Source organism: Neovison vison, chromosome 2 (genome assembly GCF_020171115.1).
Source record: "Neovison vison isolate M4711 chromosome 2, ASM_NN_V1, whole genome shotgun sequence".
NCBI classification, from domain to species: domain Eukaryota; kingdom Metazoa; phylum Chordata; class Mammalia; order Carnivora; family Mustelidae; genus Neogale; species Neogale vison.
The window spans coordinates 85942475-86050443 of record NC_058092.1 but is presented as its reverse complement, the minus strand read 5'-3'; the positions used below and the strand labels follow the sequence as shown (position 1 = coordinate 86050443).

Genomic DNA, 107969 nt, shown 5'->3' with positions numbered 1-107969 from the left:
CATAAAATTCATCTACTTCATGACAACGTAATCAGCAAGTGATACTATCATATCTTCAGAGCAAATTCAACCCAACCATCTGAAGCCGCACAAATCACAGATATCATAATCATGATTATAGACACCGGAGTAATGTTTTTCATTACATTGTTCTCTACAGACTAATTCAGCACTTTCTGAATGTATTATAATACCATCCCCGGGATCCATATCTTGGACTCTGTTTTAATCCTCCCTGGATAAAGTCCAAAACAGAACAAAGTTTAAAAGACTTCGTCACTGTATTACAGGACAGTATAGTTAGCTGATAACACCAAACCGGTTTCATCTAAGTCACAACCTCAACTGCCTGCAGCAACCAGGAAGTAATCTAAATGCGGAAGGCGACTAGGTATAAGATAATAGAGAGTGATGAAAGGCATACTCTGTTCTAAAGGTGCTCTATTATTTTTTAATTAGATTTTGAGTCTGTTGAATGTTTTGAAAGCCAAACAAAAACATAACAAGGCTGAAAATTTGGACAAATTTACTAGGGTTAAATTTTGCAATCCTCATTGTTAGATTTTAAAACATTCCACAGATTCAAAATCAATATTTACCAAATGTCCGTTGTAAAGAAGGTACACATAGGTCCATATACACTATGGAGTATTATGCCTCCATCAGAAAGGATGAATACCCAACTTTTGTAGCAACATGGATGGGACTGGAAGAGATTATGCTGAGTGAAATAAGTCAAGCACAGAAAGTCAATTATCATATGGTTTCACTTATTTGTGGAGCATAACAAATAGCATGGAGAACAAGGGGTGTTAGAGAGAAGGGAGTTGGGGTAAATTGGAAGGGGAGGTGAACCATGAGAGACTATGGACTCTGAAAAACAATCTGAGGGGTTTGAAGTGGCGGGGGGGGTGGGAGGTTGGGGTACCAGGTGGTGGGTATTATAGAGGGGACAGCTTGCATGGAGCACTGGGTGTGGTAAAAAAATAATGAATACTGTTTTTCTGAAAATAAATAAATTGAAAAAAAAAAAGAAGGTACACATAATCTGAATGAGAAAGTGCTTATTAAATGTTATTGTTGACACAAGTACTTGTGCAAAAAGTTGTCTCATCATACTTTACATAAGGTTTTAGTAAAGTGATTAGAACCAGATCCAAATTACAGACCAAATCTACATCCCTAACTTAATCTATTATATAAGAAGAAAAACACACTTCAGGTGGAATGAATGTTCTATTTCAATACTTTAATACTGAAATCAGCTATTATACACATCCATCAGCTCTTTTATTTCCTTGTCCTTATCTCAGGAGATAGTCAAAGTAAGATTAATTTGATGAAGAATTAATTCTCAGCAAATCTACAACACTCTGTACTTCATCTCCATGCTTATGTCAGATTCTTTAATAAGTTACTTCTTATTCATTGTTTTCTAGTATTTATGGATTAGTGCAATACATCACTGAGGTATTATTTAAAAGGCAAATACCCTATAGATACGGATTTGTCATTCCAATTCCTTGGCATTCAATAATGTAAGTGTCTTTAGATGCATCTTCTTCATCTTCTGATTTCTTCACAGAGAATTTAGCCTGAAACCAGAGAAGTGTTTAGTATATAAGCAATATGAGGAGGGATGAAAGGAGAGCCCACAAATCCTACTTAAAAAGTCAGGTAATTAATATCTAACTCATTTTACTGAAGCAGCTAGAGGCACAAAGATCAAATGACTCATAAGAAATTCAGTAGTCTGGATATAAAATATTTTGCTCCAGAACCATGACTCTTGTTCAGAAATAATGCTTGTGCAGTTCTGTCAGAATGTATAGCCTGCCAGAATGTATAGCCACTCTGTAACCACTGAATCAAAATCCCAGGATGTCTGTAGGCTAGGCAATCATCATTTTTAAAATCTCAACTGTTAACTGTAACATACCTTCAACTACCTACTTCCTAAATTTTTTCTAAAATGGGGCACTGAAGCATTTATACTTCTCTTATTTTGTCAAGTATCAAGTTTTCAATTTCCCTCAAATTTTTCTTGCCAATTTTATTCCCTAAATATGTTATTCAAAAAAAATCTAGTTCAGAGAAGGAAGGTGGGGGGAGGTTCTTCATCTTTACTGTCTTAGCAGTGTTATTTTTGACTTGCTAACGAATTCGAGTTTGGCTTTGAAATATACAATCTCCATCACTGTATTCTGGAAACCTTTTTTTTCTTTTAAAGCTACTGTGTTCATTCTAACAAAACAATTAAAATCAAAACAACTGAGTGGGTTTAATTTGTAGCAAAGGGATTTCAAGGGTGCCTAAAACCTTAGGATTCTATAAAACACCATTTGAAAACTATCACTTTGGGGCCCTGTTAAATAATAATATTCACAAATTATTCCAGTTTCAGTTTTATGTGGCAGTGTACTGATAAACAGTAATACTGAAAATTATTGCTGAAAGAATACACACTGAATTCTGAGCTATATAGCCAAATTATTTATGTAACTATATATGCATAAATATTTCCTCACACTGTAAGCATTATATAAACATGAAACATAGGAACAGTCAAGGAAACCATTTCTAACCTATATACAAACATATTGAAAACTACAAAAATTTAGAGCTGAAAGGAGTCTTAAGGGATTATGCACCAGTCTCTGATTTTACAGATCAATTATCTGCACAGAGGTACAGAAAGACAAAGCAGCTCACCCAACATCCCTCAGTTAAAAGATAACAAAGCTAAAAAGAAACCAGAGCTATAAATGCCAGGTCACAGTACTTTTCACTGGGTACTCACTTCAAATAACATGTCAGCGTCTATTACATGCAAAGTATTATAAAACAGAAGATCAAATGAATACAACTTGGTTCCTACTCTCAAGGAGATCATAGTCCACAAAGAAAGATAGCATTAATGGAAATACAGCATTATGGAAATACAGCATTAATGGAAAAATAAAAAATACAGCTAACGATCTCTCGATATCAAATATAATTTGCTTTTAATTCCTATTAGCCTTTTCCTACAACTGAACCAAAATTTATCCAAGCTTTTTTCTTTCTTTTAAGACTTATTTATTTATTTATTTTTAATTTTTAATTTTTTTTTTTTACAAGAGAACAAATCTACACCTTTATTTACTTTTCATTAAATTTAAATCCTTGAGGTGTAAAGCATCACACGGATTCTGTGGCCAATGGCTTTAGCAAGAAGGTTGCTTTATTTGGCACGAACCATGCTGCTGTTTCCATGAGCACCAGTTACTTTTCCCCAGATTACTCTGGTTTTGTTTGGTTTGCCACCAGGAGTCACTGCGTTGTTCTTTGCTTTATACACGTAAGCACATCTCTTGCCTAGATAGAATTCCATTTCATCTCGAGCATATACACCTTCGATTTTAAGAAGAGCTGTGTGCTCCCTCTGGTTGCAGAGACCCTGCTTCTAGCCAGCAAAAATGGCCTTGGACCACAGCCTTCCAGACATTATTTGGCGTTTTAGAGGAGTCCTGTTCCCAGCAGGCCTCCACAGGCCCCAAGATGGCAGAAAAAGCTTATTTATTTATTTTAGAAACAGAGAGAAAGAAAGAGTATAAGCAGGAGGGGCAGAGGGAGAGGGAAAGAGAATCTCAAGCAAACTCTGTACTGAGTGCAGAGTTTGATGTGGGGCTCGATCTCACAACCGTGAGATCAAAACCTGAGCCAAAACCAAGCATCTGACACTTAACAGACTGTGCCACCCAGGTGCCCCTTATCTATGCCCCCATGTTATTAAAAATCGTACAAATAAACTGGAGAGAGTAGGGTAACAGTGACTTTGTGCTTAGTACATGTTTATAGTGGCTTTTTTTTTTTTTAAACAGTGTGACTTATAATTTTTAAAACTACTTAAGGTCAGCACCTTCATAAAATTCTGACTTATAAATTTTATATCACTTTATGAAATTACAAAGACTATAGCAAAATGGAACTATGCAAAGTTATTGGAAAAGGCAAGAAATGAAGCTGTGTGCATTAAGTGTAAAAAAAAAAAGTACAAAGAGAAAACACTTTTCAGGGGAAAATACCTAAAGGTCAACAGTGGTTTTACTAGCAAAAGGGAATTATGGCACTTTCCCCCCCTTATTTTCCAAATTTTCTATAAAGAAATTATATTAGTTCCAGATGAGATAAACATGTTAGTCACTTTTTTAAAAAGGTACAATAAAAGTCACTTTTTAAAAAAAAGTACAATACTAAATCTTATTTCATTAAAAACTGTAAATCTAGTTTACAAAAGTTAAGAGGACTGATATGAAAATTTCAGCAAATATTCCATTCTACCACAGAATCACAAGAAAATGAAACATATAAATTATTATATAAATATTTAAGTTTATGGCCAATTATAAATCCCCTATGATTTGATTTCATAGTTCTCACCAAAACATCTTTACTCTGTAAGGCAGTACCACCTGTGAGCTCTGATGTATGCTTTCCTGGGTTTACTCAAAATACAGTTCTGCCACTAAGAAACTATAGTCTTGAGCAATTAATTGAATCCCTCTACCTTACTTTACTCACATGGAAAATGGGAATAATAATAAAGAGCCATCTAAAATGGTTATGCAGGGTGCCTGGGTGGCTCAGTGGGTTAAAATAGTTATGCAGAAGTGCACCTGGATGGCTCATGAGCAGCTGATTCTTGATTTTGGCTCAGGTTGTGATCATGGGATCCGGGGATTGAGCCCCACGTCAGGCTCCACACTTGGCAGGGAGACTGCGTGAGATTCTCCTTCTCCCTCTGTCCCTCCCCCTAGCTCTTGTGCTCTTTCTAATAAGTAAATGAATCCTTACAAATAAGTAAATATGGGGCGCCTGGGTGGCTTAATCAGTTAAGCCTCTGCCTTCAGCTCAGGTCATGATCTCAGGGTCCTGGGATCGAGCCCCGCATTGGGCTCCCTGCTCAGTGGGGAGCCTGCTTCTTCCTCTCCCTCTGCCCTTCGCCCTGCCTGTGCTCCCTCGCTCTCTCTTTCCCTCTCAAATTAAGAAATAAAATCTTAAAATAAATAATAAAGTGCTTATGCAGAATAAGATGATGCAAGTAAATTGCTGAGTTAGCTCAATGTCCGCCACACAGGAAATACTAGGTGAGTGACAGCAATTATGATTATTATTAAATTTTCTGTCTATTACAACCTGACTCAAAACTGGCTACAATAAAAATCAATTACTCTCACTAATGGAATACTCACCTTTGCTAGTTGTTCAGCAAAATGTATAGCCGTTTGTGTATGGAGTGTAACTGGTCCTGTTTTTATTCTGGAAACTCCACAGGCTAATGCCATGAAAATGATCAGCTATTAAAAAAAGAACAAAGAAGAAAAATTTTGCACGTTTACTAGTATTTGGAGTTAAAATTCTACTCCTTACCACATGAAAATACTATTAGAAATCAAAAGAGCTAAAAGAATTTCTACTTCTTTCTATTATTCTGAAGATGATAAAAAACCTGTGTCACCTGAAGTCTGTGATATCGTACAGAAATGCTTAGCAGCAGTTGTTAACATAGGTTTTCTAAAATTACTGTTTAAGAATAAAATATAGAGTTAAAAGCTAATCTATTTAATCAGACCAACTGTCTCTACAAGCTAGAATATGACAAACTTCTTCCACTCTCTAAAATTACATTTTAACAGGTAAATAAATATACTAATACAGAATTACTGGGAGTACAGAGTACACTAGGGTAAGAAGAGACTGGAAACAAGGGAAATTGTCTTAAGAAACTAGTTAAAGCAGTGGATGGGGGGTGGCACCCGGCTGGCTCAGTCAGAGGAGCATTCAACTCTTGATCTTGGGGTTGTGAGTTCAATCCCCACGCTGAGTGTAGATTACTTAAAAATAAAATCTTTAAAAAAAAAAAAAAAAGAAAGAAAGAAGAAACTGGTTAAGAAATCCTGAAGAGTATATTTTTAAATACAGATTGCTAATTTGAGATTAAGGAGAAAAAAGTGTGGTAGAAAAAAAGAAAATATATCAAGACAGTGGACCATAAAAAGATCTTACTTGGAAACATTCACCAGTATCTCTCCATGTAAGTAGATATGTTAAGTTTCAGAGGTCTATGACACATCCAAGTGTAAATACTGACAGGAGCAAGGGATATGAATTTGGAGTTAAGGAGAAAAGCCTGAGCCAATGATATAAATTTGGGAATTGTTTGTATACAGATGGTACGTAAGCTGTGACATTGGACAAAATAACTGAGGAAGTGAATACAGATACAGAAAAGATGCATGAGCCTGAGCCTAGGGATTCTCCAAAATTTAGAAGTTGAGAAGATGAACACAATAGTAATAACAAACTAGCAAAAGACTAGAACACACAGCCAGGGAGAAAAAGAAAGATAATAATGTTTCAGGGAGCAACTGAGCCTGGGTGGCTCAGTTGTTTCAGATCTGATTTTGGCTCAGATCATCTCAGGGTTGTGAGATCTAGCCCTGTGTCAGGCTCTGTCCTGGGCGTGGGCCTGCTTAAGATTCTTTCCCTCTCCCTCTGCAGCCACCACTGACTCTAAATAATTTAAAAATTAAAAAAAGAAAGCAAGTGAGGAAAATATTTCAAGAAGGATAGAGTGATCCGTTGGGCCAAATGCTGTAGCCAGGTCAAGATGAAAACTGAAATTTGAGGTATGTAATTGCAGAATATTTAAAAACTGGAACTAGGACATGCCAATTAGTCTTCAAAAGTCAATGATTAAAATTTATATTTAGACCTAATCTCAGCTGGTCCACCTGAGACCCCCTGAACTTCAACCTTAGTTCCCCACACGGTCCCACTTCCGCTCCAATAAGATGAAAGAAACTATCATGAACCAGGAGAAACTCCCCCAACTGCAAGCACAAGTGTGCATTGGTGGGAAAGGAACTGCTCGCCGAAAGAAGAGGGTGGTTCATAAAACTGCTATAGCAGTTGATAAAAAACTTCAGTTCTCCTTAAAGAAGTCAGAGGTAAATAATTTCTCTAGTATTGAAGTGAATATGTTCACAAACCAAGGAACAGTGATGCACTTTAACAACCCCAAAGTTCAGGCATCGCTGGCAGCGAACACTTTACCACCATTACAGGCCATGCTGAGACAAAGCAGCTGACAGAAATGCTACCCAGTATCTTAATTCAACTTGGTGCAGACAGGCTGACTAGTTTAAGAAGACTGGCTGAAGCTCTGCCCAAACAATCTGTGGATGGAAAAGCACCACCTTCTACCGGAGAGGATGATGATGACGAAGCTCGGGATCTACAAGGTTTCTCTCCTGCGGGCATGCTTACCTGGTCCTGCAGATACTCATCCACAGCGCCCCCGTGTCTGAGATTTGCTAAGAGCATTTCAGCAGCTTCAATTCCAACCTTGTCCGCATTTACACCTAGGACAGACACGACAGGAAAAAACTAAATTATGAAGAGGCAAAAAGTTGAATTAATATATCCCAGTTAGCACTGGTATAACATTTTTTTAGGCCTCTGCATTCACCCAATGCAATTTTTAGGATAAGACCTTTAAAATACTTAAGTCTTCTGGGAGCTTAGCACAGGCAAATCATTTGTATCTTTAAATGCACCTAGTGGAGGAAAAACCAGGCTGCTTTGGCCCTGTTTTAAAAGTACTAATTATGGGACGCCTGGGTGGCTCAGTTGGTTGGACGACTGCCTTCAGCTCAGGGCGTGATCCTGGAGTCCCGGGATCGAGTCTCACATCAGGCTCCCAGCTCCATGGGGAGTCTGCTTCGCTCTCTGACCTTCTCCTCGCTCATGCTCTCTCTCACTGTCTCTCTCTCTCAAATAAATAGATAAAATCTTTAAAAAAAAAAAAAGTACTAATTATGAGGGGCAACTGGGTGGCTCAGTTGGTTAAGTGTCTGACTCTTGGTTTTACCTAAAGTCATGATCTTGGGGTCACATGGGGCTCTGCATTCAACATGGAGTCTGCTGGAGATTGTCTCTCTTTCTCCTCTGCCCCTCTTGTTTGTACACTCTCAAAATAAATAAATCTTTAAAAATTAAAAAAAAAATAAAAGTACTAATTAGGAAACCAATTTATAACCAAGTTATGATCCCATAATGCTATGCTTCAACTTCAAAATTTAAAATTTGTAGTTTATATGTGTTATAATTCATCTGTAGGCAATTCTATTAGAATTAAAGGATTTTTTAAAAGTCAGAATTAATTTTCATCTAAGGAAGAACAGATAAAAATTCTCATATCAAAAAAATTCTCATATTAAATAAAATAAAATTTTATTCCTTTAAGACTTAAACAAGCATTATCTTATTTTGAAAATAAGACAGATTATTTATCACCATCCCCTACTTCCTGCTTCTCCACATGCCCCAAATCTTTATACAATGTTGAATACAAAATAAGGCTGTCAAAAGTAGTAGAATATCAAATGATTTTTTTTTTTAAGATTTGTATATTTATTTGAGAGAAATAGAGAATAAGCAGGGAGAGGTGCAGAGGGAGAGAGGGAGAGAATCCTCAAGCAGATTCCCTGATAGGCACAGAGCCCGACCAAGGACTGGATTCTAGGACCCTGAGATCATGACCCAAGCTGAAATCAAGAGTCAGCTGCTTAACCGACTGAGCCACCCAGGTGCCCCTCAAGTGATTCTTTTACAGTATTTACTTTAAACCAGAAGAAGCCCCTGGCTATAAATAAAAATGTCTTTTAAGGCATGAGAATGTGGTTAGTTTTTATTTCTATTTTATATTTGGAAATTCATTTGATCACATATATACCTCAGTAAGATTTCCCAGAAAAGTGGAATATTCACAATTTTAACTGTTTTTCCTTACAATGGTTACTATAATATAATAAATATCTTCACAATATCCATCAGTCAAGTACATAACTGAATGAAGTGACTTGGAACATGTGGTATGAATCTCAACTACTCAGCCTCTTCTCTTTCCTCTTCCAAGTGGAGATGGAAATGGCGATGATAAAAGCTGCAAAGTTGTTACAGGTATTAGAGGTAATATTTATAAAGCTGTATATTACCATGACTGGTTCATAATAAACTATTAATAATAAGTTAATACTGAGTACCTAATATGTGTGTCCTACCACTAAGTAATAGTAACTGGTTCCTTTGGTAAGGCAACTTAAAAAAATACTCATATATTGGAGAATCAGAGGATAAGCAGGTACTAAGCTGTAAGGTATAAACTATATCCCCAAAGAAAGTTCAGAAAAGGAAAAGATTATAGGTTCTAGAACAATTAGAGAATGTTTCATGGAGCATAAAGGCCTCACATGAGTTCTTGAAGAATGGCTAAAACGTGCACAGAGGATGAGGGAGAAGGAAAGAATTTCTGGCTTGGCAGTATTAGTGAGCAGCAGATGGGCTAAAATTTCTCTGCCAAGCGGTTAAGTATTTCCCAGAGCCATTCACACTCCCTCTCACCCAGCCACCTTGATAGTGAATAATGGTACAAATGGATCTACATCATTACCAGCTATTACTAGAGGTCTGTGGCAACTCAACAAAATGAAGTATATATGAGAAATCTGCTTATTAGTACTATTCTACACAAAAGAGCAAAACTCTAATTTCCTCTAAAATGTTAATGCTTTTCTATGGACAAATAATAATCTGGTATTTTGGGTATTTCTATGGACAAATAATCATCTGGTATTTTGGGTATTTCTTAAAAAGGTCTCAATTTTGATGGTTTGTAACAGCTAATTAAAATTCACATTCAATGATTTGGGTGTTTTCTAGCTTATAAAAAGGACAATATTACAAAATGGTTATAGATTAAAAAGAGAAGGTCAAAGGATTGATTTTAGGACATTAGAGGGATGCCATGAATTACCACATATACTGAAGGAGGGAAGGAAAGTGATGACTCTAACCTGGGCAATTTCCACACGCAGGAAACAGGGACTGATTAACCAGAGGCACAAGTCATCTTAGCTGACCATTGTGCCACCACAGCAAAGAACGTAACTAACTGAGCAGCACCTGGGCAGCTCAGGCGGCTAAGCGTCCGACTCTTGATTTCAGCACAAGTCATGATCTCAGGGTTGTGAGATGGAGCATATAGCTTAAGATTCTCTCTCTCCCGGGCGCCTGCGTGGCTCAGTGGGTTAAGCCGTTGCCTTCGGCTCAGGTCATGATCTCAGGATCCTGGGATTGAGTTCCACATCAGGCTCTCTGCTCAGCAGGGGACCTGCTTGCCTTCCTCTCTATCTGCCTGCCTCTGTCTACTTGTGTTCTCTGTCTGTCAAATAAATAAATAAAATCTTTAAAAAAAAAACAAAAAACAAAAGATTCTTTCTCTCCCTTTCCCTCTGCCCCTCTCCCCCACTCACTCTCTCTCCTTCTAAAAAAAAAAAATAAAAACTAAAGTTTAAAAAAATGTTTAAAGAACATAATTAACTGAAAGACAAGAGCAAGCAAAGAATACACAACAATATATCCTGTCCATACTGTCATCAAATAAAGTTGGAAGAGGTCCTGACATACAGCTAGTGGTCCAATCTCATTTTTCAGAAAAGGAGAGCCCAGAGTTGCCATGCAGAATCATGGCGGGACTGAATATTCTGTCCTCTCATTCTCAGTCTGGTGCTCTATTAAAACACACTGCCTCCATCCAAAGCCCCAGGATTCTCACACAAAACCAAACCTCACTTTTGTTACAACATCAAAGAATGTTACAGCTGGAAGGACTTGAGAGATTCTCCAGGCTAAGTCTCTCACTCAATATATAAAGAAATAAAGATCAAATTAGTTTTAGTAACTGAGACAGTGAAAAATGACTAGTTCACAGGTCACTGTTTCTACCACAACCAACAGTATGGACAAGCAGCTAATGTTGCTTCAGGTAATAACTCTTAGACATTAACATTCAGGATCTGGTAATGTTCTGGTTAGTTTCAGTCAGAAATGAAAGGGGACATTTTCTCCATCAGAAATGAAGGGGAACGGTGCAAGCTACGACATTCTCTCTGATATCCTTAAATATATACGCAACCTAAGCTGAGCGATAAGACCCCAAGCTGCCTTGACATTAACTAATGACATCTCATTTGACATCTATGCCTGCTTGGAAACAAGGGAGAGCACCAGCAGGAGTCAGTCACTCTAAGCAAGTATGTTGCCCTATCATCTATTCCTTCCTTCTGTTATAACTCTAGAAGTAAGTACTTCGAACTCTGAAACTGTACTGTCCAAAGACAACATCAAAGTAAAAGTGGTCTCATATGACGAAGTAAGAAAAAGTGTTGATGGAATAGTAGACATTTTTCAGAGCTGACCAGCAAAGTTCATTCTAGGTGTTGCTGGTAACAGAGTACTGGTCACTTTACAATCTCAATGTAACATATCTAAAACTATCATCTACGCTGGCAAACTAACTCCACCTCCTATATCACAATTTGTAAGTGTTCCCAACTAGCCAAGCTAGCCTTCCTCACTTCCCATATGCAACTGGTCACCAAATATCTGCTCCCCGTCCTGATACTCTTGTTATCGGAATTCCCCTCTCTAGTCCCAGTCACCGCTTTCCTTCGTATAGGCCCTCACCATTTCTGACCTGAACAGCTACAACAGTCTTGTTCTCCTGCCTCCAAAATGGTTTTCTTCTTATCCTCCACATATCTATCAGAATTATCTTTCTAAAGATCTGATATTACATTCCTCTGTAAAATCTTTATGTTTTCATGATGAAACTCAAAGTCCTTTCCACAGCCTATGAAGTGCTTCAACATCTGGCCACTGTTAACCTCTCTAACCTCATCTCCACTCCCCCACTCCAGATCCTGTACCTGTCATACTTGGTTGTACTGCCCAAACAGAGAATACAACTCTTTTATGTTAGCACTGTCCCATGTCCTTCCTCCTTAGCTCACTTTGTCATCTGGCTAATTTCTACTTATCTACAGAATGCTTTGGAGGCTCGCTGAATGGCAGAAGCCAGATTTGGAGTCAATCATCCCCCAAAGGAGAATTAGCTGTTCTTCTCCTGTGTTCCTATGGTACCCTGGGAATAGCAAAATTGTACCTGTCTTGTCTCCTCTGCCAGACTAAGCCAGGAAGCAGGACAGTGGCTCTTCCACTATGACCATAGAATACACTACCTGGCACATCTTGGTACCCAATGAAGTCATATTCTACCCAATGCCTGTCCAGCACTTATCACGTATTACATGGGCTTCTAGTCCCTGCTTTATATTTTCCATTATCTTTGCTTTCTCAAGACTGTTAGGTACAGGGACGAATCAATGTGGTTCACGATCCATGTTGATTCCTCCCCATATCTAAAAAGAAATTAGCATACTGTAAATGTATTTTTGATCACTACTTCTCAAACTTCATTGTACATCAGAAGTATCCAGTGAGCTTGTTTTTTTTTTCCAAATTTATTTACTTACTTATTTTTTACTGTGTTATGTTAGTCACCATACAACACATCATTGGTTTTTGATGTAGTGTTCCATGATTCATTGTTTGCACATAACACCAAGTGCTCCATGCAACACGTGCCCTCCTTAATATCCACTGCCAGGCTCACCCATCCCTCCACCCCCTCCCCTTTAAAACCCTGTTTGTTTCTCAGAGTCCACAGTCTTTCATGGTTTGTCTCCCCCTCCGATTTCCCCCAACACCCTTCTCCTCTCCATCTCCCAATGTCTTCCGTGTTATTCCTTATGCTCCACAAGTAAGTGAAACCATATAATAATTGACTCTCACTGCTTGACTTATTTCACTCAGCATAATCTCCTCCAGTCCTATCCATGTTGATGCAAAAGTTGGGTATTCATCTTTTCTGATGGCTCCAGTGAGCTTGTTAAAACAGATTCTTGGGCCCAACTTCCAGAGATTTTAATTTGATAGATATGAAATAAACCTCCAAACTTGTATTTCAAATAAATTCCAAGATAATGCTGATATGCTGCTGGTCCACCAATCACACTTTATATAGCAGTTTTAAATAGAATTCAGTTATGTCATATTCATTATATCATTATGATTTTACTTATTGCATTATGTTGATAAGATCTGATACCCAACTGGTATCTACATCTACCAAGTGAGTAGACTATGATTTACCTGAAATTTTTTTATTTTTGGCAGTAATAAATGTGTTTAAAAAGAACTACAAGGGTAAGTACCTTTTATTTATTTATTTTTAAAGATTTTATTTATTTATTGACAGAGAGAGATCACAGAGGCAGGCAAAGAGAGGGGGGAAGCAGGCTCCCTGCTGAGCAGAGAGCCCAATGTGGGGCTCGATCCCAGCACCCTGAGATCATGACCTGAGCCAAAGGCAGAGGCTCAACTCACTGAGCCACCCAGGTGCCCTGGGGAAGTACCTTTTAAAGATCTACAAAGTAGCAATAAAGTAAGCAGCTACCACACAAGTAAGAAGGAGTCCAACTAGAAGTGACCTCAGTGGCAAAAGTAACTTCAATATTACAATCCAATGTATACTGACCTCAGTGGCAAAAGTAACTTCAATATTACAATCCAATGTATACACGTATCTCCTCTCCCAAATATACTAAATCTTAACTATACTTCCCTTTCACAAAAGTATTCAGTTTTTTGAAATCACCAATGTAATAACTAATGCAGGGAAGATTCACCAATAGACACTAAAACCATTGCATGAAAGCTGTAGAGGAATAAGATAATCAAATGGTCTCAAAGTATTATCCCAGATGACTTTATTACTTTTAAAAAGGAAAGGATTTATAGCCAACAGACCTGGAAGACATTGCTTTAACCAAGTGATTACAGCCAGCTTTATCAATAAAAGACAAACTGACATTATCACCTACCCTGCTTTGATACAATGGAATGCACCTATTCCTACTAAAAATGTTTCACCTGAATATATCTAATCATGAGACAATCAGACAAATCCAAATTGTGGGAAATTCTATGAGAAAATGGCCTGAACTTTTCAAACTGTCAGTATCATGAAAGAAAAAGCAAGGTGAAACTATTTTGTAGTAGGAAAGAAACTAAGTATAGAGAGTCACAGACCTGTACCCCTGGGGCTAATAATACATTATATGCTAATAAAAGATTAAAAATTAAAAAAAAAAAGAAAAGAAATTAAGTAGACATGACCAATTAGCTGAGTGGTCAAAAAAACCAAAAACACTGCTGTAAAAAATTTTCTGGAAACAACTGGTTACATCTGAATATAACAGACAAATTCTCTGGGTGTAAAATGCTATTGTGATTACTTAGGTATTACTCTCTGGACATCCGTACTACAGTATTCAAGGGTACAACAGTATCTGCAACTTACATTGAAATAGTTCAGAAATTCACAAACTTGTAGCTAAAAGTTCACTACTGATAAACCTTGGAGAACAGCGGGTGGATGTTCATTAGCTGTTCAACCTTTCTATAACTGAAATTTTTCTAAGTATAAAGTCAGGAGAAAGACTGAAAATCTAACTGACTCTAAAACATAATCCATTAACCATATCCTTTTACACTTACCATCAATCATGCTATAACATTCAAATCCAGATAATTAAAAAATTTTACACTAGCACTGGAAATTGTGGACCCCCATTCATTTATCCGTACCTCGTTTACCAAGTGATGATCCAGCAAACAAACAGCCAGTGGATGTCTCAGCAATAATGCTATATAGGAAAAAAAAAAGTATTACTATCTATGATATGTTCTAAAATTATATGCAAATATAATACAGTGGAATAGTGATTATTAAGTATGTAGAATTAGATCTATCTAGTAAATTGCAAAAGTGAAATTCTCTATATAGGGAGCGGCACAACTAGCATAGTCCAACTTCATCAGAGCATCAGTATCCTTCAGCACTTCTGACAAGAAGTCACACTAGATTCTAATCGATTTACATACAAGGAATGACTCTCCTTGAAGTTCTGCCATCCACAATAAAAGATACCATTTCTACTATACTATATTTTATGAGGGGCCCCTGGGTGGCTCAGTGCATTGAGCATCTGACTCTTGATTTCAGTCACCAACTCAGGGTTATGAGAACAAGCCCTATATGGGGCTCTAAGCTCAGGGCAGAGTATGCTTGGGATCTGTCTCTCCCCCTTCCTCTGCCTCTCTCCAGACTCAGGCTCTCCCACTACCTTAAAATAGACTGCTATATACTTAGGATGTTTTATATGAACCTCATGGAAACCACAAAACTAAAATGTTGGTACACAGAAAATAAAGAAAACACCAAGAGAAAGAACACTACCAAAAGTCATCGATCACAAAGGAAGCAAGAGAAGAACACAAGAGAAACAGAGGACTACAAAAACAACCAGAAAACAATTAACAAAAGGGCAATAAGTATATATCTATCAATAATTAATTACAAAGCCAGTAGCAACTCAAGTGTCCATTAATAGAGGAATAGCTAAAGAAGGTGTGGTATGTATATACACAGTAGAGTATTACTCAGCCATAAAAAATGAGATCTTGCCATTTGTGTCTAAGTGAAATAAGTCAGACAAAGAGAGACAAATACCACACAATTTCACTTATATGTGGAATCTAAAAAACAAAAGCGCAAAGAGATCCATAAATACAGGATAAACTGAGGGTTGTCAAAGTGGAAGGGATGGGGGATGGGCAAAATGGGAGAAGGGGACTGGGAGATACAGGGTTTCCAGTTATGGAATAAGTAAGCCACTGGGATGAAAGGCACAGCATAGGGAATACAGTCCATCGTATTGTAATGGCATCATAAGGTGACAGATGGAAGCTGCATTCGTGGTGAGCAAAACATATTGTCAAATCACTATATCATATATATAATTCAATGCCAACTACACTTCAATTAAAAAAAGGAAAGATCTTTCTACAGAAATGTTTGGTTTTGCTTTAGTTTTTACTTTTGTTATTTTTTTTTTAAGATTTTATTTATTTGAGAGAGAGAGAGAGAGCGTAAACAGGAGAAGCAGCAGAGAGACAGGGAGAAGCAGGCATTCCACCAAGCAGGGAGCCTGATGCAGGGCTCCATCCCAGGACCCTGGGATCATGACCTCAGTTGAAGGCAGATGCTTAACCCATTGAGCCACCCAAGTGCCCTGTTTTATAGTTTTTAGATAGAACTATCAAATGTAGGACATGCATTTAAATCCTTTAATAGAAACTCTGAAAGATACTTTTCATCCACAAGAGACACTCTCATACTTCAAAAGATTAAAGCATTTTTATATTTAAATCAATAACTCCTAATTAAATTAATAAAATTATTTTCTAAATATATCTTTGCCAGATCTAACGTTTACATGTCAATGGACTTCACATTTGAGGTACAGAAAAACAACTGGAAATGCCTCTCTTAGGATCAGCTTCAAAGACTAACTTCTGATTAATTTAAGAGCTATCTTAAGAGTGAAAGAACTCTTACAACGTAATGAAAAGCAAACCATACCCAGAGAAAAATTCTGAATAAAATAATGGTCTTAATTCATAATACTGCTGTTTTAGGTAGGAATGTCCTTAAAAATATGCATTTTTAAAACTGTACTATTTCAACAGAAAAACTACAGATCTTTCACTTAAACAGGATAATTATTTCAGAGCTCTCAATCAACACCCAGGAAAAAGTGTATTGTCTCACATTATTCCATTTCCATTGCCAAAGGCTTGGTCTTTAGGTTCCTGAACAGGCTGGATGTTAACATAAAGATCCCTAATCTCCTTTCTGATGCATCTTACAGCAGCCGCTGCCATATCTTTTGCTACCTATTGTGGCAAGACAGAAAAATAGAATAAAAGAAATTAATGATTATTTTGACAATTATTTTCAAGCCTTCAAAGGAACATACAATAATTAATAACTTTTATGTGCATTATATAAAAACTAGACTTTCAAGAGTAAAGAGCATAGATATTTAGGAAAAATTTTTAATGAAAAAATCTATTAAAAAATTATGTGCATTAGGGGGAACTGGCTGGCTCAGTCAGTAGAGAATGCAACTCTTTTTTTTTTTTAAGATTTTATTTATTTACTGGAGAGAGAATGAGAAACAGAGCATAGAGGGAGAAGGAGAAGCAGATTCCCCACTGAGCAGGGAGCCCAATGAGGGACTCAATCCCAAGACCCTGGGATCATGACCTGAGCCAAGGGCAGACACTTAACCAACTAAGCCATCCAGGCACCCCATGGACTGGAGCATGCAACTCTCGATCTCAAGTGTTTAAGTTCTAGCTCACGTTCAGCATACAGAGTATTTAAAAATAAAATCTTCAGAAAAAAATGAGTGCTTTCAAGAATTTCAAAATTTATTATGACATAATACCAAGACCCACATACACTTCCAGACAACTTACTTTAAATGGCAAAACACCAGCAACAAAAGCTCTTCCATATATCTTAGTCACAGAGCCACGGTCAGTTAAATTTATTGGATTCAACTGTTTAACTGGTGACATTCGGACAATCACTTCACCACCCCCTTTTGGGTAGTAGCCCCTACAGAAAGTATAACAAACACTCACATAAACTGCTTGTACAACAAAAATAAAGCTAAACTTTTACAATAAAATAACATGTGAATGATCTCCAAATATATAGTTCATGTTTGAAATTTCCAAGTAATGTTTTGAGTCTGTGCTGTCCAATATGGTAGCCACAGACTGCATGTGACCATTTAAATTTAAATGTCATTTAAAATTCAGCTCCCAAGTCACACCGGCCACATTTTAAGTGCTCAACAGTCGTATGCGGCTAGTGACTACTATACTGGGCAGATAGGGAACATTTCCCTCAACGCAGAAAGTTCTTTTTGACCATGCTGTTTTAGAATATAAGCTCCTTGACAGAAGCACCTTGTCCGTTTTGTTCCTGCTATATTCCAGTGCCCTAAAATAACATCTGCCAAGGAGGAGGTCCTCAGTAATATATGATGAATACTGAAGTAGCTAAACACTAACAAAACTGTAACTCAAATACTGAGTGTCACTTTATTCTATAGAGGACGCCGGCAACATCAAGAAGAGAGTAACAGCGCTCCTATACACAAGGAGCTCCCCATCTGATAAATACATGGCCACAAAGACAACCTACTAGACCACATCAGGCTGTAAAAAGACCACAAGAGAGGTGCAAATATGAATTCCAACAGAGACACACCCATGGACAATTCACACAAGACATTACAGGTTACACTATGAAAAAATATAGGATTTCTAGTTTTTAAGAGAGCAGGAGAGGAAAAACATGAACAAAGAAATGAAAGCCCAAAGGCAGAGTAGGTTTAAAGAGCAAGTAAACGTGTGTTAGAATACATGGGGGGTGGGGGTGCAGGGAATGAAGCTAGAAAGGTAAACTGGAACAATGGACCAAGACTGTAGCACACTTAAATGCCTCATGAAGAAATCAGGCTTTGTTTTTATGTGGCAGAAGGGAAGCCTTAGAGAGAAATAATCTGAAAAATCAATGTGTTTCGGGGGCTTAAGTGGGTAGGAGAAGAATCCATGAAACAAGATGGGATAGGGAGAGAGACAAACCATAAGTGACTCTTAATCTCACGAAACAAACTGTGGGTTGCTGGGGGGAGGGGGGTTGGGAGAAGGGGGTAGGGTTATGGACATTGGGGAGGGTATGTGCTTTTGGGTAAATTGGAAGGGGAGATGAACCATGAGAGACTATGGACTCTGAAAAACAATCTGAGGGGTTTGAAGTGGCGGGGGGGTGGGAGGTTGGGGTACCAGGTGGTGGGTATTATAGAGGGCACAGCTTGCATGGAGCACTGGGTGTGGTGAAAAAATAATACTGTTTTTCTGAAAATAAATAAATTGGGAAAAAAAAAATCAATGTATTTCTTTGGAAAATAACTGATTTGCATTGTGGAGGAGAGTCCCTTTTATGACCCTGCCATGCTTAATCCACTTTCTGCACACAGAAAGTACTCAGTTTGTGTTGAGAATGGATAACACCAGACGTGAAGGTCCCTCAGTGTAGCGATTCCCTTGAAAATATTTCTTCCTAGAAACAAGCAAACACCATATGTGGCTGCTGTGGCATGCCCCCCTACTGCTTTCTGTTTTTAAGCCCAGGAAGCACAATTATTTCCTACAAACTCTATTTCCTAATTACTACAAGAAGTAGTGGGTTCCAGAATAATTATCTAATGTCTCGCTTTCCCACAATTTTAAGCGGGTCGAAGGGCTAAAAAATAAGTAACTTACCTCATTTTAATATCACAATTAAATTTGAAACCAAATTTTTCCACAATTGGCTTGAAAACCTGAAAAATCAGTTTATTGTTACTTAAACCACAAATATTCACTGATTCAACATGCATATTTATTAAACAAAAGTGCTCTGCACTGAACTGGCAAGAAGGCACTATGGATAAATATTGATACAAAAATACGTAGGAGAGTTCTATTTTTCAAATAAAATAACTGATATATAAACCAAAATTAAAAGATTAACATTTAATTGTCCACTATGAACACTGTTCTAAGATACAACACAAAATCTAAACACAACCCATTACCCTCTCCCACAAAAGAACTAGACACCATGAAGAAATGAACAGGTATGCACACAAACCACTCAGGATATATTTAATAGAGGACAGAGATTCAGAAGAATACATGAGAGATCATGTCAGTTCATCAACAACAAAGGCCCTTACCATAGCTGTGTAATCAATCTGTGGTGCCATTTCAGCATTCGTTCCACCTTTTAAACGAAGCTCTGATGGAGAAGCAGCAAAGAGAACACAGGGCATTGAGACCTGCATCAAGAGGCATACACTCCTAAGAAGGCAAAACAGGGTTAGCCACATTTTCTTTCTAAAGTCTCAAGAACATGGTGTTACTACACATCAAAATGAGCCAAGCACAGACAACTGGGAAGGCAGGTATGTAACCTCAAGTCTAAAGTTTAAAAACAACCCATTAAAAAAGAGGGGGTACACTTGGCTGGCTCAGACAGTAAAGCATGCAGCTTTTTTTTTTCTTTCTTTTCAGTGTAACAGAATTCATTGTTTATGCACCACACCCAGTGCCCCATGCAATATGTGCCCTCTATAATACCCACCATCTGGCTCCCCCGACCTCCCACCCCCCTGCCCCCTCAAAACTCTCAGATTGTTTTTCATAGTCCATGGTCTCTCATGGTTCATCTCCCCTTCCAATTTCCCTCAACTCCCTTCTCCTCTCCATCTTCCCATGTCCTCCATGTTATTTGTTATGCTCCACAAATAAGTGAAACCATATGATAATTGACTCCCTCTGCTTGACTTATTTCACTCAGCAAAATCTCTTCCAGTCCTGTCCATGTTGATACAAAAGTTGGGTATTCATCCTTTCTGATGGAGGCATAATACTCCATAGTGTATATGGACCACATCTTCCTTATCCATTCATCCGTTGAAGGGCATCTTGGTTCTTTCCACAGTTTGGCAACTGTGGCCATTGCTGCTATAAACATTGGGGAACAGATGGCTCTTCTTTTTACTACATCTGTCTCTTTGGGGTAAATACCCAGTAGTGCAATTGCAGGGTCATAGGAAATCTCTATTTTTAATTTCTTGAGGAATCTCCACACTGTTCTCCAAAGTGGCTACACCAACTTGCATTCCCATCAACAGTGTAAGAGGGTTCCCCTTTCTCCACATCCTCTCCAACACATGTAGTTTCCTGTCTTGCTAATTTTGGCCATTCTAACTAGTATAAGGTGGTATCTCAGTGTGGTTTTAATTTGAATTTCCCTGATGGCTAGTGATGATGAACATTTTTTCATGTGTCTGATAGCCATTTCTATGTCTTCATTGGAGAAGTGTCTGTTCATGTCTTCTGCCCATTTCTTGACATGATTGTCTGTTTTGTGCGTGTTGAATTTAAGTTCTTTGAAGATCCTGGATATCAACCTTTTGTCTGTACTGTCATTTGTGAATATCTTCTCCCATTCTGTGGGTTGCCTCTTTGTTTTGATGACTGTTTCCTTTGCTGTGCAGAAGCTTTTGATCTTGACGAAGTCCCAAAAATTCATTTTCGCTTTTGTTTCCTTTGCTTTTGGAGACATACCTTGAAAAAAGTTGCTGTGGTTGATATTGAAAAGGTTACTACCTATGTTCTCCTCTAGGGTTCTGATGGGTTCCTGTCTCATGTTGAGGTCTTTTATCCATTTCGAGTTTATCTTTGTGTATGGTGTAAGAGAATGGTCGAGTTTCATTCTCCTACATTCTACACATAGCTGTCCAATTTTCCCAGCACCATTTATTGAAGAGACTGTATTTTTTCCACTGGATATTTTTTCCTGCTTTGTCGAAGATTATTTGACCATAGAGTTGAGGGTCCATATCTGGGCTCTCTACTCTGTTCCACTGGTCTATGTGTCTGTTTTTATGCCAGTACCATGCTGTCTTGGTGATCACAGCTTTGTAGTAAAGCCTGAAATCAGGCTTTACTGGGGTAACGTTATGCCCCCAGTTTTGTTTTTCTTTTTCAACATTTCCTTAGCAAATTGGGATCTGATTCCATACAAATTTTAGGATTATTTGCTCCAACTCTTTGAAAAATACCGGTGGAATTTTAATCGGAATGGCATTAAAATTACAGATTGCTCTAGGCAGTATAGACATTTTAACAATGTTTATTCTTCCGATCCAAGAGCATGGAATGGTCTTCCATCTTTTTGTGTCTCCTTCAATTTCTTTCATGAGTGTTCTGTAGTTCCACGAGTACAGATCCTTTACCTCTTTGGTTAGGTTTATTCCCAGGTATCTTATTGTTCTTGGAAACATGCAACTCTTGATCTCAGGGTCATGAGTTCAACCCCCACACTAGGCATAGATCTTGCTTTAGTTTCTTTTAAAGACTTATTTGTCAGAGAGAGAGAGAGAGAGCACAAGCAGGGGGAGCGGCAGGCAGAGGGAGAAGCAGACTCCCTGCTGAGCAAGGAGCCCAATGTGGGGCTCAATCCCAGGACCCCAGGATTATGACCTGAGCCGAAGGCAGATGCTTAACTGACTAAGTCACCCAGGTGTCTCTAGACCTGTTTTTGTTAAAAAACAAAAACAAAAACAAAACACCTCAGTAACTAAGGAAATCCTGAATCTTAAAGACAGCATTTCTGGGGCACCTGTGTGGCTCAGTTGGTTGAGCAACTGTCTTCGGCTCAGGTCATGATACTGGAGTACCAGGATCAAGTACCACATAGGGCTCCCTGCTCAGTGGGGAAGCTCTGACCTTCCCCCTCTCATGCTTGCTCTCTCTCATTCTCTCTCAAATAAATAAATAAATGGAAAGATAGTATTTCATAGAAGAAACGGGCCTTAAATGATCAGCAAATCAAGGTTTGAATCCACCTCATTAGCCATGTTATCTTTAAGTTACATAGAAGTAAAAGAATTTTTTTTTAGGGGCGCCTGGGTGGCTCAGTGGGTTAAGCCTCTGCCTTCGGCTCAGGTCATGATCCCAGGGTCCTGGGATCGAGCCCCGCATCGGGCTCTCTGCTCAGCAGGGAGCCTGCTTCCTCCTTCTCTCTCTCTGCCTGCCTCTCAGCCTACTTGTAATCTCTGCCTGTCAAATAAAGAAATAAAATCTTTAAAAAATAAAAAAAAATTTAAAAAAATTTTTTAAAAATAAAACTGTTCTTATAGTTTTTATAAAAGGATTCTTGAAAGTGTGATCTATGAAAATCCATTTAATATAGCTAAAGCCTAAAAACACAGCGAAGAAAATAGAGTCAATTAAGTTGTAATAACTTTTCTACAATGACAGATAGTTAAACATACAAGTCAAGCCAAGGTCGAGAAATACTTAAATAATTACATCTGAATCTCTACCATGCACAAGGCATTGTTCCAGATGTCAAGATACATTATTTACCACCATGGAGTTTATGATATAATGGAATAATCTTTTACAAAGACTGACAGCTGAATAATTTACACTGAAGTAAGTTTAAAGGAAATAATCCTTGCTGTAACTCACCTCTGGTCATTATAGTAATATAATGTGAAAAATCACACGAATTAACTCAATAATATGCAGTATTTTATAAAATGAAACCCTTGGTCAGATTATCTACATGAGCTGTCACATTCATACAGACTGTGGTACAGATTAGACATAGCCTCTAATACCAAAAGACAGACCTTTACTTAACCTTCTCATATTAACAACGCACCATGTACTGAAATAAACAGTCTCTGTCACTGACGATGCATTTCATTTACTGACTGCGTAACATATTAGGTATTATAAGAGAAAACATATACAACATAATCCCTGTTCTTAAGGAGTTAAGTGAGGAGCAAGTGAAAAAACCTGGAAATGTTTAGTTTACAGCAAACCATAAGGTTAACACTACTTAATTTCTCAGTGTTTATTCCCTCTGAGGACACCGAAATTTAAAGTGTTTTCCCCTCTCCACAGATAAAATCAGATTCTAAGAATAGTAAAGAAAACCTCAGGGACACCTGGGTGGCTCAGTTGGTTAAGTGTCTGCCTTAGGCTCAGGTCATGATCCTGCGGTCCTGGGATCGAGCCCTGTATTGGGCTCTGGCCCTGTATTGGGCTCCATGCTCAGCGGAGAGTCTGCCTCTCCCTCTCCCTCTCCCTCTGCCTCTGCCCCTCCCTACCATGCGATCTTGCTCTCTCCATCTCTTTCTCAAATAAAAAAATAAATAAATCTTAAAAAAAAGAAAACCTTAACTTTAGGAGAGTAAGAAATTGCAAAAACAAGGGTAGACACCTGAGAAAACACATGGTACTATAATCACAGTGTAAGATAAAAATGTTAGAATGTGAGTAAGTAAGATATGTTTTCTTGCTAGGAAAAAGCTTAGTTTAAGTCTCATCAATGGAGCTGGATTTGCAACTTTAAACTCATTTCCCATATAGTCTAGTGGATTAGAAGCCAGAAGGCCTACATTCTAATCTAGTTCTGTCCCTGACTCCATGACATTGGGTAAATCACTCAACCCCAGAGGCTCTTTATTCTCTCATTCACAAAGTGGAGGAAGAACTGGAAATACATGGTTTCTACTTTCCCTCTTGCAGCTTCAAAATTCTGTAATTCTGTTTTAATCTTTAGACAGTTGGTTAACTATTGAACTTCCCCCCTTCCTATACAGGAGAATATCCAAAATAACATGCTGGCTATAAATAAAGATACCTCAAAATTCCTTAATCCCCTTAGAAAGTTCTCCGTCGGAAAACCTCACCTTAGGCCTGGCAGCAGGTCCCTTTTCACAGAGGTCTATTCACACCATAGCCAAATTTCACTTATCACTAAATATTTTCTTTCTTTCTTTCTTTCTTTTAAGATTTTATTTATTTGAGAGAGCGAGAAAGAGAGCACGGGGTGTGGGTGGAGGGTGAAGGTGGGGGCAGAAGGCAAGGGAGAAGCAGGCTCCCCACTGAGAAGGAAGCCTGATTCAGGGCTTCTTCCCAGGACTCTGAGATCATGACCTGAGCCAAAGTCAGATGCTTAATCACTTAACCAACTAAGCCGCCTAGGTGCCCACTAAACACTTTCATAAACTAAAATAATCAAAATCTATTAAAACAGTTTCTGATACAAAGTAGCATCAGGTTTACATTACTAGTTCTTATTTTATCAAATTTCCCAGTAAAAATAGGATTTTGGTAAAACGATATGATTTACAATAGCAATCAGCCAAATAACTCAGAAAACAAAAAATGTGCTCTCTGTATGTTATCAATAAAAGGAGGAATTCTTGGAAAAGGATAAAGGCTCAATTTAATTGTTAAATATCCATTTTCCAAAGGGGGAGGAACCCCAAGATCAGATCTAAACATTTCTAAACAGGGAGCACAAGTATCTATTAAAAGACAACAAAAATACCTAGCACAAATATCTACTAAAAGACAACAAAAATAGTAGAATATGGTCCATAATTAGCAGCAAGCCAAGAACTAGATAGGCTACATACAATGCAAAAACTACTCTTACTACAGAGCATAAAAACTTGGTCACTTTCCGACAGTCCATTTCTAAATAATAAAAAGAAACAAACAGGCTATACCATGCACAAAGGAAAATTTAGATTTAATAGCTACAATTAATAAACAATTAGATACCCAAAACTACATCATCTCTGTCCCTAAAAGGTTAGTGTTTTATCTCCATTTTAAAAGTGAAGAAGATAAAGCCCAAAGAAGTTAAGCAACTTGTCTAGTAATGGTAGGTGGTACCTGCACCTGAATCCAGGTCTCACTCTAAAACCCGTACTTCAGTGGAAGATAAGTGATACATACCCTGCTGTCTTGGTATCTGCTGTGTGGATTCCACCTTTAATCTTCTCTGGTGTAAACATTATTTCTGTCGAACCGATTTCTGCTCCCTCCAATTGCCCATCACACAAATCTCGAATCATTTCCAGTCCAGATAAATGTTGAGGCCTTCAGGTCATAATACTGCATCAAAACGTGTTCATTTAGACTGCCCATAGCCCCACATTTTATGACCCATTTATAAAACTGCAATGGCAAGAAAAGAGCAAGGTCTAACCACAACAAGTGCCATATCTTCAGTGTCAGAGCTTCTTTTGAGTTTTAAGGAACCTAGACTACCTGTTTGAAGGCATCGTTTGGCTCCTTCCAAACCACTTACTTTAGCTAAAAGCACAAACATAGTTTGTGCTTAGCTAAAGCACAAACAAACCACCAAAGTGGTTTGGAAATATTCTATTGCAAATGGAAATATTCTATTGCAAATACTTGGAAATATTCTATTGCAAATAAGAAGTATACAGAGAGGAAAGCTGAAAACCTACCCAGGGCCACCAATCTCACTTGCATGTCATTGAATAATCTATGGAACCTGTTATGGGCTGAATGGTGTTCCTCCAAAACTCTTATGTTGAAGCCCTGACTCCTAATACCTCAGATTCTGACTCTATTTGGCGTTAGGGCCTTTAAGGAGGTGATTAAGTTAAAAAAGAGACAGGGGACAGCTGGTTGGCTAGCTGGCTGGCTGGCTGGCTGAGTCAGTAGAGCATGGGACTCTTGATCTTGGGGTTCAAGACCCACATTGGGTGTAGAGATTACTTAAACATAAAATCTTAAAAGAAAAGAAAAGAGGCAGTTAGGGTAAGCCCTAATCTATTCTCTGTGGTATCTTTATAAAAGGAGATTTGGACATACAGAGACATCAGGAGTACACATGCCCATAAGGATGACCATGTGAAGAGGCAGCAAGAGTGAGGCCATCTCCAACCCAAGAAGAGCGGCTAGAAAGAATCTTCCCATATGGCTCTCAGAGGAAACCAGCCCTGCCAGCACCTTGATCTTGGACCTGCAGGCTTCAGAACAGTGAGAAAAATAAATTTCTGTTGTTTAGGCTACCCAATCTGGTATTATGGCAGCTCTAGCAAACTAATGAAGTACCTAACACATTCTTTTTTTTTTTTAAGATTGTATTTATTTATTTGACAGACAGAGATCACAAGTAGGCAGGCAGGCAGAGAGAGAGAGAGGAGGAAGCAGGCTTCCCCCGGAGCAGAGAGCCCCATTCGGGGCTCGATCCCAGGACCCTGGGATCATGACCTGAGCCAAAGGCAGAGGCTGTAACCCTCTGAGACACCCAGGCGCCCCTACCTAACACATTCTTAATAAATTGGATTTTCCTTCTGGTGAAATTGATTGCTGCAAACAACTGGTGTGACTAAGATAATTAATGTTCGCACACATTAATAACTGCCTTTTAATAATTTCAGAAGGAAATGTGGTTAAAATAAAAGACCAAGAGATTGCCCATCTCTTAAAATGTCCAAAGGAATCAGTTTGGCTTCAACCTGGGTCCCCTTCTAATAGGTGCCTATACCTGAAACTTAGCTAGTGAACCGCTTGGTTTCGAAGACGGAACGAAACAAGTTCAAGGGTCAAGGTGTTTCCTTGTCCACAACTGGTAATTCTGACTGTACTCGTAACTTCTTAGAGGTCTGAATGTAAGCTAGAATAATTTGTTAGGGTCCTTGCCTGAGCTAGGATTCTAAAATGTGCAGCAGCAGTGAATATACTGGTTAAAAAGTGGGTTTCCTCCCACCCTCCCGGCTACGCTGTCCTGAACCCTCTTGCCCTTTGCAGCAACCTCTCCAGGTACTTAATAAGCCCAATGATGGGAGAAAACATTTAAAAGACAACTCATCAGGAGACTAGAGAACTTTAGCTATATAGAATGAACGCGGGCCTATTTTTTCAACTTGCCCCTTCAGGCTGTCAAGACCGCACAGCCCCTACTACCGCTAACCGCCCCAGCTGGAGCGTGGTGCCCCGGGGCATTGAGGCTGGCTTCAAATTCCTCAACCTTGGGGCCGGTTCTAACAAGCATCACACCCGGGCTGCCAATTCCCCAGCCACCCAGGGCGACCCAAACCCCAGGCCCCGAAACAGCAGCCCGTCCGCCCTCCCGCACCCGGCGCTCGCTCACCCGCATCCCCCAGTCCCGCGGCCCCACCCCCCAGCGCCCCGATTCACCTCAGGCCAGGCGTGCTGCGGCCGGCTCGGATCTTCTGTACCCGCAAAGGGAGACCCAGGAGACAGCTCAGGGCTGTAGACACCCTCAGGATCTGGCCGCCCTGGCAAGGGTGTGGGTGGGCGAGGAGAGAAAGAACATCAGACGGGGAAGCTCACTTCCCTCCGCCACTGGCCCTGCCCCGCACTCACCCCTTCCATGATCCCGCCGTCCACCTCCACCCGCTGAGCCGCCATCGGGGACGCCCTGCGGTCCGGCCCGCAGCGACAAGGCCTCTGCCGGAATGGAAGGAAGAAAAGATGCTCGCCCCGGCCCCGCAGTTCCGAAACTTCCGTCCCCGCTTGGGGCCGAGGGGGCTTGCGGAAGCACGAAGCGGCGCCGGCTCCCGGGAAACCGGAAGCAGCTGAAAGAAACCCCGACACTCCGCGCGGGGACCCGGGATCTCCCGGCCCAGCGGCAGTACGCGTGCGCGCCACGGCGCTTATGGAGGCGGTGCCCGAAAGATGCAGTCAAATCCCACGCTCTTCCGGAGATGCGGCGGTGGCCTGGCAGGCACCCTGGGGCTGCGCAGTAGACTCGTCGCTTGAAAACACCAGCAAAACTCGCAAACTGAAGAAACTCAAACTGGATTCTCCGGTTGTCTCGCGGGCTTCTGCAAACATCTGTGTTTATCTCTTTTCTCAAGGATCCTGCTGCTTCCAGAGCTGACCAATTTTAGAGCTGAAGCTGGAAGAAAGGTCTGGGTCCTGCAATGCACAGACCACCTTCTCCCTGGTCGGGTTTGCCTCTTCTGCAGACGGCCCTTTAATACCTTTGAGCCCGTCATTGGTCCCAGGGTTGTGTGTAATAGTAGTAGTAGTAGTAGTAGCAGTACTGTAGTAGTAATAGTAGTAGTAGTAGTAGTAGTAGTAGTAATAGCGTTCTTTTTCTCTTCTGAAGCATGATTTATTTGGGGATGGGTGGGAAAAGGCAGAACTGGAATCAGTAATGTTCTAAAAAACTAGTTACGTCACCTTGTCCAACAGCAAGGGCAAGTTCATGACAGTTGAACTAACGTCATTCACCTCAGACGATGGCAGAAAAAAAGTCAGCTTCTTGATTCTGCTTGTGGCTTGTTCCTGCAGTAACTGAGTATCCCATGATATGCAAGCCTCTAGGTAAGCAAAGAAGAGTAAGGCAACTTCTGCCATGAGGTTACTGGAGGTATATTTAGGATGCTGAGAAGTAATCAATTACAGCGTTATACTCAATGGTAATATAAATAATATTTAGCATATACTAATCTTAGAGTTAAATAGGAGGGCACAGAAATTAGAATATGGTAAACCACAACAATAACAGACAACATTCATTGGGCATTTGCTTGAGTGCCATGGACTGCATGCATTCACAACGTGTTGAAGTACTTAGTGTTTTTACCTCTGCTTTACACCTGCATATATTAAAAATTTGCTGCAAGTCCACACAGTTGTTAACTAGAAGACTGGAACATGAACCTGGGTGATCTGATGTAACTACCATTGTTTCCTAATCCTAATAACCAATCCTAAGAGATTATTATGCCACTTTTGTGACAGATATGTTCTGGGAACACATACTCTGTATACTTAACCAAATCTGAGACACTGTAATATCAGGGACTAGCCATAAGACATTAATCAGGGAAGTAATCATATTTGCATTTTAGAATGTTGACTTTGACAATGTGTGGAGGGTAAATAGGGCTAAGAGGCTGAAGAGAAAAATGACAATGGTGTAATAATCTAGGCAAGAGATAATAAGAATTTTTTTTTTTTAAAGAAAGGTGGGATCACTTCTTGGCCTTTTGATTGAGATCAAGTGTAGAAAGGTGGGTCTTTGTTTTTGTTTTTAAAGATTTATTTGAAAAGGAGAGAGAGAGAGAGAGAGAGTGTGTGTGTGTGTGTGTGTGTATGTGTAAGCACGGAGCAGAAGGAGGGGCAGGTGGAGAAGAGAGAGAATCTCAAGCAGATTCCCTGATGAGTGCAGAGCTGATGGCAAGGGCTCAACCCCTGGACCCTGATATCATGACCTGAGCCAAATCTTGAGTCAAAATCTTAACCAACTAAGCCAGCCAGGTGTCCCAAGAGATAATAAGAATTTGAAGAAAGGCAGTAGCAGTGGGGATGGAATAGTAAAGCTCTACTCCTATTTGACATCTTAGATCCTATTGCAGAAACTTAACCTTCTCAGGATCCTTGGTCTTCATTTCTAACTTTGCTATGAAATCCTGCCTCTGATCCATTCGTCTCACTTAACTACTTCCAGATGTAGGAGGAAGTGAACAAGATGGTAAGATAATGGAGAAACTAGCCAGGCAAGAGTAAATAATAGTAAGTATTTATATAATGCTTTCATATACATTATCTGTGTTAATGTTCACTGGAAGCTGTGAGGTCGATGTTACTGTATCCATTTGGCCAGTAAGAATCTGAGGCCTAGGGCGCCTGCCTTCAGCTCAGGTCATGATCCCAGGGTCCTGGGATCTAGCCCCACATCGGGCTCTCTGCTCAGCAGGGAGCCTGCTTCCTCCTCTCTCTCTCTGCCTGCCTCTCTGCTTACTTGTGATCTCTGTCAAATAAATAAAATCTTAAAAAAAAAAAAAGAAGAATCTGAGGCCTAGGGAATCAAAAGACATGCCAAGGTGACATAACAAGTGGTATAGTTGGGTTAGATCCTGGGTCTTCGCAATTATCTACAAAGAAAAGACACTTAAGCTGACAACAAATTCCTCAAGAGAACAATGGAAGTAGAAAAGATAATGGATTGGGAGGCTTCCTGCTCAGTAGGTAGGGTATGGGATTCTTGCTCTCAGGGTCATGAGTTCAAGCCCATATTGGGCATAGAACTTATATTTTTTTAAAAAAGGAAAAAAAAGACAATAGATTCATATCTTCAGAATGCTGACAGAAAAGTAACCATCAGGGCGCCTGGGTGGCTCAGTGGGTTAAGCTGCTGCCTTCGGCTCAGGTCATGATCTCGGGGTCCTGGGATCGAGTCCCGCATCGGGCTCTCTGCTCAGCAGGGAGCCTGCTTCCTCCTCCTTCTCTCTCTACCTGCCTCTCTGCCTACTTGTAATCTCTCTCTGTCAAATAAATAAATAAAATCTTTAAAAAAAAAAAAAAGTAACCATCAACATAGAATTGAGTCATCAGCAAAATTATCTTTCAATAATGAGAATGAGATGAAGAAAATAGTTTCCAGATACATAGAAACTGAGTTTAAGATACTTAGTAGAGGGGCGCCTGGGTGGCTCAGTGGGTTAAGCCGCTGCCTTCGGCTCAGGTCATGATCTCGGGGTCCTGGGATCGAGTCCCACATTGGGCTCTCTGCTCAGCAGGGAGCCTGCTTCCCTCTCTCTCTCTCTGCCTGCCTCTCCGTTTACTTGTGATTTCTCTCTGTCAAATAAATAAATAAAATCTTTAAAAAAAAAAAAAGATACTTAGTAGAGAATGTACTTAAGAAGAAAAATTATATCAGTGACACCTGGGTGGCTTAGTTTGGTAAGCCTCTGCCTTCTGCTGAGGTCATGATTCCAGTGTCCTGGGATCGAGCCCTGCATCATCGGGCTCCCCACTCAGTGGGAAAACTTTCCCACTCTCCCTCTCTCTGCTGCTCTCCCTGCTTGTGCATGCTCTCTTGATCTGTCAAATTAAAAAAAAAAAAACTTTAAAAAAGAAAAATTAAGGCAACTGGGTGGCTCAGTCGTTAAGTGTCTTCCTTCGGCTGGAGTCACACTCCCAGGGTCTGGGATCCAGCCCCCCATCAGGCTCCCTGCTCAGCAGGAAGCCTGCTTCTCCCTCTCCCACTCCCCCTACTTGTGTTCCCTCTCTTGCTGTGTCTCACTCTGTCAAATGAATAAATAAAATCTTTTAAAAAAAGAAAAAAGGAAAAATTGACTCAGAGGGAAAGTCTGGTATGTAAGAAGAAAAGCAAAAAAGAAATTATAAACATATCAGTTTATCTAAAAAAGCATTACATAAAATAACACCAGACAGCAAAAGTCAAGAGGTAGATGACTAAAGTTAAAGAATCCTAAGATCTTCTTTGGGCATAGAATTAAAACATAAATTGATTAAAGACTTTAAGGTAAGTATGCAAACAGGGTGTCTAGGTGGCTCAATTGGTTGAACATTTGCCTTTGGCTCAGGTCATGATGATCTCAGTCCTGGGACTGGCTCCCTGCCTGGTGGGAAGTCTGCTTGTCTTTCTCCTTTTGTTCCTTCCTCTACCTCATGTACTCCCATGCTCTCTCTCATAATGAAAGATCCCCCCGGGGCTCCAAGCACCCCGGAATGGACCCCTTCTCAGGAGGAGACCCCCGGACCCAAAAACCAAGCCGAGTCCACTGATCAGATGCAAACAGCACGAGGTTTATTGAGTTGACACAGGTACCTGCGGGCGATCAAGTCTTAGGAAGACTCGCGCGCCAGCCCTTTGTTCAGGGCCTTTTTATGGGGTTTGGGGAAGCGAAAGCATACGTACAGAAGCAGAAGCATGGTTACAAAGTTTTCATTGGCTGGTTTGAATGTAAAGGCATACTTGGCGCGCGGGAATACCCCTGATTGGTTCGCTCAGCATCCTTCATTTACATAGTGGGAAGTTACTTTCATTGGTCGTTAACAAAAGGGAAACAGACAGTATTGGCTAGATTTCAATCCTTCATTAGCATGTAGACTGACCATCGGCATTGGCCAGACCACAATCCCTTATTAGCATGTAGACTGACCATCGGCATTGGCCAGACTACAATCCCTTATTAGCATGTAGACTGACCTTTCAACATTCCTTGTAGTATCTTATCACTTTTTACAACATGGGAGGATTGTTTAAGGGAGTGGGAGAAGGGGGTGTTGGCTAAGCAAAGAGAAGGGGGAAGGAAGGGGAAAGGGAGGGAGAAAACCCTTTTCATTAAAATATTTTTTTTTAAAAGGTAAGTATCAAGTTAAAATTCAAGGGTAATCAATAAGGTAACATTGTATATAACTTCTAAATGAGCTGAAAGGAAGAATGAACTAAGTGGAAAACACACTTCCGTCTTTAAAAAAAGAATAACTGAATCAACATAAAAAAGCAGGATATAAAGAAAGCACTAAAGCAAGAAAGTAGAAATGCGTTCACGTATACAACTAATTAAAGTAAAACGTAAAGTAATTTTCTGGTTGAAAGCCAGAGATTGATTCTTTTTAAAAATAATCCATTTGGGGCACCTGGTGGCTCAGTGGGTCTGCCTTTGGCATAGGTCATGATCTCCAGGTCCTGGGAGGGGGTCTGCCTCTCCCTCTACCCCTCCCCAACCCTCACTCATGTGCTCTCTCTCTCTCTCTCTCTCTCTCTCAAATAAATAAATAAAATCTTTTAAAAAGAAATTCCAGGGGCTCCTGGGTGGCTCAGTCAGTTAAGCGCTTGCCTTCTGCTCAGGTCATGATCCAAGGGTCCTGGGATAGAGCCCCACCTCGGGCTCCTTGCCCAGTGGGGATCCTGCTTCTTTCTCTGCCTGCTGCTCCCTCTGCTTGTATTCTTTCTCTCTGACAAATAAATAAATAAAACCTTTCTAAAAAATCCATTTATAAGAGATACACTTAAAATATTAAGGATCATGAGAAGTTGAAAATAAAAAAGATGGAAAGATGTACCAGATAAATGCCAACTTTTAAAAGAAAGATGATATAGCTATTTAATGATAAATTAGATTTAATACATAAAGTATCATCATTGACAACAAAAAAAAGGTAGCTACAAAATAAAAGGTTGAATTCACCAGGAAAATATAACTCTTCAAAACTTTGTAAGCCCTAGATCAAGCAGGTTAAAATTTAGGAAAGATAAGGATAATTTGAACAAAACAACAAATAAGTGTGATTTAACGGCAATGATATATACATATATATTTCCATATATATATATTCTTCAGTTATTATAGATTATGTATTTTCTTAAAGAACTCATAAAACATTTATAAAAATGACTAAGTCAAAAAGCAAATCTAAACAATGTCCAAAAGTCTTGTATCTACAGGTTACTTTTTTTTTTTAATTTTAAAGATTCTATTTATTTATTTGACAGACAGAAATCACAATTAGGCAGAGAGGCAGGCAAAGATAGAGGAAGGGAAGCAGGCTTCCTGCTGAGCAGGGCTCAATCCCAGGACCCCGGGATCATGACCTGAGCCTAAGGCAGAGGCTTTAACCCACTGAGCCACCCAGGCGCCCCTACAGGTGACATTTTCTAACCAAAATGTAATTTTGTTAGAAATTCATTCCAAAGAGGTCAAGCAAAACAACAAGCAAAGAACAAGTACGTTTATAAAATTTACAAACACCTGTAAATAAATCATATGTAAATGAAGAGATGATAATAAAAAAATGTTAAAATACTTAAAGGTGACCCAAAAATCTAAAGAATGCAAAGAAATTAGTACTTCAAAAGAATTTTTTCATTAGATATTACTATTAGTAAAGAATAAAGGCTGAAAATTGATTTAAGAAGTCAGAAAAAGAATTAAAAAATCAGTCAGTAGAAAGAAGCTAATAAAAACAAAGGCAGAAATTAATAAATTACAAAATAAATTAGTTCCTTAAGCTGATAAAATTGACAAAGTTCTTAAAAGACTGATCAAGAAAAGCAAGTACAAATGCACAATATCTGAAAAGAAAAGAGAGCACATAATTACAGATACAACAGATCTTTTTTTTTTTTTTAAAGATTGTATTTTTTATTTGACAGAGAGCGCACAAGCAGGTAGAGGGAGAGGGAGAAGCAGGCTTCCTACTGAGTGGGGAGTCCCAAGTGGGACTCAATCCCAGGACCCTGGGATCATGACCTGAGCTAAGGCGGATGCTTAACAATGAGCCACCCAGGCTTCCCAGACCTATTTTTTTTTTTAAAAGCAGGAGAATACTCTGAACAACTTTTCCCCATTATTTTGAAACTTAAATTATATAGACAAATTCTTTGAAAATATATAACTTACTAAAACTGGCTCAAGAAATAAACCCATTTTCTTCAACAAACAAATTGTGCAGGGAAAACAAGTAGTGGTAGTTTTTTGGATCTTGGTTGAAACAAACTGTAAAAATATAAAGAATCTCTAATATAAATGAGACCACTGAGAACTTGTATTATAAAAAAAAAAAAGAGAGAGAAGGAACAGGGCACCTGGATGGCTCAGTCTGTTAAGGTCTGCCTTCAGTTCAGGTCATGATCCCATGGTCCTAGGGTCCTGGGATCTAGGATCAAGCCTCACATTGAGCTCAACAGAGAGTCTGCTTTTCCCTCTCTCTGTGCTCCTCCCCACCGCTTGGTGCACTTTCTCAAAAATAAGTAAAATCTTGAAGAAAAAGAACAGAAGGAGAAGTAATATAGAGACCTACTTATACTATAACTGTTTATTTTATTTATTTTATTTAGTGATTCAGCACTTACATATAACACCCAGTGCTCATCATAAACAAGTGCCCTCCTTAATCCCCATCATCCATTTAGCCCATTCCCCACCTACTTTCCTCCATCAACCCTCAGTTTGTTTTCTATCATTAAGAGTCTCTTACAGTTTGCTTCACTCCCTTTTTCTCCCTCTCTTTTTTTTCTTCCAACATGTTCATGTGTTTTTGTTTTTTAAATTCCACATGTGAGTGAAATCATGCAGTATTTTTTTCTGAATTATTTTGCTTAGCATGATACACTCTAGCTCCATGTCATTGTAAATGGCAAGATTTCAGTCTCTTTGATAGCTGAGTAATATTCCATGTATATATTCACCAATATATATAAGATTTATCCATTCATCAACTGATGGGCATTTGGGCTCTTTCCATAGTTTGGCTCTTGTTGATAATGCTGCTGTAAACATTGGGGTGCATGTGCCCCAAGACTCGTTTGATGTTGACACCAAAACCAAACAAAGATGACATGGGAAAGAAAAATTATAGGGAAATTTTACTTATAAATTTAGGGGTACCTGGGTGGCTCAGTTGGTTAAATGTCTGCTTTTGGCTCAGGTTATGATCTCAGGGTCCTGAGATTGAGCCCCATGTCAGGCTCCCTGCTCAGTGGAGGGTCTGTTTCTCCCACACCCTTGCTCATGTTCTCTCTTGCTCTCTCTGTCTCTCAGATAAACAAATAAAATCTTTAAAAATTAATTAATTGATTGATTTAAATGTACCAGCATCAATGAAAATATTAACAAATAAATCCAACAATGTTTATAAAATACTATATATTATGACCAAGTTAGGATTGAAGATTAGTTTCACATTAGAAAACTGTTATGATGATCTATCAAAAACTTAAGATTTCATCAATAAATGAAGAAAAAACATTTGAAAAAAATCAAGATCTATTTAAAATAATTCATGGTTAAACAAGGTCAAAACTAGAAATAAATGTAAACTCCCTTAACCTGATTAAGGGCATCTGGAAGACCTTACAGTACATTTCATTCTTCTTAATAGTAAGTAATAGTAAAACATTAGACCTCTTCCTTTTAAAATTAGTAACAAGATAAGAATGCCCACATCATGGCTTCATTTCAACAGATGATGGAAGTCTAGCAAGATTTACAAGAAAAAGATAATGGACTATATTATTGAAAACATAGTTCCAATGAAAATTCCAATCAAATGCCCCTGGGGACTTTTTTAAAGAGATAGATTTGCAGATTCTCAAATTTATATGAAGGAACAAAAAGGGAAGAATAACTTTAAAAAGAATGAGGATGAAGGCACTTGTCATCTCAAAATCCTGAATTTCTAAGTAATTAAGATAATGTGAGATTGGTGTAGTGACAAATAGTGCCCAGAAGTGGATTTCTAAACTGATGAGATGGCAGATCTTTGGAAAAAGAGAAACTCCTCAGTTTATGAAGCTGGAACAATGGGTTAACCATAAGGGAAAAATGGAATTGGATTTCTATCTCACAGCATACATAAAAACTATTTCAAGATGTTTTACAGACTGGGGGCGCCTGGGTGGCTCAGTGGGTTAAGCCGCTGCCTTCGGCTCAGGTCATGATCTCGGGGTCCTGGGATCGAGTCCCACATCGGGCTCTCTGCTCAGCAGGGAGCCTGCTTCCTCCTCTCTCTCTCTCTCTCTCTGCCTGCCTCTCTGCCTACTTGTGATCTCTGTCTGTCAAATAAATAAATAAAATCTTTTAAAAAAAAAAAAGATGTTTTAAAGACTTAACTATCTTACACTATGTACAAAAATTAACTCAAAATGGATCAAAGCCTTAAATCTACTAAAACTGTAGAACTCTTTTTTTTAAGTTTTATTTTTAATTACTTAATCTCTACAACCAACATGGCACTCAAATTCATGACCCTGAGATCAAGAGTTGCATGACCTAACTGAGCAAACCCCTACAACTATAAAACTCTTAAAACATGGATATACATCTTCATTGACCTTGGATTAGTTAATGGTTTCTGAGAAACCAAAAGCCTCAACAATTAAAAAAATTATTAAATTGAACTTTAATTAATTAAAATTTAAAACTTTTGTGCCTCAGAGATACCGTCAAGAAAGTGAAAAGACAAACTGCAGAATGGGAGAAAATACTTGTAAATCATATATCTGTGAAGAGTGTAGTATCTAGAATATATAAAGAATGCTTACAACTCAAGAATAAAAAGCCCAATTTAAAAAAAAAATGCATAACGGATTTGAATACACATTTCTTCAAATGGCTAGTAAGCACATAAAAAGATGCTTAACATCATTTGTCATCGGGAAATGCAAATGAAAACCCCAATGAAATAACAGTTCACATCCCACTAGCATGACATTAAAATAAAAGACCAGTAATAACAAGTGTTGGTGAGGGCATCAAACCAGAACCTTCCTACACTGCTAATGGGGATGCAAAATGGTGCAGTCACTTTGGAAAACAGTCTGACAGTTCCTCATAAAGTTCAGCATAGGGTTATCATCCTACCTAGCAATTCCAGTTTAGATATATACCCAAGAAAAATGAAAAGCTATGTCCACACAAAAATTTGTACCAGAAAAAAAAGTAGAAAAAAAAAACTTGTACAAGAATGTTCATAGCATTATTATTCACAGTAGTTCCCAAACAGAAACAACCCAAATGTCAATCAACTGATGAGTGGATAAACAAAAATGTACTATATCCATACTATAAAATATTATTGAGCTATTAAAAGGAATAAAATACTGATAAATGTGTAATATACATGAATCTCAAGAACATTATGCTAAATTAAAGAAGCCAATCATAAAAGAACACATATTGTAGGATTACATTTATATGAAATGAAATGACTGAATAAGCAAATTTGTGGAGACAGGAAATAGATTAGTAGTTGTCAGGAGCTTGGGGTAGGGGTGGGTGGAATTCCAGAATAGGAAGTTACTGTTAATGGGTATGAAGTTTCACATGGTGGTGATGAAAATGTTCTGAAATTAGATAGTGGTAATGGTCACACAAGTTTATGAATATACTAAAAATCGTTGAATTATATACTTTAAAGGGGCGAGTTTCATGGCATCTGAATGATACTTCAATTTTAAAATTACAAAACCAACAATGACTTAAATGTGAAGGAAATATATAGCAGATTGCCTTCAGAACTTTGGATAAGGAAGCATTTCTTTTTTTTTTCTTTTAAAGATTTTATTTATTTATTCATTTGAAAGAGTGAGTGGGGTTGTAATAGAGGAAGGACAAGTAGACTTCATGCTGAGTGCAAAGCCTAACATGGGGCTCAATCCCAGGACCCTGAGATTATGAGCTCAAATCAAGAGTTGGAGGCTTAACTGACTGAGCCACCCAGCTACTCCAATTGGGAAGTATTTCTTAAGACAGAAAAAGCACTAACCATACAGGAAATAACAAACAAAAAAACAAACAGATACATTCAACCATGTTAAAAGGAGGAACTCTGTACACCAAAGACTCTTATAAAAGAGCAAAGACAAGGAAAAAGATACCAAAAACACAAATAAATGAAAAAGCATTACAATCTAAAATATATAAAGAACTCCCACACAAATCATCTAGAGAAAGACATACACACGATAGTGGGGAAAAAAAGCTAAAAACATGAGCTGGCACTTTAAGAATGATTGATAAATATATGAAAATGTGTTGACCTTATTAATAATCAGGAAATTCAAATTAAGAACATGATACCATTTTATACCTACTATATTGGGAAAAATATTATTTTGGTTTTAGTGTGACAATATCAAATCAGAAACAATGAGTAATCTCTTAATAGCTGCTGTGTAGTTTGCATGATCATGTTGGGAAACAATATAGCACTATCTTGGGTAAAGTTAAAGGTAAGTAGAAAAACAATCTGAGGGGTTTGAAGTGGCGGGGGGGGGGTGGGAGGTTGGGGTACCAGGTGGTGGGTATTATAGAGGGCACAGCTTGCATGGAGCACTGGGTGTGGTGAAAAAATAATGAATACTGTTTTTGTGAAAATAAATAAATTGGAAAATAAATAAATAAATAAATTTAAAAAAAAAAAAGTATAATCTTGGGGTGCCTTGGTGGCTCAGTTGGTCAGTTGGTCAAGCAGCCAATCTTCAGTTTGGCTCAGGTCATGATCTCAGGGTCGTGAGATCCAGCCCTGTGTTCAGGTAGGTGCTGAACATGGAGCTTGCTTAAGATTTCCTCTCCCCTCTCCCCACCCATGCTCTTTCTCAAAAAAAAAATAAAGGGGGGGGGTAAGTATAATCCAAGTCTCCACAATTCTATTTTTTTAAGTTTGTTTGTCTGTTTTAGTAATCTCTCCCTTCATCATGGGACTTGAACTCAAAACCCTGAGATCAAGAGCTCCACCACCTGAGCCTCCCATGTGCCCCTCCACAATTCTATTTTTAAGCATATATCCTTGTCTTACTAATCAAAGTGTAATTGGCTAACCAATAGCAACTGTATCACCTAGAGCTTGTTAGGAATGCAGAATTTTGGGCTTCATTCAGATCTATTGAATGGGAATCTGCATTTTGACAAGATCCCCAGATGATATGAATGTGCATTAAATCTGAGAAGAACTGCCGTAAAGAAACTCTTGCACATGTACCAGGAGAAAAGGATGTACGAAGCAGCAGTAGTGGTAATAGTTGTAATGGCAATAGAAAAGAACTGGAAACAACACAAATGTTCACTGCACAGAGAATGGATAAGTAAATTGTGGTACAGTCATAAAAGCTAGTTGCAGAAAGATACAATTTGATGACATTTTTATAAAACTCAAAAATGAGCAACAGTAAGCAAGATATTGTTGGAGATTCAGATATAACATATGGAAACAAAGTTATGCTGTACACACATGCAGGATAATTTACCTCCAGTGAGAGGAAGGGTTAAGAGGAGGAGGAGACAGTGTGACCTTCACCAGAATAGGAAAGCTTTTATTTCTTAAATTGGGTTATGGGCTCCAGGTTTTTGTTACTATGTGCGACTTACCGATATGTTATATTATTCTTTGTAAATATACGATGTAACACAAATTTTAACAGCTTCATTGAGCTATATACCACAAAATTCACTTGTTTCAAGTGTATAATTCAATGATTTTTGGTACATTTTATAGTTCTGCAACCATCACCACAGTCTGGTAATAGGAAATTTTCATTACCATAAAAAGCTTTTTCCCATTCCCAGTCATTTGCCATTTCCCACTCCTATTCTCAGGCCCACGCAACCACTAATCTGCTCTGTCTCTGTAGATTGTTTTCTTTGGACATTTCATATGAATAGAATCATGCAATGTATGACCTTTCAGATCTGGCTTCCTCTACTTCCCATAATATTCTTGAGGTTCATCCATGTCATAGATGTACAAGTGTTTCAGTCATTTTTAAGGATAAATAATATTTTGTTATGTGAATATACCACATTTTGTTCATCTGTTCACCTGTTGTAGAGTATTTGGAGTGTTTCTAGTTTGGGGCTATTAAAAACAATGCTATTGCCATTATTCTTGTACTGGTCTTTGTGTGGACATATGTTTTCATTTCTCTTGGGTAGATACCTGGCAGTGGAACTGATGCGTCATAATCAGTCATTTATTAATTAGGAAAAGGGAAAAATGGTTCTTAGCTTCTTTTGAACTCAAGCAAATGGGTTAACTAGTAAGTAGGTGCCATAACAGTTGATGGTGAAAGATAAGGACACACACAATACTGAATGTGGACTCAATCCATTGAGGTCAAAAGAGTGTACTGGGTGGCTCAGTGGATTAAGCCGCTGCCTTCGGCTCAGGTCATGATCTCAGGGTCCTGGGATCGAGTCCCGCATCGGGCTCTCTGCTCAGCAGGGAGCCTGCTTCCTCCTCTCTCTCTCTGCCTGCCTCTCTGCCTACTTGTAATCTCTCTCTGTCAAATAAATAAATAAGGGCGCCTGGGTGGCTCAGTGGGTTAAGCCGCTGCCTTCGGCTCAGGTCATGATCTCAGGGGTCCTGGGATCGAGTCCCGCATTGGGCTCTCTGCTTGGCAGGGAGCCTGCTTCCTCCTCTCTCTCTGCCTGCCTCTCTGCCTACTTGTGATCTCTCTCTGTCAAATAAATAAATAAAATCTTTAAAAATAAATAAATAAATAAATAAATAAAATCTTTAAAAAAAAAAAAGAATAACCAAGTATTTCCTTGGAAGAAGGTAGAATTAAAGGGAAAGTCAAGGGGTGCCCGAGTGGCTCAGTCGTTAGGTGTCTGCCTTCAGCTCAGGTCATGAAAACACAACACACCAAAATTATGGGCTGCAGCTTAAAGCTGTGCCATGAGAGAAATTTATGACCTCAAATGTTTGATTAGAAAAGGAGATGTTGGGGCACTGGGGTGGCTCAGTTGTTAAGCGTCTGTCTTCGACTCGGGTCATGATCCCAGGGTCCTGGGATCAAGCCCTACATCGGGCTCCCTGCTCAGAGGGAAGCCTCCTTCTTCCTCTCCCATTCCCCCTGCTTGTATTCCCTCTCTCACTGTGTCTCTCTCTGTCAAATAAATAAATAAAATCCTTAAAAAAATACATAAAGGGAAAGTTAAGAGGAAGAAGGTGGTATACGGGCCCTGGGAAGAAAATAATTCACTTCAAAGTCACAGCTATTACATCTTCTCTTTATTTATTTATTTAAAGATTTTTTATTTATTTAACAGAGCAAGATCACAAGTAGGCAGAGAGGCAGGCAGAGAGAGGGGGAAAGAGGCTCTCTGCTGAGTAGAGATTCCCAATGTGGGGCTTGATCCCAGGATCCTGAGATCATGACCTGAGCCAAAGGCAGAGGCTCAACTCATTGAGCCATCCAGGCACTCTACATCTTCTTCTTCTTCTTCTTTTTAAAGATTTTATTTATTTATTTACAGACAGAGATCACAAGTAGACAGAGAGGCAGGCAGAGAGAGAGGAGAGAGGGGGAAGCAGGCTCCCTGCTGAGCAGAGAGCCCGATATGGGGCTCAATCCCTGGACCCTGAGATCATGACCTGAGCCAAAGGCAGAGGCTTTAACCCACTGAGCCACCCAGGCGCCCCCCACCCCCACCCACATCTTCTTTTTAAAACACACACACACAATTGGGAATATCAAGTAAATACTGCTTATAAAATGTTTTGTTAATTGGAAAGTTAAAAAAATTAAAGTTCTTCTGACTTTTCAGATATTGTTCTAAAAGTAATGATTCCTATGTATTGCTTACAGTAGTTTGTATGTGAAATATACTGAAAAGCAAAAAAAAAAAAAGCAAAAAAAACCTGTGAGTTTGGGTAATATTAACAAATTTGTGAAATAACTGAGAATTTGTTCCAGTCATTAACCTTGAATATTGAGGATTTAAAACGTCTTTGTTCCCATATTTTGGTCTTTAATTCTTTAGACATCTGTACAGATTTTATTTCTCATGTAGAGGGCAAAAACCATGCAAATGTCATCCTGGAAGTTTCTAGTAATTGTTGTCCTAGTTGCTCTGAGAAAGATTGACTATTAAAACTCTGATCTCATATTTTCCCCCCAATCAACTTGACCTGAATTTGACATTCTCTAAGAGCCAAGTAAATCAAGGTTATATATGTCTGTGATATATATTGTATATGCTGGGCAGCTGCATCTGACAACATTCTCTAAGAAGAAAAGATAATGTTGGTATCTTTATTTCAGACGTTAGGGTAACCTTTATCTTCTGTGGGGAAAAAATATTGAAAAGGCAATTTCGGTCACTAAGAACCCTCAATGGGAGTAAGGAATACCAGTCACTGGGTAGGATTCCAGCATAGACTTGTGACTCGATTAGATACAGAGCCTTGCTGCAAAGTTTGGAAACGTCGCATTTTCTGTAATCAAGGCGCGTACGATACAAGCTGAGAGGGGGTATTTTCCTACTCATCAGGTCTTCACCATAACTCTCTCCAAGTAATAGTCTTCCTTTTTGTTCCCTTTACAGTCTCCATTTCTACTACACGTATGAAAAAGATGATGGTTGGTGGACACAGCCGTGGCCTTCCCAACTTTGTCCCCGAAACTCACGTCGAGCTGCCTCCATCCCGCTCTTCCCCGCCGGCGTTGCTCTCTTACCTCGGTGCGGGACTCTCCGCCCCTTCGTGTTTCCCTCAGGCCCCGCCCCGCCCGCTGGTTGGCTGTGGGGTGGGAGGCTCGTTCCTGCCCTCGCCATTGGCCGCTCAGGGGGAGGTGCGTTTCCCGGCTCCCCATTGGTCGGCCCTGCGAGACAACTCTTCACAACCACCGAGCACTTGTCATTTCCGGGTAAGATGGCTGCAGTGCGTGTGCTGAGGACCTGGAGCCAGAATGCTGGGCGGCTGGTAAGGGGTTTGGGGCTGATTTGAGGTCGGGAAGGAATGATTTGTCGCCAGTGTTCCCGGAGAGGTGTGTTACTTTGTCGTCCGAGAGCCAGGCGGTCGGGGCACGTGGGATGGAGAAGTGGAAGGATGTATGCTACACGAAGGGCAGAGAAGGCGGCGAGCGGACCGGTCCAGAGACCCACTCCCTCCTTACCTGGCAGCGTTTCTGTCGCAACTCCGTCTCCTTCCAGCTTTATCTACACCCAGTGCCATCTAGCCTTTCACCCGATAGCCTTTCATTGGGCACCATCTAGGTGCTGGGCATTGTGATAAGCGCTGGGGATATGGAGATATATATTCATTCAGCATTTATTGAGCACCCACTGTGTGCCAGACATTGAGCACACGACCCCTGCCTCGGAGAACTTGCAGTCTAGAGGAACTCGGATAACTTACAGTCTAGAGGAAGAGACCCGTAAAGTAAACCGTAACAGCACGGGTCCTTGCCTCTGAGGAGCAGGGAGACTCGGGCTTCATTCTGTGGACCTGTGTTCCTCTCCTGTGTCTGTGCCACATATCTTTACAACTTTTTTGTCACCATAGCTGCGACCTACCTCCATCTACCCTGAAGTTTTCCCCTTTGAACAACCCTTTAGCACCAATCACCTGACATCCCGGTAAGCATAGTGTTTCGTCCTATTGGCATAGCGTTTTTCCTTCTGGGATCCCTTTTCCCTAAGGTCTTACAGTGGTCGATCCCTGAGCTTAGAAAATCTGTCAAGAGCCTGCTGTGTCCTAGGTCCTGTGCTAGGCACTGCGAAGCAAATGTGAATGAGAGAACCCTGCCGTCTCAGATTAATTACAGCCTTGGGGTGGAAGGCAGGGAAGAAAAAGTTACAAAGAATTAGGAGAGCTTGAGAAGTGCTATAATGGGACATTATAGAGTTACAGGAACACATAGGAGGGGTACTGGTGGGTCAGAGAGGAGTTCTAAAGGGATACTGTGTAACTTGAGATTTACACCGTGGTAGGTATTGGCCTCTCTTGAAAGTTCTCCTTGCTTGGCTTCTGTGACACCACTTCCCACTATTCTTCTTCCTAGATGTTTGGCCACTCCATCCCAATCTCCTGTTTTTCCTGCCTGACTTGTAAATATGTATTGGTGTTTGTAAGGGCTAGGACTTTGGCACTCTGCACTTCCCAAACTACTTCAGCCACTTCTTTCAAATTTAGTTGCTGTCTGTATGCTGATAATTCCTAAAGTTCCAGTCTTCAAACCAGCTCTACTCCAGACCCACATATATTCTGCTGTCCTGGAGATCTCCAGTTGCATACATAGTAGGTATTTTTTAGCTGTAAGAAATAAAAACCCAGCCAATAAATGGGAAATTAACTAACTATGCATCCCATAGCTAGATGGCAGCTGGCATTGGTTAAGTGGCTCATACTTATCAGGGTTGTCATTTCAACAATTCATGCGGCCTTTCCCTTATGGTTACAAGAGGGCCACTACAACTTCATATTCGAGGGAGGAAGGGGGAGGGGTGGTACCAGCCACACTTTGGCCAGGACTGTGTTACATGGCCACCGCTAGCCCAGGGGGTCTTGAAGGAATTAGCATTTAGCCATCTCACAGCATTTACCCTAATGCCTCAGGGGCACATCGGATTCTAGTTTCCAGAGCTAAACCCTTAGACCTGTTTCTCTTTTAATTCTAGCCTATACAACTTCAGAATTTAGTCATTATTCTCCACCTTTCCCCCAGCTGCAGCTTTCCTGGTCCTTCCTAATTGGACTTTCTGCCTCCAATTGGTGCCTCTCCAACCCATTCTCCATAGTGTAACCAGGGTGATCTTACAAAGTAAGATACACATTTGAGAATGTCATTTCCTTGCTTAAAACTGCCTCAAACAAAATGTCCAAAATCTAAAAGACTGTGAAGCAATTTATGATCTGGACCTTTCCAAATCTCTCAGGCTTCATCTCTTGCTGAAACCTACCCACCCCAACCCCCATTCTGACACTTGCCTCACCCTTGCCCCACACTGACTACATTGGAAATACAGTGAGCTTCAGTTAATTAAATACACTGCCTCTCTCAACTTCAGACTCCAGACCTTTGCACATGTATTTCCTCTGCTTTAAAGACTCTTGCTTTCTTTCCCTATGTCCTCATCTGTAATAACACCTCATGTCCTCGATTACTCCTACTCAGCCCTTAGGTCTTACTTCAAATTTGCTTTCTCTAAGTAGATTGGTTTCCTCCTTTGTGTTTGTTTTTAATACTCTGTTCTTCCCATTATAACACTATGTCATGATCAACTCTTTAACTGTCTTCCTTTGAAGGTATGGACTATACATTCCATGAGAGAAGGAATTCATCTATTTTGTTCTCTAATCCCAAGTGCCTAGCACAGAGTAGACACTCAATAAATATTTGTTGAACAACTCAGTAAAAAGTCTATTTTTTCCATCTGTTGTAAAGTATAAATAACAGGAGCTCTTTTTTTTTTTTTTAAAGATTTTATTTATTTATTTGATGGAGAGAAATCACAAGTAGATGGAGAGGCAGGCAGAGAGAGAGAGAGGGAAGCAGGCTCCCTGCTGAGCAGAGAGCCCGATGCGGGACTCGATCCCAGGACCCTGAGATCATGACCTGAGCCGAAGGCAGCGGCTTAACCCACTGAGCCACCCAGGCGCCCCAAATAACAGGAGCTCTTAATATGTGTAGTAGATCATTAACAAGGTCTTACTACGTTGTGTTTTATTCTCCCTTATTGCACTGAGCATTTGACTCTTGATGAATTTACCACTGAATTAACATTGAGCTTTTCTATTTTGTCTGTCTTCTTGTAATGAAGTGTAAGCAACTTGAATTTAGGGACTATGTTCTATAGCTTATTTAGCTTTGAATTCCCAAGCCCAGCACAATCCCTGTCTTTAGGAATGCTCAACAATTGCCTGTTTAATTATTATTTATTTCCTTGTTTGAATCTACTAAAACTTGGCTTCATTTCCTATTTTTTGCATTCTGTTTCTAGAAAAAAATGTCTTTTTAGTTTGACAAATTATTTTTTCTCCTTCTCCCTTCTGTTGCCTTTTTTTTTTTTTTTTATGATTTTATTTATTTATTTGTTTGACAGACCGAGATCACAAGTAGGCAGAGAGGCAGGCAGAGAGAGAGGGGGGAGGCCTGCTCCCTGCTGAGCAGAGAGACCCGATGCGGGACTCCATCGCAGGACCCGGGGATCATTACCCGAGCCGAAGGCAGAGGTTTCAACCTACTGAGCCATCCAGGCGCCCCTTCTGTTGCTTTTTTATCTTTCCATTCAGCAGCTTCACTAATTAGTCTAGTCTTCTCTTAGTCCGATTAGTCACTGTCACATAATGCCTGTTGTACTTATGTTGCTTTCTCCTTTTCCACCGTAAATCATTTCAGGAGCCTGGTAGTTCATGCCTCAAATACTGTAATAGTTTAACTTTTTCCTCTCTTACTTGGCTTTACCTGTTATAATCTAACCAATAAACTGCAACTATATTAATTTCTTAGTCCTTTTTCTTCAATAATCTGTAGTGTAGAAGTTCAGACTCCTTAGCCTGACCTTTATATTCAACAATAATTCGGTCCTCATTGAGCCACTTCCAACACTCCCCCCACCCTTTTTTTAAAAATTTCATTTGACAGAGCAGAGAGCATAAGCAGGAGGGGCAGTGGGGGGTGGGGTGGAGAGAAACAGACTCCCCACTGAGCAGGGAGCCTGTGGGGCTCTATCCCAAGACCCTGAGATCATAACCTGAACAGAAGGCAAATGCTTAATGACTGAGCCACCCAGGCACCCTGCAACACTTCCTTTTATAAATTTGATCAAGCCAAATCAAGCAACTCACTGCCTGAGGAGACAAGTTCTGTGCATTGCTGCTCTTTAATAATTAATACTTACTATACAAGGCCCACCACAACTCTTCCCCCGGAAGCCTTCCCAGATCAAGCCAACCTTAAAAAACCAAACTAAAACACAAAAAAACTCTCGGCTTAAGTTCCTCTAACACCTACTGCCTATACTTATTACAAAAAACTAGAGCATACATGTCCGTGCATGAATGTGTGTGTGTGTGTGTGTGTGTTTGTGTGTTTATTTGTTTCTGCTAGGTTATAAGTTCAAAGCAGGGATTATTTCTACTACATATAACAATGTGATGTGAGAGAAAGAGCCTCAGCTTCAGAGTCAAATTTTCTTGGTTTCAGAGCTGAATTTTGCTATTTGTGACCTTAGACAAAGCATTTAACCTCCTTGATCATTAGTTTCTCATGTGTTAAAGAGGGCTAATGTGCCCATTATTTCAGAAGGTAATTGTGAGATTAAAAAGAAGATGATGGATTTAAAGACCTTTAAAGTATCTGGCACATAGCAGGCATTCAGTAAATGTTTGCTAGTTCCTGCCTCCCTTGCCCGATTAGTCGTTCTTCAATAAAAGTTGCCATTGTTTAAAGTAGGACTTTCTAGTAGTTTAATTTTCTCTCAAGGTTTTTAAAAAAACCATTTCTTTATATCAAGGTGAACCCATATTCTTCAAAACCTCCATTTATTGCCCTAAATTAAAATTTATGAATGTCTGATGAAGTGGAGGTTGGTTTACACCTTTCATTCTGTTGTTGATTAAGAGCCAGGATTGTGGAAGTTGAAGGAGAAAGAAAGGACACAGAAAATGGGGGTTTGGGAAAGAGAATTCTTTCACTATCTGCTAAGTTTTAAGCTATCAATTTTCTTTAGGTTTTATGTTTCCCAAATGTTAATGTTAATAAAAATAAAATATATATTGTAAAGATTAGTTGCTTTACGATTATCTCTTAAGGTAAAACTAAGATGCATGATTTAAGATTATTTGTGTTTTAGGAAAGAGATCTTTAGTTTTTCTTTGCTTTCAGAAATCAGTAACAGCTTAGAAATTAAGGTGAAATATCACATAATAATTTAAATGTATTATTCGTGTTGGTAAACCAAATACTTGTTTTTATATTATTTGCTGTCAGAAAAAGAACAAAATTCTTGTTTATAAATACATATTATAATATGGCTATAGTACGTAACATAATATGTATTATAAAATAACTTTTGAATTTTAAGGGCTAATCACCACCAAAGGATAAAGTACATGATAATAAAGTAATTTTTTTTAATTAAAAGTAATTCCTACATTAATAAAAAAAATTGTGAATATATACCACTCTTCTCAAATACAGTAATGGGGTTCAAAATTTCTTTACATTATGTTTAAAAGTGTGATATAGTTAACCTGCTGTTAATAACATTGAAATGTTAACTTTCAAAATAAAATAGTCTACTTTTCAGACACATAGGTTCTAATATATCAAGTTGAATACATTAAGGTCAACTTATTTCTCTTGTATATTGTCTTGCATTATACTGAGATGTTATACAAAATGGTCACATCTAAAGAGTCATCTGTAAATTATAGTAAGAAAACCTTTCCCTATAGCACTACACATGTTTTCAATGTCTTTAGATGCCAACAGTCAGTTTTGAATTCTTTAGTAGTTTTATTTTGGGAAGTCTTTAGTGACACAACTGTACCTACAAACTCATGTGTTTGTACAAAATATATCGTTAAAATTTATTCACTTTCACAAGAAATTTTAAGCAAGGATCATAAGCATATAAACAGCTGTGACTTTAGGGATATAGTTTTACTAAGTAAAAGAACAAAAGAATGTTCCTGGGTGACAGGGTTTAAGTTCCTTTGATTTCTTGAACAGAAATACTTGAGAAATGACCAGTCTTAATAAACTTTATTTTCACTGATTCCAGGTTTGGGCCAGTTCAGATATTGGCCTGGATAATTTCATACTGTTTGTATTGTGATAATGACTGTTCTACTTTTAGAACAGACTTGAAATTCAGTATGTACTTACAGAGATAAGCCATCAAGAACATTTACAAAAGCTTTTACTTTTTTATTTTCTCATCTTTAGATTTGTGTTCGCTACTTTCAGACATGTACGAATGTTCATGTTTTGAAGCCAAAATATGTGTGTTTCTTTGGTTATCCTTCATTCAAGTATAGTCATCCACATCAGTTGCTGAAAACAACTGCTGGTAAGTATGATCTCAAAATAGATTGTATACAATAATGTTTTATATCATACTCAGAACTTTTTAAAAAGGTAATTAAAAACTTATCAAAGTAAAAAGAGTTAACCTTTTCATTCTAGCCCAGCCCTCCTCACTTTCCCTGAATCTATCCTTTTCTTACTTTCTTTTTTGTGTGCCCTGCCCCCATCCCTTTCATATCTTTACATAAATGCGTGTCTTCATAATGTTGGGAATGGGTTGTCTTGGGCCATCTGCTCTGTATCACCTGGCTCATCCGAGTGCAATAGTCAGGTAAATTGTTGACTTAGTAGATTATATCCTTATACTGTCACTGTATTACTGGTTGGATGAAGCACTTACCTCAGTCTGTTGTGTTAAGATTGTGTGATGACACTTTCACCAAGTGTTCCTAAATAGAAAGTTTCCTAACTTTTACCATTTAATTACCTTTCTCACATCTTTTTCTACCCTCAGTAAAGAACTTGAGGCTTTAAGTATTAGATTTGGCAAGGGCACTAAGATTTTTTTTGTCCTGATTTTCTATTTAGATCTCTGATAAAGAACCCTAGGCTTTTGTTACATCATTAAGCTTTTGACAGATACTTGTTGCCATAGTCTGTGCTAGCAATGAAAAATAGGGGGATTCCAGGCAGATCTAACCCCTGAGATCAAGTCTTTCCATGCCTTTTTATAGGTCATTCTCCATAATACCTTAAGATATATAAACCCTACCTTTGCCTTTTTTTTTTTTTTTAAGATTTTCATTTTTAAAAGTTGATCTTTTCTCTTTACTTCTTAGAGAAAATAGAGGACATTCAAGCAGAAACTCCCAACTTCTTGATCTAGTCTCTAAACACTTACCTTCAGCTTTGGGTTCTTCGTCTATCAATTACTAGCTGTGTAACTTTAAGCAAGTTACTTAATTCCTTTCTATTTCATCATCTGTAAAATTGGAGTAATCACTGTACCTAACTCATTGTGTCATTGTGAGAATAAATTCATTTAACACAAATACTTACTTATCACCTGCTGTCTTCCAAGGCACTGTTCTAGGTACTTGGGATACATTCTCTTCCTATATTCCCTAACTTGGTGAATACTTAAGAGAGAAACCTGGAACCTTCCTGATTCCTGTTTCACATCAAATTGATTACTGAGATCTGTTAATTTGACATCCTCATGATTCTTAAATCTGTCTTCTCTTTTTCAGACAGTTTTGAAAATATGTAAATATATTAAATTCTATACTTCTGTTTCGTCCGTGTAATAGCCTCCTAACTGCTTTCTCTGTCATCCCTTCCCCTACCCCATCCACCACATTCCTGCCAGGGAGATTCTTTCTAAAATTTATAGATTTAAAGTTACAAATCTGAAATTGCAGATGGTATTCCCTATTGGTTAATTATTGCTGACTAATAACCCTGCCCATGACTTTAGGCTTAAAGCAACAATGATTTATTATTTCTCAGGATTCTGGGAGTTACCCAGATGGTTCCTGTGCTGGTTTCACCCGAGCTCACTAATATGAGGATCCTCAGCTAGAGGATTATCTAGGCTGGAAGGTCCAAGATGGTCCCACATCCATGTCTGACAGTTGGTCCTGGTTTTTGGGTGGGGTGTCTCATTTCTTCTCTACTTGGCCTTTTATCCTTCAGTAGACTAGATCAGTTTCCTTACTCCAGGATCTCAAGGCAGTATTCCAAGAGGGAGATGGTAGAAGAAGCTGCGAGGTCCTGGCTCCAGAATTTGTACAGTTTCACTTCTGCTGTATTCTGTTGTCCAAGCAAGTAATAAGCCAGCGTAGATTTAAGTAGTGGTAAATTGGACTCTACATCTTATGGGAGCAACTGCAAAAAATGTGTGACCATATTTACTTACCACTGGCTCGTGATCACCTTCAGGGCAAATTTTCAGCAGCTCACCATGGCATAGCAAAGAAAGCCTTTTTCAATCTTGACTGATTTATTTATTTATTTATTTATTTGCCACATGTGCTATCTTCAGCCATGGAATTGTGTGTTATTCCCTAACCATGCTCTGTGCTATATTTCCATATTCTTCTTGCACATGCTATCCCTTGAATAATACTGTTTTGTATAGAGGTTCCATAATATATTTGTCATTTTTCAGTTACTTCAATTGGAATTATAGATCTTCATTTTAACTCTATGATAACTATTCTTTTTTTTTTTTTTTAAAGATTTTTTTTATTTATTTGACAGACAGAGATCACAAGTAGGCAGAGAGGCAAGCAGAGAGAGCGGGAAGCAGGATCCCCACCGAGCAGAAAGCCCAACGTGAGGCTTGATCCCTGGGATCATGACCTGAGCCGAAGGCAGAGGCTTTAACCCACTGAGCCACCCTAGGTGCCCCTATGATAACTATTCTTGAGTACAAATCTTTGTGTACCTCTCTTAATTATTATTTATTATTAATTATTTCCTCAGGGGGAAAAAGTCTTAAAAGCAGAATTGCTTATTGAGTCAAAGATGTGGACTTTTTTTTTTTTAAGGCTTTTGATATTTAACACCAAACTACTTTTTCAGAAAGGTTCCAGTTTTTACTTTGAGCAGCAGGCCATAAGAGGACCGAACTTACCAGAGAGGAAATAAGAGGTGCCTAATACCTCTATATCAGAAATGCACTTGTATTTCTTAACCATAAACTTACCTCCTCATATTTATTAAAGAAAATCTTAGGACTTGAATCAGCTTGTTGTGTATTTTGTAAGCAATTTTGATGAATTTTGATGAAGATAGAGGAGAACTCTTGAATCAGTTCAGAGCCACTTGTTATCCTGCAAAAGTGAGAGGATCCATATCTACTTCCTGTTGACCAGAAATACTTTTTCTGGGGAATAATTGCCATAAAGTATCACTTGGCACCTAGTTGTTAATAAGAGTGAAGTAGAAATTTAAAAAGGGATAAACAATGGAAATGAAGACGAGAGACAAAGATTTAATAAGTTGGCAGAACATGGTTTGGACAGATGAAAATTTTCCAAGTTTTCTATATATAGACCCATCTGATTGTTATCCACTAAGAATGAGTAGAGTTACTTGAAGTCAAAAGAGATCTAAGAGCAGGACAGTAAGGTTATTATAGTTTAATAGCAGAAAACAAGGAGATCCAGCTAGCTGGGCCTTCTATACCTTTGTAAGAGTGCATTCTTTTTCTTGAAAGTTGGAAAATGGAAGTGCTGTGGCCATTATCCATAGGTCTGTGATGCTGAGTAATTTATTTAAATCTTTGATGGTTATGAATGATGTTTATGCTTTCAAAAATTATTAAATACTTTTTTATCTGTAAAATGCAATAGGTTCTGCCTCTCATTTAGTTGTGAAAGCATCTATTAGGAATATATTATGTATTTAATGAGACCATTTCTCATTTGTCTTTGAAGCTCTGCAGGGGCAGATTGTTCAGTTCAAACTCTCAGACATCGGAGAAGGTATTAGAGAAGTAACTATTAAAGAATGGTAAGTTGGGGCATCTCTCTGGCTTGGTCAGTAGAGTATGTGATCTTGATCTCAGGTTTGGAAGTTCGAGCCCCATGCTGGGTGTAGAGATTACCTAAAAATAAAATCTTAAAAAAAAAAAAAGGTAAGTTATTCTGAAAAAGATTGTAAGTCAATGTAAAAATTAGTTGTTTGAAAATAAATATGAATTCTTTAAGTTGAGAAATTTCTTTCTGTAACAATGCTTTGTTTTAAAAGCATTAAGATAGTTTATGTTGCTAATATGTTGTTAACAGAATTCATCATACATCATGACATTTTATTTGATGTAATTTCTTAAGGATTATTTTTTATTCTTTTAAAAAAATTATTTCACTGCTCACTCCTCTATGAAAAAGGGAAATTACCTGTAAAAAATGTTAACTTGATATGACCATGTGTTTGAATGACATTTGTATATGAACTGTTTTTTTCCAGACTGTTTTAAAATCATGATATAGTCTAAGCTCTCTTTACTGAAAATGACCTCAGTAAAAATGTCTGTACATTTTACTCACTGTTCTCTGACAGTTGGCCTGTATTTTTAGGATAGGTTAAATATAATACTGAAAGATATTAATCAAAAAATAATTTTGCAAAGGTTCAGAGTTTTTTAAAAAAAAGCCTTGTAACAGGCTCCTACTGCTTTAATCATCCTTCTACCTCTTTTCCGTTTCCTTTTTGGAAATAAAAAAGAAACACCTCTGGGTAGTGAACTAATTTTTAAACGTGTCTAGGAGTAGCAGTGAAGATGAATAAATGGGTGCTCTTCTCCATAGTTTTATACCGTTGAAGATCCCTGTAAGAATCTGATTCAGCCACTTGTATATTCTTTCTCTGTAGCTCTCACTATTGTTACTTCGTAAATTAGAAAACAATAAGAATGTAATTGTGCCTTACCGTTACATCTCTAGTGGCATTGTGGGATTAAGGAAAGAGCAATAGCAAATTAGAAGAGCCTGACTCTGAAACTTATAAACCATCTTGCCTGGGATTCACTTGGTCTCTACTGAGCATTGATTCTTAATGTGTAAATTGGGGGAAACAGCACTTACTCTGCCATCTTACAAAGGTTTTTTGTTGTTGTTTTTGTTGTTTTTGTTTTTGTTTTTTTAGCAGGCTCCCCATGAGCAGGGGAAGCTAGATATTGGATCCCGGGACCCTGGGATCATGACCCGAGCCGAAGGCAGTGGCTTAACCAACTGAGCCACCCAGGCGCCCTCACAAAGGTTTTGAAAGGATCAAATAATATAATATATAGAGAATGCCTTTTAAATCTGCCAAGTATTATGTACATTTTTGCTCCTTTCTATCTTTTAGAAAAATAACTTCTTTCTAAGACAAACACTAGTCTTTGTAGATTCTAGTATTTTTTTTTTAATATTTCTTAATTCTACCTCTTATTAATTCTCTGGACACATATGTTTTGATATAGGGTTTTAAGGTTCTTGGAAAAGGAGATTATGTCATTCTTAATGAAAATTAATAGTTCATTAGATAAGAAACACATATTTGATTAAGGTTTTACAGAAGTTTTTAAAGAAATATTAAGAGCTTTCTTAAATTCTGTGTGCTTTTTCTCTAACTTAATATCTATAAATCTCAATTCAAGGGGAAATAATATATATTGTAAAGCAGTTCGGGGCACCTGGGTGGCTCAGTAAGTTGTGGCTGGCTCTTGATCTTGGCTCAGGCCTTGATCTCATGGTTGTGAGTTTGAGCCCCACATTGGGCTTTTTTTTTTTTAAGTCTACTTAAAAAAAGTATATGCATATATAATTACATATAAACACACACACTCTCTCTATATATACAACATGTATTTATGTATACACTCTATATATAATATTATGTGATATATGTAGTATGTATTACTATATGGTAATATATAGATACACATTCTATATATATATACACACACACATACATTATATGTATATAATGTAGATTGGTAAAATGTTCAAAAGTAGAATCGTGTGCTGTACAGCAAGAATAGAAATTTGAATGTGTAAGGAAGCATGATTTCACAGAAGGTGTTGTTTTCGTGTAAGTGGCAGTAAAACCTTATCCTTAGAATTTGTAGCAGCAAATAAATGGGTAAAGAAGAAAAATACTTCAATTTCAAAAAGGCTTTGACAGATTTCCAAAACAAAAGTTTGGATTATATATTTGCTTTTGCTTTAAAGTCAGTTTTGTCTGATAGTAATACAGCTACTCCAGCTTTCTTTTGGTTACTGTTTGCATGATTTTGTGTGTGTGTGTGTGTGTGTGTGTTATGTATTTTGCACGTGTTGTGACCATATAATTGTGAGTTTATCTCTGGATTTTCTGTTTTGTTCTATTGATCAACATGTCTGTTTTTGTGCCAGTACCATACTGTTTTGATTGTTACGGCTTTGTAATATAACTTGAAGTCTGGAATTTTGATCCCTCCGGCTTTGCTTCTCTTTCTCAACATTGCTTTGGCTATTTGCGGTCTTTTGTGATCCCATACAAATTTTAGGATTGTTTGTTCTACCTCTGTGAAAAATGCTGTTGGTATTTTGATAGGGATTACATTAAATGTGTAGATTGCTTTAGTAAAAAAAAAAGTAGACTTTTTAAAAAAGATTATTTATTTATTTATTTGACAGAGAGAGATCATAAGTGGACAGAGAGGCAGGCAGAGAGAGGGGCGAAGAGAGCCTGATGCAGGCTTGATCCCAAGACCCTGAGATCATGACCTGAGCCGAAGGCAGAGGCTTAACCCTCTGAGCGACCCAGGTGCCGTAGTAGTATAGACATTTTTAATCATATTTGTTTTTCCAATCCATGAGCTGGAATATCTTTGCATTTCTTTGTATCATCTTCAGTTTCTTTCATCAGTGTTTTATTTTTTTCAGAGTACAAGTCTTTCTCTTCTCTCTGGTTAGGTTTATTCCTAGATATCTTCTTATTTTTGGTGCATTTGTAAATGGGTTTGTTTTCTTAATTTCTCTTTGTGCTGCTTCTATAGTGATGTATCAAAATGAAACAGATTTCTGTACATTGATTTTGTATCCTGCAGCTTTACTTAATTCATTTAGCAGTTTTAGTAGTTTTTTGGTGGACTCTTTCGGGTTTTCTATATAATATGTCACCTGCAAAAAGTGGAAGTTTTGCTTCTTCTTTACCAGTTTGGATGCCTTTTATTTTTGTTGTTGTCTTATTGCTGAGGCGAGTACTTGTAGTACAATGTTGAATAAAAGTGAAGAAAGTGGACATCATATCTTATTCCCGACCTTAGGGAAAGTCTCAGTTTTTCCTCATTCAGGATGATGTTAGCTGTGGGTTTTTCATATATGGCCTTTATTATGTTGAGTTATGTTCCCTCTAAACCTACTTTGTTGAGGGTTTTAATCATGAATAGATACTGTATGTTGTAAGATGCTTTTTATATGTCTATTGAAATGATCATATGATTCTTATCCTCTTATTGATGTGATGTATCGATAAGACTTCTGTTTGTTGGGAGTTTTTTCCACTACTGATTCGATTTCTTTGCTGGTTCTCTCTCTACTCAAAATTTCAATTTCTTCTGATTCAGTTTTGGTAGTTTATATGTTTCTAGTAATATATCCATTACTTCCAGTTGTCCAATTTGTTGGCAGATAGTTTTTATAGTAATCCCTTACAATTGTTTGTGTTTTTGTGGTGATGGTGGTTGATTCTCCTCTTTCATTTGTGATTTTATCTATTTGAGTTCTTTTTCTTTTTTCCTTGATAAGTCTGTCTAGAGGTTTATCAATTTTATTGATTTTTCCAAAGAACCAGGTCCTGGTTTCATTGATCTGTTCTATTGTTTTTAAAATTTCTTTTATCATTTATTTCTGCCCTAATCTTGTTTATTTCCTTCCTGCTACTTTTAGGTTTTGGTTTTTGTTCTTTTTTCTAGCTTTTTTGGATATAAGAGTAGATTGTTTATTTGAGATTTTTCTTGCTTCTTGAGGTAGGCCAAATTGCTGTAAACTTCCCTTTTAGAACTTCTTTTGTGGACCTTATGTTTTCATTTTCACTTGTTTCTATGTACTTTTAAAATTTTCTCTTTTTATTTCCTGTTTGACCCATTCTTGCTTATTAGCATGTTATTTAACCTCACTGTATTTGTGAGCTTTCCAAATTTTTTCTTGTGGTTGATTTCTAGTTTAATAACATTGTGATAGGAAAAGATGCATCGTATGACTTTAGTCTTCCTGAATTTGTCAAGGATTGTTTTGTTGCTTAATATGTGATCTATTCTGGAGAATGTTGCATATATGCCTGAAAAGAGTGCATGTTCTCCTGTTTTATGCTGGAATGTTCTGAATATATCTATTAAATCCATCTGGTCCAGAGTGTCTTTCAAAGTCATTGTTTCCTTGTTGATTTTCTGTTTTAAATGAGCTGTCCATTGATGTAAGTGGGGTATTAAAGTGCTCTTTTATTACTGTATTATATATTGGGTCCTTTATTTTTGTTATTAGCTATTTTATGTATTTGGGTCCTCCCATGTTGGGTGCATAAATATTTACAATTATATCTTCTTGTTGGATTGTCCCCTTTCTTATTATATAATGTCCTTATTTGTCTCTTTCTTTTCTTTTCTTTCTTTCTTTTTTTTTGTTTAAAGATTTTATTTATTTATTTGACAGACAGAGATCACAAGCAGGCAGAGAGGCAGGCAGAGAGAGGGGGGGAAGCAGGCTCCCTGCTGAGCAGAGACCCTGATATGGGGCTTGATCCCAGGACCTGAGATCATGACCTGAGCCAAAGGCAGAAGCTTTAACCCACTGAGCCACCCAGGCGCCCCTCTTTTTTTTTTTTTTTTTTTAAATTAAAGATTCTATTTATTTGTTTATTTTAGAGAAAGAGAACATGAGCTGAGGGAGGAACAGAGGAAGTGGGGGAAAAAAATCTCAAGAAGATTCCATGCTGAGCATGGAGCCTGATATAGGGCTGGATCTCATGACCCTGAGATCAAGACCCAAGCCAAAATCAAGAGTCAGGAGCTCAACCAACTGAGAGACCCAGGTGCCCCATACTCGGCTTTCTTTTGACATCCATTTGTATGATAGATGTTTCTCCATCCCCACTTTCAATCTGCAGGTGTCTTTAGGTCTAAAATGAGTTTCTTGTAAACAGCATATAGATGGGTCTTGTTTTTTGATTTTTGTTTTTTATCCATTCTGTCTCCCTGTGTCTTTTGATTGGGATTTTTAATCCATTTATATTCCAAGTAATTATTGATATGTATTTTTCACTATTTTATTACCTGTTTTGTGGTTGTTTCTGAAGAATTTTCCTGTCTTTCTTTCATGGTTTTCTGGTTTTGTTGAGTCATATATTTAGATTTCTGCCTCTATATTCTTTGCATATTTATTAGTGGATTTTGGTTTGTTGTTACCATTAGGTTTATATATAACTTCTTCTGCATATAGCAGTGTAAATTAAGTTGATGGCCATGTAAGTTTGAGCACATTCTTCTCTCCTCCCCATGTTTTAGGTATATATTGTCATATTTTACATCCTTCTATTTGTGAATTCTTTGACTTATTTTTTACAGGAATAGTCATTTTTACTGCTCTTGTGTTTCCTACCATCATACTGTCACTCTCAGTCTCTCCTTTCCACTCAGAGTCTCTTTTAATGTTTCTTGCAAGGCTGGTTTAGTGGCCATGAACTCCTTTAGTACGTTTGTCTGAGAAATTCCTTATCTTTCCTTCTATTCTGAATGATAGACTTGATCACTAGAGCATTGTTGTCTGCATTTTTTTTTTCCATTTAGCACTTCAAATATGTCATGTCAATCCCTTCTGGCTTTGAAAGTTTCTGCTGAAAAATCTCTTGATAGCCTTATGTGGTTTTTCTTGTATGTTGCTGTTTTCTTTTGTCTTTCTGCTTTTAAATTTTCTTTAACACCGTATTTTGCCAATGTGATTACAATGTCTTGGTGTAGATCTGCTTTTGTCAGTTTTGATGGGGGCTCTCTGTGCCTACTAGATCTAGATATCTGTTTCCTTCCCCAGATTAGAGACGTTTTCAGCTATTATTTCTTCAAATAAAGTTTCTATCCCCATTTTCTCTCTCTTTTGGGACTCCTATAATATTTTTTATCTCCATAAGGGTCTTACTAATGTCTTCTACTCTCTTTTCAAGTTTAAGGAGTATTTTATGATTATTACTTGAAATACTCCATCAGGAATATTACTTATATCTCTTCCACTTAGATCTCCAGCCATGGCCTATTCTTTCATTTGGATCAAATTTCTCTTGTCTTCTCATTTTGTTTAAGTCTCTGTGCCTGTTTCTTTGTGTTTAGAAACATGTTCTTAAAGGTAATAGCCTTATAAAGAAGAGGTCCTCTAGTATCCTAGTGCCCTGCCATGTAGTGTCCCCTGTTCCCCAGAGCCTGGCACTTATAGGAGTGTCTCCAGTGTGTGTTGCATGTGCTCTGCTGTTTTATCCTGGCCACTTTATCCTTTAGGCCTGTTGTCTGCAGAGGATGCCTTGGCCTGTTGTGGGCAGTATTTGGTCCCTGGCCTGATTGTGGTGTGTTTTAATTAGGTGTGCTCTGGTCTTCTTGTCAAATGAGACCTGTTGCCACCGCTGTCAGAACCAAGGCTCCACAAAACTCCCAGATTGGGAGATACAGCATTGGCAGGGTTTTGGACCAGTCTTTTGGGGGAGGGGACCCACCTTGCTGGGACTGAGGCAGTGTGGCCAGGAAGGGTGCTTCCACTGGAGCATGGGGTGCAGGGGATGGTGGGACTTGGTGTAAACATGCTAAATAGTATGTGTCAGCCCCACACAGCTTCCTGTAGGTAGACCTGTGCTTTTGCTGAAGGGTAGGGGAGGGAAATTGTACCTCCCAGTTCTTTTGTTTCTGAAGGATTCTCTCTGTGAATGCTGCCTCTCTGGGATGTCCTCTGAGATAAACAAATAACCTTCTCACCTTGTGATCCAGGATGTTTTTGAGGTCACTGTTTCCATGCTGTATATCTGCAGGCTATTTGCCTAGTCTTCTTTCCAATGTCTTCAGGCTCTATCTGAGCCAAGTCCACTGACCTTGAAAGCTCTAGGCTTTAAGCCCTGCTGTTTGCAAGAACTCCTGAAATTCAGCCAATTCCAAGCCAATTACTATTGCAATTAGTTTTCCCCGTGCACTCCCCTGTGTGTTAGTTTGTCTCTCACCCTTCTCTGCCACCAGTTACCTACCTCGCAACTGCAGCTGCCAGTCTGTTTCTCTCCTAAACCATGTCTCTGCACATCCTACATTCATTGATGTGACCTCTTCTCTACCTTTAGTTGTGGAGTTTGTTCTGCCAGCCTTAAGACTGATTTCTTAAGGTATGATTTCTTAAGGGTATGTAGGATGATATGGGAGTTGTCTAGTTATATTTGTGGGATGAGAGGTGAGCCTTGGGTCCTCCTGCTCTGCCACCATCTTTCCCTCCTGCATGATATATTTTTTTGCATCCTTTTAACTTATTTGTGTCTCATAGATAGTATATAGTGGAATCATTTTTTGAAATCCATTTTTCCAACTATGCCTTTTATTGGCATGTTTAAGCCATTTATATTTAATATAATAGATAAAGTAAAATTCATGTCTGCCATTTTGCTATTTGTTTTCTATGTTTTATGTGGTTTTTTTTCATATATTTCTCCCATTAGTGCCTCTTGTTGTGATAAATAGCTATTTCTACCATACCATTTTCATTTCCTTGTATATATATATCAATATATATATATATATATACATATATTTAGTTACTTTCTTAGTGGCTGCCCTGTGGTTTAATAAAAAACAATGTAGTTTGGATTAATATCAACTTAGTTTCTATAGTACATTAAAAACGTTGCTCCAATATAGCTTCTTCCCTTCTCCCCTCCTTTTTTGCTGTTATCATCATATGTATTACCTGTTTTAAAATTATAAGCCCATCAATAGTTTTTAAAGTATTGCTTTATGCACTTGTTTTGTAAATCAGATAGAATTAAAAAGCTGTACAAAGAAAATTTAGTGTCTTGGGGCACCTGGATGGCTCAGTGGGTTAAAGCCTCTGCCTTCGGCTCAGGTCGTGATCCCAGGGTCCTGGGATTGAGCCCCGCTTCAGGCTCTCTGCTCAGCAGGGAGCCTGCTTCCCTTCCTCTCTCTCTGCCTACTTGTGATCTCTCTCTGTCAAATAAATAAATAAAATCTTTAAAAAATATATATAGTGTCTTGTATATTTACCTATGTAGTTAATCTTTATTAGTATTCTTTATATCTTCATGTGGATTTGAGTAGCTGTCTATTGTCCTTTTATTTCAGCTTGAAGGACTCCTTTTAGCATTTTTTGTAAGGCAGGTTGCTAGTAAAAATACTATTTTAAGTTATTTGAGAATGTATTTATTTCTCCTTCATTTTTTGAAGCACAGTTTTGTTAGATATAAGATCCTTGACTGACAGTCTTTCTTCTTCTTCTTCTTCTTTTTTTTTTTAAGATTTTATTTATTTGTCAGAGAGAGAGTACACAAGCAGGGGGAGCAGCAGGCAGAGAGAGAAGCAGGCTCCCTGCTGAGCAAGGAGCCCAATGTGGATCTCCATCCCAGGACCCCAAGATCCTGACCTGAGCTAAAGGCAGATGCAGCCAGTTGAGCCACTCAGACATCCCCAGTCTTTCTTTTCTTTCAGCACATTGAATGTGCATTCATTGCCTTTTGGCCTCCATGGTTTCCGACTAGAAACCATCTGTTAGTCTTGAAAGGGTTCCTATAGTTGATGAGTGATTTTTCTTTTGCTGATTTTAAGATTTTCTCATTGTCTTTCAGCAGTTTGATTATGAAGTGTCTAGGTGTGGCTCTTTTGAATTTATCCTATTTGAACTTTGTTGAGTTTCTTACATAGGTACATTAATGTTTTCTTCAAGTTTAGGAAGTTTTTAGCCATTATTTCTTCAAAGATTTTATCTCTTTATTGATAGTCTATATTTAGTGAGGCATCATTTTCTCCTGTTCCCTTTAATTGTTTAGATATGGTTTCTTTTAGTACTTTGAATATTTAATTGCTGATTTAACTTTTATTAAAGTTAATTAATAACATTAATTATTATTAATTAACATCTGGACATCCTCAGGGATGGTTTCCATTGACTGCTTTTTTTCTCTACACGGGCCATACTTTGTGTTTCTTTACATGTCTTGTAATTTTTTGTTGAAAACTGGATATTTTACATAAAATAATGTGGCAGATATGTGGTAGGATATATGGACATCTTATTACCCAGGTCTTCCTTTTAAGAACCTCTGTTTGCCCTTTTATCATTGCCTCAGCTAGCCACAATTTTCAATTGCTGTGGACTGTGTTCAGCAAACACCCTGAGGGAACTGAGTCATGTCAAACAAGAATGAGCTCTGTGAATGGATTTTTCCCAGAGAGCTGTCCAACATGTCAAATAGGGACAGTTCTCTGGGAGCATAGCTTTTTGTGAAACTCCAAACTTGGGTCTGCCCTTGCTATAACATAAGGCTGCTGATTTTCAAGACTAATGCTGAGCTGGAAGAGAAAAGGAGAATAGGAGTTAAAATAATAAAACTAGGGTGCACCTGGGTGGCTCAGTCACATCTGCCTTAAGCTCAGGTCATGATCTCAGGTCGGGGTCCTGGGATCGAGCCCCATGTTGGGCTTCCTGTTCACTGGTGAGTCTGATTCTCTCTCTCCCTCTCCCTCTGCCTTTCCCCTTGCTTGTGCTTGCTCTTTCATGCTATCTCTCAAATAATAAATAAAATCTTTTTTAAAAAAGATAAAGCCAGCTATTTTTAATGAGATTCAGCCACTTTTCCTAAATAGGTCTTTCTTGATTATTGCCCTTTTGTAATTTCTAGAATTCTGAAAAAGTCCATTTTTAGTAACTTTTGCTGGTATACTTGTATTTATAGAGGAGCAGAGTTCCAGAGGGACATAGTCCACCATTCTAGAAGTTTAAGTCTACTATATGTGCTTTTAAACCTAGTTTCTGTGTCATGGGTGATGTTTTACTATGGACTGAGAACTGGCTAAGATAAGAAAACAAGGAGTAAGAAGGACTGAACAATTATCTCAATGAAGAATTGGTGATAGTCAGAAATGTGCCAGATACATGAAGAATGGTATAAGAATCAAAATCATATGATGCATTTCAGATTTGGTTCCATTCATCCTAGTCTGTTTGCTAAGAGTATCTAGAAGACCCTGAGGCACTCGGATGACTCAGTCAGTTAAGTGTGTGTCTTCAGTTTAGGTCATGGTCCTGGTGGGACTGAACCCCACATCAGGCTCCCCGCTCACTGGGGAGCCTGCTTCTTCCTCTCCTTATGCCTGCCACTCCCCGTGCTTGTGCTGTCTCTCTGTCAAATGAATAAATAAAATTTTTGGGAAAAAAAAAGAATATCTAGAAGAGACATACAAAGCATACCTAAGATGATTAAGGAGAAAAAGAGACTCATATAAAAGAACAGATTTAAAAATTCTAGAAGGAAAGACTGAGAGAACTCAATCCAAAATTCATGAAATTACAAAGAATATGCATTAGGGATATCTATTTTTGGACTTAATTGTAGAATAATAGACAAACCTTAAAGTTTGATGAAGGCTAATATAATAAAAGGAAATAACATTTTAAAAACACGTTTTTAGAATTACTTCCAAGACATGGGTGAGGCATCACACCTGAAAGTGTAATTAAATTTTTGGATTATATATCTATCAATGGCTTTTAAATTTTTAGTATTTCTTGAGGATACAGCAAAGAGACCCCTTTATAGTCTTTTTCTGACATTTTTTGGTACACTCTCTGGGACTAAATGACGTAGTGGATAGATACTGACCTAATTCAGTGTAGCATTTACATTGTTAGAATGATTAGTATTATATACTTATAATTATTCATGTAAAAGTGTTTTGTGTCTTTTTCTTTTAGGTATGTAAAAGAAGGAGATACAGTGTCTCAATTTGATAGCATCTGTGAAGTTCAAAGCGATAAAGCTTCTGTTACTATCACTAGTCGTTATGATGGAGTCATTAAAAAACTGTATTATAATCTAGACGATATTGCCTATGTGGGAAAGCCATTAGTAGACATAGAAACGGAAGCTTTAAAAGGTATTGTAAACATGTTCATCTATTTTGCCAAATTGATTACTGCTGTCCTTTTGTTATGGGTGCTAATTAAAAGAGATGTTTACTTTTAATAACTTACAGAATTTAATTTGGTGGTTTAAAAGCTGAAATTAGGAAAACAGAAAAGGTCCTCTGTGATGAATGATTATCTTCTGACCAGTTACCATATTAGAAACATATACATTAACACTTAATTTATCTGGAGGCCTGCCTTCTATGATCTTCAGTGTTCAAAAGAATCAACAGTCTTTCTCAGGAATTAAAGATTCAGGCCTTGAATCCTAGTCACTAATGACAAAAACTGGAATATGTGAAAGATTAAATGTAACAGTGAGATCATTTAGTTTGCCACTGATTCAAAAACAAAAACACTTTCTTGGGGTGTCTGACTGAGCCAATCAGTGGAGCATGCAACTCTTGATCTTGATCTTGGGATTGTGAGTTTGACTCCATGTTGGGGGTAGAAATTACTTTAAAAATTTTTTAAATTAAATATTCAAAAAAAAGAGCCCATACTCTCATTGGCAATTATGGTTATGAAAGCCAAACTTCTTGAAGAGAACTGGAAGAGAAAAGAAGGAAAATCGTAACGAAAAGTGAAGAGACTAGCATTCAGAAGAAGCAGTGACCGTGGGACTTAGAAGCAGTAGATGTCCTGACAAAAGTGAATCCGTTGTGACAGTGTTGCAGAGGAAAACTCAAACAGTGGGCTCTCCCAGTGGTGGGAGACAGCTGTCTACCTCAGAAATTCCTTATGGCATTGTTGTGATACAGTAAAGTTATGTCATCTAGGAAACAGCTTGGCCATCAGGGATTGGCTGGGGGGGCAGGGGGAGGCATGTGTGTGGCGTAAATTTTGTGATGCAACCCTAAGCCAGCAATCTATCTGGGAAGGGCTGAAATAGACATCAGAAAGAAGTCTGAATTATGGTGGCTGGTTGACTCATAGTTCTGCAGACTGTATCATTAATAACAACAGCAACTAATATCACAGTCATACTTCACAGTTTATAAAGTTTCACTATTTACTTTATCCTTACTTGTGAAGTATTTCAGTTTAACAGATGAAGAAACGAAACGCAGCCTATAAAGGTTGAGCGATTTGCCCAATGGTCAGTGACAGAGCCAGATTTAGAACTTGATCGCCTGTCTTTGTCCAGAATATTTTACACTATGACATGCTGCCTCCAAAAGTTGGAAGATGGCCTATTAAAGCCTTCTTATATATAAAATGCAGAAAACCAAAAATAAGAAAATGAAAACCTTCCTGCTACTCAGAACCACTCTTAACACATTAGTGTATATCATTCCAGATGTTTTTCTAAGCACACACACATGCTTTGAAGTAGTTTTTTGTTTTTTGTTTTTTTTTTAACCAAAGTAATGTATTATGCTTCCTGTATTCTAATCTGTTTGCTTAACTAGGTCTGTGTTTTCATGACAATACATTTTCATTTCATCTGATACTCAGACTATTTAAGTTTCCCCAGTTGCCCCCAAATACCCTTGAAATTTCACTGGTTTGTTCAAACTGAGGTCCAATAGGGGACTAGACATGGCCCATGGTCTCTTTTCATGTGACTCATACTCTTTCCCATTTTGTTTCGTGACACTGACTTGTGGACAGGACTATGCCATTTGTTTTGCAAAATGTCACGTCTTTATGGGATTTGTCTTTTCTTGCTTCACTACATATGGCACTATATAGATAATTCATAATCATTTGAGTGTCCTTGCCTAAATTAACAATTTCTTTAGGGGTTGTAGAATGATGATTTTTTGATTCTGTCATTCTTTTTACATTATTAGCTAGCATTATTCTGTGAAGTGGAGCTTCACCCTCAATCAGTTGGGTCTGTTAGTTACTCTGAAATACAGTTTCTATGAGAAGGACAGAATAAATGCTTCTTTTCCCTTACCAAGGGGTTGCTTTTAATAGTGATATTAAATTTCTAATTTTCTCTTTGTGTGTATTCAATTGATTTGCTGTGTTTAATCTATTATAATCATTCATTTTCATGCTGAAATTGTAATAGAAGAGACTCTTTCAGGGTGGCTCCTGTGTATTCTCTTTTTTTTTTTTTTTTTAAGATTTTATTTATTTATTTGACAGAGAGACACAGTAAGAGAGGGAACACAGGCAGGGGGAATGGGAGAGAAAGAAGTAGTCCTCCTACCAAGCAGGGAGCCCAATGAGGGACTCGATCCCAGGATCCTGGGATCATGACCTGAGCTGAAGGCAGCTGCTCAACCGACTGAGCCACCCAGGCGCCCCTCCTGTGTGTTCTTTTAACATGACCTCTGGCACAAGAAGATGATTGGGGCTAACTGTGTACATTTCCTATCTGAGATCTGGAAATTACCCATTTCTTCAGGGTTCTTGTTCCTTTTAATGTGAAATGGACAAGAGATCATAATCTATGTAGTAGGGGTGATTCCTATATTGAAAGGCATGATTTAGGACTATTAAAAACAAAAAAGAATTTACCTTTTAAAATTACCTGAAACATAAAATTATTTTGATGGATCAGTGACTTTTTATTGTTGTTATTATTCACATAGGATGTGAAAATGCAATAGGGTTATACTCTTTGCACAGAGAGTGCTGAATCCTAACCACTAGACCACCAGGGAGCATCAGTCTGGGCACAAACTGAACAACAAAGATGCTGAACACTATTGCGAGTGTTATTAAATTAGAACACCCAGTCTAGACTAGATTAGATACTAATCTAGGCCATCCAAAAAAATGAATCATTTATATGAACAAATAAACAGTTGAGATTTATGGGTTTTTTTATTATTTGGCTTTAGAGTTTGTTTTGACATTTCTGATGGGATTCAACTTTATAAGTCTTGTTATATAGCAAAATACAAAGTCATAGAACTGTTTCAGAGTAGGGGTGTTTTTTCTAGAGAATTGTTTCATAAAAAATCATCTCCTTTATAGCATGAATGAATCTCAAAAAATTATGCTGAGTGAAAGAAACCAGATGAAAAAGAGAACATGCAGTATGATCTATGTACATAAAATTTTAGAAAATGCAAACTAATGCATAAAGACCGAAAACTGATTAGTGGTTGCCTGGATAAGGAATCTCTTGTGGGTGGGGTGGGTGTGTTCTTTATCTTTATTGTGGTAATGGTATATGGGTATATATATATATATATATATATATATATATATCAGATTTATCAATTTTTATGTATGTGCAGTTTATTTTATATCTGTAAAAAATGAGATTGTGTAGGTTATGTTCAGAATAAAAATTATCCATTAATACTCCTCATAGAGAACTGATCATTTGCTCACTGTTGTGTTTTGTTTGCTAGTAGAGTGTAATCTGAACAGTTATCTTGCATAGTGGTTTTATTTTGCATATGTCCTTTTTGCTCTTATATTTATGTTGTGTTTTTTTACTCTAAGAATAAACTATGAATCATAACCTATATATAAGCAAACCTATAGAACAGAAGATTAAATTTAATGAGATTTATATATGCTTCTCTTTAATTTTAGAAGTGGGAAAGATTTCTAAATATTTTGTGTACCTTTTCTCAAGCAAGAATTTGTAGTAATATTCAACTTGTTTATATTGCTTTTGCTTTAGTGCTAGTAAAACCAATTATACTATAAATAGAAAATGACCAAACAAAAAGTCTTTTATAGGTATAAGATACATTATTTCCATTTTACAGGTGGAAAATAATTATAGCATAGAACTACCAAGGGTATAAGGGTATAAGAGATCAAATTTAGACATCTTAATAGTAGTACTGGAAATTAATCCTGTCTTCCAATGCTTGTTTAAATGATATTCTGTGGTACTGTCTTTTGGAACATGGTGGTAGTATCTACTTTTCAAGGCGGGCGTATCAGGATAATTCTGAGAAGGGAAACTCTATTTGTGATGTCCAGGTCCTGTCTATGAGTGCTTTGACTGTAGACAGACCTTTACTTGAAAAGAGCTTACTGGTCTCACTTATGCCTCTTTGTATGTGTGACATTTAGAAGGCATATACTGTTGTGCTTGCTTCAGCAGCACATATACTACAAGGCATATACTATTAAAAATATATATAAGTTGAAATCCAATTATTTAATATTATCAAGATTCTATCAGAGCTATTCCATGTCTCAGTGTTGTCAGCTGTAAACTCAGTTTTAAGTATAATGCCATGCATTCTTTTTACAGCTAATCTGGCTTTCTCTAGTCTCTATTTAACAAAGGAAGATGGCTCCTCACATTTTTAAATAAGTGAAGTTTCTTATATCAACTTAGGAAATATTTTTAGGGGAACCATTAATTTTCTTTTTTTAAAATTTTATATATTTTAATCCTTTTAGTGAGGGTATTGAGTATAGCCTAGAATCTTTTTTGATTACATAAAAATATGTTAATGAACATTTATTATTCTGGAAACAGCACAATTTTGCATCTGGCTTTTGGTTTTTCAGCTTACTTCTTAGCATTATGATCATGCCCACCCATGATTCTCCTTCCTAACTTTCTGGGAACACCAGTAACTAAGTTTGTTAAGAAGTAGGTACAAAGAAGAGCAAGTATTATTGGTTAAGAGTCTAAATTCCTTTTTTCTGGAGTGAGGGCATGGTTTTAATGCTGAGGCTGTGTGGCAGCTGTTCTAAGTATTCTGATCCTAAAGCTGTGCGGAATTAAGTTGCCAGAACCTCTGGCCACCACCACTATAATTAATCCTAATTGAGGAGTCTTGCTATCATGGAAAGGAAAGAGAAGGAGGAACATAAGCTTTAGTAGAATCCTGTCCTTTAACATCACTGCCTATCATTGACTGAATACTTTCTCTGTTCTAATGCTGTATATACATTACTTCACATAATCATGTAGATTGAGTTATCTAGATTATTACTTGCATTTGACATGTGCATCATTGAGACGCACAGAGGTTTAACATCTTGCCTATAATCGCATAGTTAGTAACTGGGGGAACTACAATTTGACCCCAGCTCTGTTTAATTCTAAAGCCTGTAATCCTAGCCACTTTGTTACAGTGGAAATTCTCTTCAGAGACTATGAGTATCAGCTCCATTCTGCTGCTAGAACACTGGGACTGAATTTCTAGCACTGTTTGTATGCATACTTATGAAAATCTGCTATAACAACATAAATTAGGTATCCCACAGAGTTTATAATCTTATTTTTTTAAGATTTATTTAGATAGATAAACAGAGCACGAGTGGGAAGGGCAGAGGGAGAGGGAGAGAATCTTAAGCAGACTCTGTGCTGCGCCTGACGTGGGGCTCGATCTCAGAATCCTTAGATCATGACCTGAGCCAGAATGGAGAGGCAGACATCTAACCAACTGCACCACTGAGGCACCACCCTACAAAGAGTTTATAATATTAAAATGTTTATCAGGATTAATAAAGTATTCTGAATTGAAGAAAAGTTCTTTGAGGGGTGCCTGGGTGGCTTGGTTGGTTAGTGTCTGACTCTTGATTTTGACCACATAGGGCTCTGTGCTCAGCTTGGAGTCTGCTTGTCCCTCTCCCTCTGCTCCCCTCCTCCCGCCACTTCCCCACCCCTCTCACACTCTCTCTCTCCCTCTCTCTCAAATAAATAAATAAAAAATAAAGAACCTCTTTGACCTAAAACCATTTATAGGTAAAACCATTTCTCATAGCATGTCGGGACGCCTGGGTGGCTCAGTTAGTTAAGCAGCCGCCTTCAGCTCGGGTCATGATCCCAGCGTCCCACATCGAGTCCCACATCGGGCACCTTGCTTACTTAGCAGGGAGCCTGCTTCTCCCTCTGTCTCTGTCTGCTGCTCTGTCTGCCTGTGCTCACTCTAGCTCCTCTCTCTCTGACAAATAAATAAATGAAATCTTAAAAACAACAAAAAAAAAGAACATAGCATGTCATTTAATTAAATTATACTCAATGACATAAATTACAGAGTGTAATCCCTGGCATCATAAGTGGGCAGTAGCTTATTTAGCTGTAACTTAGTTTTGTTCAGCCAGTTGTAGATTAAACTGATTGAATTAGCGGTTTCAGTAATTTGATGTGAGAGAGAAAATGCAGTGGGATCTCATTGGTTTGGGTATCATCAGTTCTCAATTTATGATCATTTATATAGGAACTAAAGTTTACATTTGTTCTACAAGGAAAGGTCGTCCTAAGAAGTTTTGCAGAGAGAAAACTTTTTGTGAAAACAAATTGTTTCAAACACCCTTGAGTGCTCTAGTATTTAAACATTTTCTGTACAAGAATTTCCCCAATTAAGTGAATTTAATTGACTACTTAATGTCGTTTTCAGAAATAGTTCTTAAAATACCTAAGAATATTGCAATTACAGTTTTAATGTTTTTACCAATTCAAATTACTTTTTTATTTAGTTAATCTGAAATAATAGTTCTGTTAGAAATTTGCATCACTTGAGGAATTCTGACAACATTAAATTGGCAGTTTTCATGACTTATTAAAAATAAATGACTTATTTATAAAATAAAATATATAAAATTAATAAATGACATTTATAAAATAAATGACTTATTAATAAAAATGCTTATTTACAGAGTTTTTTGTTCTTTTTAAAATTTTAAGGCTTTTAAAACTATGTATTCTAAATCCACTACTGAAAGAATAAAATCCCACATATTATAGTGCTAGAACCATGAAAATCATGTCACTTGGGGGAGTGTTATGAAATTTTTGTTTAGCCTTAACTCCATCACCCCTAGAGTCTGTTTCTACACTGGTAATGTTGAGAACTCTGCCCTTCATTTCTATAACAGTGTTGTGATCATAAAAGGAGAAAATATGTGTAAAAACACTTAGAAAATGATTTAAGGTACTGTGTAGTAAGGTGGTATTTTAGTGCTGAAGAGAGCTTTCTTCTAACAACTACCTGACTACTACAAATAATATAGAATATGAATGACTTCTTACCAATGAACTTGTCTCATATTTATACCCAAATTATTCTGAAAGGCAGTACTACTTGGTCATTTATTGGAATGTTTTCCAGAAAAGCTGAATAGCAATACATTCAGTGATCTTTTGGAAATATTTAACTTTTGTATCTGAGCATTATTACATTTCTCATATTACCGCAAATACACATTAATTCAGGTTATATTTAGAATTCCTACAATGGGATCACCTGGGTTTCCCTTTGCATCCTAGTTCCTAATGCTCATCTTTCTTACTAATTTCTCCAGTAACTTCAACAGATGATACTACAAGGTTTCTCAAATTGCAGCAAAACTATACCTTGAACAATAGGAGCTGTATTCTAGCATCTGTGAGAAAATTTACCAGGGTCGCGAACTAATGGAAACAACACAGGGTGAAGCAGCCTCAGAATGATTTCCAGTTCTTAATAGTGTCTCAGCTGTGTAAACTTAAGCCAATCCTTTGATCTTTCAAGTGTCAGATTTTTTTTTTTCCCAAGGATCTTATTTATTCACTTGACAAGAGAGAGAGAGATCACAAGTAGGCAGAGAGGCAGGCAGAAAGAGAGGAGGAAGCAGGCTCCCTGCCGAGCAGAGAGCCCGACACGGGGCTCGATCCCAGGACCCCGAGACCATGACCTGAGCCGAAGGCAGAGGATCAACCCACCGAGCCACCCAGGCGCCCCAGATTTTTTTAATCCTCAGGGTGGGATAATAACACCTATCTTACACAGTTGGAGTGAAGATTAAAATATGATACTGTACAGTGGAGTGGAGATACTGTGGTGGAGTATTTGACATATAATAGGTAATTGTGGGGAAGGAAAAATAATTCTCCCACTAACCTTCTGAGTTCTTAGCTGAGACTTCCTGTAATAAAAGACAGATTCACTAGAGAAAAACAGACATTTATTAACATGTATACCTCATCTATACATGGGAGACACCCAGGGAAAGATGAGTAACCCAAAGAAGTGGCTTTAGAATTTAGGCTTAAATAGCATTTTGATAGGGAAAGGGGAAGTGGGATGTTGGCTTCTTAGAGGAGAGTAAATAGTTTTTCAGGAAGATGAATGGGCCCTTAGAGAACAGATGGGAGGTATGACAGTTTAGGTCAAAGTTAGAGTGTAGTGCTGACTTCTAGTCTCTCCTATGATGGGAATCAGTATTCCCTAGTGGATGAAACTCCTGGGGAAGGGGTTTATGACTATTGAGTTCCTTCTGGAAGATCTGTCTTTAGGCACATGAGAGTTTAGGGAATTCCTTTCCCTGCATTTGCTGTTCTTCAAATGCCTACAGCTCAAAATAATCAGTCCATGAAAGTGGTACGCTCAGGATGGCATATTCTGCTAACCTACATGCTCAGTACAAGTTTTGTTTTGCTTTCCCTTCTGCGCCATTAGGGGAACTTTGAGAGCTCCACTGGGGCCATTCATAGACCAGTGAGGAGGAATGAAGAGATTGTCTTTCTGTAGGTACAGCAGTGGAGAATGGTTCCTTGCTCTGAATAGAATGTCAGAGCAAATTCAGTTGCCTGCTTTCAGAGACTTCGTGTCTAATTCACTCATTCCCACAGAGATTTCTGCTGTACAGACTGGATTTCCAAGCATCAGAATTGGACAGTTCAGCGCTCTCTGAAACTTTTTTATTTTTGGTTGCAGATATACATGCTAAGAGCCTGAGGTCGTTTTTCATCTATTGGCACTCTAGATTTAGAGACTAGACCAACCACATTAGCATTAGCCATGAAAATAAAATCTTCCTCAGCATTCCTTAAGCCATATTCAAAGCAGAGAAAAATGTTATGTGCTTTATTATTTTAGGAAGGCGTTTTAAGATTGTCACAGATTTTATGGATTCTTTCATGTGTCATTTGCCTCACATTTGATTCTTATTGTATACTATTTAAGTATAAATGAGGACTTTATCAGGGAAGCATTTAAAATGCAAAACATTTAAACATTTATTGAAGAAGCTTTCACTTTTTAACTTGTAGCTGCTGCATGATTCTAAGAGAAATGAAGTAAACACCAGGTAATACAAACATTCCGCAGCTCTAGGTACCAGTACCCCCCTCCCCTCAACCCCTTTTGTTTCCCTCTGTAAAGTTGTGTCTTCCCACTTTGAAGTAGCCTGACTAGTATGCTTTTGATTAGATGCATTAAGTTCAATTTATTTGTATATTATAAGCCACGAAGCTCGTTTTATTTTTTTGTATTTTTCAACTGAAGAGTAAAATTTTACCTTGTTGACCAGATTCAGAAGAAGATGTGGTTGAAACTCCTGCTGTGTCCCATGATGAACACACACACCAAGAGATAAAGGGCCAGAAAACACTGGCAACTCCTGCAGTTCGCCGCCTAGCAATGGAAAACAATGTAAGTTGTCTTAATATTTAAGTGTGAGGTTGCATAGGAAATATACATTTGTATCAGTGAAAAGTTAGCCAACTATTCTGTGAAGAGATGGCTCAAGTTGAGATTCAAGGAAAATGATAGCGTGTGTTACTGAAAAGTGATTGTTGCAGAAAAGCACCAGTGAGAAATGGGAAACCACAAACTTGTTTCTTGTATTAGTTGAGCAGTGTGGTTTTATTATTTTTCCTTAGAGCCTAATAAACGTCAGGGCTACCATCTATGGAACACTTGTAGATACTAGTGTCTTGGATCAGGTCCCCTGGATGCCAGTTTGAGACAGGGATTTGGATGCATGTGAAGGATCAATTGAGGGAGGGAACAACTTTTCTAGGAATGAGGGAAGCAGATAGAGAAGGGAAGAGAAGGGAAATGGGCCAGCCAAGGAAGTGGTCTCAAGGATCTCATCCAGTACAATTTCAATGGCTTCATCAAAACCATTGAAATGGTACTGACTTGAGACGAGGAGACCAGCCTTTTGAATTTCCTCCTGTCCATCATTTGTACTTATCCAGGGCTTGGTGGCTCCCAGGTCCTGGAATCAGTATGTATACATTATCTCATTTAATTTTTACAGTAATGCTGTAAGTTATGGGGGCTATTTGGAGACGTGGAGAGATGAAGTAACAGGTCCAGGGTCACACAGCTGACACAGTGGTGGAGCCAGGATTCTGAAGTGAGTCTCTGTGACTCCAAAACCAGTGCCCTTACTCCTGATGAGTGCCTCAACAATTACTGCGTCCATTTTTTGAGTCAGACACTGTATACACACACAGTCTTTCTAATCCTCACGGCCATCCTACAGGGTAGTTTGGATTATCCCCATTTTGCAGATGAGAAAGGGCAGAGAAGTTGATTAATTGCCTCAAACCGAGTTAAGTAGCTAAACTGGGGGTTTGAACAAATCTGTTCTTTTCCAAACTTGGGTTCTTTGCACTATGCAGGGTTTTTGTCTGTTTTTGAGAGAGGGAGTTAAGTTACAGTGGGAAAAAACAAAAGCTTACATTTTAAAAGTAAGGTAGTGAGTCATTAAAATGCTCATATCCCTTCAGACCCTTATCTTGTCATTGGGAGACTATCCCAAGGAAATAATATAGGATATATTCTTTTAAGTCTTTTATATAGCCAAAAGTGAGACCGCACATACGGGTTCAGAATGAGGAATATGCTTAGGTAAATTATGTTAAAGATTTATTTATTTATTCGAGAGAGAGAGAGAGAGAACAGGGGAGGAGCAAAGGGAAAGGGATAAGCAGACTGCCCTGAGCACAGAGCTCAAAGTGGGGCTTGATCCCAGAACTCTGAGATCATGACCCAAGTTGAAGGCAAGGGTCAGGGTACTCAACCAGCTGAGCCACCCAGGCGTCCCTGGGTTAATTATGTTTTAAACCCTTAATGAAAATTTATGTAGCAGTTAAATGTGTTCAGATATGAAGACTATTTGGCATAATAGAAAATAGAAATAATATGGAACACTACATTGTTAAGGGCATCAAATGAAAAATTGATATTATGTATTACTTTGAAAGTTATAAGTATTTTACTAATGTTGTTCTTAATTATATAGAAAAACCTCTGGGGTACCTGAATGGCTCAGTCAGTTAAGCATCTGCCTTTGGATCAGGTCATGATCCCAGGGTCCTGGGATTAAGCCCCACATTGGGCTCCCTGCTCAGTGAAGAGCCTGCTTCTCCCTCTGCCCAGCCCCCTTTATGCTCTGTCTTGCTCTCTCACTCTCTCTATCTCAAATAAATAAATAAAATCCTAAAAAAAAAAAGGCAAAACTATCTGTAGCAGTGCCTGATTTTGCTTTCCTATACCATTTCTTAAAGATGTATATAATAAATGGAATATTTGTATAATTACCAAAAATTACTCAATTACTTATTGTAAATCACCTTTTTTTTTTGCAGTTTACATATTTATGAATTGGGTTTGTTTTAAAATTAAAAGCCAGTGGCATTTACAGTTATTTGAAATTACCTAAAAATTATTTGAATCCTCAGAATTTTTTTTATATACTAAATGTTTGACATGATAATATCCTTTATTCTTCTGAAGTCACCCTTAGAGAAGCACTAATACAAATGATGCAGGACTTAACCCTGAGAAATTAATAAATACACAATAAGTATGAGGCTATCATCTAAGCTTATGTCTTTTTATTAAACAGAATGAAATTTAAAGAGAATATTTTATTTCTGTACCAAACATAGAAGGGATTAAATAAAGCCTGATCAAAGTGTTTCCACAGAGAATCATGAACCTTTTAGGTTCCAGGACCCAGTTCCAATGGGTGTATTGGGGGCGGGGGGTGGGGGCGGGGATGGTTCCCACATCAGCAAGCAATTCTCTGGACATCAACTGAGTATCCTACAATTCAGGTCCTTTCTGCATGGTCTGTCAATAGTGTCAGAATTGACAGGTTAATAATTCATTCCTGCAAGACTGCCCACCCTCCCCCACAACAGTTCAGATGCTCTCAAGCCAGGTTATCATCTATGCTTCTGACCAGCTGGCTACAGATAGGAGTTTCCATTGACCTCCTCCAACTCAGCATGCCAATCACAAACCCAAGTTATTACCTGTCCTTCTGACCCGTTGGCCCTCTCTTTGGGTTTGATTAATTTGCAAAAGCAGCTCACAGAATTTAGGAACCCCATTTACTCCCTAGATTACCGATCTATTATAAAAGAATACAGGGGCGCCTGGGTGGCTCAGTCATTAAGGTCTGCCTTCAGCTTAGGTCATGATCCCAGGGTCCTCGGATGGAATCCCACATGAGGCTCCCTGATCTTTGGGAAGCCTGCTTTTCCCTCTCCCCATCTCCCTGCTGTGGTCCCTCTCTTGCTCTCTCTGTCAAATAAATAAATAAAATCTTTAAAATAATAATAATATAAATAATACAATTCCAGAACGGCCAAGTGGAGGGACACAGAGCATAGGTGGAAAGAGGTATAGAGGTTCCATGCCCTTTCCAGGTGTGCCACTCTCCCCAAATCTCCACGTGCTCACATCCTGGAGGCTCTCTAAACACAGTTCTTATTGGGTTTTCTTTGAAGGCTTCACTACGTGCTCAGAACTGACTGAATCATTGTCCATTGACAACAGAAGAGATTCAACCTCCTGCCCTTCTCCCCTTCCCAGATTTGGAGTAGGGGTACTGAAAATTTTAAACCTCTAGTTGCATTTTGGTTCCCCTGATAACCAGCCTCCATTTTTAGTTTCCCAAGGGCTTCCTAAAGTTAATTAACATAACAAAAGAGACCTCTTTTCACAGGCCCTTTCTAGGGTTTTAGGAGCTCTGTGCCAGAAATGGGGAGGAAGACCAAAAAATACTTATTATAAATTACAATCTCATAATGATTGTGTAGTGGAGAGTGGAATTTTGTCATTTGTTATTATGTAGAAACAATAAGGGGCACCTGGGTGGCTCAGTCGGTTAAGCATCTGCCTCTGATTTAGGTTGTGATCCCAGGGTCTTGGGATGTATCCCCTGTCTGGCTAGCTGCTCAGTGGGGAGTCTGCGTTTCCCTCTCCCTTTACCCTTCCCCCTCTTCATGCTCAATCTGTGTGCTATCTCTCACTTTCTCTCAAATAAATGAAATCTTTAAAAAGAAAAACAACAACAGAAAAGAATAAAACATACATTTGACACTTGGGCTGAGAAAGTAAGTTTAAATTTACTATTAAAATTTCAGTGCTTTATACTTATCTTAAACAACTGTGAGAAAAAAAGCTAAGAGAGCTTTTGTATGGTGATTATTTTAACTGTTACTAGTTTACTGTTGGCTGAGTTGTCTCAAACATGCTATAAAGGCATATACATGTGTTGCATCTTTCCCGGTGTCAGCTTTATTTAGTCACAAAACAAGGTTAAGATCATTGTAAACTAGGTTCAGGATTCCAAACTCTGACATTTTACTATGCATTTAACCTGGCTTCATACATGTCACAGAAAACAAAGTATGATATAAAGTCATACAACAAACAAAATACGATAAGGGTAAGAAGTTAACAAACCAAACACTAAGTCAGTCCCTGAGTGCACCGTTGAGAGGAGGAGGCCATCTGGTCTGGGTCAGCTCTCCGCACATGCTGCTTACTGTGTGCAGGCAGTGCAGGATCTCTTAGTTCAGAAAGCAGTTGGGCGAACCTTTGGTGGCAGTTGCTTTTTTAATGCAGTCAGATAAGGAAGGGTCTAGCATCTGGAGAGTCTGTTTGCTACAGAGGTCTAACCTTTTTATTTGTTTTTTATTTTTTTTAAGGATTTTTTTTTAAGATTTTGTTTATTTATTTGAGAGGCAGAGATCACAAGTAGGCAGAGAGGCAGGCAGAGAGAGAGGGAAGCAGGCTCCCTGACAAGCAGAGAGCCCGATGTGGGGCTCTGTCCCAGGATCCTGGGATCATGACCTGAGCCAAAGGCAGAGGTTTAACCCACTGAGCCACCCAGGTGCCCCAAGGTTTTGTTTTTTTGAGAGAGAGATTGAGAGAGTATAGGTGGGGTGAGGGGCAGAGGGAGAAGCCAGACACCCTGCTGAGCAGGGATCCTGACATGGGGCTCGGTCCCAGGACTTGGAGATTCTGACCTTAGCCAAAGGCTGATGCTTAACCAACTGAGCCACCTGGGTGCCCCACGGTTTAACCTTTTTAAAGTTTCATTAATCTTAGGCCTTGGCAGGCTTCTTCTGATTCTAATAACTTCTAGTTCCTGGTTCTTCCAGGTTTGCATGACTTTACTGATTATTAGTCCTTAGAACTGTGCTGGTTTTCCTGATTTCCTGTCTTAGCTGCAATGCCTTTGGCTGCTTATGTCATTGCTTGACATGGGCTCTCTCTTGCTCTCTCTATAGAAGGTCGGAGTCATTGGTCTACATTTGCTATAGTGTTTTAAGTCTTTAAATTTTCAGTTCTCCTTATATAGTCTCCAGAAATTTAAAAACAAAACAAAACAAAATCTGTTAAGAACTATGCAAGAAGTTTAAAAATAATTGATTGCTTATAAAATGTAAGTTTTCATAGGTATGGATTATATACAATGTAGATACTGCATTGTTACCATCCGGGCAAATGAATAGTATATACAAAAGTAACGAATAAAAAACTAACAATGATTATATACAGAGGATAGCTATAGTTTAAGAGCATTCTATTAAGATGATAAAAATGTAATTTCTTTGTACAAATTTGTAGTGGACAGAGATTGCTTTTACCTTCAATTGATTAAATTCTGTTTAGAGACCTTAATGATGAATATATTTATTTCTAGATAGTTTTTGATGTCAGAAAATGTTGGGGTTCAGAGCAAACAATCTTAAGACATCTTTGGTGCAAAAAGGTGGTTGTATTAAAGCACAGAGACAGGACCCATAGGCAGAAAGAGCTGCACTGGGGTCATGAGGAGTGGCTGATTATATACTTTCAAGTTGGGAGGGGGTTCGGGATAGCTTAAGACTCTAAGGAATCTTGGAAGCAAGGTTTCCAGGACCTTGAGGGGGCAAGTTAGCCATTGTTAGGAAAAGATCATTTATTTCTAATAAAACTCTAGTCATGAGCTCCTTCAGATGTTTGTCAGTGGGCCGTATGTTTGGGGGATGACTGCCAACATAGATCTTGAGGGGTAGAGATAAAGGGAGTTTCCAAAGGAATTTTTTAAAAATAATTTATTTATTTATAAACATATAATGGATTTTTATCCCCAGGGGTACAAGTCTGTGAATCGCCAGGTTTACACACTTAACCGCACTCACCATAGCACATACCCTCCCCAATGTCCATAACCCCACCCTCCTTTCCTGACCTCCCTTCCCCCAGCAACCCTCAGTTTGTTTTTGAGATTAAGAGTCACTAATGGTTTGTCTCCCTCCCGATCCCATCTTGTTTCATTTATTCTTCTCCTACCCCCCTAATCCCCCATGTTGCATCTCCACTTCCTCATATCAGGGAGATCATATGATAGTTGTCTTTCTCCACTTCACTTATTTCGCTAAGCATGATACCCTCTAGTTCCATCCACATTGTCACAAATGGCAAGATTTCATTTCTTTTGATGGCTGCATAGTATTCCCTTGTGTATATATACCGCATCTTCTTTATCCATTCATCTGTTGATAGACATCTAGGTTCTTTCCATAGTTTGGCTATTGTGGATATTGCTGCTATAAACATTCGGGTGCATGTGCCCCTTCGGATCACTACATTTGTATCTTTAGGGCAAACACCCAGTACCGCAACTGCTGGGTCATAGGGTAGTTCTGTTTTCAACATTTTGAGGAACTCCATGCTGTTTTCCAGAGTGGTTGCACCAGCTTGCATTCCCACCAACAGTGCAGGAGGGTTCCTCTTTCTCTGCATCCTCGCCAGCATCTGTCATTTCCTGACTTGTTAATTTTAGCCATTCTGACTGGTGTGAGGTGTTATCTCATTGTGGTTTTGATTGTATTTCCCTGACGCCGAGTGATGTGGGGCACTTTTTCATTTGTCTGTTGGCAGCTGAATGTCTTCTTTGCAGAAATGTCTGTTCATGTCCTCTGCCCATTTCTTGGTTGGATTATTTGTTCTTTGGGTGTTGAGTTTGCTAAGTTCTTTATAGATTTTGGACACTAGCCCTTTATCTGATAAGTCGTTTGCAAGTATCTTCTCCCATTCTGTCAGTTGTCTTTTGGTTTTGTTAACTGTTTCCTTTGCTGTGCAGAAGCTTTTGATCTTGATGAAACCCCAATAGTTCATTTTTGCTTTTGCTTCCCTTGCCTTTGGCGATGTTCCTAGGAAGATGTTGCTGCGGCTGAGGTCAAAGAGGTTGCTGCCTGTGTTCTCCTCAAGGATTTTGATGGATTCCTTTCTCACATTGAAGTCCTTCATCCATTTTGAGTCTATTTTCATATGTGGTGTAAGGAAATGGTCCAATTTCATTTTTCTGCATGTGGCAGTCCAGTTTTCCCAACACCACTTATTGAAGAGGCTGTCTTTTTTCCATTGGACATTCTTTCCTGCTTTGTTGAAGATTAGTTGACCATAGAATTGAGGGTCTATTTCTGGGCTTTCTATTCTGTTCCATTGATCTATGTGTCTGTTTTTGTGCCAGTACAATGCTGTCTTGATGATGAAAGCTTTGTAATAGAGCTTGAAGTCCGGAATTGTGATGCCACCAACTTTGTTTTCTTTTTCAATATTCCTTTGGCTATTCGAGGTCTTTTCTGGTTCCATATAAATTTTAGGATTATTTGTTCCATTTCTCTGAAAAGAAATGGGTGGGATTTTGATAGGGATTTCATTAAATGTATAGATTGCTTTAGGTAGCATAGACATTTTCACAATATTTGTTCTTCCAATCCAGGAGCATGGAACATTTTTCCATTTCATTTTGTCTTCCTCAATTTCTTTCATGAGTGCTTTATAGTTTCTGAGTATAGATTCTTAGCCTCTTTGGTTAGGCTTATTCCTAGGTATCTTATAGTTTTGGGTGCCATTGTAAATGGGATTGACTCCTTAATTTCTCTTTCTTCTGTCTGGTGTTGGTGTAGAGAAATGAAACTGATTTCTGTGCATTGATTTTATATCCTGAAACTTTACTAAACTTCTGTACAAGTTCTAGCAGTTTTGGAGTGGAGTCTTTTGGCTTTTCCACATATAGTATCATATCATCTGTGAAGAGTGATAGTTTGACTTCTTCTTTGCCGATTTGGATGCCTTTAATTTTTTTTTGTTGTCTGATTGCTGAGGATAGGACTTCTGGTACTATGTTGAATAGCAGTGGTGATAATGGACATCCCTGCCGTATTCCTGACCTTAGCGGAAAAGCTTTCAGTTTTTCTCCATTGAGAATGATATTTGTGGTGGGTTTTTTATAGATGGCTTTGATAATATTGAGGTATGTGCCCTCTATCCCTACACTTTGAAGAGTTTTGATCAGGAAGGGATGCTGTACTTTGTCAGTTGCTTTTTCAGCATCTATTGAGAGTATCATATGGTTCTTGTTCTTTCTTTTATTGATGTGTTGTATCACATTGATTGATTTGCGGATGTTGAACCAACCTTGCAGCCCTGGAATAAACCCCACTTGGTCGTGGTGAATAATCCTTTTAATGTGCTGTTGAATCCTATTGGCTAGTATTTTGGTGAGAATTTTCACATCTGTGTTCATCAAGGATATTGATCTGTAGTTCTCTTTTTTGATGGGATCCTTGTCTGGTTTTGGGATCAAGGTGATGCTGGCCTCATAAAATGAGTTTGGAAGTTTTCCTTCCATTTCTATTTTTTGGAACAGTTTCAGGAGAATAGGAATTAGTTCTTCTTTAAATGTTTGGTAGAATTCCCCTGGGAAGCCGTCTGGCCCTCGGCTTTTGTTTGTTTGGAGATTTTTGATGACTGTTTCAATCTCCTTACTGGTTATGGGTCTGTTCAGGTTTTGTATTTCTTCCTGGTTCAGTTGTGAGAATGCATCCATTTCTTCCAGGTTGTCAAATTTGTTTGCGTAGAGTTGCTCATAGTATGTTCTTATAATTGTTTGTATTTCTTTGGTGTTAGTTGTGATCTCTCCTCTTTCATTCATGATTTTATTTATTTGGTTTCTTTCTCTTTTCTTTTTGATAAGTCTGGCCAGGGGTTTATCAGTCTTATTAATTCTTTCAAAGAACCAGCTCCTAGTTTCGTTGATTTGTTCTATTGTTTTTTTGGTTTCTATTTCATTGATTTCTGCTCTGATCTTTATGATTTCTCTTCTCCTGGTGGGTTTAGGCTTTCTTCCTTGTTCTTTCTCCAGCTCCTTTAGGCGTAGGGTTAGGTTGTGTATTTGAGACCTTTCTTGTTTCTTGAGAAAGGCTTGTACCTCTATATATTTTCCTCTCAGGACTGCCTTTGCTGTGTCCCACAGATTTTGAACCATTGTGTTTTCATTAGCATTTGTTTCCATGAATTTTTTTCAATTCTTCTTTAATTTCCTGGTTGACCCATTCATTCTTTAGAAGGATGCTGTTTAGTCTCCATGTATTTGGGTTCTTTCCAAATTTCCTCTTGTGATTGAGTTCTAGCTTCAGAGCATTGTGGTCTAAAAATATGTAGGGAATGATCCCAGTCTTTTGATACTGGTTGATACCTGATTTATGACCCAGGATGTGATCTATTCTGGACAATGTTCCATATGCACTAGAGAAGAATGTGTATGCTGTTGCTTTGGGATGAAATGTTCTGAATATATCTGTGATGTCCATCTGGTCTAGTGTGTCATTTAAGACCTTTATTTCCTTGTTGATCTTTTGCTTGGACGATCTGTCCATTTCAGTGAGGTGAGTGTTAAAGTCCCCTACTATTATTGTATTATTGTCGATGTGTTTCTTTGATGTTGTTATTAATTGGTTTATATAGTTGGCTGCTCCCATGTTAGGGGCATAGATATTTAAAATTGTTATATCTTCTTGTTGGACAGACCCTCCGAAGGAATTTTTATACGTTAAAGACAACTTACAGAGTCCTGGGGTTGGGAGAATGTTAAGCTAAGATTGCCTTTTGCCCTTAGCAAAGTATTAACATCAAGGCAGCTGAGTTCTTAGAGGAATGTCACTCTGCCTGTCTCAAGGACTTGTCAGTGGGCTGTAAGTAGTAAGGAAATTAAAGATTTTTTTTTTTGCCTTTGTTTCCCACATTGGTTTAATTATTTTTTTTTAAAGATTTTATTTATTTATTTGACAGACAGAGATCACAGGTAGGCAGAGGGGCAGGCAGAGAGACAGGAGGAAGCGGGCTCCCTGCTGAGCAGAGAGCCCAATGCGAGGTTCGATCCCAGGACCCTGGGATCATGACCTGAGCTGAAAGCAGAGGCTTTAACCCACTGAGCCACCCAGGCGCCCCGATTTAATTTTTTAACATTAATATGTGTCTTCTTCTTCTATTTTTTTTTTTTTAATAGATTAAGCTGAGTGAAGTTGTTGGCTCAGGAAAAGATGGCAGAATACTTAAAGAAGATATTCTCAACTATTTGGAAAAGCAGACTGGAGCTATATTACCTCCTTCGCCAAAAGCTGAAATAGTGCCACCTGCACCAAAACCAAAAGACAGAACTATTCCTATACCAGTATCAAAACCTCCAGTATTCATAGGCAAAGACAAAACGGAACCCATAAAAGGTAATAATAGTAATGTAGGGCACTACTACAAGTTATTGGGGGAAATTTACTTCAGTAGATCCAGGTGTATAGAATACGGTGTTTTCAATTCCTACTGAAGGGAACGTTTAAGTTGATCATACTTTTTTAAGTGGTGAAATAGCATAGTTTTTCCGGGAAATGCTTTAATCTCTACTGTTAATTTCTAAAGAGTATTATGTGAGCAGATTTCTTGGAATATAAATTTATATACTAATAGTTGTTCTTTTTAAAGACTCAGTATGTTATAAATGTAATTTTTAGTCAGCTTCAGAATAATTAGGTATGATTTGTTACCTATAAACTCTTAGGATGATTAACTTCCAGAAGTGTGGCTTTGCAAGAAAGCCAGTAAGTAAATACATGACTTGTATCCTTTTATATTTTTTTAATATACCCCAGCATTAAGGGCACTTACCTCTTAATATCATTACACTTGACATTGGGTACTATGCTGCAGTCAGTGCTCCAGCATTGGAATTAATGTCTTTTAATTACATAATGAAGATGGTGGCCTTGAAAGGGAGAGTAGGGTTGAAAAAGTAAATGACATTAGAAAACCCTCCATTTTAGTAAAAAGGTTTAAAGGATTTAAGAATATAAAAATATGTGCCTGGGGGCACCTGGGTGGCTCAGTGGGTTAAGCCTCTGCCTTCAGCTCAGGTCATGATCTCAGACTCCTCGGATCCAGTCCTGCATTGGGCTCTCTGCTCCTCAGGGAGCCTGCTTCCTCCTCTCTCTCTCTCTCTCTGCCTGCCTCTCTGCCTACTTGTGATCTCTGCCAAATAAATAAATAAAATCTTAAAAAAATAAAATAAAATAAAAATATGTGCCTGGGTGGCTCAGTTGGTTAAGTGTCCCACTCTTGGTTTCAGCTCAGGTCATGGTCTCAGGGTCATGAGATTGAGCCACCTTGCGCTCTGTGCTCGTGCAGAGTCTGCTTGAGAGTCTCTCCCTCTGCCCCTCCCCTCACTAGGGCATGCATGCTCTCTTGTGCTCTCTCTCTCAAATAAATAAATAACCCTTAAAAAAAAAGAGTTTAAAAATATATGTCAATTTGGGATTCTGGGTGGTGCAGTTGGTTAAGCATCCCACTCTTGGTTTTAGCTCAGGTCATGGTCTTAGGGTTGTGAGATTGAGCCTGCCTTGGACTCCGTGCACTGAGTCTGCTCAGAGATTCTCTCTCCCTGGTCCTCCCCCATGTACGCACTCATGCATGCATGCTCTCTATCCCTCTCTCTCAAATCTTAAAATATATATGTATTCAATGTTAATGTTAAAATATATATATTTAATGTTTTCTAGGCTTTCACAAAGCAATGGTCAAGACCATGTCTGCAGCCCTGAAGATACCTCACTTTGGATACTGTGATGAAGTTGACCTTACTGAATTGGTCAAGTTAAGAGAAGAATTAAAATCCATTGCTTCTGCTCGTGGAATTAAACTCACCTTTATGCCCTTCTTTCTAAAGGTGAGGTTTCATTCATTTCAAACAGGGCTTGAATAGGACATTAAAATTTTATTTTGCAAATATGCAATGTGTTAACTATGGAGTTAGATAAAAATACTACTTCTCACCACATCATATAGTAGAAAAATGTATAAGTGCATTATTTCTTTGTTTATAAAATTAAAATTTGCATCTTTTTTTTTTAAAGATTTTATTTTTATTTGTTTGACAGACAGAGATCACAAGTAGGTAGAGAGGCAGGTGGGCGGGTGGGGGGAAGCAGGGTCACCACTGAGCAGAGAGCCCAATGTGGGGCTCGATCCCAGAACCCTGGGATTGTGACCTGAGCCCACGGCAGAGGCTTTAACTCACTGAGCCACCCAGGCACCCCTGTGTCATATTTTTATCAGCTCATCTCTCAGCCAGATAGTGGATTGTCTTGCCAGTTAAATAAAGCCTTTAATTCTGAAAGGATCACTCCAGCAAAATCCTGATTTGAACAAAAACAGAACTTGGTGTTGATCTTGCATAGATCACTGACATGTATCATTTTCATTTATTCAACAAACTTATATGGAGGGTCATCATTTCTTGGCCTTGTGACTGGTATAAAACCAGACTATCTGCTGACCGTAGGCAGCTCCTCAGTATCTCACTCATATTAACAACCATTTATGAAGCAGGTGTCGTGTGGCCGACCATGTACTGAGCATGCTATATACATCATCTCTTCTAATTTTCAGAATAACCCTGGCATGCAGATATTGCTATTCCCACTTTCCATTTAAGAAAATTAGGAATTTCTCAACTTCTCTAAGTTGAGAAACTTGTCAAGGATATATAGCTAAGTGGAGAAGCTAAGTTTCAGATTCTAGTTTGTTTTACTCAAAATACATATTGGTGTCTCTAACTCCAGCCCTTTCTCCATACTGCACCAAGACGAACTTTTCATTTCTATAAATGAAAGCACTGTATTATTCCCTGATTCTTTCCAGTGGTCTCCTTCATTGTCCTCAGGTTAGTTTCTAAACCCCTTAATTTGGCATATAAATAGGATTGCAAGTCTCTGCTTCGTACCTCTCCAGCTTCATCTCTCAGGCACTCCTTCTGGGTTTGTTTTTTGGTTTTGGGGTTTGTTTTTTATTTTGTTTTGTTTTTTCAGTTTTATTTTGTTCTGTTTTGTTTTTTTCAGAGAGAAAGAGAGCACAAGCAGGGGGAGCGGCAGGCAGAGGCAGAGGGAAAAGCAGGCTCCCTGCCAAGCAGGGGAGCCCACTACGGGTCTCCATCCTGGGACCATGGGATCATGACCTGAGCTGAAGGCAGATACTTAACTGACTGAGCCACCCAGGCACCCCTCCTTCTGTTCTGGTCAGATTAAGCCTGCATAGTTGTTGGACTAGGTGACTTCATGTGAAATGCCCCCTCCTCCTTTGATCAAATACCTGCCCATCCTAAATGCCAAATTCTGTTCGGGAACAGCCTCCTCCAGAAGCCGTCTGTGGCTGTCAGAGTTTGAGTTCGATATTCCTCTTGCCCATTGCAGTTCATCTCAGTGCAGTGCGAGTGTTGCTCAGTTTTCTCTTTACTGAGCGCTGAGCTCACAGGGCACAAACTGGTCTTTACCTCCATCGTTTCAGCTGCTACCCGAACAACTAAGTGATCTATGAACATGGGATGTAATAGATGTCTATAAATGAGACGCCTGGGCTATATTTTAGCTATAGAGTCATTTTTAGAGACACAGTCATCGAATCAGGTGGATGAAATTACCCACATGGTGTGCAAGGGAGGAGAAAAGGCTAAGGAATTTACATCAGTGTTTAAGGGATAGATAGAAGTGGATTTGGCAAAGACAGTGGAAGAGAGTGAATGGATCAAAGGTATGACGACAAAAAAACCAGGCAAGTGTCTCCTAGAAGCCAAAGTGTATCTCTTGGGGTATAATGGACCACTCCTAAGTTTAGTGTTTTGGAACAACAGCCATTTATTATTTCTCATGAATCCACAGGTAAGCAGGGCCAGTCTGCTGATCTTGGCAGAGCTCATTTCTGTGTCTACAGACAGCTAGTAGGTTGGTGTAGGTGGGCTAGTGTAAGACGGCCTTGGCAGGGATGACTCGTTTCTCTCCCTTATGTCTTTCTCAGCTCTGCAGCATGCTAGCCTGCATGTGGTTTCATAGTACTATTAGGGATGAAGAGGAAGCAGAAATGCTCCAGCACTTTTTCCAAGCTCTGCTGTATCATGTTTGTTCTTGTCTCATTGACAAAGCAAGTCATGTGACTGAGCTCAGAGTCAGCTTGCACAGAGCATCACCAAGGGCATGGATACAAGAGAGGCATGAACCATTGGGGCCATTCACTCTGCCACTCATGCCAAGAGAGAAGAAAAATGTGATGGGGACGCCTGGCTGGCTCAATTAGTAGAACATGTGACTCTTGATCTCAGGGTCGTTAGTTTGAGCCCCATGTTGAGTGTGGAGATTACTTAAAAATGAATTTCAAAGCCCTTTAAGAAAAAAGTTAGGATGGGAATAGGCTATTGGATTAGTAATTAAGAGGTCATGAGTATAAGTGCCTGGATGGCTCAGTGGGTTAAAGCCTCTGCCTTTGGCTCAGGTCATGATTCCAGGGTCTGGGATCAAGCCCCATATCAGGCTCTGTGCTCAGCAGGGAGCCTGCTTCCCCTTCTCTCTCTGCCTGCCTCTCTGCCTACTTGAGATCTCTATCTGTAAAATAAATAGATAAAATCTTAAAAAAAAAAAAAAGGTCATGCATGGCCTTAGTCAGGGCTGATTGAATAAAATATTGTTGAGGTCGAAGCTTGACTCCAGTTGCTTGGTGGATGAATAAAAATCAAGGAAGAGGAGATGCAATAAATATCTGGTAAAAGGCAGATGGAGCATAGGCACAGAGGGTAGGTATGGTGGTAGTTTGGGGTAGATTAAGGAAAGATTCCATCTTCCCTCTTCCCTTCCTGGAAAAACTAGAACAGATCTGAGGCTGAGGGAAAGCTGGAAAATGGGAGAGTTAAAAATATGTGAGTGACAAATGACAAAAACATAAGAGTGAAAACTGGTGACATCTATTTTGAAGGAAGGGGAGACCAGTTTTTTATTTTTATTTATTTTTAAATTTTATTTATTTATTTGAGAGAGAGAGAATGAGAGCATGAGAGGGAGAAGGTCAGAAGGAGAAGCAGACTCCCCATGGAGCTGGGAGCCCAATGCAGGACTCGATCCTAAGACTCCAGGATCATGACCTGAGCCAAAGGCAGTCGCTTAACCAACTGAGCTACCCAGGCGCCCCGAGACCAGCTTTTTAATATGCTGAATTTATTTTATTATCATTTGTCTTCATCGTTTTAGTCTGAATGAAATACCTGATCTTTATTTTGAGAATAAAATTTAGTATGCTTTGTTTTAAAACGACATTTTTTCTGCCTATATAAGTTTCAGAACATTCAGGAAATATTAGAATGTATTGTATAGGGGAGAAAATAACTTCTTATTGAGGGACTCACCCCCACCTTGTTTTTTCTTTTACAAAATTTGGACTGTACTCAAAATTCTGTTAACACTTAACCGTAATCATGGATTTTTATATAAAGAAGATTAAATTTACAGTTGTCAAATCAAATGCTTAGTAAAACTTGCCTTAACTCTCTAGTTCGAGGAAATGATTTTTTTTTTCAACCACTGACCCCCAGACAAAAATAACACTTAACATAATGCTGGTAAAGAATTCTTAATTGGACTAGATGAAGGCCAGGATGGGGAGGGGGGTGGATTTCAAGGACAATCTTAAGCATTTTTACTTACCTATTTTTTAAATGTAATACAAGGCATGACAACAAAATTCAGTGTGTGAGCTTTAATTAGATCCTGGATGGGCAGAAAAACAGGGTATAAAGAACATTTGGGGGACAGTTAGGATAATTTGAATATGGACAGAAGAGGAATGGTACCGAGTAAGAAGAAGAAAAAGGAAAAAAGTCGAAGGGAGAAGAAAGCAGAGGAGGGAAACAAAAATCCATCAATTTGGGGAGGTAGCCAATAAGTAAATGTTCACACCAGCTCTGCCCTTCACTTGGCCAAGGACACCAAGAGGAACACTAGCCTCACATGGTCAGTGCCCTTGGAAACCCTTCATACTTGTTCTTTCTATAGAGGTAAACAGCTTACTGCCTTTTTGTTTTAACTCAGTGTGTTTCTGAACTTCAGATTTACTTCTCATGTAAGATTCTACATGTAAAATTCTTCTCCTATAGAATTTAGACATTCTGTTTGGTACTTTGGTCAGTCTCTACACTTATTTTGAAAATCTCCTGACGTTAATAAGCTGCCTGACGGCTTTATCTTTTATTCTTCAGTGATTACAGTGACTTGGTTACACCCTCCTTGAAGGTGATATTGGGAGTAGTACACCTAGGTACATAAAGATGAGAAATTAAGCTCAGTGTAAATAAGGGTTCTCACTCTCCCTCCCTCACCCGCCTTATTGCTTCTGATTCCCTTTCCCAGTTAAGATTGCTAATGTTGCATTCTCTTTCTGTTAAACAGGCTGCGTCCTTGGGACTACTACAGTTTCCTATCCTTAATGCTTCTGTGGACGAAAACTGCCAGAACATAACTTACAAGGTTGGCTATGTGTTGTGGAAAAGTGCTTGTTATAAATAGAAAATGGTGCAGCTGTGCTTATAGGTTGGAAAAGCTTCTTTTGTACCCTGAAGAGTGATTTTTTTTTTTTAGACTAGAATTAAAGGTATGGGCTAAACTATTAAACTGAAATATAATTTGTTATTTTTACTGGTTTTACTGGTTACTAATGATACTGTTCAGATATATGGAGTTCCATTTTCTAAGTCCCTTTTGTTTATTGCTTAAAATAATGGAAATAAGTGGTGGTCAGGCAATGGATTATGTTAACGATCCTACATACCCTCCCCTTAAAGAGATAACCTCTCAAAATGGAGTTCCTGCAGTTTTTAAAACAAGAATAATTTTTTTTTAAGGTTTTCTTTATTTATTTGACAGAGAGAGACACAGCAAGAGAGGGAACCCAAGCAGGGAGAGTGGGAGAGGAAGAAGCAGGCTTCCTGCAGAGCAGGGAGCGCGATGCAGGGCTCGATTCTAGAACCCTGGGATCATGTGCTCGCTTCGGCAGCACATATAGAACCCTGGGATCATGACCTGAGCCGAAGGCAGACACTTAACCATTGAGCCACCCAGGTGTTCCAAAACAAGAATAATTTAAACAGAAATAGGACAAGTAATGAAAGTATGCATTCCATTTGAATGAGCTCTTCTGTTTGGAGTGAAGATTTATTGAGACTAAGAACTGTTTTGGGGATGCTAATCATTACTTATATTTCTATCTAATAGTAAGCTTAGGTATTTTAGGGGGTCAGATCTAAAATCTTCCCATATAAAGGGGTGCCCAGGTGGTTCAGTCAGTTAAGCATACAACTCTTGATCTCAGCTCAGGTCTTAATCTTGGGGCCGTGAGTTCAAAGTCCAGATTGGGCTCCATGCTGGGTGTGAAGCCTATTTTTTAAAAAATAAATTAATAAATTAAATAAAATCTTCCCATATGATTAATTTCCTGATTAAGTATCTACTTGTTGCAAAAAATTCTGGCAAGAAAGTAACTATTTACTTTTTAATCTCATGACCTAAGATAACACTGTTGATGTTGAGATATGCATTCTTCTAGGATTTTATTTTCACATACTTTTAAAAAAATAGTATTTTTATTTTATTTTTAAAAAATATTTTATTTATTTATTTGACAGAGATCACAAGTAGGCAGAGAAGCAGGCAGAGAGGAGGAAGCAGGCTCCCTATACAGGAGAGAGCCCTATACAGGGCTCGATCCCAGGACCCTGGGATCATGACTGGAGCCAAAGGCAGAGGCTTTAACCCACTGAACCACCCAGGCGCCCCTCCAGAAAGTCTTATGTAACAACCAGCTTATATATCCACTAATAATGAATGGAAATAGCCTGTTGCCCAATATTCTTATCAACAAAAAATGATTTTTTCCAAAAAAATCTTTTTAAAATTCTTTAAAAATTCTTCAGATCATCATCAATCTGGTAGAAAATAGTTTTTGGTTGTTTTTCATAACAAAGGTTAGTCCTTTCTTTTCGTTAACTTATAAAAAAGGCATACTGTATGTATGTGTGTGTGTGTATATATATACATATATATATATATATATTTTTTTTTTTTTTTTTTTTTTTTTTTAGGCTTCTCACAACATTGGGATAGCAATGGATACTGAGCAGGGGTTGATTGTGCCTAATGTGAAAAATGTCCAGATGTGCTCCATATTTGAGATTGCCACTGAGTTGAACCGCCTTCAGAAATTGGGCTCCGTAGGTCAGCTCAGTACCACTGATCTTACAGGAGGAACATTTACTCTTTCCAACATTGGATCAGTGAGTAATAGAAATGTTCAAATTCTAAACTTTAACTGTAATTCTGATCATATGCTCAATTAAAATTATAATATTTCATTTCCCATTTGTTCCTCAAAAGCTTAATTTTTCTACTCTTCTGTTTTACTTTTTTTTTTTTTTTTTAGATTGGTGGTACCTATGCCAAACCAGTGATACTGCCCCCTGAAGTAGCAATTGGGGCTCTCGGATCAATTAAGGTATGTTTATTAAATAATTGGAAAAAGAGTTTTAGCAAATTGGGAGGGTAAACACAAGACTGATCGTTTCTGAGGTTTTGCCCTGACTTTGTAGGCTTGAGTGTAACATTCGGCTTGTAAGCCAGTTATTCTTCCTAAGAGGTAGGCCTGCAATTCCAGTGGCTGCCTCTATGTATAGGAAATGGTGGTGATCTGGATTGTTCGGTATAGAACCACTGTGGTTCATGCCAGGCACAGATGCACATCTTTATGGATAATCACAAATACAGTCAGTATGCTCCCATCAAAATATCATTTCCAAAGACCAGAGATAATAGTAAGCCAGCCCAAATTATTATTTATAACAAAGTGAGACACCATTTAGACCATTTTTCTCACTCTGCTTAAGACTCATTGAGAGTACTAGTTAAAAATGTAGTATTCTTGGGGGACCTGAGTGACTCAGTTGGTTAAGCATTCTGCTCTTGATTTTGGCTCCGGTCATGATTTGAAGGTTGTGAGATTGAACCCTGCATTGGGCTCTGTGCTAGACATGGAGCCTCCTTAAGATTCTCTCTCTTTCTCTCCCTCTGTCCCCCCATTTTCCCTCTCTCTCTTAAAAAAAAAAAAAAAAAGGAAAGCGGTATTCTTGGCTTTGGGGACAGAGCCCCCAGAACTTACATTTTAAACAAGAACCCAGGTGGGGATGCCTAGGTGGCTCAGTCAGTTAAGCGTCTGCTTTCAGCTTGGGTCATGATCCCAGGGTCCTGGGATCGAGTTCTGCATTGGGCTCCCTGCTTAGCGGAGAGTCTACTTCTCCCTCTGCCTACCGCTCCCCCTGCTTGTACTCTTTCTGACTCTCTCTCTGTGTCAAATAAATAAAATCTTTAAAAATAAATAAATAAATAAATAAACAAGAACCCAGGTGATTCCAACATGAGTGATCTCTTGACCATGTTTTAGGAGACACTGAAATTAGGGTTGCAGTGATTCTTTTTTTTTTTTTCCCCCTAAGATTTTATTTATACATCTGACACAGAGAGAGAGACACAGCAAGAGAGAGAATACAAGCAGTGGGAAAGGGAGAAGCAGGCTTCCCACTGAGCAGGGAGTCTGATGCGGGGCTCGATCCCAGGACACTGGGATCTTGACCTGAGCTGAAGGCAGACTCTTAATTAACTGAGCTGCCTAGGCACCCCAGGGTTGCAGTGATTCTTGGCTACAAATTACAGTCATCCGGGAGCTTGAAAAAAATGTTTAAGCTCACTCTATACCAACTGAATTACAACTGGGTTGGGGGGTGGTACAGAGCTTGGGCATCTCTGTTAATTCAGTGTTGAGAGGCATCAGAATCAAAGAATTAAGCTCTTGGATTCCATTGCAGTACCACCATTATTAAATGTCATCACTATTTTGACTTATTTTGGTGTTCATGTTTTCAGAAAAATCATTCTTTCTTTATATTTATGATGCTTGCACACTGAGCATGTCTGGGACTTGTCTTTCATGAGTTATCATTTTTGTATTGGCATCTAAAATTTCCACAGAAGACTTTCATTCAGCCTTTGATTTGCTCTCTTGCAGATGGTACTTTAGCTGCTATGCTACTCCCTTTTCCTAGCCTTCCCTCCAGCACACAGAGGAGATAGAGAGAAAAACAAAACAAAACAAAACACATAGCAGACTCTGTTCCTTGGAAATCAGGAGTTTCTCTGAATATACCTTCCCTGTCACCCATTCCCCACCCAGCAAGAGCTCAGCTTTTGAATCTCACAGGATTCTGACTTCCTATAGGTTCCCAGCCATCATACCTACTTGGCAAGTCTTGTTTTTCCTTTTCATTAAAGAGATGTATTACCCTCTGGATTATATGTACATATATACATATATACACATTTATATATATACATATATATGTCTATATATCTATATATATTTCCATATATATATATATATATACAATTATATATATATATAATTGTGGTAAATTATACATAACATAAATTTACCATGCTAATGTGTACAGTTCAGTGGCATTAGGTACATTCACATGTTTACAGCTGTCACCACCATTCATCTCCAGAACTTTGTCCCAGACTGAAACTGTCCACATCTATCACCACATTTTGTTTATCTGCTTGGCTCTAATGAGTTGGGTTGTCTCCTTTCTTTGGTTCTTGTGAAGACTGCTGTTGTGAACATTGGTGTGCAAATATCTTTTCCCTAGGTGTCTGTTTACCAAATCATTTGACCCATGATTTCATCAAGCTAAGAAGAATAGTTCTTGAAATATAAACCTTATAATATTTTCTGGGTAGGAACAAGTAGGGCGTATTTCATTCTTCTCTCTCAGTGTATCCTCTCTCCTTTGCTACTTTCTGTTTTCACTGTAAATTTTGCGTGTCCTGTTGATAAATGGTCTAAGTCACTAATACCCCACATAACTCAGTTCTCAGTGCTTGTCTTCCCTGACCTGTTAGCCACACTGGAGTCAGTTGATTGACACCACTTCCTTGGAAAGTGTCCTTCACTACAACTAGTAGAATACCTTGCTGTTAACAGCTTTCCTCCCATCTACTGCTTGTTCCCTCTGAGGCTCCTCTGCCCAGGCTGCCTTATTTCCTAATCTCTAAGCCTCTGAGTACCCCAGGGCTCAGTTCTGGCCCTCTTCTTGATCTTTAAGCCATGATCTTTCACCATGTATATGCTGAAGACATCCAAGTTTATATCTCCAGACCTGGCCTCTCCTTTGAGTGCCAAATTCATATATCCTGGTTGGATATCTAATTAGGCATCTTGAATTTTCTGTTCCTTTCCTTGCCACCCCTCCTCCTCAGACTTGCTCCTTCTGAAGTTTTCCCTTTTTGGTAAATGGCCATTCTTCCCAAAGGCCTCCTCCTGTAGCTTCTCACCTCACTCAGTTTCAGGGCCATTTGAACCTGTGCGGTGGCCTCCATGGACCTGCACTGGTGCTCCTCAGTGTAATCAGGGACCCATGCGGGGTTGTGACTGCTGTATCCTGTGAGGAGACTGTGAGGAGGTCACTGTCGAAAGGGGAAATAGGGCTTGGATACTTTCACAGCAGTCTGACAGGTGATTTGGGTCTGTTGAATCTAATAAGAAGTTAGGGCTTGTGTTTTCTTTATCTTTTAAAATTTTTCTTTAAATTTGTTTGTCTTTAGTAATTTAACTGACTGAACCACTTAGGTACTGTTTAGTAATTTAATATGTTTTTTTAAAATAGCTTGCAATGGAATAGAAATTTAAAAACAAACAAACAAACAAACAAACAAACAAAAAAAAACCAACCGTAGGGCATTTACCAAAGACAGATTGAGAAGCACTGCTCTTGACAAGCACTGCTCTTGACAAGCACTGCTCCATCTGTGACCTCATCTCCTACCTCCCACCCCTACCCCCTCCACTGCTGCCATCCTGCCCACCTTGCTACTCCTCCAACAGTCCAGCCCTGCTTCCCCTCTGTATCTCTTGGAGGATCCGCCTGGCTTTCTTCCTCACTGCCTTCATTGAGGAAGCCTCAGTGAGTCTTTCCCTGCCCAGCCTGTCAAACAAAAAATGCTGCCTGCACCTGGCCCCTGCCTACCTTCTCTCCCGTTTCTACATGGTATATTTTTCCTTTGCACTTTTCATTATCTAACATGTTACATACTTTACTTATGTATCTTAATTGTCTCTCTACATTAAAATGTTAGCTCCAAGAAGGCAAGGAATGTTGCTTCTTTTGGTTTAGCTCCAGAGTTGAGAAGAGTATCTGGTACATAGTAGGTGCTCAATAAATATTTGTTAAGGAATTGAAATCTGAAGTGAGATTTACTGTATATATGGAAAATGTGCAGGGTACAGGAAATACCCTGGCAAAACTGAAAGCTTGAGGCAAATATAAAAATGGGAAAAATTGGAGTTAGCGTTTTCAAGTCATTTTGGGATGCGCCTTTCTTCTATTACAAGGAGGGGAATTTGCTTACTCTTTCACCATTGCTGTTGCTAGAGCCTTTGAGCAAGTGAAGGTTGACTGTTCTTTGCCTTATTTCTAGGCCCTTCCCCGATTTAACCAGGAAGGAGAAGTATATAAAGCACAGATAATGAATGTGAGCTGGTCAGCTGATCACAGAATTATTGATGGTGCTACAATGTCACGCTTCTCTAATTTGTGGAAATCCTACTTAGAAAACCCAGCTTATATGCTACTAGATCTGAAATGAAGATTCATCGGATGTCTTTGAACTTTTTGAGCTTCCAAAGAATATGTAGAACTAGCTGTGCAGCTTCATTACAATGTGTATTAGAAATGATCTGTATTATATGATTAAGGTTCCAAGGCACAATATTTCTCACTGTTCTGTTAGACTTTTTACCGAAAATGAATGATGGTGTAAGAGTTCTTCTGCGGCTGTCACATTTTATAGGTCATGATGTCACTTCTTAATATGGTGCTGAGGTCTTTGTGTCCATGGGTTGAAACTAGCAAGAACAACAAAATTAATGTTAGTAAAAGACAGACTGCCATATCCAGTGTTTACCCCATCTTTCTTTCTTTTTTCTTTTTTTTATTTTAGACTGACCTTAGTGAAACTTCTCAGTTACACTTAGTTAGGAAAAGGAATTTATGTACAGAAGTATCTTCCATTTCCCCACAATAGAAATGAGAGATAACACTAACTGTTGGATAAGTGCAATTACTTAACCTTTTAAGATATCCATGATTATGTTGCTCCATAGAGATTATCTGTAAATTTCTTGTTTATATAAATTAATATCTTTTAAAGGGGAAAATTATAAGCTAATCTTGAAAATTGCCCAATTATAGGGATGCTTGGCTGGCTCAGTTAGAAGAGCATGGGACTCTTGATTCCAGGAGTCATGAGTTCAAGCCCCACATTGGGCATTGAAAATAAAAAATAGCCCAATTATAGTTTTATAACCAGTGAGGCTGTCAAAAGCATTTGTTTAAAATGAATATACTTTTCGAATTTTGGTAACATTTTTGTGTTTTGTTAGGAAAAAACTTCACCTTGGCAAACTTGCCTCATGTAAGGAAAGTGCTTTAAATGTAGCAGCTGCTGATATTGTCTTAATTTAGAAGTCCATTGCCTTTTAACTATTTTTTATCCTCCTTGCCTTTAGCTAAAACATAGGATAGGATAATGTATTCCATTCTCAGTATCCTGAGAAGGAATGTGAATATGAGGAGAGAGAAGAGTCTAATGGGTAATTATGGACATTAAAACGATAAATATTATATAGAAATGAAGATATCAGAATGATCATTTTGTAAGAGGCCCACTTTAATCAGAAGTAGCATCAAGGTGAATATAATCCAACATTTTGATTTGCATTCAGAAATCCAGGTTGCTTCTAATATTGTCTATATGTTCAAGTGAAATTTTGTAACAAAAAAGTTGTTGTAAATCTCAATTTTTTTCAAAATGAGAATCATGTAAATTAGAAAATAATCAAATGAATGTTATTTTTAAAATTTAGATAGTACATTAAGGAGTTACAAAGAAAATGAAGTCATCCATAATCATATTACTATTAACATTTAGATCAAGGTATCTGTATACATAGCTATTCTTTTTATAAAAATGAGATCATGCTATATCTACTATTTTATAATTTGATTTTTTAATTTAACATTATGGGTAACTTTACATGTCAATAAACAATTCTACATTATTGTACTTTAAGTGGCTGTATAATATTCTGTTATGTGTATTTGTTATACATTTGATACTAAACTTCTGTACAGCAGGCATGATGCTAAGCACTGGGCACAGAATATCCTCCCTAATGGTCCCTGCCTTCATTGGATTTACAGTCTAGTAAGGAGGAGGAGGCAGATACTGAACAATCATTAAAAGTAAAGTATCATTACATGTCTAAGTAGGAAAAAACAGGGTGCTGTGACAGCATCTAATAAAGGTTACTAATCCTGTCTTAGAGGGTTAGGAGAGTATGTACCATAATTTAACCTACCCCTACTGATGGCATTTGCAGAATTTTAAATGAAGAACCATATGTTCAGTTGTTTCTCTCTCTCTCTCTCTTTTTTATGAAGGAGATAGAAGTTTACTGAATATACCATAAGGGAGTGACAGGCAGGACCTCAGAGAAGAGGCTGTTTGCCTGTCAGTTGTCTTCTAAGGAAGATTCCCCAGAGCCCCTGTGGACACTGTCCCTTACATCCCACTGACTAAAATTTACTTATATGGCCAACCTAGTTGCAAAAAAGTGTGGGAAATAAGAGGGCATGTGCTTAGCTAAATATTTTGTTACTTTGGGTAAAGGAGAGAAAGGTTGTTAGGAGATAATTGTCATCTCTGCTAATAGAAGATATTTTATACATTTTAAGTTAGTGAAGACTGTAATACCTAAAGCAATTTCTTCATGTCACACATCCACTACAGTGCAAACTGAACCTCAGTCCAGGTAGATCCACTTGCTACTCTGTCACATTATGTCTTAGCACAACTCTGACCAACTTCTCTTACTTAAGCTAATAAGCAATAGAGAGTAGTAATGGGTCATCACTACCAAGTGAAGTGCCTGATGAAGCCCAGATATTACTTTATCCTGTTTCAGGTCTTCTCTAAGCTTTCTTAGCAATTGAGAAGGCTGAGTTTCATTTCTATTGTTTTCTTTTCTACTCTTGTCCCCTGGGACATATCATAAGTACCACTATTGAAAGGGTCAACAATTTGAGGAGATAAAAATGCAGGGACTACCTCTTGCATTCCATTGTTCAAATTTCTCTCTTCTTCAGCCTGAACCTGTATTTTTAAAGTGTAACAGTCGGGACATTTTCCACTGCAAGTGACAAAAGCCTATTTCTTCCTGGGTTATATTACAAAGGGTATTTCATTCATATTAATTGAAATGCTCAGGGTATCAGCTTCAGGTATGGCTGGATCCAAGGACTTAATAAATTCAAGACAGTCTCTTGTTTTTCTGTCTCTATCTCTGACTCTTTACTCTATATCTCTTGGATCTCAAGACAAGCTGTCCCAATGTGTTGACAAAGATGCTTACGAGTACCCAGACTTACATTCCTCAGAACTCACATTCTATTTCCAGTTAAAATCCCAAGGAAAGTTTCAATTGTTCTGGCTTGGTTCATGCCCATCAATGTGGGCAGGAGAATACAATACCCTGATTGGCCAGGCTGGGATAGTAATGGTCATCCTTGGACCCTGGGAGTCAGTCAGTCCCATTCAACCACATGGAGTAAGAAAGGGCATCTGGAAGAATATCTGAGTAGAGTAAAAGCCGAAAAAGTCAACTACATAAAGTGACTTGTTGCCTTCCCACACCTCATATTAAGTAATAAATGTTTTCTAAGACAGTTCTTGAAGAACCTGGGTAGGGAGGAAGCAGAAGAGGTGGAATAGGGAGTGGGAGGTAAATACAGACGATAATATTAAACTGTGTCCCTGTTAGTTGTGATTCCAAGAATTTACAGTATCACTGACAAAAGGTATTTGTATTTTCTTCCTAGTTTTCAGTGTTGATGAGCAGTAATTTCATTCTCAAACCTCAAATGATGCAATGTTGATAACCCAACCGATGTCAAAATACAAATTACTAGCTTCAATATTTTCACCTAATCTTTCTTAAAATTCTTGCATGCTAATCTTTTTTTGCATGCTAATCTATTCACTAGCTTTGATGTTTTACACATATACTGGTGTATTAATTATGGCAGAAGGAAAAAGTCTAAGTTAGATTTTTCAAAGCCCATTTCTATGAAAAAACAGAAGATGAACAGAACCTTATGGCTTACCATAGGGATATTTATCAAGAGAAAAAGAAGATACACGTTTCAATTTACCTGACACATTCTACAAGAAATCATGGCTTCCAGGTTAGTCTCAAACAGATTCCTTCTAAATTCTGCAGCAAGTGCCTGAGCCAGTCTTCACAGTACCTGCGCCAATCTTTTCTGCTCATTTAAGCACCTGCACAGATGTCTCCCCAGCCGTGTTGTGTTAAGGAGAAACTTCCTAATGTCTTTAGAGAAGACAAGGTGATTCAACCCAATGATCTTTCATTTCTCCCCTTTTTACCTCAAAACCTCTACCTTCTCACACTTTCCTTTTGTTTTCTTTTTGAGGAAGATGTGATTCTCTACCAAAAATCAAGCTTGCTACTCTCTATTATTAATCCCATTTCTTCCTCCTGACCCTTCCTTTATGTTTAATCCATTTTGATCTTTTGGCCCCATTTTGATCTTTTAGTCTCTGCCTCACATGTAGAACTATACCAGACGCAGTCCTCTGGCACACTGGTTAAGGTTCATTTCTAGGACTTACTGGAGACTTATCCCAGAACTCTTGGCAAATTTACTTTTTTTTTTTCTTACTGATGAATGTGTCAGGATCATGTTGTATATCCACAAACCTGTTCCCTTTTCTTTTGGGCACACAGTTAAATATTTTCCAGCCTCGCCTGCAGTTAGGTAGGGCCATATAATTTATTTCTAGCCATTGCAATATGGGTAGAAGTGATGTAAACCAATTCCAAACGTAGCCCATAGAACCTCCCAAGAGATCCTCCACACTCCTCCTCTTTCCTTTCCATAGCAAGCCTCAAGCCTTTATATTGAAGATGGCAGCCACACAAGATGGAAGGAGCCAGCATCTCCAAATGATTTGGTGGCATAAAGCCTCCCCACCACCACCCCCAGCACTGACTGGATTGGATGTGATACAGGTGAAATAACTTCTATTGTTAGAAGATACTGATCCTTTGAGATTAATCTGCTCTTCTAGGTAGTAATAACCCTAACTCTAAGCTTATGCGATGCTTATCACATGTGACTAAATTTAAACCCATTTAAATTTAATCATTGTGGCTATTGAGCAACTGAAATGTGGCTAGTATAACTAGGAAGCTGAATTTTATTGAATTTTAATTAATTAAAATTTAAATGTAGAGAGTCACATGTGGCTAGTGGCTACCATATTGGACATTGCAGATACAGAGTATTTCCATTACCATAGAAAATTCTAGTGAATAGTGCTGCCCTAATAAATATAGCTATTCTTTTTAAATAATCTCTTGCCCCTAGAAACTCTCTACTTCAGTAAAACTAATTTCCCTCTACCTAAAAGAAAGCTCTAAACCTTCCTTTCTCACATTGTTACCTTTACTTGCCGCCACCGCAGGAATGAACTATCCAACCCTTCCTGCCTTTGCCTACCTTCTTGACTGGGTGGTCTCGAACTCCTTGCAGTCTGGCTTCCTTCCCTAATGCTCCCTTGTAATCAGTATGCTTGGCAAAAGTTTGGCCACGTCTCTCTCCCAGGTGTGGCCTAAATTCTCTCTGGATCCACCTCTCTCCTGAGCTCTAGGCACTCATTTTCACTCGTTAGCATCTCAAAGTTACCACGTGTTTCAGTGCTATCTCATCAGAGAAACCAGGTCAACTCTGAGAATTATTTTTGCCAAACCCTGAGATGGCTCATGTTATTGTTATCCCCACAAAACAACCACAGCACTTTCATGTTCCAGAAGGCAATCACCATTTAGGCAAACACTGAAGGTAGTGTAAACCCCTGACCTTTGCAAGCTCAGAATGAAATGGAAAGGAATTCATGATGAGGCAGTTCCAGTCCTGAGCAGGAGGGCTTTGACCACGAGCTAGTTCATGTGCTAGTCAGACCCTTGTGAGAGAACTAACTCTAGGCCAGCTTGCTAAAACTGCGCAGGAGAATTTGGAGACAGTCCAGACGAGAGCCACAAAAGCAAAGCATGACAAGAGTAATTGAAATTGTGTTACAGAGGCCGTCTATATTAGGCTCCTACTGAGTATCATGTGGAATGTTACAACACAAAGCACTGGGAACAGCTGTTCTGGGCCTTGACAAGAGACAGGAGAGAAGAAATGAGAGCAAGTGTGAAATGAAGAATTCACCCTGGATATGGGGCAAAGTCGGGACGGTCAAAGAAGGATTCATGCTTATCCCAGGCTGAAGAGGAGCCCAAGTCCCCTCCAATCGGCAGCCCCAGTGCCTCCGCTCACCCACATTTCCAGAGGAGCCTTCTGGTCGTGTTAAGCTTGTGGTAAGGTATGGAACTTGAAGTTTGCCACAGAGAGCTCCTTAATAAGTTCCAAATATGGGTTAAATAGTTCTAAAAATGTGGTAAAAAGGATAGCTAAAAATATTGAGGTTTATAGAGTCTGTACAGAAGTTGCAAGAATGCAGTGATCTGGAAAAAAACTAGTAAATTCATTTCCTGGAGAAATGAAGCCAGGGTTCAAACTGCGGTAACAAAGGCAACTAAGCTGATGGCAGGTGTAATTAAGTTAATGGAAACTGCAGGGATGAATATAAATGATTTAAAAGTGAAGCTTGATTTTCTAGTTTCACTAAAAGGATCATCTAGATAGTTGGACAAGTGTCTTCAACGGGCTTGGCATCAGGAGCTCTGGGGTGAATTTCTGGAACTGCTTGCCTGGCGCTGGGTGAGTCAGGTTATCCCACAGGTTTTCCATTTCCTCCTTAGGAAATGGCTGGCAGGCAATGTTCTGCTTAAAGTGGAACCCTCCTGCACTGTCGCCGGGCATGCAGCCTGTTGCAGTCACTCTGGAAAAGAGCATAGTGGTTCCTCCAAAAGCTAAAAAAGGAACAACCCTAGGATCCAGCAATTGCACTTCTACGTATTTACCCAAAGGACACAAAAATGCACATTCAGTGGGGTACAAACATCGTGATGTTTATAGCAGCATGAACAACTATAGCGAAACAATGGAGGGAGTCCCAATGTCCATTCACAGATGAATGGAGAAAGAAGATGTGGGAGATCGATACACAATGGCATTGACCCAGCTTCACGAAGAATGAAATCTTACCATCTGCAAGGATGCAGATGGATCTAGAACGGTTTAAGCTAAGCAAAATCTGTAAAGAAAGACAAATACCCACTGACTTCACTCCTTTGGGATTTCAAAAGGAACATAGATAAACATAGTGGGGGGAGGAAGATAGACAAATGAGGAAACAGACTCAGCCTTAGAGCACAAACTGAGGGTTGCTAGAGAGCAGGTGTGTAAGGGGAAAGGGTTAAATGGGTGATGGCATTAATAGGGAGGGCACTGGTGGTGATGAGCTCTGGGTGTTCTATGGCAGGTGAGGAATCACAAAATCCTATCCCTGAAGCAAAGGAATGAACACTGCAGGGAAACGAACTAGAATTTAAGTCAATGAAGAAAAGAAGGGGGTGCCTGGGTGGCTCAGAGGGTTAAGCCTCTGCTTTCAGCGCAGGTCATGATCTCAGGGTCCTGGGATCGAGCCCCGCATAGGGCTCTCTGCTCAGTGAGAGTCTGCTTCCTCCTCTCTCTCTCTCTCTGCCTGCCTCTCTGCCTACTTGTGATCTCTGTCTGTCAAATAAATAAATAAAATCTTAAAAAAAAAAAGAAAAGAAAAAGACCATGTTCTGCCTCATGAAGACTGAGGTAAAAATGGAGTGACTTGGGCGCCTGGGTGGCTCAGTGGGTTGAGCCGCTGCCTTCGGCTCAGGTCATGATCTCAGGGTCCTGGGATCGAGTCCCACATCGGGCTCTCTGCTCAGCGGGGAGCCTGCTTCCCTCTCTCTCTCTGCCTGCCTCTCCGTCTACTTGTGATTTCTCTCTGTCAAATAAATAAATAAAATCTTTTAAAAAAAAAATGGAGTGACTTTCACTCTCTTATGCTGTAGATGATAGGTTTCAAACACTGTGGCAGGATACGCTAGTGTCTTACTGCATAAGGAGTCCTTGGAAAGCTGCAGTGAAAGATTCAGATCTCATAGCACTGTTCATGTTCCATTGATATGTTGCTTACAGTTTGCCCGGGTAGGAAGGTAAGTGCAGAGAAATCCGACAGAAGAGGACAGGAGGTGTTAACCACTCAGGAGGTGTTAACCACTCAGGAGGTGTTAACCACTCAGGAGGTCATTCAGGAGGTAGCCTTCTTCCTTTCTCACGAAAGCCTTGGGCCAGTGTAATTTTGGAAGGGGCGGGGAATCCTGGAGCGTTGCAGCAGACAGGGGTGTTCCAGTTCTGGGGAGAGCTGACAGGGGTCCCAGAGGAGAGCGGAGTGCATTCTGCAGGAGGGGGTGGGCAGGGCTGGCTCCCATGGTGGCCACGTGTCTTCCGTGTGACAGTTGTGACAGGTCAGGGCTGTGAGCATGTTCCTGGCTGAGGACAGGGGAGGCCCGGGTGCCGATCTGGCAGAGCCCCTTCTTCTGTGCCACAGGCCTCAGCCAACACACACGAGCTCCTCGTCTGTCCCCATCCCTCCAGTTCAGACTTCTCCGCATTGCCAGGCCAAGACGTTGGGTTGGGCTTCTTTCTTTGAGTGTGTGTGGAGTTTCAAAAGTTAGGTAGTGGAAATGACATCAGGACATGTGTTCCTCTTGTATTTCCTGCTCTCCTTTCAATCACTGAAGTGAATCAGACCTGCTAGTGGAAGGGGAAGTTTGTGTGTTTTTCTTTCCTGTTTTAATTAAACAATGGGAAAACAGACTTCTGAAATAGTCAAAGAATCCTTTGTGCGGGCTCATGTTTTTCTTTTCCATGAACACTTTCTCATATTAGAAATTATTTTTTAGGGGTGCCTGGGTGGTTCAGTCAGTCAAGCCTCTGCCTTTGGCTCAGGTCATGATCCCAGGGTCCTGAGATCGAGCCCCACATTGGGCTCCCTGCTCAGCGGGAAGCCTGCTTCTCCCTCTCCCACTCCCTCTGCTTGTGTTCCCTTTCTTGGTGTGTGTCTCTCTGTCAAATAATACATAAATTTTTTAAAATTAGGTTTTGAGGTAAAGCACAGCCTCAGAGCTGTAACAGGGTGCAGTGCGCTTTGTGAGGGGGAGAAGTGGAGGAGTGTAAATTGTTTAGGAGCCTGGGGAGTGGCTCACTGCAATCCCAGTGTTAGCCTTCCCTGGTGAGGCGGGGAAGGCGGTGTGTGTGTGTGTGTGTGTGTGTGTGTGTGTGTGTGTCTGCTCAGCTGCTCACCTGGTGGCCCATCCTGGACTCTGAAACCTGAGCCGGTGAGTCACTTGCGACTTGGACTGGGGAACTGATGAAGAACAGAGAATGAACCCTGGAGGGCTCCTGCACCCTTTGCACTTGGACAGCTGGGAAGAGGTTGTGTCTTCATCCTTATCTGAACCAGAGCCATGTTGTCTGGCTATGGAGAACCAGACCTTTACATGACCATGTCATCATTATTCTTGTTATTTTAAGAAGGCAATCTAGACACTGACTTCGAGATGCAAATATCCAAAGGAAAAACACAAGGTCAACTACATATATGAGGACTGAACTTGTGGGGCCTCTCATCAGGATGGGCAATGTGGGGTTGCCTGTATGAGAAAGAACACGGAGTTCTACTTGGATAGATGTGTGCTCTGCCCACGTAGTGTTCTATTCTATCCTTTCCCTTACTTCTCTGAAGGGAAAATAGCGTGGTGACTGGAGCTTGGTGTCTGATTTGAAGGAACGGGAGATAAGAGATTTTTTTTTTTTTAAAGATTTTATTTATTTATTTGACAGACAGAGATCACAAGTAGGCAGAGAGGCAGGCAGAGAGAGACGAGGAAGCAGGCTCCCCGCTGAGCAGAGAGCCCGATGCGGGACTCGATCCCAGGACCCCGGGATCATGACCCGAGCTGAAGGCAGAGGCTTTAACCCACTGAGCCACCCAGGCGCCCCAGGAGATAAGAGATTTGAAAGAGCAATGTTTGTGCTGATGTGGTGCTCCATGCCCAGGGAGTGAGGGTTTGAAGCTTGGACTCAGAAGCATTGGTGTTCAGGGAGGATGTGGTTCGAGTTTCCTGCAGACAGAATTGCTCAGCGGGTCTGCCTAAACAGGCCCATGCCTGCCTTTTGGAGGGCAGCTTGAAGGTGGCTCGAAACCCTAGGGCACCGGAGGAAGGATCTAGAAGGGACACTGGGATGGATCAGTGTGGACAAACCCAGGGAATTCCAGAGCTAACGATGAACACGTTTCTGAGACTGGAGTTGGCTTCTCTGTGAGCAGCATTGAGCTGGGCTGGAAAGCAGTCTCTGGATCTTAGGAGTCACCCTGTCAGCAGGTGTGAGCCTGGCAGGGCAGTCAGATCAGATCGCTGGGAGACTGTAAGGCCTTGGTGGTGGCCTTCGCTCTTGATGCACAGGCCAGCTTGCTCAAGGGCCAGCCCTCCTGCTAGAGATGTGATAGGAAACTTGCTTCCTGTTTGGTTCTCCAGCCCTCATCTCAGCAGGGGGCTTGGTGGGAAGCAGCCCACCGTCGGCATTAGGGCTTCTTGCCCATTGTGTCCCTTGCTTCCTCGGACAAGGCACCGCAGGTGTCCTCTGCCTGGTGCCTGTGAATTCAGCCAGGAGAAGCACTTCTTCCAGAGCCACACCCCTGAGGAATCCTCCCCTTTCCTGTGCTGTGTGGAAGGGGCTGGTTTTCATTTGGAACTGAAATCTCAGCTCCTGCCATGAGGTTTCAAGGCCACACAGAACACCAGTCTCCTTGAAGCTGTAGTTCCACACGGGGCCTGACCTGTGAGACTGAGACTGATCCTGGGCAGCCTGCTGCTGCTGCTGCTGTTGCTGCTGCAGGTTTCTTCCTGAAAACTGAGCAGCAAAGCCTGACTTTTGATGACGTCCCAGGAAAGAGAGAGAGGTGCAAGATTCTGCCTAGCACAGGAGGATGCCGGACGTCAATCGCAGGTGGATGGTGCAGGGAGGAGAGACGTCTGTTTCCCAGGACCATGGCTAGAGGGAGGTTTGGACCCTGAGATGCTTCTCTGCTCAGCTTTTCAGATGGGCATATCTGGCAAGGGGAGAATGTGTGTGTGCTCACCTGGAATTGAGGAAGGTGTCTGGTTTCAGGATTCATATGCAACCGGATGCCTCTTATGGCTCATTTTCCTGATGGTCTCCAGGGTGCCATAGGTGAACCCATTGTCCCAGGCATCCTCGCTGTACACGAGCTCTGGTCACCTTTTCCCCCAGGGCCCTGGACTGGGAAATCAGAGGGATCCCATGGTGAAACTATCAGAGTAGGGCTCTGTTTCCCCCTTATCAAGATAGCCTGGTGACTGTGGTAACTGGTCTGGAAATAGAAAGCAGAAGACAGGGCTGGGGTGCTGAAGGGGAGGTGGCAGTGAGGCTTGCTATTTGCATAGGGGTCAGGTGGGTCTTTACTAGGAAGTTAATGCTTGAGTCAAATTCTAAAGAATGATGAAAGCGAATGATCTCACACCAAGAGCCTTCTAAAAGGAATGGAAAGCATATGCAAAGGCCCTGGGACAGGAGCATACCAGGTATATCCAGGAGCAGCAAGAAGGCCCTCTGGCCACAGGAGATAGCTTAGGACATGACTTCAGGAAGGTAACAACCAGGTGACAGAAAGTCATTGCAGGGCTGTGACCCCATGAGACTCTGTTTCAGTGAGCCATCCTGGCTACAGTATTGAGAACAGATGACAAAGTGTTGAGGATGGGCAAGGAGGTCAATGATGAACTGTTTCCAGGAACTCAGGCAAGAGATGGGGTCCAGTGTGGACCAGAGAGGTGGCCTTGGAAGGAAGGGTTAGTCCTATCCTGGGTACCTATTGAAGATGGAGCTCAGAGGATTTGCCAATGGGTTCAAGATTGGGAATGGGAGAAAGGAGGAATTGAGGTAACTCCCAGCTCTTGTTAATTGTCCCGAGGGAGGTGACAGAGGAGGTTTCTAGGGGTAAGAGATAGTCTATTCTACCTGCTGAGGAAAGTGCCTTTCACAGTGGCTCTGCTGTGAACTTCTACCCCCTCAGCAACTTTCAAGTACAAGTCTCCCCCATTTTTCTCAAAGTTCATGGTAAGACACTTGACTTTTTGGGAAGGTCTATGTTATTACCCAGCTCAACAGCAGCGAGAAACCTGAAGAGGATTTCCCTCTTATGAAAAAAGTCAAAAAGTGGGCATTACGTTCAGCATCTGTTTTGTGGGGAACCACCACAGAGGCAGCATGCACCCAGCCAGCTCCTTCCTGGGCTCTGCTCTCTGCGTTCAGCCACTGGCGCTTTGAATCATGTCTGTGAGCATCTGCTGTGCTTTATATCCATTTATTTTGGGCATCCATTAGGATGTTATGTCCTGAGGTCTAGGAAGAGCTAAAGAGAAGGAACTTTTGGTGTCTGAGCATCCTCACTAATTTTTCTGTAGAAATGAATGGTAAGTTCTTTAATTACATCATTTTAGTTAGGTAAGTTCTTTTAGTTACATCATTTTTGATCAAATGAATGGTAATTTCTTTTTTAGTTACATCATTTCAGTTGGGTAAGTTCTTTTAGTTACATCATTTTAGTTAGGTAAGTTCTTTAAGTTACATCTTTAGTTACATCATTTACATCTTTAGTTACATCATTTTAGTTA

At 39.1% G+C, this 107969-nt stretch overlaps 2 protein-coding genes and 1 pseudogene across 4 annotated transcripts; 1 reads left to right on the top strand and 2 right to left on the bottom strand.

Annotated features, from left to right (window-relative positions):
- Positions 1-1228: 1228 nt before the first annotated feature.
- Positions 1229-27921, bottom strand: RTCA (RNA 3'-terminal phosphate cyclase). 3 transcript variants are annotated; one of them, XM_044238763.1, is made up of 11 exons: positions 27658-27921; positions 27469-27569; positions 25249-25392; positions 19650-19773; positions 19195-19253; positions 17335-17476; positions 16622-16746; positions 14596-14654; positions 7312-7406; positions 5235-5339; positions 1229-1595 (listed from the first exon to the last, which is right to left on the bottom strand). In XM_044238763.1, the coding sequence occupies exons 1-11, from the start codon at positions 27700-27702 to the stop codon at positions 1494-1496; spliced, it is 1101 nt and encodes a 366-aa protein (XP_044094698.1). In that variant the 5' UTR covers positions 27703-27921; the 3' UTR covers positions 1229-1493. The 3 variants fall into 3 exon arrangements, with proteins under 3 accessions (XP_044094698.1, XP_044094699.1, XP_044094700.1); XM_044238764.1 differs by having other exon boundaries at positions 27682-27921; XM_044238765.1 differs by lacking the exon at positions 27658-27921 and having other exon boundaries at positions 25249-25407; positions 27469-27512.
- LOC122900243 lies at positions 3149-3536 on the bottom strand (annotated as a pseudogene).
- Positions 27922-43181: 15260 nt separating the features above from the next.
- Positions 43182-97270, top strand: DBT (dihydrolipoamide branched chain transacylase E2). Its single transcript, XM_044238762.1, has 11 exons — positions 43182-43260; positions 49232-49355; positions 52756-52831; positions 63787-63968; positions 73180-73301; positions 83242-83458; positions 84782-84948; positions 89486-89563; positions 91174-91365; positions 91512-91583; positions 95618-97270. Exons 1-11 carry the CDS (start codon positions 43210-43212, stop codon positions 95783-95785), a joined length of 1449 nt encoding a protein of 482 aa, XP_044094697.1. The 5' UTR covers positions 43182-43209; the 3' UTR covers positions 95786-97270.
- Positions 97271-107969: the final 10699 nt, after the last annotated feature.

Bases quoted from the DNA above. Each gene is read 5' to 3' on its own strand.
- RTCA (XM_044238763.1), bottom strand. From the start codon at position 27,702: ATGGCGGCTCAGCGGGTGGAGGTGGACGGCGGGATCATGGAAGGG. The intron at 25,393-27,468 runs GTGAATCGGGGC...TATGACCTGAAG, and splicing joins CGCAGCACGCCTGGCCTGAG to GCCTCAACATTTATCTGGAC. The intron at 19,774-25,248 runs GTATGTATCACT...TTGCCTTCTTAG, and splicing joins GCAGATACCAAGACAGCAGG to GAGTGTATGCCTCTTGATGC.
- DBT (XM_044238762.1), top strand. From the start codon at position 43,210: ATGGCTGCAGTGCGTGTGCTGAGGACCTGGAGCCAGAATGCTGGGCGG. The intron at 49,356-52,755 runs GTAAGTATGATC...TTGTCTTTGAAG, and splicing joins GTTGCTGAAAACAACTGCTG to CTCTGCAGGGGCAGATTGTT. The intron at 52,832-63,786 runs GTAAGTTGGGGC...TTTTTCTTTTAG, and splicing joins GAAGTAACTATTAAAGAATG to GTATGTAAAAGAAGGAGATA.